Source organism: Cnephaeus nilssonii (assembly GCF_951640355.1).
Source record: "Cnephaeus nilssonii genome assembly, chromosome: 5".
NCBI lineage: Eukaryota > Metazoa > Chordata > Mammalia > Chiroptera > Vespertilionidae > Cnephaeus > Cnephaeus nilssonii.
The window spans coordinates 33,129,421-33,248,678 of NC_137076.1; the positions used below are offsets into that span (position 1 = coordinate 33,129,421).

A 119,258-nucleotide genomic window follows, 5' to 3' on the forward strand; every position below is an offset into this window, starting at 1 on the left:
CCTGGGCCATCCCCAGGCACCGCTCAGGTCCCGAGCCTGGGAGGTCCTGCCGCTCAGTAGGCGATGAGGCTCAGCGACTTCACAGACCTGGTACCTAAATCGGGAGGATCTTCTCACGCGTCAATAGAACTCCAAGTGGAAGCACATCTCTAAGTGAAACCTCTGGAGGTGTGAGGAAATAGACAAGTGTTTTGCCCTTTATGGACTACAAAAGCTATTTTTTGTATAACCTGCGCCTTGGTTACTATTCCGTTGCTTGGGACCCTTTTCTAGGTGACCAAACAAGGCCTGGGGTGTGTCCGTGGTCTGTGTTGTTGATTGTCTGTCCTCAGGAAGTATTAGGCATCGTCTCTTAAGATGTCCATTCTTCCACAGTCCCCACCGAGGAGCGCTCCCCCCATCTCACTGGGTTTTCATGAGAAAAAAAGTGATGCGGAGCGCGTCAGTGACATGTTCTTAACTTTATTGCAATTCTTTCTTACAAAAGGTCTGATGTATTTTAGGCCAGGCCTAATTTCCTTTAGTCCCTGAAACACAGGCCCATGGGGATTTCCACGTCCTCTTAAGTAGGTATGTAAACTAGTAGACTTTTTAAAATTTATTTTAAGGTTCAACACTTATCACCATCATTTTTATTTGATGTAAGACAAGACTTGTGTTTTCCCAAATGAAAAGAGAAAGTAAGAAAGTCATGCGGGTCTTCATCGGTGGGGTAACTGGCTTCTTTGCCAGAACCAGCTTGGGAATCTATTCCATTCAATGTGACATCTTTCCACCTTTAGTATTTTTTTTTTTAATACAAACGTTGCAATGTGCTGAGCTATGATGTAAACAGTGCCATGTTTATATATGCATACATAGATTGGCTCTGGAAAAAGTGCATGAGTACATGCGAGTTATGTAAACATAGCAATTGGTCAGAAAGAGAGTCTCTGATCATTAGGGCATTAATGAATAACAAGCATATGGTAAGCAAATAACAACCAATAGCACATATTGGTTTAGTTGTCAGCTAGGAGCTTTGTTGGGCCCACACCAGGAGGGTCCCTTTCCCCAGGCAGGCTGATGCTCGCCTGATATGACAGGTGGCTGCGTGTCCCAGGCCTGACTGTGAGTCTGGGACGCCACCACGTGAGGTGGGGCTGTGCTCCCTCGCTGGTCCTGGAACACATAGGTGGCCCATTTTGATCTCCCTCTTGTGTCGAAAGCAGAATATGATGCCCCTACCACCAGGAGAGGGTGCAGATGGAGGATTTGCAGAAGCCCAGGGCCCTTTCTTCCCCTGGAGGTTATAAGGCATCCTCATTTCCTTCTACTCTTACCCATCAGGACACGTGTTCTCCTGACCACACCCCAGGAGGCCTGGAAGGTTCAATGTCATCACCTCCAAACAGCTCTGAGATGTAGGCGACTTGGCTTGAACCCTGACTGCCGGATGACTGAGTGTTGGTCTCTGTTTAACCCCAACAGCCCCCACGTCACCCTCCAAATCACCCTTCCTTCTCTGTGAATGATTCGCCTGGAAGCCAGTCATGTCTTCCCTTGCACGCATCCTCCATATGTTTGGGAATAGGTAACCTTCCAGGCACACAGGTCTTGCACCCGAGCTTCTTGCTCAAGCCTAGCAAAGACACACTAAGGTTCATGTGGAAACAATGGTCTCCGTCATTCTCCATTTTATGACTTCTAGGCCGGGTGAATGCAGGTAAGATCTTACTTACCTGAGCTAACATGCCTTATAGAAATGCTGCAAAGTGGATAAATTTAGTACCCAAGACACTTTAGCACACCTGGTGATCACTCAGTAAATGTGAGTTTCACTCTCCTTTTCCAAATCCAAATTAATTCCTGCCGGTGACTTGATTTCCCTCTCATTCCTACAGCTGTCACTTAACCCAAACTAACAAAAGGATGCAGAGGCAGCGTAAAGAGGGGAAGATGGATCATTCAGTATTGTCTCTTGCTGGGAAGGAAGATGTGAAAACTCTTGGCTGAACTGAGGTTTGGGAATTATCTGAAGAATGAATGATCTGTGATATCTCCCTCCCATCTCCACTGCGGCATTTGTCTCCAACATAGTCTCAGCATCCATCTGTAACTAACAGACCAAAGGGATCATGGATATTGAGGCCTGATGCATGGTGCTTCGAAGGCTGGGCAAAATGGCGATCCAGTCGACCGGGACTCCACATTCAGGAACTCTGGTGGAAGGAAGATCCAGGCTGTAGATCCCAGAGTTACAGTTTGGAGCTGATGTCCAAGAGGAGAATGATGACAGGCCACTGAGGTCTTGGGATAGGGATGAGGGGGAGGAGGATGCTGGCCTAGACAGGGCAGAGGTGTGGCCAGAGGTGCCCCAGCGATGCCCCCACCCTAGGAATGCAGGAAGGGGGCTGGGCAGTAGGGCCCAGACCTTGGCTGTGTCCACTTTCAGTGTCTGATGCACGTCACCCCGGCATCCTCAGCATGCCCGCAGTTTGTCACCCCCCACTTGGAGAAGGTGCAGCGGAAGATGGTATCTTCTGTGCCCTTGCAGGCAACATCATCCATCCAAATCCTCCCTGTACCTGTGGAGACAATTCAACACGGTTTCTTAGTAGGTATGCAGGAGAGCAGGACAGAGAGAAATGAGAGCATTGCTGTGTGTGTCCTTGACCAGGTTGTCCGAGGCTGTGCTGGCAACTCTAGTGGCTCCCACCTGCTGTCTCCACTGCATCAAGACAAAATACTTATTTTCTGGGCTCAGTTTCTTGAGGGAAGAATAACAGTGATTGACAGTGGTGATGGTAGTATTTATTGAGTATTTCCTATGATCTTCCTCCATTCTCACCATGGTGTGGCGAGACAGGTAATAATAAACCCATTTTATAGATAGGAAAACTGAGGCTCAGGAAGCAATTAATGCAAGGTTGCTCAGCTTGTAACTGGCAGAGTCTGAACCCAACCCACTTACAAGCTCACACTTTTTATGAGACCTGCGTAACTTCTGATGTTCGACATGTTGCAGTCTTGTTGATGAATACTCAGGCAGGGCCAGATCAGAGGGACAGTGTCAGACAGATCCTGGATTGGATAGATCCAAAGGCCATTACCGAGTACTTCAGTGCCAATATTATCTCCAGTCTTCTGAAGTTGAACCTACATGGTTCCTATTCTAGGAGTCCCAAACCATGGTGCTGGAACGGCAGAGGACCCCAGCATTTCACATTATAACTAGACATATATTTGATGGCAGGCAGAAGCATCCCTAACCATAGTAATTGGATCAGTCCCCAAAATTCAAGGTCCCTCAGACAAACAATTTGAGTTTTGCCTGCAGTCAGGTCTGCTCACTCAGATCTTAAGGGGACAGACCTGCAGGTCTGAAGGCACCCAGGCAGGCAGCCTTTAGAGGGCTTTCCCAGGCCTGCACCTGAGAGACATAAACTTGGCATTGAGGTACCTCAATAAATGTCAGGGGAATAGGGCAGCTGGGTGAGGCTCCCACAGGGGAGGGAGAAGGCTTGTCTGAGGTCAGAGGGGTCAGTGGAGAGGGGAGGGGCTACACCAGAAGTCCCTGGAGTCCCCACCGATGAACTGGCAGGACCATCACTCATGGTTCTGTTGGGCTCACTGGGCTGATGGCCCATGTGGGGGCTGAGCTTCAGGGCTGCCATGGAAGCAATGCTTAGAGCTCTGCTACTCAAAGTGTGGTCCTGGCCCACAGCATCGCCGGCATCACCCAGAGCTTGTTAGAAATGCAAAGCCTCGGGTCCTGCCCTGGACCCGCTGAAGTAGACTCTACCTTTTAACCAAGTGGTTGTCATTACAGTGTGAGGAGCACGGGCACAGCAAAAGGAGGGCTGTGCAATACGTAGGATAGTCCTGGATTCAAATCTTGGTCCCCTCTGGGGGACCATTGCCATGTTAAAACGGGGATGTGAGACTTTTGATGCGAAAACTGGGTAAGTTCTAGGTAAGCTGGGATGGTTAGTCTCTCCAGCACTTTAACTTGTTAGGTCTATGTGCCGGCAACCAAAAGCATGAGGTTAAAGGTCATAAAATGGGTTTCAACATTACTAACTATGTCAACCTGAGCAAATGAGATCGTAAACCATCCCTACATTCTGATGCCAGCCCTGCCTCCTCCCCGTCCCATCTCTCAGCAGCCACACAACCCCTCCACTGGCTGTTAAAACCTTAAAACTGTCGCTCACTCTCAAACTGCATGGGAGAAACCCTAAATCAATGGCATGAACTAATATTTCTGTTATGCAGAAATCAGCACATCTGTTGTCATGGGACGGCTGAGCAGTAAACTGGGGGTGGTGGGAGAGGGGGAGGTGGAAGGAGAGGCCTCCTTCTGCTGTCCTTGGATGCTGTTTCTTCACCAGAAACTCTTCCCCGGCCGGATCCCCTGTGCCTCTTACACAATAAACCATTTGAGGCCGAGCAATAATTCGCTGATTAAATGTCTCCTGGAAAACATATCAGTTTACAAATTACCCAGGAAAAAGCTGCAGGCCCAAGAGCAGTGTGGGATTAGTCACACCCAAAACAAATAAAGAAAGAAATCAAGGGGACTGACGAATACTGAACAGGCCCCAGGTTAGCAGCCCAAATACAGATAGAGGATCACGAAGCTCCAAACTCCAGTTGGTGTTTAGCCAGGGAGTCCTGGCTAATGTTGGCCAGGGACGAGCTAATAAAATGAGAGTAGGGTCGCTAAATCAGCAGCACTGAATATCTGCAGTTACAGCCGGAAGTGAGGGGCCGGTGAGCCTGCAAACCATCTCTCCTTGCCATGTCAGAGAAGTGAGAACTCCCACGACTCCAGGGACCAAGCATCACTTTAGCTTTGGAACCGATCTCTGATTACTCCAAGTGTGGCCTGAGGACCAGGATCAGAGCATCACCTGGGAGCTTGTTTGAAAGGCAGAGTCGTGGGCCCACCAGATCTGAGTCGGAGTCTGCCTCTGAACAAGAGCTCCACGGCACGTGCATGAATTTAGGTCTGAGAGGCCCTGCCCTACCCCGGGTCTGCACTCCCACGGGCCTCTCCTTGAGTTCCCTAGCAAGGCCCTATCAGGCGAGCAGGCTAGGGTATGCTGCTCCCCCTGTACAGATCAGGAAAATGGAGCACCGGGCTGACATTTGATCTTGGGGAGGCAAAATTGGGACTAGAGGCCAGGTCCTCTGACAGAGCACTTGGGGCTGTTTGGAGCTGATATTGTTGGAATGAGTCAGTAGAGATTTTATTTGATCCTTATCATTCATTCATTCATTCATTCATTCAACAAATATTTAAGGGCCTACTCCATGCTCAGCACTATTCTGGGTATTTGGACTATGTTATTGAACAGAAAAGGATAGAAATGACAAAAATCTCTCTGCTTCATGGAGCTAACATTTTAGTGTCTGCATGTTTATTTAGAGTAACATTAAAAGACAGAATAGCCCAGCTGGTGTGGCTCAGTGGTTGAGTGACAACCATAAACCAAGAGGTCATCAGTTTGATTCCCAGTCATGGCACATGCCTGGGCTGTGGGCTCCATCCCTGGTAAGGGATGTGCAGGAGGCAGCCAATTGATGTTTGCTTTCACATAGATGTTTTTCTCTCTCTCTCTCTCTTTCCCTTCTCTCTTTCTAAAAATCTGAGGGCAGAGACTAGGTTTCTCATCTCTGTGGCTCTGCACTGAGTCCAGCTCTGGCCCACAGGTGATGCCTAGAAACCTAGAAACTGCCGTGGAAAGAAGGGAGTGCAGCCCTAGCTGGTTTGGCTAAGTGAATAGAGCGTCAGCCTGCAGACTGCAGGGTCCTGGGTTCGATTCCAGTCAAGACACATGCTTGGGTTGTGGGCTTCGTCCCCAGGAGGGGGCATGCAGGAGGCAGCTGATCAATGGTTCTCTCTCATCATTGATGTTTCTCTCTCTCTCTCCCTCTCCCTTCCTCTCTGAAATTGAAGGAGGAGGGGACGAGGAGGCTTCTCTAGTTTATCATCCTCCCCCACACACACAAAAAAGTTTTACTTCCATTTATTAGGAACAAATCCTTTTTAGACTCAAACACTGACAATGAGGACTGTCCCTACTATTTCTGTTCCTTATGCAACCAAAAATGGTGGTTTTTCTTTTTTTTTTTTTAATATATTTTATTGATTTTTTACAGAGAGGAAGAGAGGGGATAGAGAGTTAGAAACATTGATGAGAGAGAAACATCAATCAGCTGCCTCTTGCACACCCCCCACTGGGGATGTGCCCGCAACCAAGGTACATGCCCTTGACCAGAATCGAACCTGGGACCCTTGAGTCCGCAGGCCGACGCTCTATCCACTGAGCCAAACCGGTTTCGGCAAAAAATGGTGGTTTTTCTTAAAGAAAACAGGCTGGAATTCAGCCCGAAACGTTAAATGGGAGGTGAGTGCTCTGCCTGGTGGCCCGGTGGGCTGGCCTCCTGGGCGGGGCCCTCTGAGCCCTGCGCACGCTGGCCTTTGAAGTAGGGAGGCTAGTATGTGTGGGGTCAAGTGGCCGCACCCTGCCAGCTGTCACAACAGACTTCACCAAGAGCCACTTTGGGTCAGTGCGATTGTCTTAGGCAGCCTGACTGCTATAGCAAAGTCCCATAGGCACTTACTCCTCCCAGCTCTCGATGCTGGAGGTCCCAGGCCAAGAGCCAGCATGTCGGGCTCTGGTGAGGGCCCCCTTTTGGGTTTAGATTTCTCTGTGTCTCCTCACAGGAGGAGGAGGAGGGAGCTCTTAGGGGTCCCCTTTATAAGGGCACTAATCCCATCAGAAGGCTCCACCCATGACCAAATCACCTCCCAAGGGCCCCTCTCCTAACACCATGTCGGGGATTAGCATTTCAGCACATGAGTTTGGGGAGATACAAACATTCAGCCCATAGCAGTGACTGAGGTCCAAGGGACACGATGCTGAGCAAGAACTGCAGCAGCCTGGCGTGGGGGTGGGAGGACAGCAGCTGTGAGCCGTGGAGGGCTCCGTGGCCAGTCTGGATGGGACCTGGCTCCGTTTCCCTGTCTGGCCAGGACATGGCCCCTCCTCTCATGTATCTTCCACAAGTCCCTGCAGCGGTCAGCATCGTCAGCACTCTCCGAAGACAGGCCGGCTTGCCTGGGGGACAGAGAGCTTCTATCTGGGCAGAGGCCAGGTGGCCATGGCAGGAGGGCTGCAGAGGGGATGCGGGCTTTGGAGAGGAGACCAGTCCTAGGATTCCTGGGCCTTTTCCCCGTGGCCTTTTCCTCCGGAGCCCCTTACCTTGCCCGAATCGAGCCGTCCGGGCCACCTCCTGTGCGCCACGGAAGCCCAGCATGCGGCACACCACGTCCCCGTCCTTCTTGTCCCAGCCGTCATCGCACACGGTGCCCCAGCGCCGATCGTGGTACACCTCCACTCGGCCCTCGTGTGGGCCAGAGCCATTCACCAGCCGGATCATCAGGGACTCCAGGCCACCTGTTGGGAGCAGCCCACAGTCACTCCTCTGCTCTGGATATTACAACCCCCGCCATACACACTAGCTTACCTCCAGGGATCTTCTCTGACTCCCCTCCACCAACCCCTCCTGCCCAGGGAAGAGGGGCTGGGGCTACAGCCACAACCCAAACCTTGACCGGCCGAAACCATGCTGGGTGGCCACTGCCCTTTATCAGCCTCCTTCTCGCCCCCTCTTATTTTCTTTTAATAGAATGTATTTTCTTTCTTTTTTTAGATTACAGTTCACATTGACTATATTTGTATTCGTTTCAGGTGTACAGCACTTCACAAAGTGCTCCCCCGATATTCCCAGCGCCCACCTGGCACCATGCAGTTATTACAATAACATTGACCATCCTCCCCATGCTGTACTTTATGTTCCTGTGAATATTTTGTAATTACCAATGTGTCCTTCTAATCCCTCACCTTTGTCACCACCCCGCCCCCCGGCAGCCATATCTATGAGAATAGACTTTACTTTTTAAGAGCATTTTTAGGTTCACAGCAAAATTGACAGGAGGGTACAGAGGTTCCTCCCCCCACATGTACAGCCTCCCCCAGTATCAACATCCCCCACCAAAGTGGTACATTAGTTGCAATTGACAACATTGATATGTCATCACCACCCGAAGTCCATAGTTTCCATTAGGGTTCACTCTTTGCTTCTGGACAAATGTATTCGCCTATATAATTTCATACAGCTTAGTTTCACTCCCCTGAAAAGCCACTGTGCTTTGCCCGTGAAAATGCAGATTCCTGGGCCTACTCAGACCTACTGGGTCCGAATCTTGGTGGCAGCAATCAGGGATCTGTATTTTTTAAAAAATATATATTTTATTGATTTTTTACAGAGAGGAAGAGAGAGAGATAGAGAGTTAGAAACACCGATGAGAGAGAAACACCGATCAGCTGCCTCCTACTGGGGATGTGCCCGCAACCAAGGTACATGCCCTTGACCGGAATTGAACCCGGGACCCTTCAGTCCTCAGGCTGACGCTCTATCCACTGAGCCAAACTGGTTTCGGCAGGGATCTGTATTTTTCACGTGTCCCAAATGATTTTTGAGGTCATATATGTGTGGACTGGTGCCAGGAGTGACAGGCTCAGATGCTCTGTAATATTCCTTTCAGCTCCAGTGTTCATGATTCTACGGCCAGGGAAGATGTCAAAGTTGTATTTTTTTTTGCAGCCAGAAATCACCCAGGACGTGTAGGGTGGAGGTGGGACACGGTGACAAGTGGGTGCCGCGATGCAGGAGGCCCCGACGTGAACTGCCAGAGAAAGCAGCAAGCCTGCTGGAGTTCTGCTCCCATGAGGACCGCAGCCTCGGACTACATCTTCTGTGGGGCGCAGCTACAGTGCTTGGACAGGTAGGGATTTTTTACAGAGAGGGCACAGTCCTCTCGTGGCCACGTGCAAGTCCCAGCTTGGAGGGCAGAGCCCTCCCAGCACAATTATAGCCAACAGCTGTAGTTGTGAGCGTGAACCTATGGTCCGAACACGTGGCACCACATGTCTAAGTGATATAGGCTGCAAGTAAACAAAGCTTGATCAGGTGCATGTAATTGAGTAGGATTGAAACTCACGAGAATGTTGGAAACATCTTGACCACGCCCTTACTTTGTCTCATGGCATCTGCTATAAAATAAAGACACGGCTTGTAGTCTGTGGCGCTGTCTCTCCACGAGGGAGCAGCGTCCCACCAAGACCCAGCTTTCATTTTCTTGTCTGTCTTTTCTAAGCCTTTCAGCCGCCCCCACTCAGGGTCACTGAACCTGGCTGAGCTGGCGCGGCACATAAGGCGCCCTGGGGCTGAGTATGCCATGGCGTGCCAGCCCGCCACAATCTTCCCTCCCTTTTCTTGGCCAGGTGGGCTGGGGGATTACTGCTTCTAATGGCTGTGCCTTGGCAAAGACCTTCACAGGTACCTGGAGATGATGGCAGAATTGATAAACCCCACATCTGTGCAGAACTGGCCATGTGTCTGCTACATGCTGCCTGGGCAGGGAAAACTCCAGAATATTCTGCTCGGGGGAACCAAAGAAGTCACCAGGATAGCATACCGTTGCCAAGCTGCTGAGAAATTACGGGGCGACAACTTTCAGGAGCTCCTCAAAATGTTTAATGCCATTTTGCATGCTTCCCGAATCTCTCACTTTTCTCTCCACACACATTTACTGCGAGTCCTCAGTGGTCGGCAAACTCATTAGTCAACAGAGCCAAATATCAACAGTACAACGATTGAAATTTCTTTTGAGAGCCAAATTTTTAAAACTTCTTCTAATGCCACTTCTTCAAAATAGGCTCGCCCAGGCCATGGTATTTTGTGGAAGAGCCACACTCAAGGGGCCAAAGAGCCGCATGTGGCTCGCGAGCCGCAGTTTGCCGACCATGGCCCTAGGTTGTCAAAAAAGCCGAGGATGAGCAAAGGAACACAGAAAACCTGGAGAGAAGCTGGAAGGAACACAGAAAATCTGGAGAGAAGGAAAACCTGGAGAGAAGTTGGAAGGCAGAGGCCAGGCCTGAGACAGAGAAACCCCCTGCCTGCTAACCTGGAGCCAGTAGCAGCAAAGGCCTGGCCGCTGGCTGGCTGGGGACTTGGCCCTGGGTAGGTTGGCCGAGGCCAAGACGTCAGCCTTGATTTCTCACAGACCTGCCTCGCCTCTGTCAGCACCTGTCAAGGAGGCAGAGGGCCACCTTGGCTGGGAGGCCTCCAACAGAAGCCTCGGGTGGGATCATAAGTAGAGGGAAAGCGGCAGGAGGATGCAGTGGGTCCAAACGGCCCAGGCCGAGTTCAGGGTATCAGGTGAAAATAATAGGAAGAGACTGGGTGGGGAGTGGGCAGTCAGGACTGATGTTTGGAGGCTCTCCCTTATCCTCTCTGCTCCGCCATCCTGAACTCACTCTGCTCGCTTCTTTGTTGAGCGAAATCAGTGACTGACCATCTCTTAGGAGCCTGATCCTGTTCTAGGTGGGTACATCTAGGAACAGTCTCTGCCTTCGTGGACTGCTACTTTAGTGGGAAAGATGAACAATAAAGCTGAAAAACAAATACAAATATAATTATGGCCAAGCATTGAAGAGTGCATCGATGGGAACAGAAGCATGGAAAGGGGAGTGAGGGTGAGTGGAGGCACCATTTTGGATGGCGAGACTTGGGCAGAGCTTTTTCCTTGTACCCCCATAGTAGGGACACCCAGATGTTCACAGATGCACTTAAGGAATTGCTACCATATTCCCAAATTGTGCTAGGTATTAAGGATGCATGGATAAATAAGTGTTGTATTTGTCGTTGAGGCATTCTGGATAAGAATGTCAGAGAACACAGAATGTCAGAGCTCATAGAGACATCAGTGACTGCCCAGTCCAAACCCCATGTCTAGAAATGAAGAAATTGAGGTTCAGAGAGAGTAAGCAACCAGCTGTTACAGGGATGCCAAGTCCCTCCCTTTCTAGACCCGTGCTCTTTTCAAATCCAGCCACTTTCAGTACTGCCTAAGCCGTGCCACAGAGTTAAGCTGGTTCGAGGTTCAACCAGTAGGTCCAAGATGGAGGCAAGCTGGCACTCCTCAGACCAAGGGCACTGCTTGAGAGAGCTCAAGCCAAGCTCTGTCTGTGAGGGTTACCTGTACATATCAGATTTCCCCCTGGGAAGAGTTCCTTGCAAAGAGAGATGATGATTTATTTGTCCATGATCCCTCAATACTTAATATTATGCTTGGCTGGCTGAAAACGCTAAGTAAATGTTTGAGGAATAGATGGGCTGGAGACCAGATGGCTGGTTGGATGCATGACTTTTTTAGTGGATATGACTGGAATCTCCAGCTGAATGCCTCAGATTTCTCTATCTCTCTGGTTCCAGTCTTACTCTTTGGTGCCTGGCTGTTGAGAATGGGTGCTGTGCCCACCCACTGATCCCACCAGCTCAGGCAGGAATGGTGGTGCTCCAGGATGGAGACCATGCACTCACTGTTCACATAGTCACTGGGGATCTTGACTCTGGGTTGCATCTATTTGTGCTGCCTTTATGTAGATCATTGTAAACTCCCTGTTATTGGTCGATCTTTAAACATGTATTGACCCAGCCACGGGGACACAGAGGAATATGAACCCTATGTACTTCTTCTCTGGACATAAAAATACTTCGAGACAATTCCAAGATGCCACTGCTAAGTGCCATAGGAGTGGATCCGAGGCTGGCAGTGGGGATGGTGAGGAGAGCAGTGAGCAGGAGGGGACTCGCAGGGGGCTGGTCAAGGCACGCTGCCAGTGCTCTTCTTATGTCTGAGGGGCACTAAGACACACTCTCTTCCTCATTTCTTCACTGGTCACATTCACTTCCCAGGGGTGTTAAGGGGATCAGTGACAAAGAGTCCCTCCTTGACCAAACTCTAACCAGGCTCTCCTGAGCCTTCTCATCTATGAGGCCTCAACCTTGGCCTGTAAAGATTTGAACAGAACACTAACATAATGGTTAACAGCTCAAAGCCACGCATGGCCTTCGCCTCTCCTAAAGCGCCTGCCTGAGAAAACTCAAGATTATCAGAAGAATTTACTGTTCATCCAGCCAATGCCTGAAGATAGGTCCCTGCCTCACAGCCTCTCTGGGAGGGGAGGAACTAAATTGGATAAGCGCCAGATGGCTTTCATAGGAACCAACCCCTCCTGCTTTTTGTAATTTTTCACTTCCCTGACTCTACTGAGCCCCCACTCACCCCTTCCCTGTCTCCGCATTGTCCCTTTAAAATGCCCAGTCACCTCTGTACAAATCAAAATTTAGTTCAGTTCATGCTGGTCTCTTTTTCGTATTGCAGTTGTGCATTACTGATTAAAGTGCATCCTAACCACTTTAACTATCAGCTGGTTTTGTTTATCTTTAACGTCAGATGCGATAAGACTGCTATTAGACAACTGGCCAAGGTGTAAGCCGTGCTCTCTGCTCACGGGCACGTCCTTACACATGGCTAAGGACATGGAGGATGGGTTTGGCTCAAAAGTTCTGTCCAAACCACTGTGATGATGATTGTCAGGACCACCCAGATTCTCTCAGGAATCTGAGCTGGGGAAATGGAGAAAGCCGAGCAGAAGCAAGAAGAGGCAGGGACAGGAATTAATAGGCCATGTTGCAGAGGAGACACTAAAGTGAAGACATGAACCCCTAGTGCTGTGGCCCCAGAGCTGCCTTGGATCTGAATGACCTTCCCATTCCAGGCCCACTTATATCATGAGTCCTGATTTTCTAAAGAAGGTGTCCTGATGATAAGGCCACATTACTTAAAGAGACCCACCGAATCCCTGGTCCTCGCCAGCAAAAATCCCCAAAGAGGCGCCTGTGAATCCAACACACCAGCCTAAGAGCTTAGCTACTTGCCTCTTGGGCCGAGGGTGGATTTGGGGATTTGGATGGAGGAAACACGGCGGGGACGCACCAGGGGAGAGTGGAAAGAGACTGGGTCTGGACTTAGGCTCAGGGTTTGAATTCTGGCTCTGCAGCAGGCCAGAGGTGACCCCTCTACACCTACCCTCTTCTTAAAACGGGTATAATGGTGGTGGGTGCAAGCAATAGCACGCGGCACATTATGGGCACCTCTCACTGTGAGCTCCCATCCCTGGCCAGTCAGCACTTTGCCCAGCAACACATGGGTGAGCTCTGAGGGGTCCTCAGGAGTTGCTGAGGATGGCTGGATACAGTGGCTCCGCAGGAGTGTATCCTAGAAACCCTCTTTGCAAAGCAGCCCTGCTGTGTGGGGAGGAGGAGCAAAAGGGGGTTCATCCTTCCAATTGGATGACTCTCCTAACTTCCTCTGCTCTCCCCAGGGCGCAGTTCCCCGGATCCGTAGCATATTAGGGGAGGGGGACAGGGGCTTCGGCAGAAGTCCGGCTCCTGCTGTCAGCAACTGTCTGCTCTCTAATGTGAGCTGGATGGGATTCCTTAAGCAGAGCAGCTCTGGAATGGCCCAGGAATGTGGCGCTAGGGCTGAGGCCACTGTGGGGCTCCTAGCACAGACCTTACAGATCTCATATGTGGGGATTCTCTTCTCACAATGGGTGTTTCTTTGTTCTCTGTGCCTTGTAAACACATCTATAGGAAAAACAAGGTCCCAGACACAGCAGGCTGGATCTACCCCAGACTCCCTGGATCTGAATATTGAGCTCCAGAGCTGTAAGGGGCTGTGCCACCCTCGCCCACTTCAAACACAGGAATCCTCTCCACCCAATATCACGCCTGACAGCTGCTCATCCTGCCTCTGGGGATGGAAGGGAACACGACACTATCTCTTGGGCATCCATTCCAGGATTTTGAAACCAGCATCTGGTTTTATTCACGGGGCGCTGGTATCTCCAAACGGCTCCAGTGTTTTTCTTCATCTAATGATTCTCCACCTTTGTTTTGCTCTATATGCTTTGGGTTTTGTGCTTATAATTGGGGGGTGAGATGTCAAATGCATCTGGTGGGAGAACAACTGAGGGAGTGGCTTCATTACTGAGCCCCTCAGTGGGCCTGGGAGGACAGCCTAAGGGCCAGTGGCTACATCTCAAGAACCGATTTCCAGGGCTGGGGTAGCCTTCGAACTACTACTCCCTGCAGGGCGTGTTCCTCAAACCCAACTACAACAAAGCCAGGTTCTGGGAGCTGCCCAGGAGAGATGCCAAGTTAAGGAGAGACAGCGAAAGGAATAATGTGTACTCAGTTCCGACTACATCAGGCATGTGCAAAGTGCTTCATGCATGCATTTCCTCATGCTTCTTCACTGAGTTAGTGATGGCTCCCCCTTAAGAGAAAATGAGCCCAGAAAAGTCAAGTAATTTGCAGCTGTTCACACAGCTGCTACAAGGTGAAGCCAGGGAGAAGAGCAAAGTCCTTCCATTTTCAAACCACAGACATGACTGTCAGACTGAGTACCCAAGACAAGTACTTAATAACAGCCCTCTCCATGCATAAAACACCTTTCATCTATCTCCCCACAGCCTTATGGGGTCTGTAGTCATTAGTGTCTTTAACAGGAAGGAAAAGAGCCTTGGATTACAGCAGAGGTTCTCAGCCCTGGCTACATGGAAGAATCGCCCAGGGTGCTTTAAGAGGAGGCCAGGCTAGTTTCCAACAGCTCACAGGTGATGTAATGCACTGCCAGGGCTCAGAGTACTGTTTGAAGGGACGGATCTGGGATCAAGTCCCAGCTACACAGCTGTCAGGCCTTGTGAGTAAGGCATATAGATGTCACCTCCTCTGGGAGGGTTCCCCTGACCTGTGGCCCCAGGAAGTGCTCTGCACACATGAGAAATATTACACTGCCACTTCCCTTCCAAGGCTTTCCACACTCACCAGTGTAAGCCCTGTGAAAGCCAGGGCCATGGCCATAGCACCCCCGTGGGTCCCCGCAGCAGCCCTCTTGCAGGTGGAGAGCACAGTGCTCAGCCAACTGTACTGAGCGGGTGAGTCAGTGAGTGAATGCATGAATGAACAGGATTCACAGCCCTTTTGAGGGGCTCTCGGAACAGATCTGATCCCTAAATAAGCCTCGATCCTGCTTGGCTGTGCATCAGGAGGGCCCCAAACCCAGAGAACTTTGCTTCTCAAGAAAAGCAGAGGAGGGAAACCCACCCAGCCTGCGCCTGACACATCGCAGCTCCTTTAGGTTTGTTTATCCTGACTTCCAGGCCCCCGCCAAAGCAAAACAAGTCGAAAGAAAGGAGGTTGTGGAGAATAGAAATAAACACACGGGGATGGGAAAACAGGCTCTGATTTTCTGCAGCTGCAGAGTAGAGCCCAGGCCATAATCTGGACCAGCTGCCCATGAAGGGAGTTGAACTTCTATTCTCTTGTGCAGAAAGAACTCCCCACGCGCCCAGCCGCCCCGCAGCCCAGGGCCTCAGAGCTCCCTCCCTGAGGTGGAGAGAGTTGGGCTGTGTCCTTCTGTGGACGTTTCTTTCGCTCTGACATCCACAGGAAATGTGGTTCGCATGGGAAGGACAGCGGTCATCTCATAAGCAAACTGAGGAATTTCTGGTCAGGCACTGCTGGAGGGCATCACTTTTAAAATGTGGTCTGGCCTGTGGGGGTGCTTTATAACATGCTATTTCCTAATGGTAATTGGGAAACTTAACATGCTCTTAATATGGTGCTTTGTGCCTCTTCAAAGAAATCTTGTCAGATGGTCTCATTTGATCTCTGCAGTCCCCCCTCTACGGTGGGAGAGATTACACCCATTTAACAGGTGAGGAAGCTGAGCCTCAGAGAAGGATTCTCAAGGTCACGTGATAAAGTGGCCACCCCTGAGTCTCCAACCCACAGCCCTTTACCGTGCCTGTGATTGCGAGTCACACTGGGTGCTTGGCATCGCTGCGTAAAAGAAGTAGCAGAAATGTCTCCCAAGTCAACACTGCGTTAGGCATGCTGGGTGGGTTTTAAATGTTGACTCACCCGTTGGTCTTCCCTCTTCTGTTGCAGGTTCTTTGGAAACTGGGAGTTTGTCTTGGCTGATTTTGTTTCTCCAACACCCTGCTCCTGGCTGCCTGGCTCCCAGTCGTTGTTCAAGGAAAATGTGCCTGATCAGACAGGAAACGAAGCACTTTTCCTGCCCAGCCCTGAAGCAGGAGCCCTCCCCATCACAGTGGGAGGATGTCTCCCCGGCCCAGAACTTCTGCTCAGAGCTGGATTTGTAGGAAGTTACTGGGCGGCCAGGTGCAGAGGTGAGTCCTTTGTCTTGCTTTTGCTCCTGGGGCCCCTCAAAGGGCAGTGAGAGTCAACAGGCCTTTAGGACGAGACAGAAATGCTGTAGATCCAGGAGCAAGTCACTGATGCTGAGCTTCATTTTATATATAACTGTGAGGTGGTGTGATGCTTATATGGCAGCCCTGTAAAGGCCTCGTGGACCCACTGCCTGGACCTCTGAGTCCAACGTCTAGAACTGGTGGCCTTTCCTAAGAAGGCTCTTTCACACCCTCTGCCTTCACTCACACACTGTCCTGTCCTGCCCTGCTTTTTTTCTCTCAGTTCTGCTCTCCTTCAAGTTCAAAGCCTGAGACCCCTGGCTGGAATGCTTCCCCGCCCCCATACTTTAAATCCTTGAAACAGGACCTGCCTTTAGCACCATATTGACCACCTTCTAGCTATATGACATTGGGCAAGGAATTGAACCTCTCAAAATACGGAGTTTCCTCATCTGGGATAACCACACATACCTTAGGGCAGTGATGGCGAACCTATGACACGCGTGTCAGCACTGACACACGTAGCCATTTCTGATGACACGCGGCCGCTGAGGCGGCCGCATGCCGAGGATGAAACATTTGCTGCTCCTGAGGATGAAACATTTGCGAAATAATGTTTTTTCCTCAAAGTGACACACTACCCGAGTTATGCTCAGTTTTTTGGCGAAGTTTGACACACCAAGCTCAAAAGGTTGCCCATCACTGCCTTAGGGAGTTACTCTGAAATATACATGAGCTCAGTGCCTGGGGTGGTCGATTCTCAAGAAATAGTGTTGAACCCAATATAAGCCCCAAGGATCATGCTGGGGGACTGAGGCACTGCTGCCAGGGACTCACCCAGCTTTTGAGTCAGGGAGGAAACCAGCCCCGACACCCTCCTATCACAGCACCCACAAGACCTCAGGGGTGTCCACAGGCTGTGCCTCCCTCTTTCTTCTTTTTTCTTCCATTAGAATTCTACAACAGACTCTTTAGAAGACAGGCTGGAATCTGGGGCCAGGGGAAATAGCCCATATAAAAAACTGGCTCCAAGTTCACCCTGAGGGTGTTTCCCATTGTTCAGGTGGGCTGTGAAGCAGCTAAAGCTGATTCCATTACATCAAAGACACTGTGGGCCCTAGCTGGTTTGGCTCAGTGGATGGAGTGTAGGCCTGTGGACTGAAGGGTCCCAGGTTTGATTCCAGTCAAGGGCACATGCCCGGGTTGTGGGCTTGGTCCCCAGTAGGGGACGTGCAGGAGGCAGCCAATCAGTGATTCTCTCTCATCATTGATGTTTCTCTCTCTCTCTCTCTCTCTCTCTCTCTCTCTCCTTCTCTCCTTCTCCTTTCCTCTCTGAAATTAATAAAAATGTATATATATATTTTAAAGACACTGCGGGGACCTCCCTGATGGAATGAATCTGCAGTGCCTTCAGCATGCCTCTCTCCCATCCTCAGAGGAGAGGGTGAAAGGTCATGGGGGTTAAGATCAATTCCTGAGTTTGTTAGAATTGCCTTCTGCATAAGCAGTTTAATCATTCCTGGTTTTAAAGGACGTCTCAACTTTAAACTTCCTTTGTACAAACCCACATCAAAGACCAAAACGCCAACTCTTCAGTAGTGTTGAGGCATTGTTTTTTGGAGAAAATTCCTTGGTCACCTTCAGTCGGAAAGTTTGTTACTGAAGGAGGTTTCTTGCAGGGCACATCCCAGAGGCCACCGCATGCTTGCCGAGGGGTTGGGAATGCCAGCCAGCGGGGCCTGCCCAGGCCCTTCAGGGAAAGACAGGCACAGCAGTGTCAGCTAAACACAGGGAAAGAGGGACACGGGGACAGCATGGGACAGGCCCTTTGCTCACTCACCATAGAAGGGATAGGTGTTTAGGGCACAAACTGGTCACCTCCACTCGCAAGCGTGAGATACCCCACTAGACGAAGTTAAAAAGAGCAAACCTTCTCAAATTCCACTTACACGCTTGGCTGCTAATCCTTTACATAAACTCCAAACACTGGCATGTTTATTTTCTCCCAGTTAGCCCTCAGTATTGGCTTTCAGTTGGTTCCTGCTTTCACTTAGCATATATTTATAAAACAAGCATTCGCGGGTCTGCTAGTGACCTCCGAGCACCGCCAGAGCACAGATTCCCAGGGGGCTTCCTTCCCCCTGCCTAAGCTGTTTCTCCTCGCGAGGGCCCACGCTGCAGCTCTTCTTTCTGCGCTTTTGTAAGGCACGAATGCAACGGGGCTCACTAGCTCAGCTGTTCCTAGAAATAGGAACACTATTTCTTCCGTGGGGTTCAATACTGTTTCTCAGGCACCCCCCATCACACAGCCACATTTTACCACCTGGCTTCTTAAAGGAGCCAGGCCTTTTGTGTTTCCAGCCCCTCTGGAACCTATTTGAAGTCATCAAACCAAGGGCAGCATGGATTAATCGGAGCGGAAATGCTTTCTGCACACAGCCATGTAAAAGCTCTCTTGGAAGGGGTCACCGGGACGCTTTCAGGAAAAGTCACTGGATTTGTTTTTGGAAGGCTTAAGATAGGCTCTTGGCAAACCAGAATGTTCCGAAGGCCAGATCCCATTCTTTGCATAGTACCGGGGAAGAGGAAATGGCGGAGGCTGAGGGTCGGGCCTCAGCGCTGGGTCAGCAGGGGACTCCGGTCTCAGGATTGCTACTCCATGGCCTGTGCTGCTCCCCAGAGCTCACATGTCATCTTCCCAGGATCTATGTTTCTGAAAAGCAGGACTTTCTAATGGGGGAGCAGCTCAGACAAGAGGAGGAGCAGGAGCAGCAGAGAAACATGAACTTGGAAATGGACCTTCCCATGGGGAGAAAGGGTCTGCCTGCCCACCCGGTGCCTGGCACTGGTTGCGGTGTTGAGGGTCATCAGGGACGGCTGGGGCTTCGTTACCTCTTGTTCTAGGCCCCAGTCTGGTCCCCTCCCTGGTCAGTCGCTGCCGTGTCATTCCCTGCTTCCAGCCCTCCCAGGCTTCCCAGTGCCCCGAGGTCACGCCTGATCTCCTGACCATTGATCCAAACATACCTCTCTGGCCTTGTTTTCTTCTTATGTCCAAAACCCTCGCCATATCCAACTATTTGGACTTATCAGACAATGCTCTGCTAATTCATGCATGGTTCTCTTTACTGGAATACTTCACTTTCCACCTCCACCTGATACCCACCAACTTGCTCTTTAAGACTTGGGTCAAAGACACCTCTCAACTGACTCCCACAACAGGAGGCATACTATCTTTTGTACAGTAGCACTCACCACACTCTACTGTGATTTTTGTGTCTTTCCCACCTGCTAGACTGTGAGCTCCTCAAGGTGAGGCCAGGTCTTACCCATCTTTGGTTCCAGTGCCTGCTATATAGCAAATGCTCAATAAATGTTTGCTAAAGAAGTGAATAAGCCCAGCTAGCATGGCTCAGTGGTTGAGCTTTGACCTATGAACCAGGAGGTCATGGTTTAATTTCCGGTCAAGGGCACATACCCAGGTTGTGGGCTCAATCCCAGTAGGGGGCTTGCAGGAGGCAGCCAACTAATGATTCTCTCTCATCGTTGATGTTTCTATCTCTCTCTACCCTTCCCTTCCTCCCTGAAATCAATAAAAATATATTTTTTAGAAAAAAGAAGTGAATGGGCTCATGTTCTGTTTTCAAAATGTCTTCCTCCTCCCACACATCTATCTTTTCTTGATGATGGAAGTGAGGGAGTCCAGTTCCTCCCTTCCCGAGGGCCCTTCCTCACCTCTCTCTCCTCTGCTCCTTCCAAAGCCTGCTCCGTGCCCCCTGGCTTTCTGATCCAGAGGCTTCAGGCCTTTGCTGTCCCTGCCCAGGTTTCACCTGGTCCCCACCATCACCTCATTTACCACGTCCTTGCCTTCGTTTCTTTCTCTCTGGTGTCTCCCACTCTGTGCCAGCGGGGACTGGGAGCAATGTTTGCCGCAGGACAGTTTTTCTGAGTGAATGTTGTGTCCCTCTCCATTTTCAGCGAGACTAGACATACACTTAGGTAGGGGGAGACATTTGAAAAATACTTTCCTATCTCTACACATTCTTTGGTATTTGCATCCGCCGAGCACTCGCTCAATAAGTGTCTTGAGCAGGAATGAGCGAATGTACAAAGCAAACAAATGTGTGAGGCAGTCCACCTGCCAGGTACGGGCCCGGTATGTGCCCGGTGCTTCTGCAAAGGTTACCTCAGTGAGACAGGTGACCGATCTCAAAGAATGGGAAACACAGCGGTGTGGGAAGGGCTTCGCCGGCAGATGCCTGCCCCCCACCCCTCGCACCCACTGTGGAAAGTGTGCTGTGGCCTGTCTCAGAGCCACGAGGCAGGTAAGGCAGCAGAGGCTTGGTGACATGAAGAGCAAACCCGGGGGCAGGGAAGAGTACCTTTAAAGTAACCGAGAATTGCCGAGGAGGGAATTAGTACCTTCATACTAAACCGCTAAGGACAGACAGAATGGCCCATAGGACCCCATGCTGTCAAAGGCCAGGAGAATAAAAGGTAACTCAAGATGGTAGCAGGAGGACTCGGGCCAGACAGACCCCATCTCTGTCCGCTCCACACCTTATGGACTCGGTGACATCGGCCAGGTTCCTTCTCCTCCTTCCCCAGCCTCCTCCTCACCTCCCTACCCTGGAACATTACTGTGAGAATTCAGTGCATAATACACACGGAAGCTTTCCTCCCATAGTGCCAGGTACACGTTTGTTGGTCTGAGTGGTTCATTTTCCTTGGGAGTGTGGTTTACTTTTAAATCATGTTGTCAGTGGGGTATTCAAAATGTAGGAGGAAAAGAGGACGTCTACGCACTAAGTGAATAAAGAAATATGATTGTATATAAAAGGTCCGGTAGCTCTGTCTCTCCTTGCCTGAAAAAAATGCTAACTTCCGGTGCTACATTATCCTTAACAGATTCCCGGGGGCACTGCTTGCAGCCAGCTGTAGGTGCAGGGAGGGGAGGAAGAGAATTCACAAACTCCGACAGACTCTCTTTGCATCCCTTACTCTAAACCAGATTGAAACATCTCAGCAGCTAGGGAGGAAAACTGTCTAGAAGCCAACATCCTGATAATTTATTTTGAGCTCATACAGCACGCTGGGGTGCCCACTGCCCCCCCACCTTCAAAGTTACATCCCTAAATATTAAAAACACACATAAGATGTTGGATATTTTTCAAGTTTTCTGAGATGCCACTGATAAGTATCAACATGTGCTGGCTTAGAATTAACCCTGGGTCATCCTGCATATATTTTCCATGTGAAACCAAATTGAGGAAAATATTTTAAACAATCTGAACTTATATCCTGCTTTAAATTCATGCTGTGGGGCTTAAACAAAACCGAATCCTTTCCCCACCCCCTAGCTGCAAAAATACTATTTATTTTTCTTGCAAATGGACCATATACGAAGGTAAAACAAATGTCTTTCTGTCTTGAGATGTATATATCTTTTCTGGCCAAGCTCTCCAAAGCCAAACATCTAACAGAATGACTAATATCGCCCTTGCCTGAAATAAAAACAACAACTTTACCTCTCATCGAGCAGAAATCAGGAGGTCTGGATTCTAGACCCAATTTGGCCAGGACCTAGCCTGGGCACTGTGGCCAGTCTCTCCAGCTCTCTGTTCTTGCTCTCTGTTTAGGGAGCGGGTGGGGTGTGCTTGGGCGTAGGAGAGGAGTTGATCTGAAACCCCACCCAACTCTAAAATCCTATGACTCCAGATCAAAACACGGGTAAACAATGGCAAGATCTTGTACAAATACATTGTAATATTGACTTAAAACATGGGTGACAAGAAGTCTTCTCTATAATGCCCTCTTCAAAGGAAACCCCCAATTTCCGATTTTGACCTGAGGTGTGTCAATCTTGTTTTTCTCATCAGTTCCTGTCACATAGTAACATCCCTACCTGCTGGCTTTAGGTTTGTGCTGCTAAAGGCCAGAGGTGTTTGGTAAAGGTTCCATGGCCTCAGCCCAAGCTGGGGTCCTGGAGGAGGGTCCCTCCTCCACTGTACTCCTTTTTGAAGGAGGGTAGAGCTCCGATGCTGAGAATCCTTCCTCCCGAGCATTAGGACAGCCCTGGCCCAGGGAATGACTAACAACCGCCACCATCCCCCCCTTCACCGCCCCCCCCCACCCCCCCGGCTCCGGTAGCGGGCAATCAGTGTGGGTCAGAATTTCTGCACTTTTCTGAAAGATGATCCTTGGCTTCCTCCTCAGAGCCTCACTCCCAGGGATATAGTTTATGCCTCTGGGATTGGAGTTCCATGGAAACACAACCAGGAGTCTCAACACAGCATGGGTTTTATGTGGTCAGAGGCAGGCCAGGGGGTGGAGGCCATGGGAAGGCATAGATCTCAGCTCTACATGGCTGCAATGGCCCCATTCAGCCTAAAAGACCCTGAAATCTGTATGTCAGGCGAGGGAGTCACTGGGGGTTTTAAGGAGCCCAACCCTACTCTTCAAGACCAGGCCTAAGCTCTCATGGCAGAATCAGAGAAGTCGGAGGCCCAGGTGTTTGGTTCTGCCTCTGCACTTGCCCTGGGAGAGCCAGTTAGCTCCCCACTCGGGCCTCTGGAAGCGGGGAGATGGATGAATGGCCTTCAGTTTTGCGGTCCTACAGTTCCTGTAGGTCTCCTCCGTCCCCTGCATGCTGAGTAAAGCATCCCATGATGGAGCTGTCTCTGCTGGGCCACCTCATCGCCCAGGTCCATCACCAAGGGTGACGCTTCTGGGTCTCATCGGGGGGCAGGAAGGAGAGGCGTAGACTCTGTGCAAGGGCTGTTGTCTGACCTCTGGGCTCCAGGGAGGGTGTAGCTGCCTCAGGGCAGGAAAGAATGCCAGCAGTCCCTGAGGAGGGGCTGTCCGGAGCTGACATCAGCCTCTTTCGGTGCAGTCAATAGGCTCCGGGGCCAAGTGGATTAACCGTCCTTCTCCCAAGCTCCCCACCCACGCCCCGGGGAGCCCCACACCACTGTGGGCTCAGCTCCCACCTCCCAGACTGTGGCCCCAGCTTCCGAGCCCAATCCAAGCACAGAGCCCAGCCAGCTGGGCCCACAGAGGTGAGTTAAACAGTGACAAAAGCAGCCTTGGGACTAGTGGTGACTGATGACCACCTCCTCTCCCTGGGCTGGGCGAGCACAGACCTCCTCTCTCCTCTCAAGCCGGCTGAAGAACGGTCGCCAAAGAGTTCCTGACAAGCACCCCTCTGGTATGTGGGCAGTGTTTCTGATTTCCCTCTAAAGGTCATCTTTCCACAGTCCCTCCCTTCCTGCCACCCCATCAGGAGTTGTTTATTTCACACAGCTAAATGCCATGGTCCTTCTCAGCTCCCGTGGCAGCAATCCAGCAGAGCGCAGTCAACAAAGAGAGCAGGAGAAGGCAGCAACCCAAAGACCAAGTATGGTGCCCAGCCCAGTTCATAAATGTGACTCTGATATGTCACAGATGTCCTAGATCAGAGCCAGACTCCCTTCCTTGGCCATCAAAACTTGCCTTTTGGCTCCTGCAGGGTCCAACAGATCTCCTCATCTAGCCAGGGCACGGCTAGCTCAGCCGTTGGCTGCTCTAGAAAGGGCTCCAGATAACGCCAGAAAGACTCTGAAGCACATATATTGCTTTGTGGATCACAGCATCTAAGGGGAGGTGGATGTGTGAAGTCCAAGGTATGTGTAGGCACACCTTGTCCTCAGGTATGTCCATCACTTTAGTGACAAAATACTGTCACAAATGTGTTCTCTGTTTGATCCTGAATCACAGCCCCGGGAAAGGGAAGGACCGTGGAAGGAGGAGGCAAGTTGAAGTTCGGGACACCTTGGAAAAGGGCACTATTAAGGAGCGAGGTCTTCTGGTCAAGCATGACGGGGAGGAAAGTACTATTTTAAGGACCTACTGAAACCAAAGATTGGCCTTAGGGAAACCCATCCATCTGGGTTCCAAGTGTGAAATCTGAAGAGGTGCCTGTTCCTGAGTGTCTAGGGCAGAAGGTGGAGGCAGGCGCTCTTTCCCAGCCGTCTCCCTACAGAGCCAAGGCTGCGGTACAGATGCCCTGGAAGAGGATAATCCGTCTGTGCCTCGCACAGGGCCGCAGCATTTCAGAGCCCAGCAATACTAGGTGCTGGCATTCTTTTGCAACTTGGTTAGGAGACACTATTCATTGAGACTTGGCTGGGAGACTCATTCTCCTCTGGCAATCTCTCCAAGGTTCTACATGGAGCGGGGAGAATAAACCCTGGAAAAGAGTGTTAACTAGATAAGCTGGCTTGCCTTATAAACATTTTAGGAAGTACCCTTGTCAGAAAGACGCCCTTTCTGAGACTTGGGGGCCTGCCAGGTAACTGAGATCCCTCGCATCTCTGCTCAGTTGGTGGCAAAGGGGGAAAACAAAAGGGACCCTGTTTTGCCTCCATGCCTTTCCCCACGCAAGTACTCAGGGAAGCCATGCATTTTTTTTAATGAGGCCAGTGACTGAATTATAGCAAGCATCTCCAGTGATTTTAGGAAGTGTGTCTGAACTGGTGTATTACACAGGATAATAATGAACACTTACTGATTCCTAACCTCATGTCCAGGCCCAAGCACTTGATGTGATGAACTCATTTACTGCTCACAGTGATCCTGTAAGGTATGGACTCTTTTGTCCTCATTCTACAGATGAGAAAACTGAGGCCCAGAGATTACATAGCTGTCTAGTGAGGCAGCCAGGAGGGAGCCCAGGAAGTCTGCCTCCAGGTCCTGCTACACAACCACGGGGCTTATACCACACCTGGAAACGTGGTCTGTGTCCCCGGACTACACCTGTCTCTTGGTGGAGCCCTGACACAGGTAGGGGGCTCCTTTAACATCAAAGCCCTGGACCATGGGTCCAGCCCCTGAACCCCCAAACTGGTGGGGCTTTCTGGGTGACAGCTATTCTCGTGCTGACGCAGAATCCAGTGACCCCAACAAAGTTTCCTTACTGGCATCCCCCGCTCTGTCTCCTTTATCTCCTTTTTCTCCTTTTGGGCCTCGGTCACCTGAAACAGAGGAGAAAACTGGCATTAGAAACGGAAGTAAATCCTAATGGTAAATAAAGTATTATCTGCAGGAGACATTTTTAAAAATAGATTTTTTAAATTGATTACAGAGAGGAAGGGAGAGGACGAGAGAGATAGAAACATCAATGATGAGAGAGAATCATTGAGCGGCTGCCTTCTATATGCTCCCTACTGGGGATTGAGCCCACAATCTGGGCACATGCCCTGACCAGGAATCAAACCCATGACCTTCTGGTGCATAGGTGACCTTCGACACTCAACCACTGAGCCACGCTGCCTAGGCTGCCGGAGACTTACTAACCCAAGATCAGGGAGAACATCAGGCAGGAGCCAGCAGCACCGAAGGGCAGGCCATGGCAGGAAAGAGCTACCTGCTCTGTCACCTGGGGAAGGAGAAGGCATCCAGCTGAGAAGTTTCATTTCCTCCTCATTAAAGCCTCACACACCAGCATAGACTAAAGGCGTATGTGGTATTCAGCAGAAAGAAGACAAAGCAACGATATTCCTATTAAACACTCAAGGTTTTCGAAGTCTACATCCAAGTTCACTCTAATAAGCAGAGGAAGAGAGAAGGAGGGAGGGTCTTCAGTTACAGAGAGAGAGAGAGATGGGTTCTGTGTTAGGCAGCTTTACTAGTGGGGGAGGCCAGAACGCATGGAGGAGAGTTCCCAGGGAACTGTGGTATTCCCTTCCCAGGATATGGTCTTTCCCCAGCTAGCATCTCAGTCTACAAAGAAGTAATGGGTCCTGACACCACTTGAGCAGGCGATACAATGACCTGGCAGTTCTATTCCAAGCACCTTCAGAAAGCTATCTGCAAATTAAAGGCCCAGGGCATGATGTCTGGTGAATATAAGCAAGCCAGCAAATTCCAGGGGAGAACACCAAGGATGATCCAAGTTTTGCAAAACACACAAAACAAAGGCAACCATAAATGCAAATATAAACATGAATGTGTTTAGAAAAGGTCTGGCAGGATGTGCTCCCAACTGTTTACAGTGGTTATTCTACAGAGTAAGAGCTTAAGGGACCAAGGGGTGGGGGGCTGGCTTTGGATGGTACACTCCACACTTCTGTTTTGTTAGGTCTTTTCAATAAGGATGTTTGGTTTTGGTACTCTGCTTCGGAATCCATTTAAAACATGTGGATCCTAAAAGGAAGGAAAACCCCAGCTTGTTTAATCACCCCCAGAAGGTAGAATAAAAGTTCCCAGGGATGGAAGGTGAGGAGGCCATCCTAGACCTGGGGTGGGAATGACTAACAGCACGTTTTCCCTAGATTTCATCTTCACAAGTGCGGAGGTCGAGCCCGGGGAAAAAGCATCATCCTATTTCCTCGTCACCTTCTGCCACGATGCAGGGCTGGACACTCTTGAGATAAACGTGGAAAGACAGGGACTGACTATAAAGTGGGCTCCCCTGACAATGAACAAGGTGCCTATCAGCAGGAAGGAAAAATGAGAAGAAACATTCTTGGCAATGGAAAGCTGAGAACTGATTCCAGGTTGGGGAATACAAAGACTATGGCGGACTGGGAGGAGGCGGCAGTACTGGAGAGCAGGTGGCAGTCCCGGGTCCCTGCGGGCCCCTCTCCCGGCCGGGCTTCCTCGTAGCGGCAACCAGTGGGACTGCTGGTTCTCCCATGCATTTCGACAGCACTTCCGAGCTACCAACGTGTTTTCACACATACACATCCCATTGAATCCTCAGGACAGCTCTGCGAAATATGGCATCCCGAGAGTGTCTCGTGTGGGGATGAAGAAACGGATGTTGAACGAGGAGATTAAGTGACTTGCTCAGGGTCACTCAGCTGGCCTGCGGCATAGCCAGAATTCAGAGCCAGTCCATCCGCTGCGATGCCCATGCGGGTGCCCGGGGGCCAGCAGTCAGCGAGGGTGCTCTGAGATTCATTATTACCTTTGATCCCGCGCATGCCCATCACGCCTGTGGCTCCCGGCCTCCCATCATCACCCTTGGGGCCGGGCAGTCCTGGGGTTCCTCTCTCCCCTGGAAGACCTGGGGAGACAAGAGACAAGTTGGGGCCTGTCGAGGTCACCGTCTGGCTCAGCAGTTGACTTCAACCATGAACCCTCCCATTGCCTCTGCTTCCTGATGCCTCTCAGGTAACCTAAAGGCAGCGACCCGAAGGTCAGCATATACCTGCCCCATTGACACCCTTTATCCAGTGAGGCCGGACACTAACCCCCCAAAAATCCAGTTCTACTGAGTGATGGCGGCGGTGGAGCCAACCCCATTTGGGAGCTGTGCCTTTGCCTCTGGCTGTGCTGGAGATTTAGATTTGGCAACATTTTTTCTTGGAGCGTTTTGTATGTGACAGGCACTGTTCTGGATGCTTCGTGTAAAGTATCCCATTTAACCCTCACAATAAACTAAGGTATTATTTCACTCTGTGCTACAAACGAGGAAACTGAGGCCCAGAGAGATTGAGTAACCTGCCCACGGTCACACAGCAGAGTGTCAGAGGCTGGATCTGAGCCCTGGTCTTTCTGAACTAAAAGCTCAGGGTTAGTTGGCTTCATCTCACACTGATGAAAAGGGTTTACTGGTACTTAGGGTGGGAGGAAGATGAAACAGCTCCCCACACAGGGGAGTGTAGAGACGGGGATAGTAGGCGGAGGAGGAGGAAGAAAGTCAGCTAGGTCAGTAAAGGGGATGATGGATGGCCTGCTACCAGGTCAGGCCCTGGGGCTCCTGACCAGGAGGCCACACAGCCACGTGCCACCAGGGAGAGCCAGAATCAACACACGTTTTCACCCAGTGACAGCCCTGGGTCCCCAGTGGCCTGACCTTAGCCCACAGTTAACTCTGCAAAGCAGTGCAGCCGTAATTACTGATTAATTGTTCTTTGCTGCTCTGAATGTTAGTTTTCTTTGGGCTTTTTCTCTAACATGAAGACACCTGTCCCCAGTTTATGTCAAATGGCTGGAGGAGGACAGGTGGCCCCATGAGGGTGGCAGGACCTCAGAGAAGGGCTTAATTTCTTTTTCTCCTTCCTCACACAATTTTCCCAGAGTCCAATGGCCCTGATGCCACAGAACTGTGAGTCTAGTGCAGGATGCGCCCAGGAATCCCCATCCTATCATTTACTAAAGCAGGAAAAGGGGTGCAGTTTTGAGTTTAGGGAGCGTCCCTGAGAGGGAGAAGCAGGGAATGAAAGCCAGGCCATGGGCTCTCCCTCCGCCAGCCTCTGCCTCCTCCTTAGAGAGTTAGGAAGGAGATGGTTTGGAGGTATGTTTCCTGATATAAATAAACAGACACCTGCCCCCTGAGAAGCTCTTCCTTTTATTACATTGTTCAGACGACTTTTCACTCTGCTAGAAAAATGTTGGTCACAGTAGAGGCTCAGGAATGGACAGACTGGGATGCAAAGTTTGATAGAGTAACGGAACAGGAACCTCCAAGACAATGAGAGTAAGAAGAACATACGGCACATCCTTGAATAATGTCGTTTCATTCAGTGTCGTTTTGTTATAACATTGATGAGATGCCATAGGAACTTAACTCATTTATATCTATTAGCCTAAGGTAAAATAGGTTCGTTACATGTTGTTTCACTTAAAATCACAGAACCCATCCATGATGTTAAGTGAGGACTTATTGTACACTTTCCAGAAGGCAAAAAAGTACCCTCCCTACCAGCCACTGGATCTCCAGGGCTGTCACCCGTGTGTGTGGCAGAATAGAGAGGTAGGAGAGGGGCAGGTGTTCATTGACAGAACCTGACGTAGGTTCAGAAGGAGGTGGGGACACCAGGTACCTGGTGATTCACTGAGCGGGGCACAGCATGACTGGAGGGTTGGTCTGGATCACAGAACACCCTCAATTCCTTCTGAAGGCCCTGGTCACACAGAGCCTGTCTCCTGGGGTGAAGAGTCAATTTAGGGAGCTGTGAGCCTCTCATGTACCCTTTCCCTTCAATTCCTGGTACTTTCCATGAAAAAGTATTTGCTCCATCCTATTGTTACACCCATAACCCGTCAGTCTCTTAACGGAGCAGGGCATTTGAGGCTGAGTTGATTGGGCACATGACTAACCCCAAGGAGAAAGCACAGGGGCAGGAATGGATTGGTGGCCCCTTCCCTTCCTGGTATGCCCAGGGCCCTCCCGGGGGGTTTCCCCATTACCTCGAAGTCCAGGTAATCCAGGGATTCCAGGCTCGCCTTCCTTCCCTTCATCGCCCTGATCACCTTTGGGGCCCGGTGGTCCTGAAAGGGTTACAAACAGCACCAAGATTAGAAGGTGGCTTTCTGGAACAGGACACCCAATGACTGGTGTCCTTATAAGAAGAGAAAGCACAGACCGACACCTGGGGAGAATGCCACATGGCGTTGGAGGCAGACATTGGAGGGATGTGTCTACAAGGATTCTGGTAACACCAGAAGTTAGGAAGAGGCCAAGAAGGATCCTCGCGCTTTTGGAAGGAGTGTGGCTCTGTGGGCCCCTTGGTTGCAGACCTCTGGCCTCCAGGACAATGAGAGGATACATTTCTGTTGTTTTAAGCTACCGAGTGTGCGGTGCTTTGTTATGGCAGCCCCAGGAAACCAAAACATGTATGCTCACAGCATAGCAGTAAATGTCTTGCACAATAAATATTTGATGAATGAATGAGTTTATGAGGTCAGAGGGTGTTAATACATACAAAACAACCAGGAGGCCAAGATCAAGATGTACTGATACATTCTAAAAGTTGGCACTGTCCTCAGACCCTAACCGAAGTAGACAGCTGTTTAATAATTCAATGGCACACGCACAGAGGAAAAGTAATCAACAATTTAAAAATGCACGAGTTACACAAATCATTTGAGGACTGGCTTTTGGAGCCATCTTCCTCTTTTCTCTGAGGAAAAGCAAAGTCAGATTGATCCCAGTTTTCAGGTGACAGAGTGGAGACACAGAACCTGTTTAGAACACCACTAAGATTATAGATGAAAGGCAAGACATACTAAAGAATCCAATCAGCTTCCCAACGCCCATTCCAGCAACCTCTGGCCAAGGCTGAAGAAAGGAGACTGAGAGAGGTCCCCGGGTCTCTGTACTCCGTGGGCTGCCACAGGGGTGGGCCGCCTGCCTGCCCCTAGCCCAGCACACCCCACCCCTTTTCACTCTCCTCTGCCCCTCCGCTCCTCCCCACATGGAACCCAGAGCTCCAGGAACTGAGCAAGTCAAGGATGCAATGGACCAGACACTCCAATTTGTTCTCTTCACTCTGCTGAGTATGGATCTTCCCTAGAGTAATTCTCACGAAGGGAAGACGCTGCCCAGCAGAATGGCCCTGATGGCAGGGCGTCAGGGTGGCAGAGATCACTTGGGGTTGATTGTGGATATGGAGCATCTTGAGTTCCAGGTCCTGGTTCTAGAAAATCTAAATAAAACATTCCTTTCTTGGGCATTGGTAGCGATGCATAAGTGGATTAAATGACATCATGGATGTAAAGGGACTTGGTAATCTTTGAGTGACAAAGCCATCCCTGACAATCTGTACCCCATTTTCCACAGCGCTTCACCAGAATGATTTAAGATGACTGTGTGTGAAGATCCTAACCTGTATGTGAACTCACCTGCCAAGCTTGGCTGGGTCATTCAGACAGTCAGGTCTGAAAACATTTTTCACATGGACATATTTTTTTAAAATACTTTTTTATTTATTTCAGAGAGGAAGGGAGAGGGAGAAAGAGACAGAAACATCAATGATGAGAGGGAATCATTGATTGGCTGCCTCCTGCCTGCCCCCAACTGGGGATTGACCTCACAACCCAGTCCTTGACTGAAATTGAACCCTGACCTTCTGGTTCATAGGTCGACGCTCAACCACTGAGCCATGCCGGCCGGGCTGCACATAATTTTTAAGATACAAATAATGGGTTTGTGAGGTTCTGTATTAGAGATTAATTGGGAAGAAGTCGGGGCGGACAGTAAAGGTGGGTAATGACTTCCAAAACTTAGTCACTTCCTTAGGTGATCATGGCCCAGCAGACTCAGAGGAGCCTAAAACGTGGCCAGTCTGAGTCTCGGGGGCCAGGCTGCTTAGTGTTCTGCCGATCAAGCGTTTCTTCAAATCATTGCTGCCCATGCGTAATGTCCTCCTGGGATCTGACGTTTTATCATTTTCTCAGGAATCCAGGCTAAAAGTCTTGAGCTTGCTTTGTCACTCATCCCTTTGCTCTGCCTTCCTCGGCTGTTACTCTTCAAGGCTCCTTATTGAGGAGACTCCCGTGTCGGGTCTCTCTCCCTCCCCGGCACCAAGCTCATCGGGGTCCTCATGGCCTCGCTCCCAGCCATTTGAGAGACCTCCTTGTCTCCACTTTCTCTCTGCAACCCTGTTCCTGCTCATTCTGTTAATTAATCTCATCAGAGTCAAAGGAGCTCTGTGCCCTTGGGCCCCCCTCTCTCAGGATCCGTGCTTCTGCACACCTACAGTCTGATACTTCTTCTACCTTAGCAAAAGCATTCTCCTCATGGTGCCCCTCCCCCCCCCATCCCTTCCTTTCTAAGAGTCCTGTCCTTCAGCCCTGGAGCTCACCTTCATGCACACCCTTCTGAACTCTTAGGACACCAGAGCAGAGCTCCCACATTTCAGAGCTGGACAGAGCCTCAAGCATTACTGTGCACAAACTCCCCACGGGGGGCACCCCGGAGCGTGGTCAGGTCACTGTGCCCAGCCACTCACCTCCAACTGTGGTCCCCAAAGAGGACAGGCCTCTCTGAAAGGCTAGAGCTCCCCTCTCTGTGGCCCCGTGTCTCACACAGCACCTGGTACACAGTAGGGACTCAAAGAATGACTTCTGGGCAGTCATCGAAGCTGTTCTGGTATCCATGGTCCCAGCAGTACCCAGTTAGCTTTTTAACTTCTCATCTTTTCTACCCCTGGAGCAGGCGGGAGCATGGAGGTGGGCTGGGATAAGGAGGAACGGGGCCTATTTCTCCTCAGTCATGAAAACAGCCCCAGAGCCCCAGAGCCCACTGTGCTTTTGGTCTGGTGTGCCATCCTCTCCTTCCTGCCTGCCTCCTGGAGGGGCCTGAGGAGTAGGACACCTGTGCCTGGGTCCCCTCTCAGAGCCTGCCCACCAGTCTAGCCCACTCCCCCCGCCCCTCTGCCCCCAAGGCCGTTCTGCCCTTGCCCGGCTGCCTGAGAGCCACTCCAGCTGGAAGCATCTCCAGAACAAAACAAAGTGTATGTGACCCAGCATTTGGGAGAAACACCAGGATTCTTCTGGGAGCCAGCCCGCAGGGAGGGAAGAGCAGTCCGCTCTCCCTTCCCGGATCCTGGCGATGGGGCGGGGGACTCGCGTGTGCCGGAATCTGGACAGCGACCTGCCAAGAACAAGTTCTCATGACAGCTGATAAAGTGGGCCCGACGCCAGCACAGCAGTGACCCACATCCTAATGTAAACACCACCCCAGAGCCATGCTAATTCCGGGGCAGCTGACGGGGTGGAGCTCCTGCACTAGTTACTCTACTCCCACGTCCCTGATGCCACTGGGCACTGCATTCTCCGTGCTATCACCTGTACACTTGTGAGCGCTTACTTCCCTCATTCCCGGCCTCCTCTCAGCACCCTGAGCATGCTGTCAACGGACTGTCAACCCCATTTCACCACCAAGGAGACTTGAGCCCAGAAATGCAGGCAGGCGGTCCTGCAAGGCCAGCTCTCCTCTGAACCCTGAGGGAAAAGGGGGTGATGGGTGGGGCTGGGTGCAACTGCTAATTTTCACAGCATGGTCTCCGGTTCCATCCCAGCAGAGCCAGATACAAAAGGTGAAATGACAGAGAGTCACACAGCCCTCCCAGGGAGCCCCTGCCCAGCCCCTGCTTCCCAGGCCTTAGTGGAGGAGAAACACTATTTCCACGTTGCTCTGATCAGAGATACGCAACACCTCCAACACATCCCTGCTCACTCAAGGCCAAAGCCCGGTGTCCAAGCCTGGAATCCAAGGCTCCACAACATTTCGACGTTCCTTTATAAACATTTGTTGAACTGGACTCTCTACTCTACTAGATGGTGTTTTTCCTTGGAAAAAAAAGCAGCCTGCAGATAAATTTGCTTTGCCAACTTGTTTTTATGAATCAAGAGATGTGTTTTCTAGTCCCAGTGGGGCCACTGCCTCAGGATTTGATTTGAGTAAGTCATCCCCACCCCCTCACCCCCAGCCTCAGGGTCCTCGGCAAGAGGAGTGGTCTATGTGATTTCAGAGACCTATTGTCACTAATGTTATGGCGTTCTATAAAAGGACCATCTAGCAAACAGAGCCATCTGAGTGCGGCTGGGGAGCTCTGCCTTCAGGCCTTTGCTCTCGCCTTGCCTTTCCCCTCTTGGGGTGCCTCCTCTCTCCGGTTACCTTCCCCCCATCCTGATATGCCTCTTCTCTCTGATCATCTAAGCTCTCCACTGTTTTCAAAGCCACCGACAGATTTCGACAGACCTGCTGAATGCTGAAAACCATAAGCAGAAAACAAAGTACCGCTGTGAATGTACACAAAAGACAAACTGGAGACAAAATTTATGGAAAACTGTATAACAAAGCGAGAGAATGAAAACCATTTGGGGTCAAGCTCAAGAATAACATAAATAAGCTCATATTTGAAAAATATACATAGCTGAGTATTTGTGGATTCCGAGCCAGGAAGGGCAAAGTGTGTGTGAGTGTGTGTGAGTGTGAGTGTGTGTGAGTGTGTGTGTGTGTGTGTGTGTGTGTGTGTGTGGAGACTAAGAAAGGGCCTGGACAAAGCGAGGGCAGAAAGGCCGCTCTAGACAGCAGTCTAGAAATGCACGGCAGCTTTCCTGATAAAGCATCCCTTACCCGAAAGCCTGGGTAGAGTTTTGTCTCATTAAAGGTGAAAGGTAATTACATTTGGATATGCCCGACAGCATCCTCTTTCCTCGTACCAATGGGGTCCCTAGCAACCATGAGAGAGGGGAATGGGAAAGGGAGACACCAGATGCAGTGGTGATCCTGAGAGCCAGAGGGCTGAGTGGTGATCACCTCTGAAGAGCCAGCAGCCCATCAGGAATGCAAAGCATGAAGACTGGAAGGCAGGCCTGGGCAGGGCCGAGATGAAACTTTTAGTTCAAGAGAACCGAGTGTGAAACTTACTTTAAGAACCAAAGAAAGACTACTTGGAGGATTTCACTGGGAGAGCATTGCCAAATGAATGGCCTAGAGCAGTTTTAGTTGGAGCCAAGGAGAGGGGAATTGGAAATTAAAGAACCAGGATGTAAAATATTCAGAGAGGCGCGGGAGGGTACACCAGAAGGAAGCACGCTGATGTCTGTTGATTAGGAGGGGGAAAAAAGGGGGAGAGCCTGGGAGGGACTGTCTCCCAAGTATAGGGATGGAGTCCAAGGGACCATGCTCCCTTCTCTCCACCGGGAAAGCAGGATGGTCAGTGACAAGAATATGGTTTCTGAGCCAGAACAACCAACCCACTTTCAGACCTTGGCTTTGCCACTTGCCAATTGCTTAATAAACAGCGGGGAAGTTATGAAAATGTATCATCTATAAAATAGGGACAATAATACCTTTTTGTAGAATGAGAGGATTAATGGTCTTTAATGTCCTGAAAAATTAATTTAGAGAATTAATGCTGACAAAATGTCTGGTTCATAGTGGGTCATGATTCGGTGTAGCTTCTATTATTACTAAGTACCTGCTATGAGCAAGGGAGGTCCAGGAAAAGAGAAGACAGGAAAAGCTAAGATCCCCATGGTGTGGATTTGAAAGGAGACATTCCACCTCCAGTCCTCCTTTGATTTCTGAGAGGTGAAACCCAAAATGACCCAGGACAAGAAACCCAATCCTCTGATTGCCCAGGTTTGAGATTTACTGGTTGTTCCACAAACATGGATTGAGTCCCAGTAACACGTCTTGCACTGCTGGGCGCTGGGGCAGGCAGGAATGAACAGATGGGGGTGGACGGTGGTGTAGCAGAACCAGCACTGGGCGTTGGGCTAAACGTCCTGGCGTGGACATTAAGTTGTACGCTTAAAATGGGTGAATCCCACAGCATGTAAATTATGCCTTATTAAAGCTGTTGAAAACCAAAGTCCTGGGTCGGATCATTACCAGCTGTGTAGCCCTGAGTCAATCAGCTATTTCCTCCTGGAGCCTCAGTTGTTTTTCCGCAGGAATCCCTACCCCACCCTCAGTAACGAAACCTGCCTCCACCAACCTCGCAGCTAGTCATGGGGATCCACTTCGAAACAAAATAAACAACGTGCCACCAAACAGTCCGTGAACTGGAAAGTACTATGCAAATGGAAGGCCCCATCATTACTATTTTCTGTTCTGATCAACGTAGAAGCTCTGAGGAGGGAGACTTGGGTGAGCTGGAGAGAGAGAGCAGTGCGGCTCTTGGGAGAGGTGGGTTGGAGTGAGACCTGAAGGATTTGGAGGAGGGGGAGGAGGAAGAGGAAGAAGGAGGCATTGCAGTAGGAGGCACAGCTGGAGTAAAGCCAGGGCTGTGGGAAAGGCGGGCTGGGTCTCTGGGCCAGGGACAAGATGTGTCCCACCGGACTGGATGCTTCACACAGGACAGGGGGTGCAAGCTGGCCGTCTCTGGGCCATATATGGCCCCCAGATGTGTTGCATTTGGCTCACAGTGTTAAACAATTAAACCTTTCTAGAACATTCCATGTTTCTGTTTTCTCTTGAAAAAAAAAAAAGGGAAGCCCTTGTCAGCCAGCCTGGCCCAAATGGGCTGGACCTGCCAGAGCCCCTACTACTCCCCCGACACTGAGGTCACTTTACTTACTGACATCGCTCCACTGGCCCCTGCAGGCAGCTGTGTTTGCAACCCCTGCATTAGGGGAACAGTTGGAGGAGAGGGCAGGGAAGGTGGGCGGGGGACAGGTATGCGATGCAAAGCTCACCACCTGTGGGACCAGAAAGGCCTGGTCTAAATCCTGGCACCGTCACTTCCTAGCCTGCAACTGTGAGCAAGTTTCTGAATCTCAGTGCACTTGCGGTTTTTAAAAGACATTAATGGGATACTCTTGGCACCATACCTGACATAGGTGGTGTTCAATAATGAATTGGGCAGAAGTTGGGGATCCATGGTGAGTTCTGAGCAGGGGGTGATGCAGGAAAAGCGCATTTCATAAATGCTGCCTCCGGCAGTGATGTGCAGGGTGGACAGAAACAGGAAGACACGGGAGAGAGGTGGGTAGAGGCGCCCAGCAAGTGTACAAACGAAGGCCTGCGCATTCTTTTGCCATTATACTTAGGAGGTATACATGAAGCTGACAAATTGTTAAATAAAACATGTCCTTCTACCTGGATGAATACAGAGGGAGGCAAAAGTAGGCGAACAATGGTTTCTATGGAAAATAATACAGGAATTAATAAATAATGCAAGAATAAACTCTGCACTCACAACTATAAACTTACTTTGCCCCGCCCTGAATTGCTTTATAACAGTCTGGAAGGCCAGGTTCAAATTTGGAATTCCAACTCCTTGTAGCTCTACCCATTGGAACCTCTCTCTTCCCAGCCTGAGCCTGCAGCCTGACCCCCAGCCCCAAACGCTTGGCGGCCCCAGCTGGCGCATCCAAGCTCTGGCGACCCAGTTCCCCATTAGCCACCCTTGGCCATTCTCATGCCCAGGGGAGTGGACACGGAGTGCACTGTCTGAGGGAGACGATGCACAGGCACAGGTACAGGCCTGGAAACGCACACAGGCCATTTAGGCAGAAATTCCCAGGGTCCTCTAGGGCAAGACTTAATCAGGGAGGTGCGGTCTCCCAATGTCAAGCCACCTTGGGGAGGGTGCACAGGGAGAAGTCCTGAGCAGGAGGGGCCCAGGCTGCACTGTGGGTTCCTTACCTTTGGCGAAGGAGATGTTCCTCAGAGCGATGGAGTGCTCCCAGTCCTTGAGGCGCAGGTCCTCCGTGATGGTGTTGAGCACGGCCAGCTCCTGCTTGAGCTGCAGCTCCATGCCCATGTGCGCCAGGCGCATGCGGCGCGTGTCCTCGCTGGCGTTGCTCACCAGCACCTGCAGGTCCTGCAGCCGCGTGCCGTGGAGGGCCACGTCGTAGGACAGGCTGTAGTTGAGGCCGCGCAGCGCGCCGCCCACGTCGGCCAGCTCCTCGCCCAGGACGCCCACCCTGCGCGCCAGCCCGTCGAGCAGGCCGGCGTGGCGCCGCAGCAGCAGCTGGCTCTGGTTGCTCTCCACCTGCAGCTGGTAGAGCTCCAGCTGCGCAGAGTCGCTCTGTTGGCCAGTGCGGTCGCGTAGCAGGGCCACCGCCTGCTCTGTCTGGACCGCCTGCGCCTGCAGCCCCCACAGCGCGCCCTCCAGCCGCTGCACGGCGCCCGCCAGCGCCAGCAGCGAGTCCGACTGGTTCTGGAGCGCGTCCTGCACCTTCCACACCTGCTCCGTCAGGTCCACCTGCAGCGGAGCCTGCAGGAGCCGCAGCTGCAAGTCCCTGAAGCTCTCGTTCAGCCGGTTCACGTTGAGAGTCAGCACCTTCAGGTCGTCTGGGGAGCTCCGAGGCCTGGACACTGAGAATGAGGAGGGCGAGACATGAGTGCCACCAGGGAGGTCCTCGGGTCCCCAGCAGCAGGCCCGGCTAAAACCCGGGATGCAATAGGTGCTCAATAAACAACAGATGAAGGGCAAGCAGAGGTGGCTGTGGTTGAGCGCCTTAAATAGAAACCCGCCACTGTTCTAAGCCAGTGGTCGGCAAACTGTGGCTCGCGAGCCACATGTGGCTCTTTGGCCCCTTGAGTGTGGCTCTTCCACAAAATACCACGTGCGGGCGCGCACGTACAGTGCGATGGAAACTTTGTGGCCCATGCGCAGAAGTTGGTTTTCGGCTCTCAAAAGAAATTTCAATCGTTGTACTGTTGATATTTGGCTCTGTTGACTAATGAGTTTGCCGACCACTGTGCTAAGCCAATGGTCCCCTCACTTGTCCGCCCATTAGAATCACCTGGCCAGGTGTCCCACCTTCAGACACTGTGATTGAATTGCTCTGGGTGTGACTTGAGCTTTGGAATTTTTAAGAGGCCAGAGATAATTCCAAGGTGCAGACTAGTTTGGGCATCACTGTGCTCATTGAACCATAGGTATGAGGTTGATCCATATGGCATGGTCATTTCTCTGTGTTGAAAATGGTCAGATATCAGCAGTTTCATGGGGCTAAGCCTATGATCCTGTGTGTTGTTATCCTCTCAAGTCGAGGAGGCGGGTACCACTATTGTCCTCTTTCAGGATGAGGGCTATTAAAAGGGCCCAAGGGAGCCCAGCAAGTCAGTCGTGGAGCCAGACGGCTTGCTTGCTCCAGAACCCGGGTGCTCCCCCACCAGCCTGCTCCAGAACTGCCTGCAGGACCCACGCCCGCAGCAGACTCGGCCAGGCTCTGGGCAGCAGTTTATTTCCCGGCTCCTGAGTTCAGGGTCCCTGTCCCTCTGGCTCATCTCCTGCAGCAAGGGCTCCTCTGGATGGGGACACATGCTTTTATATTAACACCCTCCCTTCTCTGCCTCCTCCGATCCTTCTTCTGCATCCCGTGTTTCCCTCTTCAGGCAAACACCTCATGTCAGTGACTTCCTACGATTCCTCGTGGAGCGGTTCCTTCTCTTGGTTGTAAGCAGCTATTTCACAATCTAAGGGGAAGGGTGTGCATCGTAAGCACTAAAATCTGGCATGTGGTGTCTCCTGGAAGCTCATGGGCTGCACTGGCTCAGGCACACCGGCGCTGGGATGTCTAGGGATCCTCGCTGCCTGTTTGCTGTGTGCTGTCCATCACCATCTCCCTCTCTGGTCTGCACGCTAGAGAAATGACAACCAGAGTAGGAGGTGGGGCAGACGAGGCACGGAGGGCATTCGGCCTTGGCAATCTTACAATAGAGAGAGCTGGGAACGTGGTATACAGTTTGTTAAAACAATGAGAGCATTCGGGTAGAATAGCATTCTTCCAGAGCCTCACTCAGGTTGGGAGGGGAGAAGATTGGTTGTGGGGGTGCTTGGGCCACGGGCAGACCAGCTGTGGCGATCCTTCTGGAAGCACAAGCACTTACGGTGGCCCCTCTGGAGGAGATAAGCCACTTCAGGTTAGACTCAGCGACTCATTGGGCCAGATGGGGCCTCAGAGCCCCACTGCAACGTCTCCCTCTCCAAGATCACACTGCCCAGTGGTCACCCAGCCTGTGCTTCTAACCATCTCTCCACCTTTAGTTGGCTCAATTAGAACGTTCTGCATTCTGTTCAGACTTGACATTTGCCTCCCTATAGTTTCTATCCACTGATGCTGCCTTCTGGGGTCATGGAGACCTAGTGAAAACATTCTCCACATAATTTTGTTATGTGATAAGTTTCTGGTTTAAAACTGCAAGTTTCTACAATGTTCTCTTGTGACGAGGTCCTAAGCATCCCTACATCCTGGCTGTTCTCTTCTGCACATGCTCCAGTAGGTCACTATCCCCTTATAAAAGGTGGTGCTTGATCTACATGTGGTTTTCCAAGATGTAGACAGATTGGGCAAAATATGGTAGATCAGCTCCTTCATTATGGACACGATACTTCTATTAATGTGGCCAAAACTGAGCTCTGTTTAGCTTCAACTGGGTTTCTCAGACTTTCACCATTGGATTTGGGTCTACGCAGTTTTTGGTGACAAGTTTCCCCAATTTACAGATGAAGAAACTGAGACCAGGAGAGTATATGTGATCTGTCCAATGGCCTGTTTTCTGACTCCTGGTTCAGTGATTCACTCCACTGCTCTGCCACCCTGGAAAGTTAACCAGAGAGTTGTCAATACAAATAAAGGTTCTGGAGAGATGGATTCATGACTCAATCACAACCCAAGTAACCACAGGAACTGTCTGCTTAAGAAATCATCATAGGCCCGGGTTCAATTTTTTTTGTTTGTTTTTTAATCCTCACCCTATAATGCCTCACCTGAAGATATTTTTCCATTGATTTTTAGGGAGAGTAGAAGAGAGAGGGGAAGACAGAGAGAAACATCAATGTGAGAGAAACACATCGATTGGTTGCCTCCTGCACGAGCCCTGACGAGGGCCCGGGCTGGGGAGGAGCCTGCAACCAAGGCACATGCCCTTGACTGGAATTGAACCCGGGACCCTTTGGTCCCCAGGCTGACACTCTGTTTACTGAGTCAAACTGGCTAGGGCCCAGGGTTCAATTTTAAAGCTGGTGTGTCTGTCCAGTATTTGACTCAGATTGGTTGATAAATGTCAGCGACAGGACAGTCGGAAAACAGCAAGTCTGATATTGTGTCAGTCTCTGCTCACAGTGTCCCTGGAGTTCAAAGAGAAACTGCCGTGGGTCAGAACTAGTGAGAATACTCTGAGTTTCTGTAATTCTGGTTTTCAAATGGGATCGTGAGTGACTGAGGTAACAGTGCGTCCTACTTGAGTTAAGTCACAGGACTGATTTAAGACTCCATTTTCCCAGGCCAACCAGAGGCAACACCAGGAAGTAGACTATTTCCCTTACTCCAACTCTCTTCCAGCTCCCACCAGTCCCTCCTTCCCTCTCCAGGTGGTCCCCACACCCGCCTGGTACCCTGTACCCTAGGAGGCCCCTGGCCTTGCCCATTGGCCCCTTCCTCTGAGAACCTACCAGCTCTGGGGCCCTTCTCTCTGTCCAGGAAACTGAGCTGAAACTTGCCTGAATGGCGATGGCTGGCAATCAGCCACCCCGCCCTAGAGGGCTCGTTTGGGTCTTTCATTATTGTTTATTGCACAACCAATATAAACATGAATCCAAATAAAAGAAAGAAAAAAGCTTCTACAATCCCACAACCTCCCACAAAGCACTCTGGTTTCTTTCTGTCTTCATTTTTTTTTTTTTAAGATTTTTAAAATTGATTTTTAGAGAGAGAGAGGGAGAGGGAGACAAAACAGAGAAACATTGATTGGCTGCCTCCTGCACTCTTCTCCCCCCCCCCCCCCCCGCCCCCGCTCAGGCATGTGCCCTGACCGGGAAACTTTCGGTGCATGGGACGATGCCCAACCAACTGAGCCACACCGGCCAGGGCCTGTTTTCATTTCCTAGTTCCATCCATATGCAGACCCAATCTTTACAATTTGATTTCCAGGTTGTTGTTGTTTTTTTAACCTAATATGATCATTTCATAAGCATTTTCCCACCCTTTTCTCTGCCTTTCATAATTATAATTTTGATGACTGTATGCGAGTCTATCCGGGATGTGTTGTAATTTACTCATCCTCTTACTATTGAATTGTTTTTCTATCATGGAAAAGACATGCAGAAAGGTCTCTTCTTCTTTTGAAAAATTTCCCAGTAATAAAATTCCCAGAAGTTGGATCTACTGGTCTACTGACAAAAGGTATAGACATTTTTATGATGCAAAAATTCCAGCCAAAGCACTTCCCAAAAGTTATACCTCCATGGGAGAAGGTATGTGTACATTATAGATTGTGAAATGTTCCTGTTTCAGTGAAACCTCAGTGCGCTGAGTATTACAGTTTTCATATTGTGAATTTTACAGGTATAAACGGTGCCTTGTTATTTTTTTGTAAGTGTAAGTGCATTTTGGAAGTGGCCTTTTTAAGGCAATGCATTAGCTCAAAAGAACGATATAGACGTTTTATTTATTTATTTAATTTTTTAAAATATATTTTTATTGATTTCAGACAGGAAGGAAGAGGGAGAGATTGAAACATCAATGATGAGAGAGAATCATTGATTGGCTGCCTCCTGCATGCCCCCTACTGGGGATTGAGCCCGGAATTGAAACCAGGACCCTTCAGTCTGCAGGCTGATGCTCTAGCCCAGGGGTCCTCAAACTACGGCCCGCGGGCCACATACGGCCCGCCGAGAACATTTATCCGGCCCGCTGGGTGTTTTTGCCGCCGCTGCCTGTCCTGCTTAGCAGCCGACTCGTCCTGGGCCCGCAGTGCGCATGTGTGGAATGTGCGCCGCACTCTCTGACTCCCCTCCTTCTCTCTGAGGGACAGTGAACTGGCCCCCTGTTTAAAAAGTTTGAGGACCCCTGCACCGAATTGGCGAGGGTGACATTTTAGGTATCCCGGCTAATCATAACAGAAATTATCTGGAGGGGTAAATACTCTTTGGGCATCAAATCCTGCTGTATAAGCCCAGAGCAGCCTCCCTTTTGGGGGATCACGTACCCCAGAAATGAATGATCTCCTTCTAACACTCACAGTGTGTTCTCAGCCCACTTCACCACACCACCCACCATCTTCCCCCATTTAATTTCTTCCAGATGCTTGCTGTTCTCAACAGGGAACAATTCTTTTTGAGTGTGACTCTCTTCATTCGTGTTTATGCAAACACTCCATTTATCTCTCTGCCTGGTGTATTTATTTTTAATGTGCTTTAATTATTCTTCAACTTTTATGCTTTCACGAAGGGGGAAATAAATCAGAAACTGACAATACTTACTGGCATTTCTTGAGTCCTTGCTATTGCGCCAGGCACTGTCCTAAGTGCTTTCCTTATTCCTACACGAAATCCCATAACCGCCCTGTGAGGTAAGTGTCATTATGATCCTCATATTCCAAATGAGGAAACTGAGGCACACAGAGTAAGTCACAAGGTCACACAGCCAGTGGGTGGAGGAGACTGACCACGGCCGGGCAGGTTGGCTCCAGAGCTCCCAGCTCTGAACCGCTGTGGGATACTATTGAGCGGGTGGAAGGCACAGAACAAACTTTTTAAGAGACGCACAAATACCTAAGGAGCTATGAAGTTAGTGAGTTCCCCATCATAAGCTTAAGCTGAAGTCAGGCTGCTTGGCAGGAATCACACAGAGATTCAAATTTGGGTTCTGATTCAGTATTAATGGCTGGCGATTAACTAATATATTAATATACAATGTGTAATGATATATGAGTGATGTGTTAATGTCAGCCTCCGGCCATGCCCTGGGCTAAGGGACTTGTACACACTTATCTCCAGCAGCCTTCCCACATGCAAGCCATCGCCTTCCCACCCACACCCTGGTGCCAAGTCAGCTTCCGGTTCCATAATTGTCCTTTATGTTCACGGAAAAAAAAAAAAAAAAGATCCTGTGCTGGTTAAGTCAAGGCGCTCCAGATGTGACTGACCAGAGAGGCTATCTTCCCCCAACACACCGGGCACACCCGCAATGCCAGCGAGGCAGATCTGCGTGTGGGCTGGGAGGAAGGAAGCAGAGCGTTCTGTTGGATGTTTAGTGGCATAAATCTGGGGCACTGGTGTTAATAACCCTTCGTATTTGTATAAAAGTTCACATCCATTGCTTCACGTTTCAACATAACTAACCTTGGGAGGTCGGCAGGGCAAGTACATATTCATAATCTCATTTAAGGATGAAAATGGAGCTCAGGGAAGTCAAGAGATGGGCCAGAAGCATAAAATAAGGATGAACTGGGTCATCCGTCCCTTAATCCATTCACATGCCCAACTCCAAAATTTATATGCGCAAGCAGGGCAGGGGATGACATTTAGTAAGCACCTACTGCATGCCAAACTCAGTCCCAGTCTCTGACTAGAGGTTGCTTCATTTCCTCTTCCCAACCACCTGGTGAAGTGGGGGTTATTAAGCCCGTTTTCAGATGAAAAAGCTAACGTGCTAGTAGGTGGCAGAGCATGAAAGCGGGCTCAGGCTGCACAGTATCTGAAGGCCCTGCTGGCCCCCCCACTTCCCTCCCTTTGGGAGAGCACTGGTGGGGGGCACCAGCAGCCCCCGGGGCAGAGGCCCTGCACCAGTCCCAGAAGCAGGAGGGGCTTGTTAGAGGTTTGGAGAGCAGGAAAAAGTGGCATCTGAGAAGTGTGCCGGAGGTGCCCGGCGGCAGGCAGCGCCGAGAGCACTGCCAAATGCCTTACGGTTCTCACGTGGTCCCCCCAAGCCTGCGGGCAGACGGTGTCACCATTTTACAGAAGGAAAAAATGAAACCAGAGCAATTAATTAGCTCAAGGCCATCCTGTCTGGCTCGAAGTCCATGCTTATTTCATGGCCTCAAGTAGGCCAATGACGCTGCAGGAAGGAAGGCGGTATCAGAATTCACAGAGCATCACATTAAGGGCAGCGTGTGGGAACGGATGGGGCTGAAATGAAACTGCAAAGCCAGCACATCAATAAGCACCAAGAAGTAGTCCGGGAGTGGGGAGGGGGGTGGGGGGCTGGGAGGGGGAGGACTTCTCTTAGGTGGTCTGCAAAACTGGGTTGACTTTTCTGAGATCTGGATACAAGTGACTTGAATAGAAAATTGAAATAAAAGTGGAACATAATATCCATTCAGAATTGCATAATACAGAGGTTATCAGTGCATCTTTAGCCCTTAAAGTGATGCACATTTTCATTAGGGTTCCCCTGACCCCAGATGCCGGCCTCGTGGTGTGTGGCCGTGCAGCCACAGGGCTCCGCGCTCAGAGGGCCCTGTGCTTGGGGCTTAATGCTCTGTGGTCCCTCTTTCGAAAAGATAATTTCACCTTTGATAAATTTGTGTTTTGTAAGTGAAGGGCTGAGGCAGGGGCAAGGAAGTGGATGGGGGAGGGGAGGTGTTAGGGGACGCTCATAAGGACCCAAAGGGGAGGGCAGCAGATGGGTAAGTTCTGGGTGAGCTTTTATGTTGCAGTACCCCATGCCCCCGCCTCTAGCTCAGCAGGATGTCCAGGACAAACACGTACAAGCTGGAGACTGGCTTCTTTGCCTGTGGCCCCATCAGGCCCTGCACACACACAGGAGGAGCCAGGAGCTTTCAGAAGGGGCCCCTTGGAGAAAGAAGCCAGACGGACTCTCCGTCTTTGCACGGGTGGCCTGTGCGTTTGGATGCCAGCCTGGGGACTCCCCCGCAGTGGCTCCAGGGCCACAGGTTTTGCCTGTGTCGGTATGGTACCCTGAATGCCCACCTGCAGCGGCCTTTGTCTGTTCAGAGGCTGTAAGGCTCTCCAGGAGAGCAAGCGAAGGTGGCCAATCCTAGGTCTCAGAGGCAGGATCCAACAACAAAGGATGAGGACTGCCCGCCCCCTGAACCGGTGGGTTGGCTGCAACCCAGACGCCGGTCCTTTCCAAACAGACCCTGGCACATCGGTGAGCAAAGCTGTGAGCTGGAGGATGCACAGAGCACGTGCTGCCTGGTGGCCGGCGGCCAGCCATGGTATCCACATTCGGATGGCCTGGCACAACCTCCTGGAATTGGAGGGTGAAGAAGAGGAAAGCTTTAGTACCACTGACCGGGAATTGAACTGTGACCTCCTGGTTCATAGGTCGATGTTCAACCACTGGGCCACCCCAGGCTGGCAAGGCTTTCATACTTTTGAATGACATGGCATCCAGTGAAATGGAACCCTCAGCCCGGCTGAATTGGTATGCCTTGGTGACCAACAGCAGATGGAAAGCTAGCAAGCGTAATACTATAGATGACAAAGTTCAAAACTATCTTCATCGACGTGAAATCTCAGCTGAAGGTAAGAGGATATGTATACAAGGGACAAGTGTGGTGCCTGGCATTTGCAATCAGACTCTGAAAGAGATCCCCTGGGTTCAGCATCAGTTAGCTTGTGTTTATCAAATTGCTACCTGTACTTCAGACCCTCCGTGTGTCTCACACCACTCAACCCTCAAAACGACCGGTGAAGTAAGCATTAAGAGGAGGAGGCTAAAGCTCAGAGAAATTCAGTGCATTTTCAAAGGTCTTGTAGCTAGGAAGGCACAAAACCAGGTCTTCTGATGCCAACTCCAGCGTCTCTCCGCCAGATTCTCCTCCTGGCCTTCACATCACGGTGGGGGTAAATAGCAAACACACACCACGAGAACAAAGCGGTACGATGTTATCATCAGGCATTGTAAATAAGATGACTGCTTGCGGTTTTTCTAACACTGCACCTGAAATCACCCTGCCAAGCTTCAATAGGTCATCCTGGGCTAGCTGATTCTTAGACATTGCCAACAGTCCAGCCGGGAGCATGTCTTTGATATCCAATCCAGAGCCATACCTTCCCTATCAGGCCCGAGAGGCAATATTCTGAAGCATAGTAACCTATCCATCTTGTATAAAAAATTGCTATTTGAAACTCTGCTATTGTTAGATAATCACTAGTCCTGTAAACTCTGTCATTATAAACTCTGCCACTTTAAGACAGCCTGTTATTCTGTAAAATGACTTTGCTTTTAGTTCAAATAATAGAAAAAGATAAACTTAACTGTCTGACCTTGCAAGCTAGCCATCCAATGTAATAGACTAATACTGCTAATAATTATGCCAAGTACAAACTCATTATGTATTCAAGGTTACAACTGTCTGTAACAATAACTCACACAGAGCCCTTTGTTATATCTGCAAACAAAGAGGCTCGAAACGTAAAAATACGGAAAAACTTCCTGTATGGGTGGCTCAGAGATTTGGAAAAGACACCTCCCTCTGGACCTCTCGCAATAAACAACTTCTAATTAATTGGCTCATTAAGGTGTCTTGTATCTCAATCGATGATTGACAATACAACAATTCCTCTGCCTTAATTATCCCATGGCTAGGTACCAGGCAACCAGAGACCAACTCTGTAGTCTAAAGTTCACCAAAATAATTGTTGTTTACCCCACCCTGCCTTGCCTTTCTCACACAAACTCCAATAAAGGCCTAGGAGTTCCCCTTACTCCTGCCTTCGGCCTCCTCACCACCTGATGCTTCCCCATGGCCCTGCCTGCTATGCCGCCTCCCGTCTCTGTGAGTGCAATCAACTCTGCTTCCCCAAGCCTCTCCTCTGCCTCCTCTGTGGCCACACTTGTCTGACCATTTCATGAAAAAATACAGAACCTGTTCCTGAGTCCAGCTTTACAGATGAGGCTTAGACAGACTGAGCAGTTTGTTTAAGACAACACTACTCGTGAATGGCAGGTCCAGACTTAAACCCCAGACTACCTGCTCTATCCCAGTGCGCAGTCCACCCTTCTTGCTCTAGCACAGTGGTCGGCAAACTGCGGCTCGCGAGCCACATGCGGCTCTTTGGCCCCTTGAGTGTGGCTCTTCCACAAAATACCACGGGCGGGCGCGCACGTACAGTGCGATTGAAACTTCGAGGCCCATGCGCAGAAGTCGGTTTTCGCTCTCAAAAGAAATTTCAATCGTTGTACTGTTGATATTTGGCTCTGTTGACTAATGAGTTTGCCAACCACTGCTCTAGCAGGAGTCCACCGAGGCTGGGTTAGAGGGTCCCCTCTCCATCTCTTCACATGCCTCCTGGCACAGTCACATGAGGGTGGTGAGGTTGGGGGGCATGTCTCTCTGTATCTATCTTTCTGGACACTTGTTCCATAAAGACAGAGACAGCTCAGTAGCAGTCCCACGGAGTTCCCACGTGGCTTTGGGTTGGAGTGGTGTGAGCTCTCCCTGTTGGCCCTTTTTCTCAGACCCATCTTTCCTCACTGGTTGAGCCTGTCATAAAGTATTTTAAGGAAGTTGGAAATTATTCTCTCTAATAAGCATGTAAAAAATCTGGGCCAGACTTGCCAGGAATCTAGGCACTTATAGGGTTTCCTCTTTCAGAACATGAGGTTTGCAACCCATGTATCAAATCTCTCACATTGCTGTTCTTCAGCAAGTTGACTCCTGGTGCCAAGATCATAGATGCTTGGAGTGGAAATTGACTTTAATAATCATTTACATCTTATTTTCAGATGAGGAAACAAAGGCTGAGAAAAGAAAAATATCCCAAGTCATCTAGATTGTTGGTGGCAGAACCAGGCCTAGCACTTATATTTCTTAAAACCTAGTTAATCTCTCTATCTACTATCCCACACTACTGCCCAGAAAACCAGAATTAGGTATCTATCCATCTGCCCACCCATCCACCCATCCATCCATCCATCCATCCATCCATCCATCCATCCTTCATCCATCCATCCATCCATCCATCCATCCATCCATCATCCATCCATCCATCCATCCATCCATCCATCCATCCATCCATCATTCATCTACCCGTCCACCCATCCATCTATATGACTCATCATGGACAATAATGCAAAAATCATTCCCATCCCAACAAGCAGAGTTTTTTTCCCATTGAAAATATTGACACTAAGCGTGAGAGTTATTTTGAAATGTTAATTGGTCCCAAGTGTATCTCGCATTATTAGGTTGGATATCTTTAGTATTGCACAAATATTTAGGATTGCAAAAGAGTAATATGAAAGTATGCCAGTGATAGTCATCAATCATAATATGGTATTCTGTGGTCTTAGAACATTTTCTACAAAAGGGAAAAATTTTAATAACTTTTAACATACTGTAATTAAAAGCTGCGTGCATCTCACATTTCCAATTTTTAAAAAACTGACAGGGTGTGTGAAGTGCAGAAGATTACATAAAGATTTAGAATTTCATAGACTGAGAATTAAATGGTCCTTAGACATAGATTAGAAAGGAAGGGATAATGAAGTTAGCACCCTAAGGCCTGGGTTTAGTAAGTCCTACCCACCACTTGCTCCTCTTGGACAAGGGAATTCATCATTTTGAGTCTCTCCCTTTTAATCTAAAAACAGAATGAACAACATCTGCCTCGGGGTTATTGTGAGGATTAAAGGGAAGAGTAATTGAGCACTTACTATGGGCCAGGCATTGCTATGTGGTTTGTGTAGGTATTATCTCATTTGAGGAATAAAATACATGGGAAGAAAATCCCGTATATATAGCAAGACCCTATTCAAACTCATACTATTTATGTTCATGGACATCCTCTACTCAAAATGCCTTCCCTTTCTTCATTATTAGGTTTGCTTGCATTACTACTCATAATGCAACGTCTAACAGTTGCATCGAGTTTTACACAGCACTATTATGTACAGTATCTAATTTTAGGTTCAGGACCAGCACTTACTATAATCCCCACTTACTAGTATACTGGATAAAGAACTGAGGGCGGTGAGAAGAAATGGTATTTTCACCACTAGCTAGTGACAGCCAGGCCTCGGGACTCAGTCTTGCTCCTCTCAATAGTGTATCCCACCCACTTTTATGCCTCATCTTCCTCATGTTTGTGACTCTCCAGCAACCTGAAGACACAGCTCTTCAGCCTCTTTTCCCCCAGTGACCCCAGGCCTACTTCCCCATACTCCCTGGTAATTATTTGGTACTTTCCAAAGAGATCCAGAAGGCTGACTCCTCTCTTTTCAACCACTTCCACCAAGCTTGTCAGCTCTCTCATAAGGGGACCTGCCCACTGTCTTCCATGGGCAGGTTGATCCTATAACTTAACCTTCCCCATTGGCTCTCCTCTGGCTATGTCTGAATCACTCTTGTGCCTGGATTCAGAGATGCTTTCAAATGCCCCAAGCCTCTGGGGAGATGACCTACTTCTGTACTCGTCAATGACAAACCTGGGCAGCTGCAGCCCCCCCTTTCTTTGCTCTACCTCCTGGACCGCATAGCACTGCTGAATACTTGTGCCGTCTTGGCCCACTCTGGTACTGTTTGAGTGCACCTGGACTTGAACGGCCTTGAGTGAATTGGTGGGCCGGGGGAAAAATTCCCTTAGCCGCTCTTCGAAACCTTCTTCGTGCCCCTACCGCCCAAGCCTGCTTCATCCCTCTCATTCTTAGAGGTAACTCTCTGTGCCCACTTTGCCAAGAATATGAATGCCAGTTAGCAGGAACTCTATGCTTGCACCTCCCATCTCCCTGCATCCACATTGTTTCCTCTGGGACCAGAGTGAGAAGCAAGCCTTTCCCTTTTCAAGGTGACCTGCAGCCTCTGAGTTCCTGTCCACCCCTTGCCAGCTCCCACAGGAAAGCACGTGGTGGGAGGTGGGCAGGGTCTGTGATTCCTGCCAGGACTCATGCGTGACTGCGGCACCAAGTGGGAAGGAGGGTGGGGTGTTAGGGAGTTACCTCCTAAACAGTGAGGATTTCCAACAAGACAGTTATTTAATATTTGAAGACAGATCCAGCCTTGCCAGTGTTGCTCAATGTTTAGAGTGATGGCCCTCCCACTGAAGGGTCACAGGTTTGATTCTCAGTCCAGCACACCTATCTGAGTTGCAGGTTAAATTCCTGGCCCGGTTGGGGTGTATGCGGGAGGCAACCAATCCATGTATTTCTCTCACATTGATGTTCCCCTCTCTCTCCCCCTCTCTCCCTCCCTCCCTTCCACTCACTCTAAAAATCAATGGAAAAAAATATCCCCTGGTGAGGATTAACAATAAAAAGAAAAGAAAACAGATCCCCTTTCCTTTTTTAAAAAAAATAAATATATATTTTTTATTGATTTCAGAGAGGAAGAGAGAGGGAGAGAAACATCAATGATGAGGGAGAATCATTGATTGACTGCCTCCTGTCTTTCCCTTACTGGGTATTGAGCCCACAACCCAGGCATATGCCCTGACCAGGAATGGAACCGTGACCTCCGAGTTCATGGGTCGTTCAACCATGAGCCACGCTGGCCTGGCCAGATCTCCTTTCCTTAAGGAAAGTCCCTTCACTACGCAAGTCATCTTCTTTTAATGTGTTTCAGCGTGTCTGCCTCCAGCAGTAAATGCTGAACAACTGGTTCTCCAGGACAAAAGCTACAATCCCACTTTGTAGCACTGGCCCATTTCTGAGGTGCGAATACTTCCACGATGGCCCACACCAAGCTGCCAACGTGACATCCCTGAATACGGACTTGGGAAGAGATGCACATAACTGGACTGACTTCAGCACCCACTGCTTTCCTCCATCTGTAACTGCAGCGCCCGGGGAGGAAAAGGACACTGAGCGGGGTTAGAGAGAACACCATTTCATGACCAGCTTTGTAATAACCGATTCAGGCCAAGGATTACCAGTGGATGCTCACATCATTGAATGAAAGCTTGTTGGAAAACAGTACATCTCTACACAGGATCAAAGTGTCTCCCACAGATCACTTCTTCTGTAGAAAGGGAACAGCAGGGACCTTTACAGTAAAGACCTGAACCAAGCGATCAAATCTGACATCGGTGATAAAGGCACAACGTGACACAATATGCCCCCTGAGTGATGCTCTGTGCAGGTTGTAGGAAGGATTTCTGCCAGAAATGTTTCACCTATATCTAATCTAGTTAAACAAATGCAAATTGAGGGATATTCTACCAAGCAACTGACCTTTGTTCTTCAAAAATATTTATGCTGTGAAAAACAATGAACGCTAGAAGCCATTCTAGATCCAAGAAGACTACAGAAGCCATTCTGGATCACATAGCTGAATATGTGATCCTGGATTACATCCTGCATCAGAGTGAAAAAGAAAAAAAAATTGCTATAAAGGACATTACTGGAGAACTGAAAGAAAGTAAATGATGGACTATATATGTATAATTGTATTGTACCAACATTAAATTTCCTGAATGTAATAGCTCTAAGTGGTGATATAAGAGAATATTCTTGTTCTTGGAAATGCACACTAAAGTACTTAGGGGTGAAGTTTGCAACTGACTCTCAAATGGTACCACAATACAAAATAGTAATTACAGCCCTAATCGGTTTGGCTCAGTGGATAGAGCGTCGGCCTGCGGACTGAAAGGTCCCAGGTTCGATTCCTGTCGAGGGCATGTACCTTCGGGCACATCCCCAGTAGGAGGTGTGCAGGAGGCACCTGATCGATGTTTCTCTTTCATCGATGTTTCTAACTTTTTATCCCTCTCCCTTCCTCTCTGTAAAAAATCAATAAAATATATTTAAAAAATAGTAATTACAATGTTGCGGAGGAGAGAGAGAGAATGTAGTGAAATGTTAATAATTGATGAAGCAAGATGAAGGGTATCTGGGTGCTCATTATGTAATGTTTCCAACTTCTCTGTAGGTTGTATTCTCAAAATTAAAAAAATTGAAAAGAAAAAAAAAGAAAGACCAACACTGAGAGTTGTGGAATTGTCTAATCTGCATGGAGCCAAATGGGACTGTCACCTCTCTTGTGCTACACACTACATCTCTATTAATATAACTGTGATTGCAACAGCTTTTGGTTGGCAGCCACATCATGCAGTTACTCATGCTGCCAACCTCAAACCCTAAACTTTGCTTTAAAATTGCTGTCAAGTGTATCTTCCCTAATGTTCTAACACAGGACCTCATGCTCATTCATATTAAACTAGAGGCCCAGTGCACAAAATTCGTGCACGGGTGTGGTCCCTAGGCCTGACTGGCAATAGAAGAGCAAGCATCTGGCATGGAAGGGCAGATCCCAACTGATTTCTGGGTCCTGGGCAGCACCTGGGCCCCCAGACCCCCACGTTCCCCCCTCCACCTGAGTCACAGTGCCCGAGTCCCCACGCGGAGATGCGGTGAGCACGGCTGGACGCCACGGGCCAGGGTGCAGCATGGGCCTCTGGGCCACCCAGCGGGGCAGGCAGCGTGCTCTCTCCCAGCTGGCTTTGCAGACCGGCTCCTGTGCGAACCCACAGGGAGCCCGACTGGCCCCTGCGGTCCAGGCAGTGGCTGTGGCCGAGCTCATCAGGAAGAGGCCACGTGGGTGCGGGGCAGGCTCCTCACAGGCTCCCTGCACCTGAGCACAGGAGCTTTCTGCGTCAAAGCCCTGGCGTCCCAGGGGAGGGAAGCAGGGGGAGTGAGAGCGAGCTGGCAGACACCCAGCATTCTCACCGCACCTCCGTCCCTGTCACCTTGGCCCCCACGTAGCTGGCGAGAGGTCACAGCATTTTGCCAACACCCACCATGTTCCGTGCTGTCCCCTGGTGGTCAGCACATGGTCAAACTCCCAGTCTTCCAGTCAAATGACTGCCCAAGGGGACAATTTGCATATTAGCTCTTTATTATATAGGATTCTCAGGTCCAGGCTATTTCTCTGGACTTCAGGCTCATTTTGGATTCTTGTTCTGCATTCCTTTGAATTGAATGCAGACCTCTGTGGACCACAAAAAACCATAACGTCCTAACTGGGGTTGAACTACATTTAAAAAATTTATTAAGCATACATAATGTGCAAAGCAATAGATGGGGTAAAAAGAAATCAGCAATAACTAAAAACAATGTGATTGTTGATTGTAGGCTTCTGGAAAGTAAGAACTAGGCCTTATACTTCTTAGGTCACCCCATAGCACCCCGTGGTAGTGAGCATGTAGTAGATGCTTAATAAATATCTGGTTTGGCCTCACCTGGGTAAATAGGCATCAGGCTTAAAGAGCCAGTTCCCTTAAGAGATGACATAATTAATAATCAAATGTATGAACAACTTTATAAGATCATTAGCTATCAAAAAATGCAAACTAAAATAAAGTGAAACCTCTCTAAAAATAATGAGGTAAGTGCTACATCATGCTGGCAAGCCCATGGTGAAAACTAGTGTGTTTATACATTGCCGATGACATTGTAAAATACTTTTGAAAAGCAATTTGGCAAAATGCATCAGGAGCCATAAAAATGTTCACATCTTCAGTTCAATCATCTCACCCCTGGGAATTAAGCCGAAGGAAATCATCCAAAAGAAGGGAAACCCTATAGCACAAGGAAACTCGTTGCCCTCTTCTGTGTAGCAGTGAAAAACGGCAGCGTTTTTCAAGAATAATTAAATCATGCACAATTCAAGAATAATTAAATCATGGCACATCAACTAGATGGACTTGGATGAAGCCCTATAAAGGACAGCTATGAAGTCCGTTATATAACAATATGGGAAATGCATGTTCTACAATATTAAGCAAACACACACACACAAATGCAAGGGTTAAAAGAAAACTGGATTCTTGAAAATAATTGACTTTTTTAGAAGAGTGAAATGATGAGTAATGTCGTTGTATATTTCCTGATGGTATTATTACTAGTATGTTTGAGCAACATAAAGAATTTGAAATAATCATCTATTGAAAGAAGGAGAAAGGGATAATGTTATGGGTTAAATTGTGTCTCTCCCTCCTCCTAAATTCCTATGTTGAAATCCCAACCCCAGTACCTTAGAATGTTAACTGTATATGGAGATTAGGGCTTGAAAGAGGTGGTTAAGTTAAAATGAGGCTGTTAGGGTGGACTTGAATACAAGACGAGTGGTGTACTCATAAGAAGAGAGAAAGATGCCAAGCACCTGTATGACCAGAGAGACAATTTCATCAAGAGGCAGCAAGAGGGTGGCCATCCACACACCCAGGGGGGAGGCCTCAGCCCAACTCTGCCAGCACCTTGAGCTTGGACTTCCAGTCTCCAGAACTGTAAGAAAATAAATTCCAATGCTTGAAGCCACCCAGTCTGTGGTATTTTATTGTGATGGCTCTAGAAAACTAAATCAGACTGTAACAGACAACACAGCCAGGCAGGGCTCATGGCTCTCCATAGCCAAGCATCTGATAACCAGAAGACTGGGTGTATTGGACTGATTCCCATCGGCCCCCCAGGTGTCCCCAGGACCACAGAGAATCTAAGGAGGTTCCTTTTGCCATCTTCAGCCCAGCGAGTGGAAGGTCAGGGGGTTGTTCTCAAACTTTTTGCAAATCAGAAACACCCAGAAATGTTAGAAATCTGCATTTCTAACAACTTTGCCCCCATTCTGTTTTAGTGACATGGTTGTGCTGAGAGCTGTAGGATGATTAACATTCATTATCCCCCTAGCTTTTGGGTTTCTTCTTTATTCTCCTTTAAATTCTTCTGTCTCTGCCAGCAAACAGAGGTCCTAGGTGGTCAGAATGTCCTGTTGGGCCTTCAAATCCAATCTGACTTAAACATCCAAAGGGTAAGAAACCCCACTTCTGGATAGACACCCAAAAGAATTGAAAGCAGGGACCTGAATAGATATTTGTCCACCACCGGGGTTCATAGCAGCATTGTTCTCAACAGCCAACAGGTGGATACAACCCATGTCCATTAATGCATGAATGGATAAGCAGAAAGTGGTATATACATCCAAAGGAATATTATTCAGCCTTAAAAATGAAAGGAAAGGCCTGGCCAGGGTGGTTTAGTGGTTGAGCATTGACCTATGAACCAGGAAGTCACGGTTCGATTCCCGGTCAGGGCACATGCCTGGGTTGCGGGCCCAGTCCCTAGTGTGGGGCGTGCAGGAGGCTGCTGATCAATGATTCTCTCTCATCATTGATGTTTCTATCTCTCTCTCCCTCTCCCTTCCTCTCTGAAATCAACAAAAATATATACAAAAAAATAAAATAAAATAAAGGGAAAGACCTATCACATACTACAACATGGGTGAACCTTGAGGATAGTATGCTAAGTGAAGTAAGCCAGACACAAAAGGACAAGTACTGTAGGATTCGCTTGCCTGAGGTTCCTAGAGTCGTCAAATTCATAGAGATAGGAAGCAGAATGGTGGATTCCAGGGGCTGCGGGGAACGGGGAGTGAGTGTTAGAAGGGGACAGGGTTTCAGTTTGGGAAGATGGAAAACAGTTCTGGAGATGGATGTTGGTGATGGCTGCACAACGTGAATGCACCTCACATCACAGAGGTGTGCATTTAAGATGGTTGGGACGGTAAGTTTCATGTTATGTCTAATTTACCACAATTGAAAACATTTCTAAGGGAAACTAAAGAGGAGAGCTGGGGTGGAATGGGGCAGGAAGCTGGACTAAGCCTCCCTGGATCTGGGGACTGGCCCCCTGGGGTGAGGGTGGGGCCTAGGGGAGAGTCTGGCGGGGTCCAAGCGAGCGCTCCAGGCCAGCATTACTCAGGCTCTGCCCAGTCCCACCCAAGGCCAGATGATACATGGGCCACCTGGGAGCCACTCAGGCAGGCCCAGCTCAGCTTTCACAACCCAAGTTTCAGGACCTGGCCTGGGGCCCGCGGGCTGGAATCTCCTTTCCCTTCCCCCCATCTGCTCTGCCCTCAACTGTCTAGGTGAAGGGGCCTGGGGCTGGCCCAGCTCTCTGGGGCGGTCAGGACTGTCAGGCAGCCTTTGGGCCCACTTGGAGGAGGAGTGTGGCCTGGGAGCTCTTAAAACTGCCCGTTCCTCTGGGGTTTAGCGGATAAGGTTCCCAAGTCCCTCTCTAAGGAGGAAAAACAAACAGCTGAGAGCAGGCGGCTCCAGCTGTGGGACACGTTCCAAGACCGAGAGGGAAAAAAATGATTCCGTCTCCAAACGCCTAGTTAAGTGGAAGGCAACGGCTGCCGAAAGGAATGGCAACTTCTCCACAACCTTCAGTTTTATCAAGAAAATGGAAAACTCCATCCTTGAGGGTACATGTGTTTTACGTCGTAATTTGCAATGTGGTGCCACAGCCCTTTTTGTGGATGTGTTTGTATACTACGTGCTATCACAGAGGACATCATAAAACCCACATGGCCAGGCTGCGACACAAATGGGAGGGAATTGCCTCAGGACTGGTCTTCTTGGTGGAAAACCACCCTCCTTCTCCCTTACCAGGTGCCTCAGTTTCCTCATCGACTTCTTGCCCAGAGGCCATGCGGTGTGGTGGAGAGAACAGCGCACTTGGGCAGACCCAGTCGCAGGCCCGTTTTGATCACATGTGAGCGGAGCCCCTCCTGCCTGGCCCAGACTCCAGTTTCCAGCTGATCTGCGTTCCCCCGTGGGGCAGGTGGAAACATGTGTGAGCAGTGGGCATCTGTGCAATGAGCTTGACTAGGAAACAAAGTCTGAATCCAGCTCAGACCCTTACCACCTGTGCCATTTAAATTTAACACCTGAATCCCACACCTGCCCGGCTGGTGTGGCTCAGTGGTTGAGCATCAACCTATGAACCAGTAGGTCACGATTTGATTCTGGTCGGGGTATATGCCCCGATAGCGGCCCAATCCCCAGTGTGGGGCATGCAGGAAGCAGCGGATCAATGATTCTCTCTCATCATAGATGTTTCTATCTCCCTCACCCCTCCTCTCCGGAATCAATAAAAATATTTTAAAAATAAAAAATAAATTTAACGAACCCCTATTCACCTGTGAGAATGATCAGTCTCACTGGGCCTCGATCATCTTATCTGTCAATGGGGATGATGGTGAGAAGATGGAGTGGAAGATTCCTATAATGTAGTGGTGGCCTTGGTGGCGAGGGTGGGAAGGTAGGGGCGTTGGGCACTGCAGATGGGGCAGCTCGGGAATCAGGTCATGGTTGCCCTGTGATAAGTCAGAGTGTGAAGAAGGCAAGAAGAATGCCGACTGGCAGTAATACTAGTACACGACTCCCCCTGACTGACCTCCTCCTGTCTGACCATAGCCCTGTGGAAACTGTTATGCTCGTGGGGACTGGAGCAGGATGGGAAAACCCCCTGCCTCACAGTGTTTCAGGTCTGCATCCTCCACTGCACACAGCCTGGGAGAGGGCGGGCTGCACACAGCCTGGGAGAGGGCGGGCTGCACACGGCCCGAGAGAGGCTGGGGTGGTGGACATGGGTGTGGCTCCAAAGAGGAGCTGGGGCTGCCACGGGCGGGACACTGCCCTCACCAGGAAAGAAGTGCACTGTGGGAAGTGATGGAGCTGGAGCTGGAGGGCCGGTGGGACTGCTGTGCATGAACAAGGTCTGAGGGCACCAACAGGGTCCTGAGCAGAGTCCCAGGAAGGCACAGAAAACACGTTCAACTTGTTGATTCCTCATGGTGAGACCTGGGCTGAGAGTAACCATACTTGCTGGCTACTTCTGCACTGGGTCCTTGCAACAGGGGGCGGCAAGATTGGGAGGGCTTGGCACTGCCAACTGGAGGCCAACCCCGGGTCTGAGGCAGTGACACCAACACATTCGGTGCCATTAAATCACCCATGTCTGGACTTTGAGGAGAGCCAGAACTTGGAAGTTCCAGGAACACATCGCCTACCCAGGACCTGGTCCAGAAGGCCTTGGGAGGAAGCCTTGCCCCCTCTCACCTCCTGTGCATCCTGTGCCAAGCGGGCCTTATGCCCACGCTTGGGGACACCCCAGCTTGTACACTCCCCTCATTCTGTCTTCTGCCTCCTGACCATCTTCCCCAACCCCTGCAAACAGCTCCTGCTTTGCCACTCGTGGCCAGCAATGGGATCTGCCCTCAGCAGATGATCCAATGGACCCAGAAGAAAGCTGGGCCCAGAAAGAGGGGTTCAGGGCCTCCACCTGGCCATGTTCTCTTAGTTCCAAGGACTCTGCCTGATGGGATGGGATGGAATGGGATGGGATGGGATGGAATGGGATGGGATGGGATGGGATGGGATGGGATGGGATGGAATGGGATGGGATGGGATGGGATGGGATGGGATGGGATGGGATGGGGCCAGATGAAGGACCAAGTGGGGCCCTCTAAAGTATGGGGACAGGGATGATGCTGATTTCCTCCACTTGGATATATATTAAGAGATACCGTCTATGCACTCATTCCATCAATCCCATTGAGATCTGTGATACGATGTTTACTACTATTTGAGTGCTTAGCTGCATGAAAAAAACAACAACAGGTTAATGTGGACTAAGCAGCTTAATTTATAGACCACTCCAAGAACTAGGGTAATATCATCATTGTGTACTGTGATGCCTTCCCAAGAGGAATGGCATGGACTTAAAGACGCTGTCTCAGTTCAGGGCCACCACATCACTCAGAGGATGGCTAGGATCCCCACATTACAGATGAGCCAACTGCAGCTCAAAGAGGTTATGTAATTTGCCCAAAGTCATAGAGTGAAAATGGCGCAGAATGGGACTCGAACCCAAGACTGTGTAATCTAGGCTAAAGTGGACAATACAAAGGTATTCAAATATAGTCCCTGTCCTCCCAGAAGTCAGCTTAGTGGGGGGTCAGGCATAGAAACCACCAGCCTTAGTACAAGAGCAAATGAAAGATGTGAGAAATGAATGCAAAAGAAGAGCTGTGTGGGAGCAGGTGCCACGGTCATTTTCTGGGACCTAGACTTTTTCAGAGCTGACGGGATTTCAAAGGCCTCGTCCAATAATCGTCAACCTGGAGTCCCTGATATAACTCTAAAGAGCCCCAAAGTAGACAGGTTTTCCAGGTAGAACCACTGGTAACCATGGATATGCCAAATGGTCAGGTCCCAAGGCTCTTAGGGGCGAGGCCTCCTGCCCCAGGTCACACAGCCAGTGTCAGTGCTGGGACCTTGAGCCAAAGGCCAGACCACCAGTGTGGCAATCTGTTCTCTCTGGTACAGCTGCCGACTTGCTCACGGCCACGTGGGAAGGCAGGAGAAAGAGCCCATCTAGAATGTGAGCGCATCCCGCCAGACAGCCAGAGGGCTGCGCGGGTGCCCCGGAGCGGAGCTGGGACCATGGAAACAGAGCCGTCCTCTTCCCCATGCGGGTAGGGTGGTGGTGGTGGTGGTGGTGGTGGTGGTGGTGGTGGTGGTGGTGGTGCATTATTTATACTTAAATGCTTCTGTCTATTATGATGCTTGACATCTTAAAAAATCTTTCTTGCTGGGAGAAACTGCCCCTCCCTGGACTAGCCAATTCTTAGAGATAGCAAGGAGCCCAACCCTAGCATGTCTTTGATATGCAAACTAACCAACTCAGAGCTGCACCTTCTCTGTCCATCTGTGCACCCCAGGAGGCAATTTTTCTCTGTCCTAATCATCCCAGGGCTAAGTACCAGGTACCAGAGGCCACCCCAATAGCCCAAAACCCACCCAAAGTCTTCAAACTAGCCAATCCTAAACTGGTTACTCTGCACTGCCTTTCCTTTCCTGTGGAAACCCCAATAAAGGCCTAAATGCTCCTCTCATTCTGTCTTCTGCCTCCTGACCATCCTGGAGCTTCCCCGTGTGGCCCAGCGTGGTGAGCCACGCCTCCTGTCTCCCGGTCCTGTTGGAACAATGCATTCTGTTCACCAGAGCCTCTCCTCTCTTTCCTCTTGTGGCAGCACCTGACTAAGCCTCTCATGAAAGAATACAAAACAGGGAGGTCCCCTAAGATGCAGGGGAAGAGGAAGCCCACAATGCTTTTTCCTTGTCAATGCTTTTTTTAAAAGAATATATTTTTATTGATTTCAGAGAGGAAGGGAGAGATTGAAACATCAATGATGAGAGAGAATCATTAATTGGCTGCCTCCTGCACGCCCCCTACTGGGGATCGAGCCCACAACCTGAGCATGTGCCATTGACTGGAATTGAACCTGGGACCCTTCAGTCCGAAGGCCAACGCTCTATCCACTGAGCCAAACTGGCTAGGACCCTGTCAATGCTTTTTTACCAGGAATGGCTTCTAGCGTTCTTTCATTCCCTGGCAAATGAGAGTGAATAGTGTTCCCCTCTAAGGCCATGTCTCCCCAGAGCCTGTGAATGTGGCCTTATTCAGGAAGAGGGTCTTTGCAGATGCACTCAAATTCCATAAGCTCATACTGGATTAGAGTGGGCCAAATACTGTATTATCTCCCTGATGTGGGAAACCTAAAAAGTCAAACTCACACAAGCAGAGAGTAGAATGATGGTTGCCAGGGGTTAGAGGGAGGGAGAAGTGGGGAGATGTTGGTCAAGGGTACACAGTTGCAGTTATTCAAGATGAATACGTTTTAGAGATCTACAGCATGGTGACTATATTTAATAATAATACAGTCATGTACCACGTAACATTTCGGTCAACAACAGACCGCATGTACGATGGTGGTCCCATAAGGTTATAAGGGAGCTGTAAAATTTTTATTGTCTAATGACATCGTACTGTCATAGTATTACACATTCCTCACATGTTTGTGGTGATGCTGGTGTAAATACACTGACTGCGCTGCCAGTCCTGTAGAAGTATAGCACATATGCCCTGGCCGGGTGGCTCAGATGGTTGGAGAGTCATCCCACACACTAAAGGGTTCAATTCCCGGTCAGGGAACACACTTAGGTCGAGGATTTGATCCCCAGTTGGGGTGGGTGTGGACAGGAGGCAACCGATCAATGTTTCTCTCTTTCTTTCTCTCTTTCCCATTTCCTCTCTTTAAAATAAATAAATATATCCTTGGGTGAGGATTTTCAAAAAACGTGTAGCACATATGTATGGTGCCAAATGGGCACTAGACTTACCAGGGGATAATAATAATGACAATAATAAAGGACTATGTTACTGGTTTATGTAATTACTACACTATATTTTATTGTTATTTTAGAGAGCACTCTTCCTACTTATAAAAAAAAAGTTTGCTGTAAAACAGGATACCGTGTTATGCCAGCAGCAGCGTCTCTTGATTGCATCATTTCGTTTTGTGCTTGATTTAATTTCGTGTTGTGTACAGTAACATGTTGTGCAGGCACGTAGCCTAAGAGCGATAGGCTATGCCTTATAACCTAGGAGTGTAGTGGGCTATACCATCTAGGTTTTTGTAAGTGCACTCTATGGTGTTCACACAATGAAACGACACATTTCTCAGACCGCATTCCCATCATTAAGCGGTGCATGACTGCACTATATTGTATGCTTGAAATCTGCTAAGATTTTACATGTTCTCACCACACACTCACACACACACACACACACACACACACACACACGGTGGTAACAATGTGATGTGATGGTTATGATAACTGGCTTGATTGTGGTGATCACTTTACAATGTATGCCTATATCAAAGCATCACATTGTATACCATAAATATATATAAATTTTATTTGTGAATTACAAAGCTGGGGGTGGGGGGATAAAAGAAAAAACAGTTTAAAGGGAAACTTGGGGCATTTGACTGACTCCCTTTACTCCCAAATAATGCCTTTACTGCCAAAGAAGGTAGAAGTTATAAAAAAACAAAACAAATAAAAAAAAACTTTGTCAAAGCTGTGAGCTTCAACAACCAGGGGAGGCACCAGAGAGCACGTGTCTGGGTCTGAGTGACATCTGGGACCCTTGAGGAGGGTGCGCGGGAAGACAGGCCTTCCAGGGGAGCAGGAGTTTAGGGGGATCAGGAGCCTTTGAGTACAAGTTCCCATTTGGCTAGAGAGGCCTGGGAAACCCTGAGCAGGACATGTCCCCGCCCTGGGCCTCAATTTCATTTACAACCGTTGAGGCCAGAGCCGATCCTTCCCAGCGCTGGTTTTATTTGTCATTCAGCCCCTCCCTTGCTGGGCGCCCTTGGGGTTCTTGCCCAGCTTCTCCTTGTCTGTGGCAGGAGTGTGCTCTAGCCCCCGCCTCCAGGGAGCCCCTGTTGGCAGCATCTGAAACCAGGTGGGGGCAGCACACCTGGCTCGGAGAGGGAGTAAGGAAAGACCTGCTTGCTCACCTGGGAGGGTGCTGGTGGCTCTAGGGCAGTCACACGGGTGATGGGTCCTCAGGGTTACAGAAGGATTCCTGTGGCTTTTTAAAAGGGCGGTTTTATTAAAGCACCAAGGACATTAGAGGAAATTGACCACAGTTGTTTTCCTTTCTCCACGTTCCCTTCCGCCCTCCCTCCCTTGGTCTGTATATCTGCTTGCATAATTGCCCTCGGACTGCACACACGCAACGGGGCAGTCTTTCTTCCCTTAACATCACTTCATAAACATCTCCCCACGGAGCTCCACGGTTGTCACTTGGGAAGGCTGTGTAATATTCCTTTGTGTTGATTTGCCATCAGTTCGCTAAACAACCCCCTAAGGCTTGACATTTATGTTTTTTTCCAGTTTTGAGGGATGGTGAAAAATGTTGAGTTTTGTACACATGCCTGTCTTTCTTCCTTGAGAGCAGTGGAGTAGGGTTTTTTGAGATCAAGGGTATAAAGGGCTTTTATAGATGCTGAAAGGACCCGGAACTTCCTCCAGGCAATCTGCCTGTTTACTCTTGCTCAGTGGCCACTGCTAATTAACGGTCAGGGGACAGGTGTTCATGGGTAGGAGACCCCTTTCCTCAACTCCTCCCGGGAAGATGCAGTTTTCCCAAAACCCTGGCAGATGATGTGTCTCACAGAGGACAACCTGCCAGATCCCAGGGTTGTTAACTGCAGCACGAAGGAGAAACAGCGCTTTGCAGAAGGAAATCCTCCCACAGTGAGTCTGCATGGCCAGGGATCTGTGGTTCCCCCGTTTCCCACCCTGGCAACTGGCACCGTTGCCTCCAGCAAGTCACTTTGGGACACCTTCACGGCCTCCCCCATGTTCATGCAGGTGCTAAGGGGGGAGGCTCCAAGGACTCTTGGTAGAGATAGGATCTCTGCAGCCAGGGACAAGGGGTGCTGGCTCCAGGCAGCCCCACTAGACAACACTGAGCTCACGTCGATGCTCTCTTCAGAAAGAAGCCTTTGGGAGAGGCCACTCATATCTCCTGAGCTGGAGCAGAGACCGGGCCCACAACTCTTCTGGGGTTTCCTGAGAGGGGGAGGCTATGGATTGGGACCACACAGCAGGCTGAGACAGGAATACAGGAAGTGCCCAACCCTGGTCCCCTGTCCCAATCCCTGCATCCCTTGGATTGCTCCATAAAGGACCTCAGGGAATGTGGGGCTCTCACAAAGGAGCACAGGGAAGACAAAAGCCCCGGAGGCTCCTGCTGGCCATCAGGCCACACTGGGCTGTCAGCCAGAAGGGCCACTGGGGCCAAGAAGATTTGGGTTTTCCATCTCTGAGGACATTATCCTCATAAGACCATCTGCCTGGAGGCCACAGTAGTGGAACTGCCCACCATCACCAAGTTGAGACCCGATGGTCATGTAAGAAGCTCTCGGTCTTGTCTTCCTTCTTCCCAGGCGCCTCCCATCACATATGTGAGGCATGATTCTACTGGAAAATTATTCATCGTTTATCTGAAATTCAACTTGATCAGGGCATCCTGTTTTTTTGTTTGCTAACTGTGGCAACCCTACATGGGGGCAATTGGAAGGGTCCAGGTGACAGATGATGGAGCCTGTTGTGGTTTGCTGATGAAGTGAACATGGGAGGCAGGTGAGATAAATCTGGGAGGATTCCTTGGTTAATACAACCGGGTAGATCGTGGTGTCATTTATAGGAATGGAGAAAAATGGGGGAGGAAAAATCAAGAGTTCTGTTCACATGTTGATTCTGAGATGCTTATTAAATGGCCAAGTAGGGATGATACAAGTAGGTAGTTGAACATATTAATTTGGAATCCAGGGCAAAAGTTGGAGGTGGAGTGTGATGGAATTTGATGAAGGTCACCAGGAACAGAATTCAATTAAAAAAGAGAAGAAGACCCAGGACTGAACTCTTAGTCGCTCATAGATATAGAGGTGAAGCAGGTGAGGGCAGGCAGCAAAGAAGACCAATCAACTGCTTCACTAAATTACACTGGAATTTCTCAGAATGTAGTGTCTATAGTTTGAGGTTTACAGAGAAACATTATGGAGCCCCTGCTATAAGACAGACATTGTGCAAGGCACTTTATGTGTTATCTCACTGAGTTATCTCAGTACTAATAAGTAATCATTATTATCCTAATTTTAATGTTTGTTTTTAAATGAGGCTTAAATAATTTCCCCAGGTCGCAACTTGTAAATGATCAAGCTGACATTTTGAACTCAGGTTTGCTCGGTCTCAAAATGTCTGTTCTTTTCTCTACACGGTGCTTTATAATTTATTTTTTGCATATCTGCTCTCTAGCTGGTGCAATCTTTATGGCCAGGGCCTTTCTTTAGTCCTCTTCCTATCTTGCTGTGTATAACACAGTGCCAGGCCCTTGGGTGGGGGCAGACCAGGCATGATGCCTACAGGACAGTTGCAGAAATTCCAAGAGTTTATAACTTCTTTCCCAAAGGGTGGAGAACAAGAGCTTATTAGTTGCTCAGCTTCAGTCCCAGTCCAAACTCAAAACCACCAGTAAGTGATAAAATCTACTTGATAGCTCTGGCATTTGCAGCAGAAGACAAGACCAGGGAGCAGAAGGAAAGGTAGGGTTTGAAGGTACAAAGGCTGAGCCATGAAGAGGAAGATGCAAGCTGCAGAAGAAAAAAAGAGACTAACGCTAGCCCATTCCCATCTTTTCTTTCTTTCTTTCTTTCTTTCTTTCTTTCTTTCTTTCTTTCTTTCTTTCTTTCTTTCTTTCTTTTCTTAATAAGAAAGCTCCTTTTCTTAGCAAGATCTGGGTGCTTCGTTCACAGTGCCTCTAAAGTTTCCTCCAGTCCTGGCTCCTGGGATAGAAATAGAAGCAGTTGACAAGTCTCTCTCATTTCCTGTACAGCATGGTTAAGTGAGGGCTGGATTACGGTACGGTTGGTGGAAGTTATAGTCAGTGATAATCACCTAACAAACACCGGTGTTACTTAACTGTCCGCCATGGATATTGTAGGCAGTTTACATGGATGAATCAATTAAATCTCACCGCAATGCTTCCAAGTGGGAAGTGCCACCACTTCTGCCTCATAGACGAGGGCATCGAGGCTCGGGCACAGGCAGGCAGCTTGAATAACTCACCCAAGGTTTGCAGCAAGTGGGCAGGCCAAGATTTGGACCCTGGCAGTCTGACAGTGCCCATTCACCTTGCCACTGGGCGATAGTTACTGTTTGCAACAGGAATCTGTTGAAGAGAAGTCCCAGCTGTGGGACCATGGGCCCGCACTGGCAGCTCCTCTGAGCCTCAGTTTCCTCATCCCTATGCTGTAAACTCTTTTCTGATTCTTTTGATTGTTAGGAGAATGACATAATGTATATGAAAATTAATTAAAACTATGAAGCACAGGTCAGAGGTCAAAGATAAAGGACGAATTAATGGTCAATATAAGCCTACCGGAGGGGAGGGGTTCGACAGACTTTTTCTGTAAAGGGCCAGGGAGTATGTTAAGCTCTGTTAACTATGTTAAGCTTTGCAGATTATATGGTGTCAGTTATAACTACTCCACATTGCCACTGTAGCACAAAAGCAGCCATAGCAACACATAATGAATGAGCATGACTGTGGGCCAATAAAGCTTTATTGACAAAAACAGGCAGTGGCCAGATTTGGCCCTTTGAGGAAGAATTCCAGCAGGGTGTAGCTGAGATCGGTCCTCTGCCTTGTCCTAATTATTGTAACAATTGGAATGAAGACCCAGAGAGAGCTTATTGCCAAGTTTGCAGGGGACCTTCCCTCCCACCCCCCTGCCCATTTTTCTTATCTGAGGGGTGGTTGGAGGCATCCATCAAAGTCAGAGAGATATGAAATGTCCTTCATCCTGGGAAATGGAATCTTTTGTGGAGAAGTCAAGGTGTCAAAATTCCATTCTTCCTTTTTCCTCCCACTCCCCTGGAGCTAAGGTGGGACTGGGTCACCCTTTGCTGGGAAAGCTCTGATAGCTCAGAAAGGTCCACCCAGCCTAGGTGGGAAGCAGAGGGAAAGGTAGTTTCTCAGGTGAGCGAGGTCAAGGTTTGAGGAAGAACACTGGTGACCCCATCTCACCTCCCGGGTCAGTAAAGTGTGTCCATGGGCTGATGTGCCCTTGGTCACGTCCTCCTGGGAGCTGTACACGTGGCTGCATGGGTCGGAAGACTGGCTCAGACATGTTCAGACATGTTGACACAAGGCTGAAAGGAAAAGCTAAGTGACAGATGTCCAAATCCAGATTGAAGCTGATCCAACGGGCTGCAATACTTGGCAGAAACCAGAGTGATGACATATAACTAAGATGACTAACAAGAGCCACATTGAAGTTCAAGCAACAACAAAACCAACAAAAGCCTATTGTACTGACATAGGACGAAGGAGCTCTCACTGGGCAGGGTTTCCTTTGAAAGAGATCTGGTGCTCGGGTGGGGTGGAGAGTGGACATGATTATTGAATGACTGCATAGTATTCCATCCGTTGGATGTGGTCTCATGTATTGCTACGAGTTACCACTAGAAAGGCTCATGCAAATTTAGGTGACATCAACATACATGGGAGTCGAGATCAAAGTTGGTCACAGCCCAGCACGCCCTGCCCTGGCCAGACCACACAGGCTTTACTGTGTCTCATTCCACTGATCTCTCAAACCTGGAGCTTGTTGGGTGAGGATGGGGGATGGCCATTATGTTGAGGTGTTCAGTGTAGGTCAAACATTAGCTGAGCACCTACTATGTGCAGGGCATTATGCTAGGTACTGGGAGCACACAGGTAACAACACACAGTGCCTTCTCATGAAAGAGCTTTCTTTTGGACTAGAAAGGGATAAGCATATACATGGATAACTTCAATATAATGTAGCAAGGGTGCAGATAGGGGCAGCCACCACAGGGTCTCCAAACCAGGTCTAATGGGCCACTGTTGAAGGAACTGGTGTTTGCAACTCACTGAAGAGCATAAGAACGAGGAGAAAGCCTTATTATGAGTGGTTCCTGCAAGGGGACCTAGAAACCTCATGTACGGGATAGTCAAGGAAGATTAGGCAAAAGCCTGTCATTTGCGGCTGTTCTCCAATAGGAACACAACACCTCGTCTGTCTGGGAGAGTGGGAGGGAGGTTCTCTCCCTTGGATGGAGGTTGTACAGGGCATCCTCTGCGGCCCCTTCCACGGCTAAGCTCCTGAGTGTCATGAGTGGGACCGGCACGACCGAGCTGGCTCGCTCACTCACTCTCTCCCCGGAGGAGCCACAGTGCTGGAAACACTGTCTGTTTCTTAACTGGGTCCTGCACTGGCACAGCAAGCGCAGAGTCCCTCAGGCAAGGTCTCTAGGCTCCCCCTGTGTTTTTAAAAATGTGTGGGCTATGGGCACATGCTCTCCCACCACACAGGACACACCGAGCACTCTCTGTTTGTAAGCAGAACCATGAGGTGCACCGGTTAAACAAGTAGATTTCTAATCCTTTGCTCTTCTGAGAGCAAAATCCCTTTGATTATTCTAGTTATGATGATAATAGCATCTAATATTGATTGAGTACTTTAATGCCAGGCACTAAGAGTTTTCATGTATTAATTCATTCAATCCTCACAACAGCCCTACGGGGTAGGTACCTTTAGGATTCCATGTGATAGAAGAGGAAACTGAGAATTTGAGAGGTTAAATAATTTGCCCCAAGATTATAGAACCATTCGGTGGCACAGTCCAGATTTGGATCCAGAAGTTTACCTTCCAAACCTACTAGTATATCCTAAAGATAATAGAGCTATTCACTTGGAATGTAAAGACACATAGAATAATAGAACTATCATGAGCCCATTGTTTTTCAGACTATGGCTTGTATCCCATTCACGAATCATGAAATAAATGTATGGGTTGTGACTGTTTTTTAAAAAATGAATAGAATAGAATAGAAAGTCATCAGCATGCATCACATGTTTAAGACTTTTTCTTGTGTATATGTGTAAACTAGTTGCAATGTAAAATATATTTCTTAATTTAGGTCATGACCAAAAAGTTTGAGAAACACAGTCCAACCTGCTCATTTTACAAATGAGTGTACTAAGGTTCAGACAGCGAAGTGATTTCCCCCCAGGATTACAGAGTGTTAATGGATGAGCTGGGACTAAGCCCAAGTTTTTCTAACTCTCCGTTCACAACATCAAGCTTAATTGACTGCAAAGAAAGCCAAGAGAAAACGAACAATAATACTGATAGTGGTGGTAGCACTAATACTATAATAACAACAATAACAATGGCTACTATTTTTATCGTGCTGACTGTGAAAACAGCCCAGTGAGGCAGGCATACTTATTTCTCCCATTTTCAAAAGAGGAAACTCGGGTTCAGAAAGGTCAAATAACTAGGCCAACGTCACACAGCTGGTAACAGAGGGCAGGGTGGAATTCAAACCTGGACAGGCTGACTTAAAAGTCCATGGCGTTAGCAGTGTAAGGTAATACAGGATCATGTCTGTCTTAATATTCTTCCTAAATGCTATAATGCCAATACAGTATATATGATGTGTATATTAATATAGTTAATTAATATATGTAATTAATTACACACCTACTAGCACATGGCCTTGAGTGGAGATTCTATACTTATCTATATTTAGATACTTGGCTAAAACTGAAATAATCATCTTTTTTCCCACCAATAAGACCCCCTCCAAGGTTCCTTGTCTCTTTCATTCACTTATCCATTCACTTACAGAATAAAATAGAGTAGGCAGAATTTTTTTAAACGACAAAACTATGCATAATACCATTTTTTGTTCCAAAAAAGGATTAAGGCAGTTTATAAGGAGACATAAAATACACTAAAGTAACAATAGATTAAGGACAAATTAATGGTCAATATAAGCCTACCGGAGGGTTTTCATGTTAATTTCCTTCGAAGTCACACATCTTACAATGGGATGACAACGAACTACCTGTTTGCATTAATTACCTCCTTGAAGGCAAATTTTAATTACTCTCTGATTCACAGTCTCCTTAAGGTACAAACAAACTAATTCCTCAAGGAAAGCACACCTTCTAAGACAGAAAATAACTTCTCCTCAGATCCTCTTAGTCGACATGTGTGATGGAATGAACAGTGTCCTCAACAGCACCCTTAGGACAGCCCAGGATGGAATTTCACGACCTGTTTCTGACAGTGTCCCCATAAAGGCCAAGGGCATCGTGATGGTAATTCCAAGATGCACGATGAGGTCAGTGATCTGAGTACAAGTGGACATGGGCTTTGAGCACACGGTTCTCTGGTTGTGGCGTCAGGGACACACCTGCCTGAAACAAGGCGATCCAGAACAGGGGTGCTCAGTTCAAACAGCATGTGGGTCACTTGGTGTTCAGCTCTCCCCAGGCTGAGCCCACCCCAAGCACTCCAGCTCTCAGGAGTCAGGCTTTCCTTTGCAGAACTTGGCCCGCAGCACTGGCGATGTCACACGGTCCTAATGTGTATGTGTGCTTATAAATTTAAACACTCCCAGAGCAGGAACCACAACCATCTCATGATTCTCTTCATTCCCATGCTATAGACGGAATGTTCGCACCCCACCCAAATTCATATGTTGAAATCCTAACCCACAAGGTGATGGAATTAAGAGGTGGGGGGAAGGAGGGGGAGGGCTTTGGGAAATGATTAGGTCATGAGGGTGGAGCCTTCCTTATGGGATTAGTGCCCTTATAAAAGAGACCCCCGAGACACCCCTTGCCCCTTCTACCACGCCATGGCACATCGGGAAGGTGGCTGTTTACGAACCAGGCAAGGAACCCTCACTGCTCACCAAATCTGCCAGCACCTTGACCTCAGACGCCTCAGCCTCCAGAACTGTGAGAAATAGTGTTTGTTGTTTAAGCCCCCAGTCTCTGGCAATTTGCTATAGCAGCCCGAATGGACTGAAACACTGGGCTTGTTTGCCCACTAAGTCCTCATGCACAAGTGAAGTACATTCTAAGGGTCCTGATGGTGACGTCTAACTGCTGCTGTTAAGAAAGAACCAAATGAAGATGTGAAGGAGCCCGTTTCTCTCCAAGGAACTCTCCCAGGTCCAGGTCTGTAGTCTACATTGCTGTAACACTTCAGCGTCCCACCAAATTAGACCCCCAGATGTTTGCATTTCCCCTTTCTGCTGTTTCATTTTCACTCGTGGGAATTCAAGTTCCTCAATGACAAGAAAGGGGAGGAAGAGGTGGTTCCTGATGGCCATCTTTTGTCACCACAACGATGTCCCAGAATAGTCCTGGGTAAGATTGAACCGCCTCTAACCCTTGAACTCCATCAGAGAACATCTTTCCTAAAATGCTGGACCGAGCACCTCCTAACCACATGATCACCGAATCTCAATTCTCTTGTCCGGGAAGTTAGGTCCCCTATTCTGTACTGTTCAAAGATGACTCTGGAACAGAACAAGAACATCAGCCCAGGTAATAAATAAAATGGGTTGAAGAGATAGGAAGGATAGACTGGCATGGCCTCCTTGGGAGATGATGGACAGCTGTGGTCATAAAACCCAGTGATGGTGTGGAAATATCAGAGAAAAGACCCCAAGAGGATGATGGTCAGGAATGAATAGTTAGATGGTGGGTAGAAAGCCCAATTGTTGAAATAGTTTGTGCAATGGCTGGATTAACCTCCTGACAGGGGAAGCTGGGATGATGCCTAAACACAAGGTACAGTATTCGCCTTTTATTTTGAATGCCTGGATAAAGAGGTGAATTGAGAAAAGTCCCATGTAAGGTTTTATAGAGTAATCTTTTTGTGTAATTAGATTATAATTTCATAATATTGGAAAGCAGTAAGAGCAAGCATTTGTACTGCTCAGACATGGCACTGGGTTGCAGGGAATAACTCTGTCATCCAGTTGTAAGATGTATGAGCTTTTCATTGACGAGAAGGTTTTGAAGTCTAAGAATGGTTCAAACAGAACTCCACCTGTCTTAGTCAGCTAGGGCTGCTAAAACAAAATGCCACAGACTAGGTGGCTTCAACAGCAGACATTTATTTGTCACAGTGAAGGCTGGGGAGTCTAAGATCCAGGTGTGTGATTTGTTGATTGTTGAGGGCACTCTTCCTGGCTTGCAGATGGCCCCTTCTCACTGTCTCCCCACATGATAGATCTCTCTCTCTCTTGACCCACCTTCATGACCTAATTACCTCCCAAAGGCCCCACCTCCAAATACTACCACACTTGAGGTTAGGGTTTCAATATATAAATTTCAGGCAGGGGGCGGGTGCGGGGGAACACAATTCAGTGCATAGTGCATCCTATTCAAGGTGACCTCAGCAGGGCACTGGAGAGCATGTCCTGCCCAAGATGGGGAAACAGCCACAACAGGGCACCTGCAGAAGGCCAGGCAGGCTCTGGCTTACTCTGAACCATGTATCTCTCCATCATCTTGATATTTTCTGAAAGGAAGTATTACTGGAGGTCTTCAATCAGGGTAATCTGAAAAAACTAAGGTCAGGCAGGGCCTCCTTGAAAACTCCCCGACTTGTCCACTGCATTCCTAAGTCCCCTCCCTAGGGAGGAGACAGCTGGTAACTATTTCTTTCATTGGCCGCCCTCACCATATCTTTCCCAGAGGCCAACATGATTTCCCAGACAAGAACCTGGGCAGGTGACAGTGGCTATGCCATAGAGCCAAGAGATAAAGTATGATGCTTTGTTTCATCAGATCAGTTCCAATCCAACCAAAATTTTTATTCCACACAGGCAATTTGGTACCCAGAAACTTTAGGTTCAAAGGTGATAAAGATCAAAATCCTCCCTTGCCTTCCACATGGACCAACCAAGGAAGTGTGGCAATGTTTTCATTAGAAACCATGTTCCACCCTCCTTTCTGAAACTTCCAGGATGTCATCATAAATCCCATTCAAACGCCAAGCCAGGAGAAAAGTTTTCCTTCGTCATTATAGACAGCACACTTGTTTGAAACTCTCCTCTATTTTGAATGGAAATCTGTCTCTTTATAAAACTCACCCGTTTATCTCTTTCTACCATTGGAGGCCATATAGAATATATCTGCTCTTTTCAACATGGCAGCTCTTCAGATACCAGAAAAGAAGTTCATCCCCCTGCAAGTCTTCTCTTTCCAAGAGATGGTGGCCTTCCAGGCCCTCCGGGCATCCAGAGACCTGCCCCTGGGTCCCCACCAGTCTGACTCTCTCCTTTAGACCCTCTTCCATCACCTAAAAGTTCCTGTTCCCCAGATAAGTTGTAATACCGTAGCCTAGATTTCCTGCTGGGCTGAAACACTTTCCAAAAATTCTGGAAATTTGTAATGGTTGTGGCTGCTAAACCCACAAAACCCAGATCCCAATCTCTCAGTGGAACAGCCCAAGAACATGTTCAAATCATCCTCTGACTGGACATCATCCCTGAGATGAATCACCAGTTTCCCTCATTGTTGCTGTTGGCTGCCCTCCAGGCCAACGTTTGATGGGACAGACACCACCCCTAATGAAGCCCTTTGCCCTGAGTGTGGGAACCTGAGGGCGAAGGCAGCCTTGAACATCCCATCCCAGGGCCCAGGTGACTACTTTCACTTGACACAAAGTGAGACCAGACCAGGGAGGTCCTAAGCATCTGCCTCAGGATTGCTAGCAAAGGGTCATCTGAAGGGCTTAACCTCTAGATTCCTTCACTGGAGTTAATCCAAGGACCCCACCCTCAGCACTCCAAGCCAGCTCTGCCTGCCAGCAGCCTGCTCTGGCCAATCCCCCACCTGCCACACCCACACTTCTACTGTGTGTGCCTTCTCTGGATTACCACAGCACTTGTTGTGTCAACATACAGTTCCCATCATAGTCCCTATTGCAGGGCTCTATCTGTGTGTCCCTGCTTCATCCCTGAGACTGGGAGTTCCTTAGAGGAAGCCCCTGGGTCTTACTTAGCTGTGTCTGCAATCCTAGCATGGACCCTGGCACAAAGTAGGCACTCACGTAGGACCAGAGAGATCGAAATAAACCTGTCCCTTGGCTTACTTTGTCGAGCCTGATCTATCTCCAGTGAGAGAAAGGTGGGCATTGAGCATCCTTCCCTTTGGGTGGGAGTCAGCCTGTATTCCTCCACTATCTCCATCATGGTGGAATGACAATGGGTGGTGAACTGGGCTGCTCAAAGCATGGGGTCCTCCATCTGATCCCTTCCTACGTCCATGCTCTGCTCCTTCCTGACTAGAGAATGTGCTCCAAACTTCAGCCCATCGCCACCAACCTGTCCCGCAGACAGGAACTGGGAGAAGAGCCCAACTGAATGGGGGAACCCATCCCACCCCCATGAATAGCTAAAGGGCAGCAGGCTGACCCTGACCCTGAGCCTGATTAGGTTCAGCAGCAAAGTCTCTCATGACTGTTTTCATCACACCCCAGGACAAGGGGCCCAGCCTGCTCTGTGCGAACCACAGTACAAGGTCCAGAGAGGCCCGGTATAATGCACAATGTCACACGACGATTCGGGGAAAGTCAGAAGACTCTCGGAGCAACCAGGTCCCTGTTCCTGGGCTCAGAGCGCTCCCTAGCTCACACAGCCCCCGCCAACAACTCATCCCAAATGAAGCAGGCAATGCTGCTAACAGTGGTGCCAGCATCCTCCTTCATGGTTTCCATGGTGAGAAGGGCGGTGTGTAGGCTCACAACTGTGGCAATAAAGAGCGGAGGCTCCAGCTCTCCAGTCCCTCTCACTTCCTACATAGCTCCTTCCACATCCTTAAAGGCCAGGACAGAAAAGGGTGCTCTTACCAGCTAAGATGAAGATGCCCACGAGAATCAGGAAGACCAGCAGGTAGAGCCCGAGGACAGCATGCTTCAGGGCCGACAGGGAGCCCAGCTGGGTGCAGCAGCCCCCTGGCCGTCGCTTGTGGCATGGACCTAGACAAGAAGGGTAAGGAGAGGAGGAAAAGGAAAAAGACACATGAAAACCTCATAAGCTTCTTCTCTCCTTGGCCTCATCTCTCCGCGGTGCGCGCAGATGTTCACGTGGAGAAGCCTCGCACATCTGTAATGCAGCTGCAACCGTGTGGAGCTTTTCAGAACCATGACAAGCTTTCAGCTCCTAGCTCTCCTCCCACCCGCTGTGCTCTTATAAAATGGTTTTTTGTTACAGCCTACATTCAATATTATTTTGTATTCGTTGCAGGTGTGCATCGTAGTGGTCATTCATGCACTTCACATAATGCTCCCCTCATATTCCCACTTGGCACCGTATATAGTTATGGCAATATTATTGACTGTATTTCCTGTAAAGTATGCTGTACTTTATATCCCCATGCCTATTTCGTAACTACCACGTTGTATTTCTTAATCCCTTCACCTTTTTCACCCAGTCCTTCAACGTCCCTCCTCTCTGGTGACCATCAGTCAGTCCTCTGTATCTATGAGTCTGTTTCAATTTGGTTTGTTCCCTTATTTTGTCCTTTATTTTTTTAAAATACTTTTTTAATTGATTTTTTTACAGAGAGGAGGGGAGAGGGACAGAGAGTTAGAAACATGGATGAGAGAGAAACATCGATCAGCCGCCTCTTGCACACTCCCTACTGGGGATGTGCCCGCAGCCAAGGTACATGCCCTTGACCGGAATCGAACCTGGGACCCTTCAGTCTGCAGGCCGACGCTCTATCCACTGAGCCAAACCGGTCAGGGCCTTATTTTGTCCTTTAGATTCCACATATAAGTGAAATCATAGGGCCACTCCCTGAGCTCTCAAACAGGTCAGAGAGGCATGTCCTCTGCTCACGTGCCCACAAGTCCCACCTCCTAGAGCCAGACCAAGCAGCAAAGAAAGCTCCAATAGGCTGGAGTACGTGTCCTTTACGTGACATTGTCCCATGCGATCTGGAGAATATGGAGGGAATTTAAAACAGGGTTGCAAACTTCAACTTCAACAGTGGCCGGGAAGGGATGGAAATGAGCCAAGTAGGCCAGGTGGGCCCGGGGAATCTGACAGCGCATGCCTGGTCTGGAAGAGGTTTCGGTGTAAGAATGAAGGCTGGCTGTTGCCAGATTTTCAAGACAAGCCAGAAGCAATTTAGAGAAAGCGCCCTGTTTTTAAGTGTGAACAGCTCATTTAAAACAACAACAAATGGGACAAAAAGTATAAAACACTGGGGAGTATAAACCAAACACATTAGCATGCTGGATCTGACCACTGGTTTGCAACCTTGAGTTTAGGTTTACAGGAAAACGTAATAACTTCATTCTGTGAAACTACACAAGGCTCACCAGCTTCTGGCCCCAATGGAGCAGCAACATATCAGCGCTCTACTAGACCTTATGAGCTTAGTCCCACCCCTTAAATAATACAAATAGAGGATGTCAAATGTTAGGGTAAACAGAGACCCAGGTGCTCTGGCTTCCGGTCATGTTCAGCTGGACTTCTCCTTTGAGTCACTTCTCTGACGGCCATGCAGAGGCCAGGGCGCTCAGTAACCTTCGCCCGCTAACCTTCAACTGACAGTGGAAAGGAAAGGATGCTCACCCACCTTGATCCCCAGCAGGGCAGGTAAGAAGCATTGGGGGGCGTTTTTCAAAATATGCAGGCCCTATTACGCTAATTCTCAAAGTTAGCACCTGGAGTGTGTTGCACCTGGAGGACGGTGTGGAGCAGAGAGAGGTTGACAACCAGATGTTGAAAAAATTGATATTCAGAAGATGTTTTAAAAGGTGGTGTGATGTTCATAAATCCTTGGTAACTCTGGGTTTGCAAGGGCTATGTGTGGGGACTACTTATTACCTCTGAGCACCTCTGTGGCCTCAAGAGGTTTGGTGACCATGAGCGGAAATGGTGGTGACTAATATGGGGCCCTGTCTCCCCAGAGGTATTGTTAGGGGAGGAACATTTTCTCATTCATTTAACCCATTTTATTGAAAACACTGCTGTTAAAACAGCTGAGTAGAAAATGATCGCATAATGTTTCCATAAAACATTGGGTACAATTTGGAACCAGTTGTCAAGCAATACAAATTCTCATCAGCCCTTAAATATTGGCAGTTTTTGAAAAGTTAACCTGATTTTCCACTAAGACTGGCATAGAGTACAGCTTTCTAACTTGCCCTAAATCTTCTTTTCCAGAATTTTTCATCCCTTTTCATGCACTAGGATCTATAACCTGTTTTGCTCCTAAATATATAGGCTTCTTGTATCATTTCATTCTCTCTCTCTCTCTCTTTCTCTCTCTCTCTCTCTCTCTCTCTCTCTCTCTCTCTCTCTCTCTCTCTCTTTTGGTTTTGTTTCTTGTGAGAGTTGCTGGCTGTCTGGTTGCAACATATTAAAGTCTGTTTCCTTTGAGAGTCAGAATGGTGGGCATAGCATTGAATATTATACAAATACTAGAGGCCTGCGGGGATCGGGCCGAAACATGCTCTCCAACATCCCCTGAGGGCTGCCAGATTGTGAGAGAGTGCAGGCCAGGCCAAGGGACCCCACTGGTACACGGGGCCGGGGAGGGACTGTGGGAGGGCTCCAGGGCGTGTCCGGCCCATCTCGCCCTGTTCTGATGGGCCGGACCTCAGCAGCAAGCTAACTACCGGTCAGAGCATCTACCCCCTGGTGGTCATTGTGCATCATAGTGACAGGTCAAACAGTCGAGCGAACAGTTGGACATTTAGCGTATTAGGCTTTTATTATATAGGAGGAGTTATCATGAAGGCTGGTCCTGCTCTCCTGCTCTAAGCCCAGCTTCCTCTTTAGATGATGATGAGAATGATGGCAGAGAACTGCTGGGATGGGTCAGAAGATACCTAGGCTGAAATGTATTATTCATATATTTATCCCAACCACTATTGGCTTCTCCACTCATTTGCTTTCTTTGACCTCTTCTTTTTTCCTTTGGAGGTTTAATTAAGTTAAACTATATTCTGTTAACTGTTTCATTTATGGCAGAATCTTGTTTTTCTGGTTCATTATAATAAGAAGTTATTCTCTCTCTCTCTCTCTCTCTAAAAAAAATAAGTTGATATATTTTTTACATGCAATATTTTTATTGAGACACAAGGCACTCTAATTTGCCTGAACTTGAGACAGTCCAATAAACTGAATGTTAATACAGTTAAGGGTTAAGTGCAAACTATATATTCACAGCTTGACCTCATCGCAATTTATAAAGTGCCAGATCAGTGCTAATTGTCATTCAGCTTGAAATTTTTCACCAAAAAGTAAGGCCCTCTTCATTCCTCTAGGAATGAAAACATTTTCCAAAGCCAATCAGTCACAAGGGCAAGGACTATTTTTTTTCTTTAATCCCACTCATTAGAACACCATCCTTTTATTTAAAGTCTGTCAGAACAGGAAGAGGAAAATCACACTGCCGACAATGCTGCTAACTTGAACCTTGCCTTTGTCCTCTGCACGTGCATTGCTAGCTCACTGTAAGGGGGGTGGGGGGTGGGGGGGGCGGGACAGACGCAATGGCCTGGCTCCATTTCATTCCCATCAAAAAAGAGGACTTCCCTTCCCCTCTACCTGAGGCTTCAATTTAATAGAAAGCACCCTCTGGTGACAGGTCCCTTCGTCAACTAACACACACCAACCACTCAGACCTTCCTCTGAGAGAGCTTCGTTCTTTTAGCAAGACTCGCTTACTTTGTATATTAAACAAAAATCCATTTTAAATAGAACATAATTAGCGTTTCAAATAGAGATTTTCCACAACTCGTTAGACAAGCAGAACATGAAGGGTTCTGGCAAGAAAGCTAGAGAATATGACTGTATGGGAAAGACAAGCTACTAAGTCTGCCCAAAACACATGTATTGACTTTTTAATTTAACATGGCAGGCAGCATGTTAGCTGGGTGAGCCATTCAAATTATTTAAGCTGAGTGGAAGATTAAAAACACACCGAAATGATACAATCGGTAAAACCAGGGCAAAAAACATACTCACTCATTTGTTAAAAGAAAAAAAAAGTAAAAGAAATGAGCCATCAAGCTGTGAAAAAACATCGAGGAACCTGAAATGCCTATTGCTAAGTAAAAGAAGCCAATCTACAAAGGCCAGATACTGTTGGAGTCCAGCTATATGACAATCTGGAAAAGGCAAAACTATGGAGACAGTAATAAGAGAGTGGTTGCCAGGGCCTGGGAGCAGGGAAGGATGAACACGTGGAGCACAGAGGACTTCTTAGTCCAGTGAAACTATTCTGTATGAGACGCTAATAATGCACACGTGTCATTGTACATTTGTGCAAACCCATAGAATGTCCGACACTGTGAGTGAATCCTTATGTAAACTATGGACTTTGGATGAGAATGACGTGTCAATGCAGGTTCATAAATTGTAACCACTGTGTTGAAAGATGCTGATAGTAGGGGAGGCTGTGCCTCTGTGTGAGTGTGGGGTATATGGGAACTTCCTGTTCTTTCCAGTAATTTTGATGTAAACCTAAAACTGCTTTAAAAATCAAGTCTATTTTTTTTTTAAAGCAGAGGTTTTGACCTCTGGCTTGTTTGGGGTAATACTCTAACAAGCATTTATTGAACACCCACCACCTAGTGCCCTACAGTGGAAGGCAGCCTTCAAGGGCTCTGGGTGGCCCCTGCCCCCTTGCGTCGTCTCCTTCTGCACCGCACCAGGACTGGTTTGTGTGACCCATGGACTATGGTAGAAGCGATGGTGTGTCACTTCTGAGATTAGACAAAAGACACAGCAACTTCCTTTTTGCTTACTCTTTCTCTTTCTTGGAACAATTATTTGGAGGGAGGCCAGCCGCTATGTTATGATCACCCTGAGGAGAGGCTACATGATAAGGAACGGAGGCCTTCAGCCAGCAGCCATGTGAGTGAGCCTGGAAGAAGACACTGCAGCCAAATCAAGCCTTCGGACGACTCCACCCTGGCTGAGCTCTTGACAGCAGTCCCATGAGAGAGGCTGAGCCAGAATTACCTGCCTAAGCTGCTCCCAGACTCCTGCCAGATTGTATTATACATAAATATATTTCTGAGCAAATTTTGATGTGAAAAAATTAAACAAAATCGTGACTTTCCTTGCACACCCGTGGATTCCTCAGAAACCGGGTGAGACAATAAATTTTTGTTGTTTTAAGCTGCTTGGTTTTGGGGTAATTCGTTATTCAGCAATTGATAACTAATACACTTACGTTAGACATCAGGAAATGCAAAGATAACAAGCCACGCGCAGGAGAAACTTTGCTCGTTTGCAAATTCCCAGTGCCCAGACTAGTGCCTCGCACATAGTAGGCACTCAGGAAATATTTGTTGAACAAGAAATTAAAATATGGCCACTGCTCTTTGGGTGCTCACAGCTGAGGGGAAGAAGACATGTGAACAGGTAACTATTAGACAGGTGTGAATGGTGTATGTGTTTAAGAGAGATATGGCACAAACCACGTGGCATTTCATTCTGTGCTGGGAGGTGGTCCCGGAGCCTGCATAGAGGATGCAGCAGCTCGGCAGGGCTTTGGAGGACAGGCCCTTCTCAATCGGCTGAAATCCACTAGCCTTCCTCACCAGCTTTATCACCTGCTGTACAGCTATCTATGGGAAAACTGTGACTTTAAGAAGAAAACTGTCTTCCTCCATGTGGGAAACGTTCTGGAGAAAACACCAAACAAGGCTGCTAGCTATTAAACATAGCTGTTTGTGGACACGGTCGCACACAAGACCAGATCGAGGGAGAAAATGGCACAAAAAGACAAAACGGAAACAAAGACAAACTCCACCAAGACGTAGGGGAGTCAAGGGGAAGGCGTTTCCACCTGCAGTGGCCTCCAGAAATTTGGGTGGCATCTCAGGAGTTCAGAAAGCCAAGAGAAGGGGGCTCGGGAGGCCTGCAGAGAGTACGTCAGTGGCTCCAAGCGTTAAATGGAAACTAAAAAAAAAAAAAAAAAAGCAAAATGACTTGCAGAACAAGTCCCCAGTGCCAGGCTGGGCGATGTTTATCTCAGCGCGGAGCACTTGCTTCCTGATGGGCGGGAAGCTGTCAGAGAGATGGCGTTCCTGCCTCTAGGCACCCATCCCCATCTGGCCTGTGTGCTCTTACCAGAGCTTCACATCCCCGGGCTACGATTTCCTTTGTCACTCCACATTTTTAAAACTTGAATTTATTTGGGAAGGCAACTTGATAGCATCATCGTAAGTGGAAACAGTATCTTCCTATTACCCATGAAAATAAATACCTAACCACTAAAACAACAAATTTACACACCCATGCGTCACTTCACATCCTCTTGAGTACCGCTGTGTTGTATGTAGCGAGAAACACTTGCGAAACGTGGACTTCAGGGAAAGTCATGAAATCACAGCTCAGTGACAACTTGCAAGAGAAACGTTGATGTTCTCCAAGGAGATTTTATTTATGGAGAAGCAAAACCAAACTTTTCAGATGTTCAAGATTTAGAAGATGCTAGAAGGTAAGACATTAGGGATTAAGTCCCACGGAAAGAACCACGTCAGGACCTGGTACACACCTCTAGCCGTAACTTCATTATTCACGAGTGTCTATTTACATCTCCCTCTGCCCCACGTGCCTGAAAGGTCCTCTGGGGCTGGGTGTGTCTCCCTGATCTCTCTCACCCCATCAACCAGCACACAGCGGAACCGCAATAACGTTCTTTGCAAGAACAAAGACATGTGTAAGGCATTTATTCTTGCTGCGAAGATCATCTCTTACATTTGTCTTACGCAAATAGTTGACACATTTTTGTTGGCTGTAAAAACATTTTTTTTTTTTTTTGGTGCAAAATGTCGGTCTGAGAAAAGTAAATAAAATCTTGGCTTTGCTTGCTCACCCATGACTTCGGATTGCCACTTGGTGCCCAGATAGGTAAACCATGGGAGCAAGCCATTGGGACTGAACCGGCACTCCTGGCTGCATAGCATCATCATACATTGGAACTTCTTAGACATCCTGAGGCCTGAGCCCCAGCCCTGGACGTTCTGATTTTGATTCAATGATGAAATCACACTTCGATGGCACAGAGGTACACAGTTTGTGGAGTAAGGCATTTGTCATATCAAAAGAGAAGGTGAAGACACATTCTTGGAAAAAATCAATGAAACGTCTTGCTATTATCAGAGCTTGGTTTATTTATTTTTAATGTTGATCTCTTTTTAATAAGATACATTCAAAATGGGGTTGTCTCCAACTATTTTATTCTCCCCAGAGGCTAAAATAGCAAAGGGTTCCTTTTAATCATGGGAACAAGAGTACTCCCTAAAGAGCTTTTGCTCAAATATTGTCTGCGGAGGGTGGGGAGGTGCTTGGGAGCAAGGATTAAAGGCCAGAAAAGGAAAGTTTATCTGAAAACCACTCAGCCCTAGACAGTTGAGCTGAGGATGAGTGAGGAGATGCCCCACCCCCCAGTGTCAATGCCATGCTAATGTGGGAGCCTCAGAAACTCTGGCTCCCGGTTTCCCTAACACTCCCACAGGGGGACTAGCATGGGTTTGGGGCTCCATGCAGGTAGATTCAAAGCCTGCCTCTGTCACACCCAGACTGTGAGACCAGGAGCGACCCCTTTCGTTAATTTAGCCCTTCCTTGACAAACTAACTTTTCAAGTTCTTAATCTGTTGGAGTTTTATTTTTCCTCCCATTAAAAAAACAATAACCAACTCACAAACTATATCTGAGTGGGTATTTACTTATTTCCAACGAACCTGGGTCTACACAGCTTAGAAAACAGGATGCAATGATTCAATTGCCACCTAATGGAGTTTTACCGAGGACAAAGAGTCATTTTCTTTTTGTTCTCTTTGATTTCACAGCTGGTAAACAGCAGGTGGAGATAGGGTTTTGGGTCTGGAAGGGACCACAGAGCTCCTCTCATCCAAGAATCTTCTTAAAACCCTAAAGGCTGACTCCACCACCCTCGCTCTGGTTACTCACCACTCCCATTGTCCCTTGTAATAACGCAGCCCCAAATAACCTCTGCCCTTGAGGCTGCCCTCCCTTTCTGGTTTTAATGGGGACCTCTGTTTACTTTCCCTCAATAAAGGGAAGAGGAGGGAGTGAGACAGGGACACTGCAGAGGGCTGCCGCCCACTTGCGGTTTCATCGGAACTGAATGTGGGAGGGTCCCGAACCACCCACTGGGGTACATCGAACACCAGTCATCTCTGCCTTGTTGGACCATAGACCTGAGTCTTCCAGGCACCAGATGAAGGAGACCACAGTCTTCTGCAAGATCGGATGAGTCTGAGCCTTCCACATCCAGTTCTAAGAAAGGGGGAGGGGATGGAAGGAGAGACGGCCAGAGCTCATTCATTTCAGATGTTATGATGACCTAGAACAGTTTCTCCTGGTCCTTCTAGAAACATCTTGCAACTTTGCAACTTCCCTGTAATACTTGTTATTTTTCTCAACCCCTATTGATTTCCCAAGTTACTCTGCATAAAAAAAAAATTGAAAACAATCAAGGGCTTGTGAGTTTATTTTCTGCAGGGGGAAAGAGGAGGAGAAGGGAGTCTGGGTGGTCTGCAGATTACGGTGCAGCTGAGGCTGAGGGGTGGAGAGAAAGCCAGGTGGGAGGGGAGATGAGGGCAGTCAGGGTGAGCTGGCCCATCGCTGCCACCTGGAAGGAAGGGAGGAGCCAGGGTGTCCCCAGGAAGAAGAAGCGTGTCCTGGGGCTGGCAGGAGATGCCCACACTTGCCCAACATGGGCAGCGCATGAATCGGAGGAAATGCTGTCTTCATGCAGAGGGACCCAGATAACAGCAGGCTAAGGGTTTTGCCTAAATTCAGGACAAAAGACCCACCTTCTGCAGAGTGGCCGTGGATCCCTCTGAAAAAGACTCCCAATTCCTCTCCTGGCCCCTTGTCAGAGGAAATAAATCATCTAGAGATGTGTTTGCAGTGTGGCAGCCAGGCTCAGCTATTTTCATCTTTAAACCCTACTCTTTCCAAACCACTCGTGCCACCTCCTCGCCATCTCCCCGTGCGCCTGGTTTGATGAATTGGTCTATCCTCAGGGCAGGAATGGATACGTTTAATACCCCCTGTCTCACTCCCCCAACTTCTACCACCAACCGAGTTGGAAGGGCCATCTGAGTATCTGGTTTTGAAGACAGGGCGCCTGGGACCCCAACCTGTGCCAGGTGTCTGGGAACAAACTGCAAGTGTCCCTGAAGCCTGCAGGCCCAGAAGCCTCCTGCGTGGTGGCCTCTGCCCAGAAGGCAGAGCACACTGAGCCACAGAGGGATCTAATGGAAGACGATGGACCTCTGTCACCTCGTAAGGCCAACGGTTACCATCTATGGAGCTTTGTTGAGAAATTACGGCAATGGCGGCATAGCGAATAATGTGAATAGAACTGCACCCGTAAATCAACAACAAAAAAAAAAATACAGATTTGTTGAGAGTCAGCTCCCAGAAGGCAGGGTCTGTGACTCATCTCTGGATCCCACAGGTCCTGGCATGTAGCAGATGCTCAGTTAACATCTGTTGGCTGTTTGTAGGTAAATGAGACGAATAACTAAACACAGATTTCGCAGGAGGGCCATTCGCAGAAGGTGGGAGAAGGGCACACCCGGCAAGCCAAGGGTCCGGAGGCTGCCCCCTGAGTCCACGAAGCAGCAGGCCCTTCTCAGCGCCACCCACTGGCAAGACAGCCCCTTCTCACCTTGAGCCTGTAAACACCCTCCCCAACATAAATCCACATGCTTAAGGCGACTCCCCTGGACACCCTGGAAATGCTTAGAATGCTTATGCCATTACCTTTCCTTTTTAATAGAGGTCAGGGCTGGGGATGAATTCCTACAGTTGGGAGAGTATACCGAGGCCTTCACGACACTGGAGAACAAGACGCTGACATAAAACTCCCAAGGGAGGGGACAATATCAAGCTCATTTTTATTCAAGGACAAACTCTGCGATCACTTTCACACGGAGACACTTTTAAGAGTGAATCGTCTATTAAGCAGCATTCGGGGAGAGTGTGTATAAACCTTCAAACGGGGAAGTGTGGCTTCCATTGAGGAAGCGTGTCCTCAGTTTCCCCTTGTCCCATTAGACCTCTTCAATCGGACGCTCCTGATCTGATTGCTGCCGTCTGCCCCCTTTGAGTTTCCAGTAGGTCCTATCTTCCTCGTCCCTCCTCCATCACTCAGATTCCCCATGGTCCCTCCGTCCCGCCGCCGCCCCCCCCCCCCGCCCCCCGCAAGGAGACCTGTAGAGGATAGAAGCTCTAACTCTCAGTGAGGTGTCAGGAGAGGAGGCGAGGGGTCAGCCCCCTCCCTGCAGCCCCCAAGGGGAGTAATTTATTTATTTTATTAAAGTACAGCTGACATATAGTACCGTATTAGCATCAGGTGCACAACATAATGATGTTACATTTGTATGCCTTACAATGTGACCACCACCCTCAGGCGAGTAACCATCCTAGCAGGACTTCCTAAAGGTCTGCCTGCTACGAACCCCCTGGGTTAGCCTGACCTGCACCGCATCTCAAGCCAGACAGCAGGAAGAGAGATGGTGCCCCGGAGAGGGCAGGCTTTGGGACGCCGTGCAGAAGACTGGCACCATCATGGCACCTCAGCTCTGTAGCTGGGTTTTCCTGGTCACAACCAGGTGTGCAGGGTGGGGAGCCAGGCCAGTGTGGCACTGCGCTATGTGCTCAATGAAGGGGAGCCATGTATTATCATCGCTTCTATATATTTTTAAAATATATTTTATTGATTTTTTACAGAGAGGAAGGGAGAGGGACAGAGAGTTAGAAACATCGATGAGAGAGAAACATTGATCAGCTGCCCCCGCACCCCCCCCCCCACTGGGGATGTGCCCGAAACCAAGGTACATGCCCTTGACCGGAATCGAACCTGGGACCCTTCAGTCGGCAGGCCGATGCTCTATCCACTGAGCCAAACCGGTTAGGGCTATCATCGTTTCTATTATTATCACTTCCAACGGACCCAGCCACCCTCCCACCACCTCCGCTGGCCTCCTGGCCTCACAAGGGCTGAACCTGCGTATGGACATTAGACTTGAGGCCGGAGCCCCACGAGGTGGTGGGGGCAGGGTCGCTGGGGTGGGCAGAGCATTTCTCTGCCTTGAGGTTTGTGTTGCCAGCCTCTCCCAGAAGCCATGTTAGACCCTGTCAGAGCGCTCCTCCCCAAACCTAGTTGTGTTTATAGCTATTTCCTGCCAGCGGCACCTCACAATAATTCATTCCGTCTGTCCCCTGCCTTTCAGTCATTTATTCCCACGGCCCCACCCTAGCTTTATCATCCGCCAGAACGTCTCCACCCCTGAAACCCTAAACTCCAAGAATCCGTTCTCATAGCCCCTCAAGGTCACCAGAGACTCCAGGCCTGGCACCGAGGAGCGGGTGAGAGCTGTGCCTAGGGGTTTAAGGATCAGGCAGCTGTGGCTTTGAATCCAGGCTTTGCCTCTGACTAGCGAGGTGACCTTGGGCAATTTACTTCACCTAAGACTTCATCTTCTCATGGACAAACTGGGAACAATCTCTCTATATAAAAGCCAAGTGACTAGAACGACAGAACAACCAGAATGACCAGAACGACTGGTAGCTATGATGCACACTGCGGCCCCAACTGCCTGCGGCCCCTCACCCCAGGTGGCCTGCCCTCGATTGGCCCCTCCACCCAGATCGGGGGCAGGGTCGGCTGGCCAATCGCCCCCGGCCCCGCCCCAGGCCACCCCCACCCTTATTGACTCCCCCTACCCATGCATAAATTCATGCACCCCGCCTCTAGTACTGTATAATGAGTTAATGGGGAAATTTTATTGAAATGCTGAGCACAGTGCTTGCTGTCAATTTTTTTAAATATGTTTTTATTGATTTCAGAGAGAGGAAGGGAGAGGGAGAGATAGAAACATCAATGATGAGGGAGAATCATTGACCAGCTGCTTCCTGCATGGCCCCTACTAGGAATCAAGCCTGCAACCTGGCATTTGCCCTGACCGGGTATCAAACCATGACCTCCTGGTTCATAGGCTGACGCTCAACCATTGAGTCACTCTGGCCACATGCTCAATTAAGGGGAGCCATGTATTATTATCGATTCTATTTAATCACTTCTAATGGACCCAGCCCCTCCTCCCACCACCTCTGCTGGCCTCCTTGCCTCACAAGAGCCAAAGTGAACTCCAGAGCTCCTGCTGCTGTAAGACAACCCCCCTCCCCGGCCCCTGGCCCACATACCACTGTCGGGAGGGAGTGGGGATCCCTAAAACTTCGTATGCTTCTCACAAGACCCCTATCACAAACTCAGCCTCACCATCAGTCTCTGCCCCGAGGTCAGCCCGAGCACCCCACTGAGCCCTCAGCCTGGCTTACATCAGTCCCCAGAAGCCCCAGGATTCCCTATCACCCACTCCAAGCCCCGCATAGCCTTGTGTATCCTCCTTTGACCCCCATCTCCCTCCCCAACTGCTGAAACCTCCCCACCGTGGCCCCTGGACCTCCCAGCCAGTCTTCTGCAAAATCCCTGATTTCTTCAACCTCTGAGCAGAACCTTTCTTTTGCTTCCTTATTCTAACGGAAACCTGCTCCTTTGTGGTCCCAAGTGTGGATTTCTCGCTCACACGCTCATACCACCAGCCTAAGGATGTAGAAGGTGGGTGTGTTGCTTTTTGTTTGTTTGTTTATTTTGCTATTCGTTGCTACTTTCAGAACTCTCTCTCTCTCTTCTCCCTAAAACTCGCCGGCTTAGGGTCTCGCATCACAGGACTGTATTTCTCCTCGTTGCTAAGGGACATCAGCTCCCCTCCCCCTCTCTGGGCTCACTGTGCTCTCTCTCTCTCAGTCTCCAGTTCTAAGTCCTGACCTCCTCTCCTCTCCTGACTTTACCTCCATCCCGACACACCTGAAATGTGGCCCCAAACGAGATGGGCTCCAAATGCAAAACACACACTGGATTTTGAAGGTTCTGCATGAAAATAAAAAATATAAATACCTCCATTATTTTTTTATAATGATTACATATCAAAAAGATAATATTTTGGATATATTAGGTTAAATAAAATGTATTACTGTCTCTAAATTAGTTTCATCTGTGTCTGTTTACCTTTTTACATGGCTAACTAGAATATAAAATTTCACGTGGGATTCACATTACATTTCTATTGGCTTTGCCAATAATCGGGACTCTTTCTTAATCCCGATTCCAAAGCCCCCCATTATAGGCACCTGTCCTGATGCCCTTCCTCACGAACTCGGAATCGGGTGCTGCCTGACCTCACCAGGACCTACAAACCATGGGTCCACCTACCGTTCCTCCATCTCTCCCCATCAAGTCCTTCCTTCCCTTTTTATCCCATGTGCATTCTTTTTTTTAATCCTCACCTGAGGATATGTTTTTGTTTTTATTGATTTTTAGAGACAGGAAGGGAGAGAGAGACTCCCCAGCTTGAGGTCTCACATCACAAGGCTGTACATTTCTGTGAAAGAGAAACATCGATCAGTTGCCTCCCATATGTGCCCCAACCAGGGATGGAACCTCCAACCTTTGGTGTACCTGATGACGCTCCAACCAACTGAGCAACTTGTTCAGGGCCCGATATACATTCTGTAATCTATGTTATTCACTCTCTCCACCCACTCTTCCCTCCCTTGTCCCTCTCGAGCTTCCTCATACCCCGGTGGCAACACTCTAACCCTGGTTAGGTTTATTTCTGCCACTCTGCACTTCCATCGCATAGCTAGGCGTAGCTGGAGAAGAGAAAACACGCTGCCATGTTGATTGGTCTGACTTGAAGCACCTGATCACTAAACCCAGGTGGGCCCGGTCGCCTGTCCAGCGGGCTGGCCAGCTGTTTCTAGCCCATTCACACGCTCAACTCCCAGATGCCTGTTCCATGCCTCCTCCTCCTGCTTCACATTCTGTTTCCTATTTGACTGAAAACACAGAAGCAATGAGGAAATGCTTCCTTAAGTTCCCACCACAATGGAACCATTGACCCACGTCCAGGGCCCCACACTTTGCCTTCCTGTTATCACTGTAGTCGCACTGTTTGTGCTCTTGGCTGAGCCAACACCCCCGACTGCACAACAGATTCCTTCTTCTCCTACTTATTCAGGGACCTAACTCCAGCAATTCTGCTTCACCAACATTTCCCTCCACATGGTATTGCTCCATCAGCATAAGCCATACCGCGATTTCTTCCATCTTAAAAAAATAAAACAAAAACTCTCCCTTGACCTTTGTTCCCCCTCCATGTTTATCCTCTTGCACAGAATTTCTCAAAAGAATTGCGAGTACCCACTGCCTCCAATTCCTCTCCTCACATTCTCTCCTGAACCCACTCCAATCAGCCTCCTCCCACCCAGCTTCACTGAAACTGCTCTTGCCAGGTGTGATGTGCTGAACTGTGTCCGCCTTCCCCAAAAATTCTTATGTTTAAGACCCAATCCCCAGGACCTCAGACTGTGACTGTGTTTGGAGATGGGGCCTTTAAAGAGGTGATTAAGTGAACATGACTGGGTGTCTAATTTGATGGGTGTCCTTATTAGAAGAGAACATTTGGACACACAGAGAGACAGCAGGGTCACATGTGCACAGGAAAAAAGATCATGTGAGGACACAGCAAGAAGGCAGCCGTCTGCAAGCCAGGGAGAGAGGTCTCAGGAAAACCCAGCCCTGACGACACATTGATGTTGGACTTCCAGCCTCAGGATCTATGAGAAAATACATGTCTATTGTTGAAGCCACACAGTCCGTGTGGTATTTGTTACACAGCCTGAGCTGACTGATACACCAGGTCACCACTGACCTCCAATGGCTCAGCCCATTGGCCGGTACTCACTGCTCTTCCAACGTGACCTTTCAACAGCATTGACACAGTTGGTCACCCCTTCCTCCTCAATACACTTCCAGGGTTCAACCCTCTTGCTTGTTTTTTCACTTGGTTGCTCCTTCTCAGTCTCCTTTGCTGCTCCTCCTTATCTTCTAGCCTTTTACACCTCTCAGCATGGCGTGAGCCAGAGCTCTTTCCTTGGGCCTCTCCTCGTTTTCACACACCTCACCAGCTTGCCAGCTCTAACCTAAAAGTATACAACCAGAACTGAGTCACCTCTCACCTCCTCCACTTCCTCTGAGGCACCAGCCTTTCTCACCTGGATTATCCTACCTAGACTTGACCCCAGACGCCCTCTACCAGGCCACTGATTCTTTTCCCAACCTCATAACCAGGTGCCTTAAAATCAGAGTCTGCATTCAAGGCACAAGGGTCCTCTTCCTCTCTTTCAGGTCAAAACCTAATCCACTGTACTCTGGCTTCTCTCCACCCAATCCACGACATGGCTTTGCTGGAAAATCAAACGTCCTGCTCAGCCAGAGTAGCGGTTCTAAAATGCAAACCAGACAGACCTTAACCTTTCACTTCTGTGAAACCGTTTGCTGGCTTCCCAGTGTCTCCAGAAGCCCGACTCCTGTGGATGGTACAGGAAACCTTTTCACAATTTGGCTTTAGCTTCATATAATTAAGAGTGTTGCCCAGCCAGGTGTGGCTCAGCAGTTGACTGTTGACCTAGGAACCAAGAGATCACTGGTATATTAGTAATTCCCAGTCAGGGCACATGCCCGGTTGCAGGCTCGATCTCTAGTAGGGCTCATGCAGGAGGCAGCCGATCCATGATTCTCTCTCATCATTGATGTTTCTATCTCTCTCCTCCACTCCCTTCCTTTCTGAAATCAATAAAAAATATATTAAAAAAAAATAATGTGTGAGCTGTAGAGTCAGTGAACCTGATTCCAATTGCTATAGATTGAATGTTCACGTCCCACTGAATTCATATGTTGAAACCTAAGCCCCAGTGTGATGGTATTAGGAGGTGGGGACTCTGTGGGGTGATTAGGTCATGAGGGTGGAGCCCTCATGAATGGGTTTAGTCCCTTTATAAGAGACCCCAGAGAGCTCCCTCTCCCCTTCCACCACGTGAGCACACAGTGAGAAGACAGTTTTTATGAAGCGGGCTCTCACCAGACACCAAATCTTCTGACACCTTGATCTTGGACTTCCCAGTCTCCAGAACTGTGAGAAGTCAATTTCTGTTGCTTATCAGCCACCCAGCCTATGGTATTGTGTTACAGCAGCCTGAATGCACGGAGACACCAATCCTTCCTAATACTGTGATCTTGGGCAAGTTACCAGGTCTCTGTGCTGTGGTTCCTTCATATGTCACTTGGGTATAATAATGAGACTCATCTCACTGGGTTGATGTGAGGATCCAATGAGCTCATACTCGTAAAATGCTTAGAGCAGGGCCTGGCCTGGCGGAGCTCGATAAGTGAGTGTTTATTACCTCCCACCGCTATCCTCCCTCAGCCCGAGTGCTCCTTCCCTGGGCTTGGAAAGTCCTTCCCTGCCCTTTCTTACAGGCACCCTGGGCCCTGCCCTCTGAGAGTTTGCTCCTGTGTCTGTCCCTGCAGGAGGCCTTCCTTCCTCCCCAGGGCAGACTGAGGGCTCCTTCTCCTCCCCTCTAACTGCACTTTGCTTGTCCTTCCTTCTGAGTATTAATCAAATTATAATGCAACTAGAGGCCCAGTGCATGAAAATTCAGCCCCCTAAACTCAGCCCCCCCTCAGCCCGGCCTGCCCCCTCTCACAGTCTGGGAGCCCTCAGGGGCGGGAAGCGACCCAGCGATCAGGGGAAGGCAACGCCCCCATCACACCTCTGCTGCTGCCACTGCCGGAAGTAGAAGCCTCACCTGGCCCTGGTTACCTGAGCCTTGGGCGGCCCTAGGCGGCTGGGCAGCTGCCATCTGAGGCTTGCCTGTGCCTTGGGCCGGCCCTGGGCAGCTGGGGGGCTGAGGGCAGGTCCGGCCGCACCATGCACCTGCCACCCCCCCAGCGGGGCTGAAAGGACTGGGGACTCCGGTGGGGCTGAGGGGACTGGGCACCGCCATCTTTGTGACAGCATGACAGTCAATTTGCATATTCCCTCTTTATTAGATAGGATCCCTCTTTATTAGATAGGATGTCTGCTCACATGTCTATGTCTTCAGGGGATTTGAAGCCCCTTGAGGGCAGGAACCATGACCTTTATTCCTGCATTCATCAGCAGCACCTCAAAGCCCAGTAATCCTATCTAATAAAAGAGTAATATGCAAATTGACTGTCACTCCAACACACAAGATGGCTGCCCCCATGTGGTCAAAGATGGCTGCCCCCATGTGGACACAAGATGGCCACCACAAGATGGCCAGCAGGGGAGGGCAGTTGGGAGGGACCAGGCCTGCAAGGGAGGGCAGTTGGGGGCAATCAAGCCTGCAGGGGAGGGCAGTTAGGGGTGACCAGGCCGGCAAAGGAGGGAAGTTGGGGGTGACCGGGCCTGCAGGGAAGGGCAGTTGGGGAGGACCCAAGCCTGCAGGGGAGGGCAGTTAGGGGTGACCAGGCTGGCAGGGGAGTGGTTAGAGGGTGATCAGACTGGCAGGCAGAAGCAGTTAGGGGCAATCAGGAAGGCAGGCAGGCGAGCAGTTGGGAGCCAGCAGTCCTGGATTGTGAGAGGGATGTCCGACTGCCCGTTTAGGCCCGATCTAGGACCGGGCCTAAACGGGCAGTCGGACATCCCTCGAAGGGTCCCAGATTGGAGAGGGTGCAAGCTGGGCTGAGAGACACCCCCCGCCCCGTGCACAAATTTCGTGCATCAGGCATCTAGTCTTTCAATAAATGAAGTCACAGTTCCTTTGATTTGTCTTAAACTTATGTCTCTAAGCTTCCTTTATCCTGGCGAATAAGAATGTGTTCCGTCATTCCACAAGCAAAGGTGGCCCCATCTGCAATATACAGTGCTAGGTGCTGGGAACATGAAGATGAAGCCAAGGTGTTTGGCCTCAAGGACTTAGAGTCCAGAGGGGACTCAGGTGCACAAGCTGCAGCCTAAGTGTGAATGGACAACTGACAAGGGCCAGGGAGGCAGGGCCAGAGGCCTGGGAAAGAGGCAGAGAGGAGCCGGGGCTTCTAGACTCAAGGGACCTCAGTCATGCTGCTTATCATCGGACACCAGGTATCGACACTGGATAAACCTGGGAACGAGGTAAGAGTGGAGCCCACTGACCTGGGGACACAGAACCAGAATGTGGAGGAGCTGCATAGCCATGAGTGTGCCCCAGGGTAGGAACAGACAGACTGAAGGGCTGCAACAATACTCATGGGGCAGTGAGGCTGTATGCGGTCCAAATCCTGAATGTCCTTACCGCTGGGCCACCTGTAGGTCAGCTTTGTGTTTGGACCAACCTTGAGCTGGTGGGCAGGAGGAGAGAGGGGGACAGGCTAGCTAGATGGTGACAGGGCCTTGTCTTGTGCCTCCCACGGCCCTCGATGCCCACAGCCAGTGGGTGGCACCTGCAGGGTGCCTGAAAAGCACCTTTCTTATTGAAAAATGAAGAGGAAAAAGTGAAGGGAGGAATGAGCAAGGGAGTGAAGGGCAGGAACCAGGGAGCAAGGTCCCTGGGTGGGGAGAAATGGGGGTACAATGAAGAATAACCATGACCTGACTCATCACCCCTCCACTCAGGGTATCTCCTGAAGCCCCCTTCCCACCTAGGGCCCTGCTGTCATGGCAACTCCTCCTCTCAGCCCCCCACCCCAGAGGGTACCAAGCCAGTAGCATTCCTCCCAAAGCCATCCTCACAGTCCCAACCCCTGGAGTAATGCCGCATAGAACACGGCACAGTTTAGCGATGGGGGCGTGGGTGAAGGAAGAAGGCAGAGGCTCCTGTTACACTGCCAATGTGGAAGGAGCTCTCGGGGTGTCTTCCCTGTCCCCTCTGCAAGACACCAGGCTCCAGTCAGGGACAATGAAACCCATCCCTCCACCCTTCTGGTAGCAAACCTCAGGAAAGCCCCCGGGAGCCAACTGCTCCGATCGGGGTGGGGGGTGAGAGTCACCAGCCTCATGCACACCACAGAGCCCCGAGCCCTCAGAACCCAGGCTATCCCTTAAAGATTCTACTATGTGAGAACTTGGACTAAAAGAACTTGCTCCATTTCCTTGAGTATCTATCTAGGCTTCATGAGGAAGTTCATTAACTAAAACAGTGTTTATTTTTTAAAATTGATTTTTAGAGAGAAAGGGAGAGGGAGAGAAACATCGACGTGAATGAGAAGCATCAATTGGCTGCCTCCCGCACACCCCGCAACCGGGGATTGAACCTGCAGCCTGGGCATGTGCCCTGACCCAGCATCAACTGGTGACCCTTGAGTGCACGGGAGACACTCAGCCAACTGAGCCACACTGGCCAGGGCAGAAACAGTGCTTTCTCTAGCAGAAGGTTAGAGCCAGGCTGGGGTCCCCAGGACGTGGCGTGGGTGTTTCCCGGGAGACCCTGGGTGGCAGCTGCTCCTGACTCTCCTCCTCATCTCTCCCTCTCCTTTCTCCCCGTGTTCCCAAGATTGGCAGGACCCCCCCCCCCCCCGCCGCCCCAAAGGCCAGGGAGGTGAAACACGTGTGTTTTGAGGGTCAACTGAGGCGCTTTACGTGAGTTATGCCACCTGATTTCCCCACTGCTCCCGTGAAGTGAGTAACATTATTCCCATTTTGCAGATGGGGGCACTGAGGGCTAGAGGGCCAGGGAAGCAGATGGCCCACTCACACTAGGAACTACAGGGTTGAGTAAAGGGAGTGGTCAGGGTGTAAGGAGCCCACAGGGTTGCAGTGGTGTCCTTGGGCTGTAACCACCCCCAGCCCCAGGGTCAAGGAGGGGCCCAGGGTCAGAGAAAGCCAGTGTAGAGAGGGTGGCTCCCAAGGAGCTATGACCTTGGGGGAAAGGACACAGCAGCCTGAGGTGACTCCATAGAGCAGGAGCTGGGCAAGTAGATACCCCAACCTCCCTTTCTTCTGTCCTCCCATCTCCTTTCAGGGCAGCTCCCCAGTAGCCAACCCCAGCCTGGCAGAGAGCGAGCCCAATGGTGGCGAGTAGGAAGGAGGGGCAAGCAGAACGCACCCTGCCCCAAGCCCAAGGCCCACGGCCACTCCGTCTATGGATTCAGCCCAGACCTGCCAAACTTCAAAGTCCGGGCTCCTGCCCCCTCCCGGCTGTTCCCCATCTTGTGGTAGGACGGCAGAGAGACCCAGGACCCACCCCCAGTGACCACATGTGTATCCAGCAGTGCTTCGCGCTCTGCTCTGGTTTCGCAGGGACAGAACCTGGGAGCATCTTGGTGCTGCCGGAGTTAATTCCCTGCTCATCGCCGGCTTCAGCGCCCAGTTCTCCAACCTGTAGAGGGCGGTGACCCTCCGAGAGGCCCCAGGCAGACCCTCCCAGGAAGTCCACTCCTCCCCTTGGGCAGCTGCCCAGCAGCCCTCGTCTGCGCCAGGTGAACGGGGAAGATTTGATTGATGAGAAAGTAGAAGTGGGGGTTCCCCTGGGAGAATAATTTCACTTTATGGGGAAGGAACACCGGAACGGGGAGCTCGGGCCCTAAACTCAGCGAGCTGGCGTCCAGGCGCAGCCAGGAACATGTGTAACTCATTACCTCTGCGAGCCTCCATTTGTGGCCAGTGGATGAGGCCACGAGTGTGGTGGAGGGTCTGAGGCTGCGGGGTGAGCCGACTGCAATATTTTTCTGACACTAACGCCTCTCTCTGACCCTCAGAAAGGGCCGGACCCAGCCAAACACCACCCCGCCCAGGCCCCCTCCTCCTCCGCCTCCTGGCGCCAGACTGGAGAGGCTTGCGGCTATACAGCCTAGCAAAGAAAGGACCGGGGAAGGTGAGAGGGGACGGAGAGGAAGGGGGAGAGGAGAGAGGAGAGAGGAAGGGGGTGAGGGGGAGCAGGCCCAGCAGGTCCCTGTTGGGTTTCTGTTCAAAGGGAGGTGACGTGGGCATCGAGGCCAGAGGAGGCCTGGCTGAAGGACCTTGGAGGCCTAATTCTGCAGTCACTCCTTCCACGTTCGTCCAGCAAAGCAGGTGCAACCAATGCTTTGCAGGTGGAGACACGGAGGTGAGGGGGTCCCGCCCTCGGGGCCTTCCCATCACCAGGGGGCTCCACTGGGGATGCTGAAAGCTCAGACACAGGAAGGAGGCAGGTCCTGAGAGGCGCCCCGACCAAGGGGTGCAGAGAAGGGAGAGGTCCCGATGAGTCACAGAGTGGGGTGTGGGAGGGAGCCTTGGAGGACGCAGGAGTGGGGGAGGTGGCTTCTCCTGGAGGGGGCAGAGGAACCCAGGCACTGAGCAGCCCTCACCCTCCCTGCTCACCTGGTAAGTGGAAAGGGGACGGATAAAGGCAGGGTGGGAGGGGAAAAGGAAGGAGAGCAGAAGGGGGGAGGGGAAGCTGTCGGCGTGTGACCTGGGAAATAACGCGTTTGCCCCCTGACCTCTTTCAAGTCCCACCTGCACTAAAGTCCAAGTCATACCCTATATCTGGGCCGCATTTTTGCAACCTTGTCCCCCAGATCCCAGTATCCCCAGGGCCAAGAGGAGGCACCCCCTCTCTTCCCCACCTCCCTGCCTTCACGGGAAGAATCTGGAAAGGACGTGGACCCCTGTGAGGCCCACCAGACGGTACCGTTTTAATTCCATCAAGGCCCACGAGTGGCTGGGCTCTCCCTCCCTGTCCTCCCTCTGCCCTCTGTCTTCTTTCCCATCAACTTACACCACCACCCCCATTCCCACTAGCCCCACCCTCCGTTTCCCTCTCCTGTTACACTCTCCAGGGATGAGGATCAAGAAAAAGCTAAATCCTGGGGAAACAGATCAAATCTGGCTGGATTTTCCCCAAGTCAGAGCCCATCATTTTCCTCTTATAAACAAAAGGGAAGGGGACGGGGGAAGAAAAGGAACCCACAAGCTTTTAGGTAGCTGGCTGCATCTCAACACTCTAGTCTTTTGGGGTTCCTTGTTTCTCCCCGCCCCCTTACCCCCCACCTCACACCTGGCATCCAGGAATGAAGAGTGGGGGAGACCCAGATGATTTGGAATTCAGATTTAGAAAGCATTTGCGTGGCTACCTTTAACTTTCAAGGACCCTGTTTTAGTTGGTTCGTTCATTCATTCATTCATTCATTCAACAAATACTTAGTGAGCACTTACTATGTGCCAGGCTGGGAGACATCCGTGAACAAAACAGAGATGCTGCCCTTGTCCAGTCTGTTCTTCCCATGAGAAACAGACAGTGAATGATAAACGCAGTCAATTAGAAAATTACAATGTAATTTTAGAAGGACATAAGACGTTGTGGAAAAGGGGTCAGAGGGCAGGGGAGGCTGGAAGGCCTACCTGGGAAGGTGAGGTTTGAGCAAAGACTGGAGGAGGTGAGGGAGGGAGTTGAGTTGGTCGGGGGAGCACCCTTCTGGGGAGCAGAGGCCCTGGTGGGCATGCCAGCAGGTTCAACGTGCAAGTCAGCTTCCTCCGCCAGGTCAGCGCCTGGGTCTTTACTCCCATTGAGGTGGGAGCCTTTGCCTGGTTTTGCTCAGGGTAGCATCATGTCCCAGCTTAGGTTTTAAAAGGGCCACGCCCTAAATGCAATGACCAAACCTTCTCTATATACAGAGTGTTAGAGCTAGACAGCACCTCAGAGACACCCCCATGCCCCCACTTGGCAGATGGAGACACTGAGGCTCAGAGATGGGATGTACCTTGGTCAGGTCACATGCTCTGGGAGAGGTGAGTCAGTCTCGATCCCACATCTTCCAACCTCTCCTGTCCATATTTTATGGGGTGCTGGGCCTCAGGTTACCCCTGAGGAGACTTGTTCTGATCAGATCTCCCCATGGCTAGGGGAGAGGGGGAAAGGGGACTGGAATGCACAGTGGCTAGGGTTACTGTTATTTTTCAATCCCCTGGTCCCAGTAATCTTTGTTTTTTTAAATTGGAGTTCAGAAAAATGGAGAGTAAGATAAGGTACGAGGAAAAGGGTATGATGGCCCAGTGGCACTTCCAACCCCAGAACCCTTCTCTCCCTGGGGTCTCGCACCCTGCCCTTCCCACACTGGCACCCAGGCTGGGCCGGGTGGTCCTTCAGTCACCACCACTGTGCTGGACCCCAGGTCTCTCTTGCTCAACCAGGTCTCCCTACTGATGGGCCGTGGGAAGAGGGCTGGAGCAGGGATACGAAAACCAACTTGGCCTTTGCTGATGTGCTGGTGGGGACATGCTGAGCCTGGCCAGTGACCAAGTGGCCCCGGGTCCTTCCTCTCTTCCCGGGTGGCATTAACCTGACAGAAACACTGGCCTGGCTTAGAGACGCTCAGCCAGTCATACTTTCCCCATCTACCTCTTTTCTTAGAAAGTTGTATTCAATCTTTAAAGCCTATTCCCGAAAGGCTTCTCCCTGCTTGACTTCAATCATCACACATATTTTTGCCCACTTTATATGTTGGGTAATCCTCCGCACGCCAGTCTCTTCCACTGGGATCATAAAGGCTCGGAGGGCAAGGATGGTTTAATTTCTCATGGGAGCGTCCTGGCACCTAACCAATAGCTTGACACATTGTGGGTTCTCAAAATATGTTTGTTGCCTGGGATCCAGAGGAAGAGACGTAATGGTGGGCAGTTGACTAGGGCAGCATGAGGGGGTGTCTTGGTCCCAAGCCCAAATTTGCCTTGTCTTCTCTCCCGGCTGAGACTGTCCTCAATCTCTGCCTTTCTAAGCCACGCAGCTTCCCTTCCTACACTTAGCCCCTTTTAGGAGGAAAAAACAGGCGTGGAGCATGAAGGAGAGTCATTTCTATTTTGAGTGATTTCACAACAGAGGCGGCTGGCAGAGTGGAGCACAAGGAACATGTGCTTGAAAAAAGGCCCGCATGATGGTTAATTTTGCGTTACCCTGATGGTGCCATGACGGTGCCCAGGTTAAACATCATTTCTGGGTGTGTCTGGGAAGGTGTTTCTGGATGAGATTGGCGGGCTCAGGAAAGCAGATTGCTCTCCCTCATGTAGGTGGGCCTCGTCCAATCAGTTGAGGACCTGAGTTAGAATAAAAGGGTGGAGGTATTTGCTTTGTGTTTCCTGCCTGACTGCTTGAGTTGGGGCATCTCACCTCATGCTTTCCAGCCCTCAAAATGCTATTTATACCACTGACTCCTCTGGTTCTCAGGCCTTCTGACTTGGACTGAATTACACCCCGGCTCTCCCGAGTCTCCAGCCTGTAGATGGCAGATGGTGGGACTTCTCAGCCTCCATAGCCACGTGAGTCAATTCCTGACATTATATCACACCAGTTCTGTTTGTCTAGAGAACCTGACTAATACAGACTATCTCTACTTCACTCTTCTGGGAGCTTCATTCTATTCATCTTTGCCGTGGGGAGGAGGCTCTCCACTCTTGCACTCGATGCAAAGAGAAGCGTGTGCATTCATGCAGCAATTTATTCAAAGCACCTACTAAGTATTGAGCTCTGTGCTGGATACCCAGGAGGCAGGCTTCTGGAAATGGGTTGTTGGCTCCTAACCTGAGAGGGTCCAGGCTAATTGTTCCAGGTGTCTTTGTCTGACCACAGTCTCACTCACTCAGAGGAGAGAGGCGAAAGGAGTCAGGAGACCTCTATGACGGATGAGCTGAATTATCCCTCATGCTTTCCTCAGCCTCCATAAGCTCATCTGTAACACAGCTCCTCATCTTGCCGATGACAAAGAGTTGTTGAGATGTATGAATGAGAAGACACTTGGAAACGACCCTTCAAAGCATGAAGTTCACCATGTGCAGTATTGGGCAGGAGGTCACCGCACCTGGGGCAATGCCCAGGTTGGGTGTGGGGCCCAGGGCAGATCTCTCCCCCGGGACCGAGCCGCAGGCACTCACCATCCTCACACAGGTTCAGCTTAGACAGGCTCCTGCCATCGAAGGGCTCCTCGAAGATGGAGCCGGTGTCGCGGTCACTCACAGTGTTCAGGTACATGGCTTTGTTCTCCATCCTGTCTTTCAGCAGCAGCGGGAGAGGCAGCAAGAGGAGAGGGGAGGCAGGGAGGAGGCGGGGGAGAGAGAATAAACTGTAGGTGGAAACAGAAGCGAGCGGGTAGAACAAGGTGTTCACCCTGTGGCCCTGAGCCTGATCACTGGGCTGCTGTCCTCCTCCACTGGTGACATCCACAGGGTCCTTAGGACTCCGATGCCCCCTCCCCAGTTTCCTCAGTGCTTCAGAGGGCCAAGGCCCTGTGAGCCTTTCTGATAGTGGGAATCCGTCTTCTCCCTCCAACAGCTCTCGGTGGGGCTGGCGCCCTCCAGAGACCCCTGAGTTCAGGGCTGGGAAGAGGCCGTAAATGAGCAGTTGCCAACCAACTGCCCTTCTGACAGCCAGAGGGATGGAGAGCAGATTCTGCTCTTGTCTGTTCAAGTAATGAGATGCCACATCTCCTGAATACCCATGTGTGCATACAACACATATGTGCACGTGCGCGCACACATACATGCATGCGCTCAAACACGTGCACATACATACATGCATGCATTCACACACATGCATGCACTCACATGCATGCACTTACACACATACACACGTGCATACACACACATGCATGCACTATCAGGGTGTTCGCAGTCTCTGCAGGCCTTTCTTCCAGCCTGTGGGAGAAGGGGTAGAGGGGAGCCCACATCTCCGCCATGGTCTTCTTTCCCTGCACCAGGGGTTTCCCGGAGCTCCAAGACGGCTCCTCCCCCGGCTTCTCTGGGCTGCAGTTGTGTCCAGTTTGCTAATCTCCCAATACCTCCATCCATCCAAGTCCTCCACCCAGTAAGGGCCTCTAGGTGGGGCCCTGAACAGCTCCGCTGCTGCTAAGCTGCAGGGGACCCTCCCTAGTTTCAGGGCACTGCGTGCAGCACCCCTCCCTCTGCCTCCGTGGGATCCCGGAGAGCAGCAAGCAGGAGGCCGGTGTCTTCTGCATGTGGTAACCCTCTCCTGGCCAAAGGCCACAGGGGCTGCTGCCCGGGGTCGCAGGGAGCCAGAGCTGCCATGCTGGAGGGAGGTGTTGAGATGGGCTTGGGCCAGCGTAGCCCCATCTTCATTTTCACCATCCCCTCTGGTGCTCAGCTGCTTGTTATGTGGATGTGTCCGTAGGGCAGCCCTGTCTCTGCTCCCTCCGCACCCCTCAGCTGGTGGAGCAGGGGCCTGGGGAGCTGGCTGGGGAGATGGGCTGGCCGAGCAGGAGGCCAGATGTGAGTGAGATGAGATTGCAGATGCTCAGCCAGCTCTGCTAATGTTTGTTACTTGGGAACGAAACCTGAGCATGTTCTTTCAAACCAAGGTTTATTTTAGACCCTTCCATCTTTGGTCTGAGAGCCATCTTTGGGCCGAGTTTGTGCTCTCAGGCAAGGTACAGCTAACCGCCGAGTGTGTGATGATAGAGCGAAACCCCTCACGTGGGCAAACATCCCACGAACTGCAGTCCGTTTGCCATCCGGGGCCTCTCTGCCCTCCCAGGAGCCCTGTGGGGTGGTGTCAGTCTGCCATTCCCATTTTAAAGATACCCAGAGGCATAAAGAGGCAAGAACCAAGGATGTCGGAGAGGGTGAGGCGCCACGCACACGCTTCCCACCCAGGGCACTGGCTCAGCACGAGAGTGCTTTGTCCTGGAAGGGTTAGCCATCCCTTTCGGTGACCACCTTCAGGGCCCAAGATGAGTCAGTTGAGGGGGACAGGTGGGGCTCTGACAGCCGGAAGGGAGGGGACAAGGGCCATGGAAACATGGGGGTGTGGACACCCAGGTGCCCCGCGGAGGAAGCTCAAGGAGCCCGGACCTCTGTGTTGCCAGAGTGAGACCTTCCTCCCCCACTTTACCTCCTAGAGTGTGTTGCTGGTGCATTTTATTTGATTTGATGGTGCCTTTTAGAGCTGAGGCTCTCAGCCATCCACAGCCCCACCCCAGGCGCTCTGAGCAGGCCCGCAGACACGGGGTCCTACCCTGGCTCCACTCCTATTACTCGGGAACTTGGCCCAATCAGCTGAGCTCGCGCAGCCTCAGGCCGTTCTTTCTGCGATGGGGAGAAGCACATCTGCCAGCCACTCGGTTATCGAGAGCTTCATGTGGGACCGTGAACGTGGACGGGCTTTATGAACTAGGGCACGCAGGAAGTCGGTGGCAGGGTCTGGTGAGAGCCATCAGCCCCCAGCATCTTCTGATTCTGCCAAGCAGCCAGCTAGGAGGGCCTGCAGGTTCCCGAGGCCTCCCTGCCGCTTGAGGGTGTCAGGATCAATGCTGTTTGTGCCCTTTGCAAAAGGCGATCGTGAATGTGGGCCGGAGCTAAGATCCGGACCCCGACTCTCAGAGTCCCTCTCCGGGCAGCAGAAGGACTCGATCAATTCTTCCTGCCGAGGGGGTGGCATGAGCCTTGCTGGTTGCTGCAAAGAGGGTGTGTCTGGGACCCAGCACCTCATGCTGCAGGGCAGGGCGCGCAGCTTTTCTTTGGATTCCTAGCTGTCAGGTGGCCCTCTCTGGAGAGTGGATGCCTAAGTGGGTTTGAAACCCTCTCCTCCTCTAACTGTACTTAGTTAGCCTCAATCACAGCCCCAAGCTGGAAAGGTGTAGATGTTTTATAAATAAGCTCTCCCTTCATATATATTGCACCACCAGGCACGTGTGCACAGACACAGAATCACATGCGTGCGCGCGCACACACACACACACACACACGCACACACACACGCACAGACACAGGCGCACACACTCTGCACATGTAGGGAGACTGTCGCCCATACCATCTGCTCCCTGAATCGGCTCTGGAGCAGTGTCCCGCGCCTGGAATGCTTGTCCCTAAGGCAGTAGCTTCCTCTGGCACCCCAATGCAGACTCTCAGTCGCCCGTGCAGACAGCTGGACCAGGGCCCCGTGGATCTCCTCAGGCTGCCACGGGGGCCTTCCCACCTGGGGCTGGCACCTCCGTGCTCCACAGCCTGAGGGTCCCTGAGCACCGTGTCCTCCCGCTGCCAGGTACTGAGACAAAGTGAGTGTCAAAGTGATAAAGACTCACCTTAGGGCCTCCACGGAGGCTGCGGAGGCTGTCCCCTCAGTTCCGGGCGCCCATGGTGGCTGGAGAGGTGGCTGCTACCGCCGCACGGAGACCCAGGCAGCCCCTGGGAGCCTGTCCCCACAGCCGGCCGAATCCAGAACAAATCATAGAAAGAGGCTGTCGGGGTGCCCAGTGACTTGTCTTGGGGGTCACTTCTCCAGGAGGATCAGGTCAGGAGGCAAGACTCAGCTTTGTGCCCGAGTGGAGGCCTGGGGCTGGGGAGCCCTGTCTGGGTGCCTCGCCTGGTTCAGCCAGGGCGGTGCTCGGGAGATGTTCTGTGGAGGCACCAGCCGCTCTGCTAGGTACTGACTGAGATGTGAACTGCAGCTGCTCTGGCGGCCAGTCTTTAAATGCAAAGTTTTTTGGAGCAATTGTGGAGGCCCACCTTGGGGTCTGGAACACGTCCCCCCTCTAGTGGCCACTTTTGGCATTACAGCCCTCTCAGGGATGGCTGCTAGGTCCAGAGCAGAGGAGTCAGCCTTGGTCTTCATGTGCGTGTTCTAAAGGCCCTGCTCAAAATACTTTTTGGAAGTCGTCTAGGGAAATGGCAGGTAGACCTGGCTTGCAATCCATGCAAGGAAACCAGCCTTGTAAGCTTATTTTTAGGACAGAATTGGCATTGTTTAATGCATTCACCAAACTTCGCTTAAAATTACTTCATGTTTTCCTAAAGCCACATCCACCCCCAAAGGGCAAAGATTGGCCACAGTGGGGATATTCATAAGAGCACCCCTTAATTCACAAAGTCAATCTCAACATAACTCAGCAATAAAGCCGGCATTTATGGAGAACTGACATTGCACAGGGGCAGGGAGCGGGGGGAGGTGGGGGGTGGGCGGGGAAGCGGTCTGGGCGAGTTCACTGTTCTCAAGAATGAGAGGTGGGCCCAGGCAGACATAACTATAACCCTAAGCAGGATTGGTTACATTTAGAAAAGGAGATCTAACCAAAATGTTAAGAGAGCAATAGCATTTCTATTGGGATGGAGATGGGGGAAGGCATTAGGGAAAATTCCAAAAATAGTCTGAGCCATGGCAATACAGTCCATTTATGTGGACAGCCCCCCTCCCTCCCCGCCCCCAGGACAGAGCTCTGGAGGTAGCATTTATGAACAGGCTCCCGTTCCTTGGTTACAACTTCAGCCTCCATACTTGAGGCTCAGATCTCGTACATGAGAACAGTTTGCCAAGGCTCAGCTCTCTTCACAGTACAGCTGCCAACCCACAGCTGGGTCAGAAATGTCTTAGTCACTTTCAGTGACTACGCCTCCTGACCATCCCTGGGAGGCAGCTCCAATATGAGGCCTGTATCACAGAGGAAAAACGTAGTAATGATAGAATAATGATAATGATAATAACAACAGTTATAGTGATAATAGAAGGAGGAGGAGAAAGAATAAGAAAAAGGAGAGAAGGGAAAAGAGGAAGAGAGGAGGAAACACTTTATCGTATATGCCATGTGCTAGGCAATGCCAAGTGCTTTTCTCACATGAACTCCTTTAAGCTTGACAACAACCCTATGAGGTAGGTACTATTATTATTCCAATTTTACAAAGACGAGGGAACTACGTAACTTGTCCAAGGTCAGGCAGCCTGAAGTGCACAGTTCAGTAGTGCTAAGGAGCTTCATGTTGTTGTGCAAACACCACCTCCATCCATCTCAGGAATTCTTTTCATCTTGCAAATCTAGAACTCTCTACCCATTAAACAACTGCCTGTTCTCCCCGTGCCCCAGCCCCTGGAAACCACATTCTACTTTCTGTCTCAATCTATTGGACTATTTAGGTGTCTTGCTATGTTTTCATTTGTGTCCTGCTCTATCACCTTTAGTATTTTTGTTACTTTTTAATCTATTTCATATCCAATACAACTATTTCAAGAACTTTTCATTTATTTATTTATTTATTTATTTAATTGTCTAAAGTTTTACATATGTCTCTTTTTCCCCCAGTTGACACTCCACCCCCCGCCCCAAGTCATTCCCAGTCAGCCTCCAGCGCCCCAGTGTCTGTGTCCATTGGTTATGCTAATATGCATGCATACAAGTCCTTTGGTTGTTCTCTAACCCCTCCTCCCCTACCATTTGTCTCTGGATCTATTCTTGTTCATCAGTTTATGTTGATCATTATATCCCACATATGAGTGAGATCATGTGATATTTATCTTTCTCCAATTGGCTTATTTCGCTTAGCATAATGCTCTCCAGTTCCATCCATGCTGTTGCAATTGGTAAAAGTTCCTTCTTTTTTATAGCAGCATAGAATTCCATTGTGTAGATGTACCACAGTTTTTTAATCCACTCATCTGCTGATAGGCACTTAGGTTGTTTCCAAATCTTAGCTGTTATAAGAACATTTTTTATGCAGTGTTCATAGACCAGTGTTTATCTTTTTCTGATGTTGGAATATCCTGGTGAAAAGTGTGTAATCTCTCAAAATCTTGAATTTGGATTTACTGTTTTAAAAAAATAATTACTGTTTATTTATACCATGAACTTCATCAATTTAGGTCTTATTCAGGAGATAGTTTTGGTAAAAATTATTGTACACACAAAATGATATAGAAATTTAACTCGTGGTTTTTATAAAATTTTGTTTGATCAATAGTATAAATGTTTTCTGATTTGTCATCTTATTGTTTATCTCAAAGCACTCATCTGATTTATTTTTGTTATTGTTGCTAATCCTCACCTGAAGATATTTTTTCCACTGAATTTTTAGAGAGAGTGGGAGGGAGGGAGGGGAAGAGAAGAGAAGAGAAGAGAAGAGAAGAGAAGAGAGAGAGAGAGAGAGAGAGAGAGAGAGAGAGAGAGAGAGAGAGAGAGAGAGAGAAACATTGATGTGAGAGAGACACACTGATTGGCTGCCTCCCGCATGTACCCCAACCAGGGCCAGGGATCAAACCTGCAACCCAGCTAGGTGCTCTTAACCAGGAATCAAACCCACAATCCTTTGGTGTGAGGGCCAACACTCTAACAACTGGGCACACTGGCCAGGGTAGCAGCCATCTGATCTTAACTGAAATCCATCAACCACCTCCAGCCACTAGCCACACTACCCCCTGCCAATAGGAGCTACATCTGAGGGAGGGCAGATGGATCCAGGGGAAGGAGTTCTGAATTGGAAAGCAGCCCAGGCCTCTAGGATGGTCTATGCCTGATCAGCTTGAAGTCATTCCTAGTGGTTTTTATTTCTTCCTCCATAAGTTCCTGTATCTTTTCCCCAAAATAATTAGGCGTGCTTTGTTAATTAGGCAAAGTACAATAACATCTTCAAAAGATGATTCAGAAGTAGTTAGGCTGACTTAGGGACAAAGCCTCAGATTTATAGTATCAAATCCTGGGCTTTAATCTGACCATTCTTAGTCGTGTATCCTTGGGCAAATGACTACACGTCTTGGTCTCAGTATTCTCATTGGACATAAATATAATAACCGATATTACAGGGCAGTAGTGAGAACTGAGTGGGACAAGGCAGTGATTGTGAGCCCACTAGTTCCAGGAGATGTTCTTGGACTTTTCTTGGAAAAGGGTTTTCTGGTCAAAACAAAAGGTGTTCCTTAATTGCAGGACTTACCAGAGCCTTTAAGATGCTACTGAGCTCTGTGGGTCTCCCAGAGAGAGATGAGTACTAAGGCTTCTTCATTCTTAACTGAGCAGAGAACAGGGCTAGCGTTCCACCGGGCACACGGACGGAAATGATAAGCTAAGGTAGTAAGCAGACTTGTTTACAGTTTAAACAAAAACAAACTTTAGAAAACCGGAAGGCGGATTCCTGAGTGCCAAAGAGTGAAAGATGTGTCATGCTATTGGAGTGTGGTTGTTGAGGCAGAATGCTCGGGAGAACAACCAGCCAGCACTCTGCGGGAGGAAAGTTTAACCTTTATTGCTCAGATCTGCCAGTCCAGAGGAATTCCGGATCCAAAGCCAGAACTGAACTTGTGGGGAGGCCCTGACCTATATATCTCCTCCTGTGGTGTCCCTGCAGCTCCACCCAAGTCAGTCTTGGCAGGGCCTTGGGGGCAGGCTCTGCAGCTCCGCCCAAGTCAGTCGGAGTGGGGACATAAGACTACAGTTTTAACCAGATACTGAACTAGGTTGCAGGCCCCCCATCCCCTCCATTTTCCTTTTCATGGTGAGGAGCCATTCATTCCAAGATGAAAATAAGGCAATCCCACCTGTCACCTTCCTGAGGGAGGGACCCTGCCCCAATTGTCATTGTCTCCCCATCCTGCAGCATAGCCCCATAAAAGTCAGGTGGATACCTAAAGGATGGGTTTCACCTCCTTGCTCAAGGTCATTGGTTGGTCATGCCATGGGATCACCCTCTCCATCCTGCTTTCTTTCACCTTGACTCCCACACTCCCTTCTGTCGGAACTTAGGCAAGTCTCTTCTTACTGCTCTACACCCACACCTATCTCCTGAGACTTTGCCCACGGCCCACCCTCCACCCCTACCTTCCCAGGCTTTCCAACACAGTTCACCCTTCAGGACCAGCCCAGCCCTGTCCCTCCCTGAAGCTTTCTCCACTGACTGAGCCACCTCTGCTTTCGGTGGCTAGAATGCTCAGGGGCTGCTCCACCTGCTCAGGTGCCTGAACAAAGTGCTTTAGGTTGCTCTGAGCTCACTGAGGTCAAGGTTCATGTGTTACATTCTTCCGTTCCTCCCCACTCTACCCCCTAGCAGCTAACCAGTGACAGGCCCAAAGCAGGTGGTACATCAACATTTACTGATTGTTGACCTGAGCAGTGGGCTTCAGAGATGCCTTGTGGAGAGAAGACTGGATTCCAAGCCAGGACACCCAGCCTTGACTCCCAGCTCCACCCTCCCAAGAGTTGTGGGTATGAGCAAGTTACCGAACCTCTTTGCATCTTCACTTCCTCTTCTATATAACTGGGTTACTACCTCCTGGCCTTCCCATCTTAAGGGTTATTACAAGGGGAAGGAATGTTGAAAACTCAAAGCACTTTGCAAGTGTTAGCCATTGTTACTATTTGTCAGAGTTGACAGTCCCCGACAGATGGAGTATTAATCACAATGTGGTTCCTTCTCTACTGTCCAGCTGTTGACAGCTGGCACTGAGTCTGACACAGTGGGATCAGGAGCCTTCGCGTAGTGGAGTTCTCTGCTCTTCATCCATCATGGAATCTACCCAACCATCTGCTTCATCTCCATGTGCTCAACTCATTTTCATTCATTCCCAGAAGGCATGGGAATGATGAATTACATGAAACAGCCCAGGTTGTCTGACACTGGTCCAAGGTTATAGGCAATAAAGGTGATTACCCCCCTCCCCATCATGTGCACAGGCCAGGACCCAAAAGCAGGGCTTGCCTGCATCTTCTTCTATTGTCAAACTCAATGGTCCAAGGTACCCGAAATGGGTCACCTAGTGAGGGGCTCCAGGGGGATTGCTCTTGGAGCTGAGATGATATAAATTTTGTTTGGGAGTTGGATGATGAAGTAATTTTAATGTGAGGAATTTATAACTGGTAGCCAAGCATGTTCATTCAAGTGAATCATAAGAAATTTCTCTAAACAGGGTGGGAATTTGGGCCAAAACTCAGAAGAGGAGATTTCATGGGATAAATGTAAAATGCACAACAATGTAGGCAAAACTCATTTGCCCACACACAAGATATAAAATACTAGGATTTTCAGAGGCACATGAAAAAAACCAAAAACCCTAAAATTTTAGATGACTTTGAGGTTGATGTAAGTCAGCAAGAGTTAAGAGAAATGGCTACTTCAAAACTTAGGCTGCATTGCCCAGCTGGCGTAGCTCAGTGGTTGAGCATTGATCTATGAACCAGGAGGTCATGGTTCAATTCCTGATCAGGGTAGATGCCTGGGCTTCAGACTCAATCCCCAGTGTGGGGCATGCAGGAGGCAGCCAATCTTTTCATTTCTTCTTGGTTCTTCTTCATTTCCTCTTGGTTCTTACACATATTGTTGAATTTGTCTTCCATTCTTTTCAGCCACCTTATGACCATTTCTCTGAATTCTTTCTCTGACAGGCTGCTTGCCTCCATTTCGTTTACTTCCTTTTCTGGTGATGCCTGCTTTTCTTTCATATGCGGGCTGTTTCTTTGTCTCCCCATGATCTCTCTTCTCTGGGTGTCTAGTTATGTAGTTCTCTCTCTTCTTTCTGTGAGGGAGTGTAGAGCTCCTCTGAATCTGCGTGCTTGCGCCAATTGGGGACCAGTGTTCTCAGGTTTGCAGCTGTTCAGTGGGTGCCATAGTTGTAGATTCCCCGGGCTTTTCAGGCTCCCGATAACATCCACTTTCCCCTTCAAGATGGTGCGGTCTCCACGTCCGAGCTGGTCGTTCTGGGAGCGAACCCAGCAGCAGTGGGGGCTGCCTGGTCAGGGGAGCCCCATCCGGCAGTCCCCCACAGTCTCCTGGAATATAGCTGTCCCTCAACTCACCAACAAACACTCCCCATGCAACCACACACTCTCCCTTTGTTTTCTTACTCACACACTATCTTGCAGTCTGCCTTCCTGTCTGCAGCCATCTTTGAAACCTCTCAGGAGGCAGCCAATCAATGATTCTCTCTCATCATTGTTTCTCTCTCCTTCCCTCCCGCTCCCTTCCTCTCTGAAATCAATAAAATATATTAAATAAACAAAAACAAAAACTTAGGCTGCTTTAATAGAAGCACAGTGAACAGAAAATGGAGGTGACAGAGCTCCTGCAGTCTGAATCAGTGAGCTCATACCTTGTAAAATATGTTCAGTTCTAGGTGCCTTTGATTGAACGATTAAGTTACAGCCCAGCTGTCATGGCTCAGTGGTTAAGTGTCAACCTATGAACCAGGAAGTCACAGTTCAATTTCTGGTCAAGGCATATGTCCATGTTCCATGCAGAAGTCAGCCAATCAATGATTCTCTCTCATCATTGATGTTTGTATATCTCTCTCCCTCTACCTTCCTCTCTGAAATCAATAAAAAAAATTTTTTTTAAAGATTAAGTTACAGCTTAGAGTGTTCCATGGGAATGACTAGGGTGGTGAAGGGTCCAGAAAATAACAGGAAAGAGAAGTGATTAGCCTAGAGCAGAGATCACTCAAGGGGACATGATTTCTGTAGATACATCAAGGGTTGTCTGTCATGGGAAGCAGTGTTAGGTTATTTTTTAACTATCTGAGAAAGGGCAACTTCCATTCAATAAATAGAAGCTCTTATTCACAGTTGAGCTGTCTGGATCTGAGTGTCCTGGCTGGTGGCTCAATATTCCCCACATTCATTGTTTAATCAGAGCCTGGAAGATGTATGCTGGACAGAGGTACGCAGAGGTGTCTCCGGCATCAGGTGACTGGTTGAACACGATGACCTCTGATATCTCCTCCAAGTCTAAGAGAGCCTTTACATCAAAAATTTCTCCACCTTGGTAAAAAAAAAAAATAGCTTACAACTGATTTCACTGCTTAGAGTGCTTTGGTTGGGGGAAAGAAAGAACATTCCATGCATGCTTTTAATATTAAGAATGAAGAACAGGAAACATTATATTCAATAAATAAGTAATAGCAATAATAAAGCTATTTCGGCTACATACAATGCCAGAAAGACAGAAAAGAAGAAATAAGGAAAAAAAGGTGAAGAGAAATTGAGAAAGAATTATGGAGATAAAATAGAAGACAATAAATGGAAAAAGAGAGGGAGCGGGAAAGAGGAAGGAGAGAAAAGGAAGAGGAAGGGAAAGAATGAAAGAATCAGAGAATATAAAGTGATATAATAGTTTTCTTTTTCTTCCTGAAGCATTGGATACATATCATAGCTAGTGCAGACTGTAGATTTTCTCTTTAAATTTAGATTTTACATTTATCAAAGATATGCATATATTTTAATAATCTTTAAAAAGAATCATATAGTTCTACAAAGCTTGTTATGAAAGCAACAACTTCCTAATTTCTCATACTCATATCCTAATTCCCATAGTCACTCATTTTCAATATTTTAACAGTTACTTTTTATATTTATGTCCACATTTCTAAATAATACGGTTATGTTACTATTTCTTGATTTTTTTCCCCCATTTGTTTTATGCATTAGCCATTCCAACTATGGAGAAAAGAATTAATTTTATCTCCCACTTCATGCACATTCCTCCCATATCTTCCTAGTACAGCTATACCAGTATCATGCTTTTGCTTTGATCATTTTTCAGTTTGATTTATTATGACTCTATAAATATTCTTCACAGCCAAGCGTGCAGTATGTTTTCTTCTACAACATTCTGTTTTCCCTAGAGTTATTACTGGTCTTATTATTTTTTGTTTGTTTGTGTAGTTTTTTCTTTATCACTAATTCTTTTCCAATATCCCTACCCCCTGCACCATTTGCATCCATCCCCTTTTGATATAGTCAAATACATCAGATATTCTATCAGTTTCTATTTCTGTAGACATCTCCCCCAGATTTTCTGATTTGCTTCATACTGTGTTGGTTGCTCTCTACATCTAGTTCATGCAAATTATGTACAGATTTTTCTTCACCTTAATCCTGTCTTGGGCTGGAGCCTCTGCTTGCTTTCTTTCTTTCTTTCTTTCTTTCTTTCTTTCTTTCTTTCTTTCTTTCTTTCTTTCTTTCTTCTCTCTTTTTTTTAATACATTTTATTGATTTTTTTTTTTTTTACAGAGAGGAAGGGAGGGGAATAGAGAGTTAGAAACATCGATGAGAGAGAAACATCGATCAGATGCCTCCTGCACACCCCCTTGACCGGAATCAAACCTGGGACCCTTCAGTCCGCAGGCCAATGCTCTGTCCACTGAGCCAAACCGGTTAGGGTGAGCTTCTGCTTTCTTACTGTCCTGCCTTTCTCTTTCTTAGCTCACTTCCGTGTTTGGGTGAAGCACATTAATGGTGGAATGCATCTATAAAGACCTTACATGTCTTAAAATGTCTTTACTTTTACCTTCATCCTTAACTGGTAGTTTGAGATATTTCCCCTCCAAATTTTGAAGGCATTCTACCAGTGTCCCTAGTTTCAATGTGATGAAGTCCCAAACCATTGTTATTTCTGACCTTTATATGGGACCGTCTTCTTGTCCTCTCTAGATGTTTGAATTTTTCTCTATACCCACTGTTTCAAATTTTACAAAGATGAGTGTTGGTGTGGTCAGTTTTTACACATTATCCGAGGCACTCAAAAGAACCTTCAATCTGGAATCTCAGGTTCTATAATTCTGGGAAACTTCCTTACATTATTTCCTTCTCTTTCTTCCCTCTCTTTTCTTTCTCCCAAACTCTTATTTTTCAGATGTTGGACTTCCCAGACAAATTCTCTAACTTTTCTAGCTTTTCTTTCCCAGCTTCTATCCTCTCATTTTTTTGGTGTGTGTATCCTACTTTTGGAGACATTTCCTTGAATTTATTTTTCAAACACTATTTTTAATTTTAAAAAAATGTCTGCTACTATTTTTTTTTTAATTTCCAGGACTTTCTTATTCCGTGAAAAAAAATTTCAGGATAGCACTTTCTTGTCTCATGGATGCAATATCTACACATACCTTCCTAAAGTTACTAATAATATTTTTTTAAAAATATTTTTATTGATTTCAGAGAGGAAGGGAGGGGGAGAGAGAGATAGAAACATCAATGATGAAAGAGAATCATTGATTGGCTGCCTTCTGCACACCCCCTACTGGGGATCGAGTCTGCAACCCGGGCATGGGCCCTTGACCAGAATTGAACCTGGGACCCTTCAGTCTGCAGGCTGACACTCTATCCACTGAGCCAAACTGGCTAGGGCTACCAATAATATTTTAAAAATATTTTCTTCTTTCTGTAATTGTGTCTTTTTCCTCCAAGTTTCTTGTAGTCTGTTTGTTTTGGTCTTTGTTTTTTATGGTAGAGAATTTTCTCTATAGTCTTGGTTATCTCTTCATGTTTTAGAGTGGAGGACTGAAAAAGCTATCTCAAAGCTCTGTGGACATGGATGAGTCAGCTCCATTTCACTGTGTGGGGTTATCTGGATGGGTTGTTTTATTAGGGAACTCTGGTGTTTGTCTTTAAGATTTCTTTTCTTGTTGTTTTATCATCTTCAGCCTTCTGTTTGGAGAGTCTAAGACAGACTGCCAGTGTTCTGGGAGCTGAAGGGGGAAAGAGTGCCAGAAAGTGTTGTAGGTTGCCTGTCTCCTTCTCTGGACTGAGTACACTCAGCCATGTCCCCAGCACACACTGGCTCTCTGCCATAAACATGCCACCATGCCCCTCACTGTGCAGACCATGTCCACTGGGAATTTAGCACATGTAAGAAACAGGCTCATGAATCTCATTGTCTTTCCCTAGAAGCTCTCCAAGGCCCTTGAATGAGTAGAGGGAAGCTGCTGAGGGCCCAGACTAAAGGCAAATGGCCAGGTCGCAGCCAGAGGTAGAGACTGAGCCAGGAAAACTACTCATGAGCAATAGCAACCCTTCGGCCTTGGAGTCTCCAGGTCCCCATGTGTCATGTCAGAGATGAAGCCAGCGTGCCAGTAGGCACCATATCTATGTGGGCATAGTTGATTCTCCATTTGGTCACATTCCTTGCTGCCCACTGCCACAGCAGATGGAAAGAGAAAGCTCTTTCCCTCATGTCCCTCCACACCCCTCCTCAGGGCCTGAATTCCCAGCAGGTGCATCTTGGACCAGAGACTCTTCAAGATTCTGATGCCCTCTGACTATGGGTTTGATTAAAGGGCCCCTCCTTTAGAAGCCATCATCCCAGGGAGCAAGGTCTGTTTTCTTGCTTTCTCCTTTGAGGGGTCCTCTCTCCAGCCTCATCCCCTGAATGTGGGCACACACTGAGCCTGTTCCACCGCACAACTGATCTTCAGGCTGGGTGGCATATCTCCAGAGACCGCAGGCACTTTGCCAAGGGGTTAAAGCCCAAACATCCAGGTGCCGACATGCCAAGCACACACCCTCGGCCTCTCTGAGGCCTGGCAGCTTCCCGGGCTCCTGTGGTGTTGACATACCAGGATTCAGTTTAGTACATTCAAGCATGCAGTCTCGTATTACTAGCACAGCTTGGCCCACATTCAAACCCTGCACAGTCACTCCCAAGCTTTCCCTTCCAGGCACCAGGCCCTCTTGTGCCTCATCTTTTCTGATGGAAGGGGGAAGAGTGCTGTGGGAGTCAGGGGACCTGCCATTGGTGGGCTGTTGGAGGGATATTGATCCCTCAAGCATACAGCAATTCTCTTAAAATTGACACTGTACTCTACATGGGAAGGAACTGTTGCAGGAACTCAACAGTTAAAGGAATATGCGTAGATAGAAAGGTGTGCCTGGTACCCCCAGGGCTGCTCCATGGTACAAATCCGGGGGTACCATTCACGTTGTATTTGCTGGGAGTTGCATCCTGGGAGCTGCATTGCACGGACACCGGCTGGTTCCTTCCTGCGTTGTCATCCAGTCTCTGTGTCATTTGGGACACAATGCTCTACCCCTCCGACAAACTTCAAGTTAGTCTCGTAGAATGTGAGAGCTGGAAGGGACCTTTGAGTATAGTGACAACATTATTAACTTCATTTTGGAGATGAGAAGGCTGTGGCCCGAAGAGCTGAAGTAACTTGTGCAGGCATCCCAGGCAGAAAGGGCAGGACCTGTAGCCAGAGTCTTTTGTGTGTGTTTTTTTAAATATTTTTTATTGATTTTTTTACAGAGAGGAAGGGAGAGGGAGAGAGAGAGTTAGAAACATCGATGAGAGGAAAACATCAATCAGCTGCCTCCTGCACACCCCCCACTGAGGATGTGCCCACAACCAAGGTACATGCCCTTGACTGGAATCGAACTTGGGACCCTTGAGTCCGCAGGACGATGCTCTATCCACTGAGACAAACCGGTTAGGGCTGTAGCCAGAGTCTTGATTTTATCTTTACCTCTGCTCCCCAAAGAATGGTCCATAGACCACTGGAAGCCTGCGGCAAGGGCAGCATCTCCAGCCCCAACCCCAGCCCTGCTGAATCAGAACCTGCCTTTCAACAAGACTTTCTGGTGACTTGCACATGCACACGAGACTTCCAAGCACTGGCCTTCACCACATCCAAGAAGAAACAATGGAGACCTCTACAGGTGCTCTTGTTTTCAGAATAACCGAAATTCCCTCCACTCTGAACAGAAAAAGATTGATGATCCTGTAAGGGCAGGAGGGGCAGTGCGGAGATGTGGGCATTTTCAGAATCTAGTCACTGGAGAAGCTTCCCTCTCCAGGTAGATGGCCTTGGGGGAGACATCCATTATCAAAATAATAAGCACCAAATAGTCTAGTAAAAGAGTCTCAGATGTAAAGAAATACATGCCTAAATACAACCCTCATTGTCATCAATTACTGCTACCCACTGTTGGCGTGCCCATCTGGGCTTGAGTAGGAATGTTTACCTTGCCTTCATTTTTTTTTATGACACAGGTAGATCCACAGTTCCCACAATTCTACCAGGTTTTCTTCTTTTTTAAATATATGCTTATTGATTTCAGAGAGAAAGGGAGAGGGAGAGATAGAAACATCAATGATGAGAGAGAATCATTGATTGGCGACCTCCTGCATGCCCCACACTCCACACTGGGGATCAAGCCTGCAACCTGGGCATGTGCCCTGACCAGGAATCGAACCATGACCTCCTGGTTCATAGGTCGACGCTCAACCACTGAACCATGCCGGTGAGGTCTACCAGGGTTTCAAAAACTTCTTTCTCCTACAGCTTTTGATTTGAGAGAGGTGGGGGAAGGAGAGAGGGAGAGAGAATATGAGAATCAATTGCCTTGGACTTTGTCTACCAGGCAGTAGTCATCAGCTTTCCTCCTATCAGCTATATGCAGCTTTTTTTGTCTTCTAGCTCGAGGCAAAGTCTGCATTTTCCTCCACATGATGCCAAAAGACAAAGATCCTGGTCACATAATTGGTCCTCTTTCCAGCAGCAATATCCCATATGTTTCTTCCAAGGAGGAAATAACTGAAAGAACTTTTATATAGAGTATGCAGAAAGATTTTAAAATATTTAGAGTGGTTTTTATCATGGAGGGTATCTAGAACACGGTCTTATCCAGATTTCATGGACCATCATCAATTTTCTCTTCATTACTAATCAGATTAAACGGTGTGGTTGGGGAAAGGGGCGGGAGGCAATTGGATTATGACATAACTTAGACTGAAGACAAACTGGTGCAAATTCATACTGTTCTGGGTAATTCATCTGGAATGGGGAGAAATGCGAAAGAAACAGATGAACCGAAGGTCAGTTGATTGCACTAACTGCACATGGGATAATGCTTTCAGAGAACGTGAGGGGTCTCTTCTCCATCGTCTCTGTGACATGGAGATGCTGATGTCACTGTATTTTGATACTAACACCTCATTTATCGGGCAGCAGCAGGTAATGCAGTGCTTCGCAGACAACACATTCCCTTTTGTCATTAACACACACAAGCGTGTGTGTTTTTAATCTTTATTGTTGAAAGTATTACATATGTCCCCTTTCTCCCCGCATTGAACCCTTCTAGCCCATCTCTGCCCCTGACCTTCACCACCCTATTCTCTGTGCCCATGTGCATACAAGTTCTTTGGTTAATCTCTTCCCACCCACCCCCGCCTTCCCTCTGAGACACACTTTTTTATTTTTACTATTTGGGTGGTGTGCCGTCTAAAATGATCATTTCTCTGCTTTCTTAAGTAGAGCTAATTGGCTAAATGTAATAGTTTTAATGAGTTAGAGCCACCATTTATGGCTATTGTCATGTAACTGTGGAGGGATACACCTGAACCCAGTCTCTGATGGAGTTTCCTGCCTAACTCTAGCCAGTCCTCACTTTTCTGGAAGATGGCTCTGTTGTGACGTAGCAGCCATGATGGCCTCCATGGGAACACTACACGAAACTCTTGCTCCTGACATTAACCTCCTGAAAAACCTCCTGTGTGCCCTTGATTCTGCCCTGGGTGTTTAAGCAGCTCCTTTCCTTCTGGCATCAGTCCGCCCTGCTCTCCCGAATCCATGTTAGCGTCAGCCTGATGCCTCCTACCAGGGCTCAGACTCTACCCCAGCTTCTTCCCCGTTTGTTCTGCTCTGCAGCCCGGGGGCCCGCCTGACAGACCACTCTGGGTTACATTCTTCAGGCAGTTAACGAACAGACACCCCCCCCCCCCCCCCCCCCCCGCGCCAGTGCCAGCTCTTACTAACCTCTGTGCTTTGGCTGGAGTTAACGCCACGGCTCCTGAGAACAACGGGGTAATTTCATTTGAGCAAAACGAAGATTTAGAGAGAGAGCTATAAACCCAACAGGATGTTAGTCCACAGCCCTCATTTGGCCTCTGGGCTATGTAGAAGTGTGTTGTTTACTTTCCAACTATTTGGAGATTTTCCAGATGTCTTTCTGTTATTGATGTCTAATTTAATTTCACTGTGGTCAGAGAATAGACGCTGTACATTTTCAGAACTTGTACAGTTATGAAGACGTGTTTTGTGGCTCAGGATATGGTCTGCCTTGGAAAATGTTCCAAGTACACCAGAAATGGATTTGTACGCTGATGCTCTACTGAGCGTTCTATCGATATTAGTTTGTAAAGTTGGTTGGCATGCTGTTCAAGTCTTCTGTGCCCTTTCTGAGTTTCTCTACTTGTCCTAGCAATTATCGAGAAGGGGTGCTGAGTTTCCAAGTATAAATATGGAGTTGGCTATTTCTCCTTTCAGTTCTACCAGCTTTTGCTTTGTGAATTTTGTGAAACTTTTTTTATTAATAGCGTAACTAGGATTGCCGTGTCCTCTTGATGAAGTGACTGCTCTATCAACACAATGACTCTCTTTATCTCTGGAAATATTCCTTGCTCTGAAGTTTGTCTGATATTAATACAGCAACTCTGGCTTTCTTTTGGTTAGAGTTTACAAGTATATGTTTTCCATTCTTTCACTTTAAATCTACTGTGACTTTATATTTAAGGCAAATTTCTTTATAAACTCATAGATACAGATAACTATGGTCACCAGATGGGAGAAGGTCTAAGGAGGAGGGATGAAAAAGGGAAAGGATAAAAAAAAAATTGGCTGTTACAAAAAAAAAAAAAAATAGTCACAGGGATGTAAAATATCTCAAGGAAAAGCATTTGTATGATTGTGTTGTGAGTTACACTTGACATTTCTTTTCCCCATAACATTATTTTTACTTGAAATAACTATTGGCAGGTAAACTATGGTTAATCACACTTGGTTATATGGTGGATATTTTCTCAATAGTTAACGCAATGATCTGTACCTTCAGAAAAAACAATTGACAATATTTGTTGTCAATCATAAGAAAAGGTTCTAGGGGGAAAAAATGGAATTTTGTAGAACTTGTATCCTCTATCATAAACTTGGCAGATTCCCAAAACTTAAAGACCTTCCTGATGAAGTTGGTAGAGATTTTAACAAATGTGATTTTTTGTTATTATAAAGATAATATGTCAACATTTTGGAAGACCCATTTGACTCAATGAAAAATATTTTCAAAATGACCAATGCCTGATGCCACAAAATCATGTAAAAGATACTGCCGGGAACCAATTCCAGCATGTAATAATTACAAGAGTTCCATCAAAAGGTTGATGGGACTTGGTGGACTCAACAATAGCTGAGCCACATATGTAGTTTACCTGTTGGAATGTCTAAACGGCACTTCCTCCAAACCTGAATAGGATTGTTAACTGCCAGACAGGTCAGGGCATTTTATTGCCTCCTGTTGGCCAAACACCTGAACAGCTGTAGGCTATTCCCCAAACTGATAATGCTTCTGTACCCTACCCTTTGATACCTTACCCTTTGAAGTGTTATATCTCCACCTTGCCTTAGGACAGTGGTCAGCAAACTCATTAGTCAACAGAGCCAAATATCAACAGTACAATGATTGAAATTTCTTTTGAGAGCCAAATTTTTAAAACTTAAACTATATAGGTAGGTACATTGTTATTAACTTAACTAGAGGCCCGGTGCACGAAATTCGTGCACGGAGGGGGGTTGTCCCTCAGCCCAGCCTGTACCCTCTCCAATCTGGGACCCCTCAAGGGATGTCCAACTGCCCGTTTAGGCCCGACCCTTGAATCGGGCCTAAACAGGCAGTTGGACATCCCTCTCACAATCCAGGACTGCTGGCTCCCAACTGCTCACCTGCCTGCCTTCCTGATTACTCCTAACCGCTTCTGCCTGCCAGCCTGATCACCCCCTAACCACTCTGCTGCCAGCCTCTTTGCCCCCAACTTCCCTCCTTTGCCGGCCTGGTTACCCCTAACTGCCCTCTCCTGCAGGGTTGATCACCTCCAACTGCCCTCCCTTGCAGGCCTGGTCCTTCTCAACTGCCCTTCCTTGCAGGCCGGGTGCCTCCCAACTGCCCTCTCCTGCTGGCCATCTTGTGTCCACATGGGGGCAGGATCTTTGACCACATGGGGGCAGCTATATTGTGTGTTGCAGTGATGATCAATCTGCATAGTACTCTTTTATTAGATAGGATAGAGGCCTGGTACAGGGGTGGGGGCCAGCTGGTTTGCCCTGAAGGGTGTCCCTGATCAGGGTGGGGTTCCCTTGGGGCGTGGGGCGGCCTGAGCGAGGGGCCTGTGGTGGTTTGCAGGCGGGCCACGCCCCCTGGCAATGCAAGCGGAGGTCCTGGTATCTGGAATTTATTTTCCTTCTACAATTGAAACTTTGTAGCCTGGAGCAGAGCCAAGCCTGGGGCTCCCTCCAAGGCCCGCAGCCATTTGTGTTGGGGTTATAATTGAAACTTTGTTGCCTTAAGCGGGTGGGCCTGGCCATGGTGTGTGGAAAGCTTTGCTTCCCCTGTTGCCGGTGGCAACCCTGGCCTGCTCTCTCAAGTTCCATTCTGCCGCCATTTGTTTGAATTTGTTTACCTTCTATAATTGAAACTTTGTAGCTTGAGTGGAGGCTTACGCCTGCAACGGCTGTCAGAAAGCTTGGCTTCCTCTGTTACCTAGGAAACCTTGCTCTCTGTGGCTGTAGCCATCTTGGTTTGGGTTAATTTGCATACTCGCTCTGATTGGATGGTGGGTGTGGCTTGTGGGCATGGCTTGTGGGTGTGTCGGAGGTATGGTCAATGTGCATATTTGTCTATTATTAGATAGGATTAGGGTACTCCTAATTTCTGGCCTTTGCTAAAAACTTTGGTACTCCAAAGCTGGCCTTTGCTAAAAACT

General features: G+C 49.0%; 1 protein-coding gene across 2 annotated transcripts; it reads right to left on the bottom strand.

Moving 5' to 3' along the window:
- Positions 1-597: 597 nt before the first annotated feature.
- On the bottom strand, positions 598-102,428 carry SCARA5 (scavenger receptor class A member 5). Of its 2 annotated transcripts, none has more exons than XM_079770953.1 (9): positions 102,068-102,428; positions 98,907-99,019; positions 73,997-74,125; positions 37,051-37,725; positions 29,355-29,435; positions 27,127-27,225; positions 25,133-25,189; positions 7,254-7,448; positions 598-2,567 (listed from the first exon to the last, which is right to left on the bottom strand). In XM_079770953.1, exons 2-9 carry the CDS (start codon positions 99,016-99,018, stop codon positions 2,431-2,433), a joined length of 1,485 nt encoding a protein of 494 aa, XP_079627079.1. In that variant the 5' UTR covers position 99,019; positions 102,068-102,428; the 3' UTR covers positions 598-2,430. The 2 variants fall into 2 exon arrangements, with proteins under 2 accessions (XP_079627079.1, XP_079627080.1); XM_079770954.1 differs by having other exon boundaries at positions 98,907-99,023.
- Between the last annotated feature and the right edge of the window lie 16,830 nt (positions 102,429-119,258).

Excerpts from the sequence above, each read along its gene's own strand:
- SCARA5 (XM_079770953.1), bottom strand. The coding sequence starts at position 99,018 with ATGGAGAACAAAGCCATGTACCTGAACACTGTGAGTGACCGCGACACC. Across the intron at positions 29,436-37,050 it reads GAACATCTCCTTCGCCAAAG|GACCACCGGGCCCCAAAGGT; the intron begins GTAAGGAACCCA and ends TAACCCTTTCAG. Across the intron at positions 2,568-7,253 it reads GACGGCTCGATTCGGGCAAG|GTACAGGGAGGATTTGGATG; the intron begins GTAAGGGGCTCC and ends TTGTCTCCACAG.